Genomic DNA, 129,615 nt, shown 5'->3' with positions numbered 1-129,615 from the left:
TATTTTCTATCTTCCTTTGGTTTTAGTTGAATGGACTATGGAGAACTAGCCAAGTGCATGCAAGGCATTGGTGTGGAACATGGGTTGCTCTTAACCCACTAGCATCAATGCACAATCTACTTTTGAATATCAACAAAACTGCAGATGTTGTTAACATGAAATAAATTCTGGAAATGTATGGCTGATCAGGAAGGAGATCGGGGAGAAGGCAGGAGAATGGGTTTGGGAGGGGAAATGGGTCAGTCATGGTGAAATGACCTAATTCTGCTCCCATCTCTTATGGTCATATGGACATAACCTCTTCTCATTCCTACCATCAGAGAGGAGGTATAGGAGTTTGAAGATACATACTCAGCATTTTAGTAACAGCTTCTTCCGCACTGCCATTAGATTTCTGAATACACCATGACCTATGAACACCACCTCATTATATTTGCACTATTTATTTAACTAATATATATATTTCTTATTGTAATTCATAGTTTATTTTGTGTATTGCACTGTACTGCTGGCACAAAACAGCAAATTTTAAAGTTCAAAAAAATTCAAAGTTCAAAGTAAATGTATTATCAAAATACATACAGTATATGTCACTATATACACCCCTGAGTTCATTTTCTTGCAGGCATACTTAATAAATCCAATAACCATTATGGAATCAATGAAAGACCACACCAGTGAAGAAATGGTACAACCAGTATGCAAAAGACAACAAACTGTGCAAATACAAAAAGAAAGAAAGAATAAATAAACAAATAAGAAATAAATATCAAGAACATGAGATGAAGAGTCCATGAAAGTTAATTCATAGGTTGTGGGAACAGTACAGTGATGGGGCAAGTGAAGTTGAGTTAAATTGGTTCAAAAGTCTGATGGTTGAGGGGCAATAACTGTTACTGAACCAAGTGGTGGAGTCCTGAGGCTCCTAATCCTTCTTCCTGATGGCAGCAACGAGTAGAGACCTTGATCTGGGTGGTGGGGGTCATTAATCGGTGATAATAAACCTGATTTTGATTCTGACCACATTGTGAACACTGAATTCAGTATGCTGGATTGGAAGAAGTGGAATGCAGGGAAGACCTGGAATGACTGCTTGAGCACCTGGATGATGGGAAGGACTTAAATGACAAACATCACATTGCCTATGGTACCAATTTAAAGTACTATAAGAAGTGGCCTGGTGAGTGAGGATGGAAAATCCACCCTTGTCCAGCAGAGTGGGGAGAAGAGGATGTATAGTTGTTCTGGCAACTGCAATGAGTTCATATCCCTCCAGTGATCAGAAAATCAACCAATCAAAAATATGGGTAAACACAGTTACACCAGCCCTGCCATTTCTACAAGTACAGATTGCAATCAAATCCAGTGAAGTCACTCTATGTCCAAGGTGTGACACTCGATTGAATTTAGATCTTTGTTGTCAATGTTGAAGAATTGTTGTTAAGAGTGGATGAGCAAAGTGGGAAACTTGTCATAATGAAGGCAGGTGTTAAATTATGAATCTCTTGCATTTTGACTGTAGCGATAATATTTCCAACAGCTGAGAACTGTGTGTCCTGATATGCTGCTAGCATTCATTCCACATGCTTGGTCACCTGGTTAAATTCTGCATTGCATGCTATCACCATAACCTACATCAGTTCAATGACTACCAGTGCTGGCCAATATGATTAATCTTCATCGAAAAGTCATTCATATGAATAACACAATGGAGTTTAACATATGTACCAGCTCATTATTTATTCACTTTGAAACCTTTGAGATCATACTCCCAGACCCCTGTGTTGTAGGATAGTGCAGCAGTTTGGATAAAACAGAATAAATATATAATTCCCGATTTCAAGAGTTTTTACCTACCCGTAAAAGATACAATATTCTAATTGGGATCCAAAAAGGACATGATCACTATTGTCATTTGATAAGTGTCCCAGCTTTTAGCTTATGTATTTTGAGAGGACCGGAAGTGACGGCATTGATGAATACTTATTTTTGTGAGATATTATAAACAGCCCACTTTTTTTTTCCTTCTCTTTTGTTTGTTTTTTTTTCTTTTATATTACTTATTAGTTATAGTTATTAGATTAGATTAGTTAGTTTTGCATTATATAATTTTTTTTGTTTTTTTTCTTTCTTTTTTCTGTTTTTTTTATATTATACGTTATGAAATATTTAGATTTACTATGTCCATACATATATCTTATGGCTTATGTCTTGGTAAACTCATTTATATTGTAACTATTATGTATGTTTTTTTTTCATATGTAATGGAATGTGTATGTTGGTAATTTCTTTATCAATATATCATCTGTATTCTGTCCATATTACTAATATTAATAAAAAGATTTAGAAAGAAAAGAAAGAAAGAAAGATAAGTGAATAGCCTGTTCAAAGTTCTTAAGAATGCACTTTGAACAATCCTGGTCAGATTATGGACCATATATAACAATATGGAAGGACTACATTACTCAGAAATAATAGATCGCTTACGGTTGTTACTTCACCAGTAATTCAGAAGACAAGCAGCAACATATTCAAATGTGGAACTGGCGAATTATTAGAAAATTCATGATTTGGCTTCAGAAATACTGTACCTTAAATAATTTTATTTAATTTAGAGATACAGTATGGTAACAGGCCCTTCTGGCCCATTGAGCTCAAGCCACAATTACACCCATGTGATCAATTAACCTGCAATCCATATGTCTTTCAATTCTGTTGTGATGCAGGGCTTTGGCCTGAAACATCAACAATTCCTTGCCTCTCTTTGATACAGAAATCTTCCAGTAGATTAAGACAAGAAAACCTGCATGCTGGAAAGCCAAGCAACATACACAAAATGCTGGAGATTGTTCATTGTTGGTTGCTTCCTATTTATCCCTTTGTGTTCTCCATAGTATAGCTCTAAACTGGGAGGGCAAAAGATACATGGGTTAACATTGTCAGCAATAAACCATCCTGGATAATTATCACCCAGTGATAATTACTAATTTTGAATCTGGGAGGAAAAATGCTGGAATGAAACCGTTATTTGTTACAAATACTTCATCTGAGATCAAGAATTAAAGCAAAAAGTTTAACCAGAGGAAATGAACATTACTAGATTGAATCTGAACAAATCCAGGGGGATTCACTCCAAACAAAACCTCATGCACCGTATCTGAGATAAAGCAATCTCAATTTTCTGTGGATTGTGAAATTTAAACTCTCCCATGCATCCAATCACAATGGTCATGATATTGTTTTGAAATTGACATACCTAAGCTCTGTTAAGTATCTGAAAATCCCATGATTTAGATTAAGACTTCTATTTTCATGTTTTGATTTTATTTGAATATCTTATTGACTTATTCCTATTCACATGAAAAATAGTTATTCATTCATCCTCTGTACTTGTTATCAGGATATAGGATATTTTGTCTATGAGTTTTGGTCTTCCTTTTGCTCTTATTCTATTTAACTTCCAATTCTAAGAATGGATTACACATGAAATGGCATCGTATACATTCTTTCAAGTACAGTTTGTTCTATTGACTATTCCCAATATATATTTTTTTTCTTTTTTCAGGGATTTACTGTTTGCAATACTGGATATTTTACTTTGTTTTTGCGATACATTATCAGATTATATGACTAGATGTTCAACAAAAAAAGATATAAAAAATCTTAAACTAAATAAAAATCCCCAAATCAAGTTCAGGGATTTATCGCCCTCTAATGGAGCTAACTTTTAATATCATTCCATTCATTTCTTCCAAAATGTTGGTATACTGTATTTAGATTTTTAAGAAAAAACCAATTTGGCAGATTTTACTGAAATTTGTAATAAATTTTCTAATTGGAAAAATGAAAATAGCATTATATAAACAAAAAATAATGTCCAATCTACACTGAAAATTCTAGCAATTTTGCTGTAAATGGCAAAATAAAAGTTCAATTCTCCTTGATGAAATCTCACTTCCTATAACCCTAAATATGATCTTACATCTGGGATAACATGCCAGTATGAATAATGAACCTTAATAAGTCTAGAAGAGGCATTAGAAATAGTATAGCTTTCTGTGGTATCCTTCAATTTTCTCTGAATCAATGGCAGATACCAAAATGACAAAATAAAATTAGGAATAAAAACTAATAATCAACCTGAGATGTTGGATTATATATCTGTAACACTAACACACCAAGTCAAATCTAATCTAGATATCTTATGAATAATACAAATTCAAAAGATCCATGTGGTATCTTTATAATATAACTATTCAATAGATCTAGCAGACTTTTTAAAAAAAATCAGGGATATTAAGGCCTGAAATCAAAATTTAAAGTTCAAAGTAAATTTATTATCAAAGTACATATATGTCACCATATACAACCCTTGCAGGCATACTCAGTGAACCCAAAAACCGAGATAGAATCAAAGGAAGACCACATCCAACAGGACAGACAAACAACCAATTTGCAAAAGACTACAAGATGTGCAAACACAAAAGTAGAAAAAATAATAAATAAGCAATAAATATTGAGAACAAGAGATGAAGTGTGATGAAAGTGAGTCTTTAGGTTGTGGGGTTAATTCAGTAAAGGGGCAAGTAAAGTTGAATGAAGTTATCCTCACTGGTTCAAGAACCTGATGGTTGAGGGGTAATAATTGTTCCTGAACCTGGTAGAATGAATCCTGAGACTCCTGTACCTTCTTCTTGATGGTAGCAGTGAGAAGAGAGCATGACCTAAGTGATGGGGGTCCCTGATGATGGATGCTGCTTTCCTACTCTTTATAGATGTGCTCAATGAAGGGCAGAGCTTTACCCTATCCACTACTTTGTAATAGGATTTTCCATTCAAGGACATTGGTGTTTCTATACCAGACTGTGATGCAATCAGTCAATATACTCTCCATATAGAAGAGTATAGAAGTCTGTATCTTGAAGTATTAGATGACATGCTGAATCTTTGCAAACTTCTAAGGACATAGAGGCACTGTCATGCTTTCTTCATAATCGCACTTACGTGTTGGGCCCAGGACAAGTCCTCTGAAATGATAATACCAAGGAATTTAAAGTTACTGACCCTCACTACCTTTGATCCCCTGATGAGGACTGGTTCATGGATCTTTGGGTTCCTTCTCCTTAAGTCAATACAATGATTCAGCAAAACAGAAACGAAAAGAAACCTTAGCTTTATTTACCTCATGTTTCTTATAATTTTCAAATTGATGTGGGGCAGTGGAAAACATTTGCCTAATTGATAAAACATTGCCCTACTTCTAACAGTCTTGCAGTGATAGAAACTGAAAATGTATTGAACTTCATCAAGGAGTGCCCTTTTCAACAGGCAATGGTGTCATATTTTGCTTCTACAGAAACAAAAGATATGGTAAACAGGAAATTGTACATTTGCCTGCCACTAATATACAATTCTTTCCAGAATAAAGTGCAAATTTCATTTTGCCAACTTCAGATATAAATTATGGAAAAAAGCATGACATAGAGGTTATGGATAAATGGCTACATGGTGTTCCCAAAGTTATTTAACTAAGCTCCAAAAAAACAGAAGAAAATTCAAGGAGGGTAAGCCACCTTAAGCCTGCCCCACCATTCAACATGATCATGCCTTTAATATTTTGGCTTCAATGCCTCAAAAAAGGGAGCCAGGAATTGAAGGGTAAAATAATGTGGACGTCCTCCTGCAGAAAAGAGAATTTAGACAAGAGTTTGCAACTCTGGATCAGAGGCATCAATAGTAAAGAAACACTTTTTCAGGTAAAGAATGCAACTTCCATTTAACTCAGGAAAAGCTTAATAATATTTAATAATTTTATATATACAGTTGATCAATTTTTGCTAACTGCGTTTCTTAACAAATGTGGAGCCGAACTGGGTAAATGAAGTTTGGATGTATACCTGCTGGGATCTTCTTCAAAAGTCCTAATAGATTCAGTGACATGTAAAGATTACTTGTTTCTCTTAATATTCCTAAGAACTTATAATTAATAGACATAAGTGATTCTGCATTGATAGAAATAGACATTGGTAATAGCTTAAACTGTGTCCTCATACATTACAGCTTGTTTTTGCCATTGAAAGAGTGATGATAAGGATTCCTTACTTGCCGTTGTTGCTTGCTCAACCAGGATAAGGACACTTAATATTATCCCAAATGAGAGGATTGCCAGGGCAGTCAAGGATCTTTATGTTCTCACTAGCAACAGGTGAGGTCTCACAGGACTAGAGAGGAGTGGATGTTGTGCCTTTGTTCAAAAAAATAGAGATAATTCAAGTAAATATAAGCTAGTGAGCCACATGTCGGTGGTATGGAAACTATTGGAGAGAATACTGAGGGATGGGATTTATTCGCATCTGGAAAGGTATAGCCTTCTTAGGGACAGTCAGCATGGCTTTGTGGAAGGAAAGTAATAACTTACAAACTTGATTGAACTTTTTGCAGAGGTGACAAAGGAGCTTGATGAGGGTAAGGCAGCAGATGTTAGCTAAATGGTCTTTAGTAAGATATTTCATAAGGTTCTTCAAGATAAGTTGATTCAGATGATGCATAAGATACTGAGTGAATTGCACTTTTGTATTCAGAACTGGTATGCCCATATTGTATCTTTTGATTCTGTAGAAAGAGGGGTGGAAGGCTATTATTTTGGCTGGAGACTCATGTGCTGTGATATATATCAACGATTTGCATGAAAATATATCGAGTGGATCAGCAAGTTTGCAGATGACACCAAGTTGTGGAGAATGTTAAGGACTATTAAAGAATAACGTGTGATACTGATGAATTACAAATATGGGCAGAAAAGTGGCAGACAACATTTATTTTGGGCGAGTGTGAGGTTTTGCACTTCAGGAGATTGAATGAAAGGAAAAACTCTAGTTAGTGGTAGATGCCTTATTAGCATCGAGGTAGAGGGATCTTGGTGTCCAGGTCCATAGTCCATTGAAAGCGATTGCACAGATCGATAAAGTGGAAAAGAAGACATGTGGCATACTTGCCTTCATTAGTAAGGGTGCTGAGTATAAGAGTAAGAGCTAGATAAAACTTAAGCCAGATCGTATTTGGAGTATTCTGGATGTGGAGACTGTGCAGAAGAGGCTTACCAGAATGCTGCCTGGATTAGAGGGTATGACTATAAGGGAAGATAGGACAGACTTCAGCTGATTTCCCTAGAGCAGGGGTTCCCAAGACTTTTTATGCTATGGATGAATACCATTAAGGAAAGGGTCCATGGACCCCAGGTTGGGAACCCCTGTCCTAAAGAGTTGGAAGTTGAGAGACCTGATGAAGGGTTTTAAAATTATGAGAGGCAGTTGATAGGATAGAAATACCAAAAACCAGAGAATATCCTTTTTCAATTAGAAGGGGGAGGGTTAAAGTTGAAGTGATGGGAAAGTTTGTTACTCTGGCATCTTCTGGACGTGCTGGATTGAAGCAATTTTTCAGTTTTGCCATAATTACATCCAATGAGATCCAAAGACACAAGAGACTGCAGATGCTGCAATCTCAACATAATATGAACTGCTGGAGGAACTTAGTTGCTCAGACAGCAACTGTGAAGGCAGATGGGTGGTCCAAGTTTTAAGTCAAGACTCTGCAATCAAATGGTCTATTGTATCTTGACAAATTTGGCAGCTGATAAATATATTATCACTTGTTGAGCCAAATCTTACTCATGTTACCTTTTTTCTTTCATAGATTACTATATTTTATTTTTCAATTGTCACCTGTTGCTTTTTTTTATCTTTAAAGAATGAATCAGAATGCTCAGTGTAGGAACTAAATGTCTCTTCTTTATCATGTTACCTGAACTTTCCAACATTTTCCACTTGTACCATTTCTAGTATCTTGCCTTAAGTTCCCTTTTTGCATGTGCTCATCTTTAGCTTTGAGGAATACTTTGTTTCACCAAATGTTAAATACCCCAGCCTAGGACTTCCACACATTCTACTTTCCTTGCCAGTGTGGTGTACTGCAAATCCTTCTGGACTCAATAAATATTCCAACTTTGAACAAACAATGTTAGAAGAGGTAAAGATGTGAACTCAGCCTTATTTCTTCTTCTTTGGCTGTACCTTGGGTTTGAGGATGACTTGCTTTCACTCCAATCCTATTGATTCCAAGATTTCTGATGACTTTATCACACATGGGACAAGAATGTGCTCAGAATGGATGTATGTTAGCTCATGAGCTACTGTGCTCTTGGTCACCTTATTTAAGGTAACTGGCTATTGTGTTTGACACAGTTCAGGTAATTATTATAGGATTAATGCTTGGAGTGATTGGATTGTGTCATGAAGAGAAAATGGACAAGTTAACTTGTATCTGAGTTTATTAAACAGATAAGCAATTTGCTTGACACTTTAAAGATTTTGACAAGGTAGATATGGAGATGAAAGTAAAGGATCATACACTTAAAATAAAGATGAATGTGAGGGATAGTTTCTTGATCCTTGTTTTTTGTGAGTCCAGCAATTGCTTGGAACTTGACCTTCAAACATGAATACCATGGCTCAAATATTGAATTTGCATTTATTACGGCTCTGAAGTGGAGACAACGTACGTTAACCATTTTCCTGCAGCCCCATAGAGTAGTTCTACTGCAGCTCTAATTTGTTTCGGGTGAGGCGAAGCAATGCCAGAAGAGAGACTGAAAGGTGTTTTCAGGTTAATGACGCAGAGGTTGACCCTATGGTGGACATTTTGGGTAGTACCTCACCCTGCAAACATTGGGAGGAAGCTGTCTACCGTCTCTCTTAAGCAATCGTCGAGAAACATAATGCCCTTTACATAGTGCCATGCAGCCACCTCTTGCATCAATCCCACTTCTGGATCACTTACTACATGTTGAATTAACGACTTCTACTAATAGTTTCATTCATAATCATCAGTCCTTTTGAAGTTCCCGATCCAAACGTAGATTGTTCGTTTCTTTCCAGATTACTACCTAACCCGCTAAGTTCCTCCGGAGTGAATATTGTTTCATAATAACCAACTTCCACACCAGCCCACACGTGAACAACTCCCCAACAATAGCTTCTGCGCATGCACCATCTGGCAGTCCGGTCCGCTCTTTATTATCGTCCCCGTCGCTCTGTGCTGCGGCCATTTTACTCCGGGTTAGGATTTGGACAAGGTTTCGGGCGTTTCGATTGAAGGGTTTGCGAACCGAAACGTTCTCCGTGCTGTTCCAGTCGCGGTTCTGCCGGCAGTAGACCTGAGCGCAAATCCTGAGCTGTTTATAATTTGATGAAGCGCACTTTACTTGGCCTGATCCAACCCTTTCCGTCCCCCAATGACTGGCGGAGACGTTCAGTCAAAATACGATTTCACTTGGGATGTAAATGAGGAATTAACCGTCAGCGTGCCGGCCGATTTCGCTGCTTGTGAGGATTGATGGAACAGGCCTGACGGCAGCTGGCAGCAACGCCTGTCCTTTGGCTGCATTTATTTATCCGCAGTTTGCCGGGCTCCGAGAGGTGTTGGTGGCTATTGCTGAGGGTTGACACCCAGGTCTCATAGTAATGGGGAACCAACTGGCTGGCATCGCGCCTTCTCAGATCCTATCCGTCGATAGTTACTTCTCCGACATCCATGAGTTCGAATACGACAAAAGCCTGGGCAGCACCCGCTTCTTTAAGGTTGCTCGGGCCAAGCACCGTGAGGGACTGGTGGTTGTCAAAGTGTTCGCCGTGCAGGATCCATCACTGCCGCTCACTACCTACAAGCAGGAACTGGAGGAGTTGCAGCACAAGTTGCTCGGGGCCCCCAACTGTGTGCCTTTCCAGAGGGCTAGCTTCACTGAGAAAGCCGCCATGCTATTCCGGCAATACGTAAGGGACAACTTGTACGACCGCATCAGCACCCGACCCTTTCTCAACAACATCGAGAAGAAGTGGATCGCTTTCCAGCTCCTCAATGCAGTGGAGCAGGCACACCGGGCCGGCGTTCGCCACGGGGACATCAAGACAGAAAATGTTATGGTCACCAGCTGGAACTGGGTATTGCTCACCGACTTTGCCAGCTTCAAGCCCACCTACCTGCCCGAGGACAACCCTGCAGACTTCAATTATTTCTTTGACACCTCCCGGAGAAGGACGTGTTACATTGCCCCGGAGCGCTTTGTGGACGGGACGATGTTCAGCACCGAATTGGAAGCAGCAAGAGATTCAACTACCCCACTGGTGGATCTAACTCCCAACAATCAAAGGATGAGAGGAGAACTCAAACCGGCCATGGATGTCTTTTCTGCAGGTGCACTTACTAAGTAGTCTGTTTGTTGGGGAGTGCGAGAATCATAGAATATTTTTAAAGCTATAGCTACCCAGTTATTGCTAGAAAATACTTTACATTGTAAATCTGGACTCTAATTTTTCCAATGAAATAGGATCCTGCTCTACACTGAGACTACCTACAATCAGTATGAAACAAACACTTCTTGACCGGGCACGAAGTAGAGTTTGCAACAACAGAAACAAAATGTATGCTTTCTCTGAATTTGGGATGTAAAGCTGGGAATACTAAAAACAAATGTTTGACGGGATGCTAATTTTTTTCCCCCATAGACCCTCAATGAAGGCCGTGTTTTCCTGCTGGTTTGCATCACTTACCTCATCACTACCCTTACCATAGTCTCACTTGTCCATTCCCCTTTGTTATAAACATCTGATTAATTTCTGCAAGTCAGTTACCTTGCAGCCATAGCACATCCCAAACATTCTCTTTCAGCACCACATTCCTCTGCTAAACTTGACCATTCATTTCTTTCTCACCACTTCCCTTGCCCGCGACCACAATACTAGTTTAGTTCTTCTTTCCTGATCCCTCTTGCATTTTACACCAATGTACTTTCTAGCTACTCAGTAACTTTTTACACCTGAATGTTTATTGTATATGATAAATTAGAACACCAACATTCCCATGTCCATCAACATAGTCTGTAAAAATAGGCACCTTATTAGAGTTAAGGAAGATGTAGAGAGGATTCGAGGTTGTATAGATGAGCTAGGTGAGAGGACAAGAATATGATAGATGAAAGACAACTTGAAAAGGTGATGTCTACAAAGTGCACAAAATGAGTATTTTTTCACAAACACGAGTATTTTAAGCAGATTGGAAAATGTGGGCCTGGATGTCCATGTACATGAATCATTAAAAGTTGACCTGCTGGTTTAGGGACCAGTTTGGAGGCAAATGGTATGTTGGCTTTTATTGTGAGGGAACCTGAGTAAGGAGTAAGAGTCTTTCTGTAATTATATATAACCTGGGTGAGATTACACTGAGATAAGTGCAGTGAAGGTTTGCTACACTGGTTCCTGAGATAATAGGTTTGGCACATGTAGAGGGGTTTAGTAGACTTGGCCTGTGTTCTCTAGATTTAGAAGAATGAAAGGTGACTTCATTGAAACTTGGGTTTTACAGAATGAATGTATGTGAAAGATTCTTTTAGCTAAGGAGTCAAGAACCAGAGGTCATAGTTGCAGAATAAGGGATTAGCCATTTAGAACAGAGAAGAGCAAAGATTTCCTTATTCAGAAGTTAGTGCCTTAGTTTTTGGGTTCATTAAAACATGATGGACATGGATACGAAGGAAAATGAACATGGAAAGAGTGCAGGAAAAGTAAATATAGAGTAAATCAGCCGCAATCTCAGAGTTAGTGGTGTAAGTGTAAGGAGTGGGATAGCTGAGTACTGCTTCTTGTGCTTGCATTCTTCTTCTTAATATTTACATTTTCTCATTGTACACCATCTGCTGTCAACTTGCCCACACGTTCAAAACTGTCACGTTGCAGATTGTGTCCTCCATTCAATTCACTTTTCTACATGATTTCATAATCCTTAAAATTGAATATAATTCTATATTTTCAGATTTCATTAACATAAGTTGTGTGCATCTGCTGCTCATTACTGCTTCAATGTAACCATCAACTCTGTAAACTATTACTTATATTGTGTAAGTAATGAAAATTCATTGAGTTTCCACTATGTATTACATTTTTTTCATTGAGTGGTATAGCACAGGAGACCATTTGGCCTATTGTGTGTCAGTTCCATTCCAGTCTCTGATTCTGTCCACCTACCCTTGTACAACCAATTTTGGTACTTCCAAATTTTTATCCACTGCATATTGATCTAATTCCCTCTTGAAGGCCAGTGCCACAGTGCATCTCTGCCACAGCTCCGAACAACATACTGTACTCTAGATTCTAATCACATGCTACATATAAATATTTTTCCTCAAGTTATTTATTTTGCTTTGCTTTTTTACTGTAGCCTATATGTTTAACCCTTCTACCAAACAGAATAGCCTCCCACTGTCATTTTATGTACTTGTAACATATCTGTACATATCATTTTATGTACTTGTAACATATCTGTCCACAGGCTTCTCCAGTCTCCAGCCCCTGATCTTGCCCATCCACCTGGCCTCACCAATTAAAAAAAACTAGGCCCTGCCCTTCTAATCTACTTTGTATTGGCATAAGTTACTATTCTCAGTTCTTTTGTAGACTCTCTAATGCCTTTCCATCCTCCCTATAAAGTGGTGATTTGAACAATTGTACTGCAGTTGAGTCTGGTGCAGTATGATTTCACTGCCTTTATACTCTATTGATATGACTGAATTATATACAGCAGGCCTTTTTAACTGTTTTCTCAACCTTTCCTGAAACTTGTACACCTATACTCAAAAGTCTTTCTAATTCAACAGCTCTTTTAGTAACCTTTGTTCTGTATCAAATTGACTAAAAACTATTTGTCTATAACAAGTCCATGTTGGGTTACTCTCACTCCACTTAAAAAATACAATTATTGCTGATGGATAGTACTGGGGGGAAAATTCAAGAAGTTCATTGGCTGAAATTGATTATTTCCATTTGGCTTTAATTTGCTTAAAATATCAAAGTTAATTGTTTCAGGTGAAGGAAGCAGTGATAATGAAAGAAATGTTACAAATTTAATTGTTTTGTAGTTGGGAATTAAACTTTCAAAATTAGTGTAGAATATGTAATGTAGGAACCATATCTAATTGCTACTTTTTTTTATTATAGGATGTGTTATTGCAGAACTATTCACAGAAGGAGTACCAATGTTTGATCTATCACAATTGCTAGCTTACAGAAATGGTCATTTTTCTCATGAACAGGTGTTGAATAAGATTGAGGATATTAGCATAAGAGGTCTGGTAAGCATGCCCTGGATGTTTAATTTTGTCCACTATGATATGCTGACATAAGGACTGCATGTTCCATTACAATTAAAATGATTATTTGATATGCCATAATTTGCTGATGTGGGTCTGGTAAGAATAACCTTGGATCATCATGCAAATTCTGTAGCATAATTCGCCAATTCTATATGAAATTTGCTACTGTTTTGTACATCACTGACACAGAGAAGGAGGGCACAATTTTCTAATCATTGTACACTACAGTGGAAGAATATCAAAAAAATCAATATTATTAGAAAATACACTCTTATAAAGATAAAGAATGGGTGCATTTGCTCTCATTATAACCACTTTGTTCTGATTTTTCAGTAAGGCATCATTTAACGTAGTTTCTCTGTCAGTTGAATAGTTTGCTTTTCCACCCGTGGCATTAAGAGTAAGTCAGTGAAAAGTTCACTTCACTGATTCAACCCATTTGGATTTATACTCAGTGATAGCTTACATGGTTGGCTATGAACTTATAGATATATTGGATTAATTATTGAGATCAAAAACTATTTACCAGTGGTGTACAATAATGTTTCCATCATTATGATAATGAACACTGCTTAAAAGCTTAAATTGTGGTTCTTGTGTAATATTTTAACATTGTCCATTTATCACTTTGGCTTTGAAGGTGACTGAATATATATTGTTATATGTACTGCAATAGAACTTGTATACTGGCACAACAGACATAATTTATCAGATTGATTATGAAGAGTTTTGTTAGGGAGCCCATACTTTTCTTGTATCTTACAGAGGTATTTTCCACAGATAGTGATTAGAGATCAGAAGCCCTGGCAAATTTGGTTATTTCCCAGCAACTGTTGAGCAGAAATAAGGCCTGTACTGGAAACCTGAATTAAAAACACAAAATTCTGGAAATATTCAGCAACATCTCTGGAGAAAGAAACAGGACAAACATTAAGATTGGTCTCCTTTTTATCAGTGAGATCATTGATCAGAAGCATGAACTCACTGTCTGTGTCTCAGTCTCTCTCTGTTTAACCTGCTACATATTTTAAGTTTTCTGTTTTCTTTGTATATTTCCTTTTCAATTCCTTTAGCACAAGGGTATTATAGATGAAAATATTAAAGTGGCTGAAATACAACCCTTCAAAAAACATGAAATTAGGCTTGCATTTCAGGCCCCTATGTCTTCTTTTGAATTGGTTTAATGTTTTAAAGTTACAAAACGTAACAGTGGTGACGAGGTGTTTTAAAATGAACCGAAGAGGGCTACCTATTGAAGTGTAGCTAGACGTTCAAACTGAAAAGGGAAGTGCAGGGAGGAACAGCAAGTTTAAAAAAAAAATGCAGCCCAGCATGTGCAGAAATGGTGGAGTTTAAAAAAAAGTCAGAAAATGGAAGAATTCATGGGTTCCTAAAGAGTGAGTACCTCGTGATAATCATTTAAAAAAACAACAGAAATAGCTGGCTACATTAGAAAAACGTGTGTTCGATTACACAAAAGATAACTGGAATATGTTTAATGAGCTATCGGTAATTCAGAAATATTTTGAAGCAAATATGATAGCTAAAGAGTAACTGAGCAGTTCTGTAGAGTTCTCCAGCACATTTGCAATCTGAGTCTCAGCCTGGAAAGGGTACTGACTGTGTGGAAAACATCATGTGTGGTACCAGTACCCAGAAGGGCCAACCAAAAGTCTTGAATGACTACCGTCCATAAAGACTTGAAGACACATGAAGACACATCATGAAGACTTTAGAGAGGCTGGTCCTGGCTCACCTCTGACCCCTGGTTGGCTCAGCCCTTGACCCCTACAGCTTGCCTCCCAGGAGCACATTGGAGTCGATGATGCTTTCATCCACCTGCTGATCAGAGCCTACACCCATTTGGATAAATGGGAGCAATGTGAGGATGATGTTTTTTTGATTTCTCAAGTGCCTTCAATACCATACAGCCCCCATTGCTGGGGGAAAAGCTCCATTCAATGCAGGTTGGCACTTCCATTGTATCTTGGATAATAGACTACCTGACTGGCAGACCACAGTTTGTGCAGCTTCAGAGCTGTGTGTCAGACATGGCTGTAAGCAGCACTGGGGCCTCAAAGGGGATTGTATTTGCTTCCTTCCTGTTTACCCTGTATAACCTCGGACTTTGGATACAACACTGAGTCATGTCATTTGCAGAAATTCTCTGATGACTCAGCAATAGTTGGGTGTATAAAGGGTGGACAGGAGGATGAATACTGCGTCCTGGTGGGGGACTTTGTCAAAGGGTGCAAGCTGAATTATTTGTAACTCAACATCAGTAAGACAAAGGAGATGGTGATGGACTTTAGGAAGTCTAAGCCTGTACTGCTCCCTGTTACTATTGATGGTGAGGATGTGGATGCGGTGAGGACCTACAAGTATCTGGGAGTGAACCTAGATGACAGACTTGAGTGGAGCACCAACACAGGCTGTGTATAAGAAAGACCAGAATCACCACTACTTCCTGAGGAGACTGAGGTCCTTTGGAGTATCCAGGCCTCTCCTTCATCTGTTCTACCAGTCTGTTGTCACCAGTACAATCTTCTATGTGGTGGTGGTCTGGGGCAATGGCATCAACATGGGTGATGCCAACAGGCTCAATAAAGTGACTATAAAGGCTGGCTCTGTTATAGGAATCAATCTGGACACTGGAGACTGTGGCAGAACAAGTGACCCTATGAGAAATCCTAGCAATTCTGAACAATGTTTCTCACCCCTTGCATGCCATCGTGGCTGAACAGAGGAGCACTTTTAGTAAAAGTGTAAGACAACTGTGCTGCTCCAAAGAGTTCTGTATGAAGTCATTCTTGCCCTTGGCCATTAGGCTTTATAATCAGTCAACCTATAGTCGGGGAAGTGATGACCCCCCTCCTGTTAGATTGTACGTTGTAAATTGATTTTTTATCCTTTCTTCTCTTTTAATATTTGTATATCTATGCACTTGTAATGCTACTGTGACACTGTAATTTACTTTGGGATCCACAAAATGTCTATCTAAACAAGTACAAATTTTGCTGAGTTTATTGGGTTTAAAGGCATACAGATTGCTTTGAAGTTTAATAGCTCCAACCAAACCAGCAGAAATGAGCTTTGCTAATATTGTAAAAGTAATACTGGAACATTTAGAACAGAAGCCATTACTGATTGTAAAACAGTTTAGGTTTCACAAGTGGAACCAAAAGGAAGGGGGAGTCCATTTCAGTGTATGTAGTAGATTTGAAGAGATTGCGCATTGTCAGTTCCGCAATGAGCGTAATGATGCACTGAGAGATTGGTTAGTATGTGGAATCTTACAAGCAAGCATTCAAAAACAGCTCCTAACTGAGGCACAAATGCACTTAAAAGAGCAGTTGAAATAGTTGTATCAATGTAAACTGCAGACAGAGCACTGAGATCTAAGAGATTATGGAATCTTATAAGAGAGCTTTCAAAAAATGAAGCAGAGCTTACATTTAAAAGAGGAATTGAAATTGCTGTTTTAACGGAAACTGCAGACAGAGACACTATTGAGCTGCAGTCAGGAATGAGAGTGAGTGAACAAAATTGCAACACCTAAACAGAAACGGCTCTGGCTGAGCAAATTGTGGTACAGTTGATACACCAGATCAATTTAGGTTTAAGGATGACACTTAAAAAAATGCAACAAAGTTGGACACACAGAAAGAGCCTGTTGGGCAGACAAAAAGAGGTGGAGTGTGCAGAGAAGAGAAAAACCTAAAAGTCAAGTTGCAATTTCAAAATGAGCACTAATCTGCATGCTCCTGTTGACAAATTTGATAATGATGTGAATGACACAGGGCATGAATGATGTAGCCTTGAGATTTACAATGTAAAAATTAACAATTGACAAGCAATATGGTTTATGCTAGAAGTCAGCGGCAAATTAATTAAAGTGGAATTGTATAGTGGCTCAGCGAGTTCAGTCATTCCACAAAGTGAATTTGAACAGCATTTCAGAGATGCCAAACGGAATCATGCAGATATCCAGCTAAGAACTTATGCTAGAGAAAAGATAACTCCTGTGGGAATGACATTCGCAACAGTGGAATTGAGCTTTGATGTGGTAAAAGCAGGAGGACTAGCATTGTAAGAGCATGATTGGCTGGAACAACTACAACCTGATTGGAGATCCATCCACAATTTCCATGCAAAAGAGTCAACTGAACCCAAAGAAAGGTATTGGATGTTGCCACAATGATCTCCATGTTGTACACCACAAACTGTTCCCCAACAGAGGGCAACAGGTGTCGGAAAGCATATTGGACCAAGGAAGGACCATGCTGCTTTGAAGAATTGTGAAAGTGAAGAAAGTGGTGGTCCAACGACATCAGTTTTTGTAGACAACATATCTGAGAAAGCATCTGATCTGTTAATCGGGTAGTTACTTGTCAAATGTGGCTGTTTTAAGCAGGAAGGGAGTTCAAGGAGCTTCGGGAAAGTTGCAAGCATTCAGCTTTTGTGATTATAAAGAACCAGAATCTACTCTGTACACATTAAGGTTATTGCATAAACTTCAAGTGGGTGACAAAAAGCTGTATGCAAATATAAATGCAAAGACGAAAGCCAGGCTGGATGAATGGAAGGCCAAAAAGAAAGGAGTCAATGGACGAAAACAAAGGATTCATCAATTGATTTTGTGGATGAGGAAAGCAAGAGAAGAGAGAGATAGAAAGATTATTAAAAATACCCCAGTGAACTAATTGAACCTTCCCGGATCAAGATGCACAAATTAGAAGACGAAAAAGGAAGGAGGGGGGGGAAAGATGTCCAGAGCTGTTAGAACAGACTTCTTGCAGTCTCAGAACCTGAGACTTTAACAGGCACCAGTCTTGCCTGCCAAGCAGTGTGATTTCCTCCTGGTTTAGGAAAGATGTTATCCCACAAGATTAAGAAAGCCTCCACAGCGATTAAATCTGAATTGAACAATTGAAAAGTTAATGATGCTATGGATGTCTTTATAAAGTAGTTGTATTAAATGGTATACTGTGTATATAGTAGATATGCATTCTCTATTGAGTTGGAGTTTATAGCTATTGAGTTAGATTTGATTAACCATTCTTGTTTATTTAAAGAATTCATTATGTTGTATGTATAAATACAGTACATGAATTGCATGTGTCATCATGCTATGTGTATGCCTTGCTTAAAAAATGCAAAGTTCCATTCACACTTCAGATTCCTGTGTTTTCCTCTGAATTAGTTTAATGTTTTGAAGTTTCAAGCATTCTTAAAATATGATTTACTTTTGTTTATTGCTTTTTAAAAATTGGGATATTAATCTTTTTGTATGGCAGGTCAGTCAGATGATTCAGCGTGACCCTGAGAAGCGTCTAACAGCGGAAGAACATCTCAAACAACAGAGGGGCAGAGCTTTTCCAGAGCTGTTTTACTCTTTTCTACAACCTTATATGGCACAATTTGCAAAAGAAACTTTTCAATCTGCTGATGAACGTATCTTGGTAATAAGGAAAGACTTGGAAAATATTCTGCAAAATGTTTGTGGAGAAGACCAGTCAGAGAAAAGCGAAGGAGAAACAAAAGAGTATGGATTGGTTATTTTGGTGTCTGTCATCACTTCTTGCTTGCAAACACTCCAGTTCTGTGATTCTAAATTAGCTGCTTTGGACTTAATTCTCCAACTAGCAACCAGACTCAGTGGTGAGATCTTGCTTGACCGTATAACACCTTATCTCTTGCATTTTGCCAATGACTCTGTGCCAAGAGTGCGAGCTGAAGCAGTCCGAACATTGACAAAAGTCCTTGCCCTTGTCAAAGAGGTGCCACGTAACGATGTCAATATTTACCCTGAGTACATTTTACCAGGAATTGCGCACTTGGCTCAGGATGAAGCAACTCTTGTCAGATTAGCATATGCAGGTAAGGAATATAGACAAAAGATGTATTTCTGGTCTATGGTGGCTTCATATGGTGGACTCACTGCATGTCAATTGAAACATATCACCTCTTGTATCCTTATTGCCCATTTTTAGGATTGCAGTTGTCTCCATATCCCTGACATGACAGGGTAAATCCTACCATTAACCTTGCATTGCTCCTACCTTATGCAGAATTCTTTATGTAAGTTCAGATCACATTGTTGTTTTTGTGAACTCCTTTGGCTTGAGATCTCAAGTTCATGTAGTTCATTTCTGTTCACTGTATTCAATTTCTTTTTTTATCTGACAGTTTTATAACTTGGCCAAGGGATGAACTATCATTTATTTCAATGAAAGTTGCTTTCTGAACTTTTGTTCTACATTGTCTTTTAACAGAAAACATAGCACTTTTGGCAGAGACAGCTCTTCGGTTTTTAGAAATAGTCCAATTAAATAACTTAAATGTGGAAGGTGAGCTAAATGGCGAGGAAATAGAAGAAATACTACATCCTAATGAAAATTACGACTCTGGTAATCTCTTGCATTGCAATCTTTTGTTATTGAAATTTAATGCAGTTGTTTACATTTTCTGGCTTATTTCCCCAAAATCTTTAGTTGACTAATAAAGTGGATTCTATCTTTGTAGAATTACAAGCTCTTCATGAGATGGTACAGCAAAAAGTGGTGACGCTGTTAAGTGACCCAGAAAATATCGTGAAGCAGACCTTAATGGAGAATGGTATTACTCGACTTTGCGTGTTCTTTGGTCGACAAAAGGCTAATGATGTCCTTTTGTCACACATGATAACCTTCTTGAATGATAAAAATGATTGGCATCTTCGAGGTGCTTTCTTTGATAGTATTGTTGGTAAGTACAATATCAACTTTTGACGGTATGAACTCCTATTATAATAATTTAATTAGTTCAGCTACATTTGTAATTCTGCCCAATTATAATCTTATTGTAAAATTAGAGAATTGGGGGTAGGCAGTGTTTGTTACAATGTTCTTTTAATGTATTAATGTTAATAAAAGAGAACATCAACTTGTCATGTTAATTTTCATCAAAATGTTTTAATTGAAATAAATGTTCAGGTTGATTCTGAACTCAAAGCACAGAATTGCATTCTGAAAATCTGATATAAAGCAATAAAGATAGGTATCCATAATCAGTGAGGGTGCAGTGGGCAAAAACCCTCTCTCAGCAGACAATAACTGTAGACAGAAAAGCAGAATTAATATTTCATTTTTTTTCTGAACTGCAAAAGTGAAAAGACAAGTTGTGGATGAATGATTGAAGACCCAGATTGTGCAGATAACACAAATACTCTTTGTGTTGTTATAGAGGTTGATGAATGCTTGTTAATCTTAGCTCGTTTGTCTGTCAGAGTGTTAAATGAGGAATATAAATGAAAGCAGTTATGGAACTGTGAGATATTATTTTTTGGACAAAATTTTAAGTCATAAAATAGAAAAGAATCTATCACTGATCGCTGTGCCAAAACAAAATGACACATATCACAATTTGATCTCTTGATGTTTGGAGGAATTCAGGCTTCTGGAAAGATCATTTTAGGTTCCTCTAGTCTGCATCTACTTATTACAGGTGACCCCTTGATTGTGTATTTTTGACTTTGTAGGCAAACTCAATTTATGGATGTCTGTAAAGGCAGATTTCATTCATAATCTAGAGACTTGCCTGTATTTTATTCATTAAGATAAATGGATGATGTGAAAAATTTCATTAGTTCAGCTACATTTTTAGAGTACTAGTCCCTTCATTTATGGCAGACTTGTAACTAATACTAACTAGTATTACTTTCCCCCCTTATTCATCCTCTTTCATTGGATATGGTTCTATTTGGTTCAGTCACAGTTGTCTTTTCTCTCTTTATACCTGTTATTGCACTGATGCTTTGATTTCCTTGAGTTAGTACAAGTTTCTTAATGTCTGTAAGTTCCATTATACCTTATAGTATCAAGTTAAATGAAGAACACATCAGTTGAATGCTCCCATTGATGTGTGGGTTCTTTATCTATGTGCCTAAAAACCCTGGGGCAACCCCACAGGAAACAAGGGTTTAAATTATCAAGACAGTCAGCACCTGCTAAAAAGACCACTTTTGGAAGAACACCTTATGACTCTGTCCCTGATGAGAGCATCCTTCTTGATCTGGTTTTGCCTTGCCATCCTTAAGAACAATAAAAAATTGAAAAGCCTACATGTCAGCCAAAAAGCAAGAAGCCCTTGGGGAGAGATGGTAAATTTGTTGAAGTTCAAAAACTTGGCACAAGTTCTCAAGAAGAGAAAGAAGTGCCAGGAATCTTGGAGAAGCTATAATTTTGGCATATAGAAAGGAGATGAGCACCCAAGCCTTACCTGAGTCTTTGTGGAATTCCAGGAGCAGTCATCACTTTGGTCCTATTTGGACCACTTTCCTCATTATTTTTCTGTTACATTGATGACTGTCTTGGTGTTGCTTCCTGCACTTGTACTAAATTCTAATTTTGCAACGAGTTCTCAGAGCTATACTGCTGCCCTTTTCCCATTTTGCTCCCATTATCTACTTCTCTTTCATGTTGTGTGCTGTCAAATGATGAGACTTCACAATACCTTTAAGATGTTTTCCTTTTTAACTGTAGCTTCTTCTCAACTGCATCTTCTCTATTTCCTGCACTTTTGATCTCACTTCTTCTCCCAGTTAGAATGAGCTTAGGTAGAATACGCTTTCCTCTCCGCTTCCATCCATACTCAATTGATCATTCCATAAATTCTGTTCCATTCAATGAAATTCTACCAGCAGGTGCACTACCCCCTTCCCCTTTCTTTGAGCTTTCTAAAGGGATCACACCTACTGTGACTCCCTGACTTGCTTTCCCATCCTCACGAACTATTTTCCCTTCTCATGACACTTTTCTATTGCATTGTGGGAGATGCAACCATTTCCCTCTTTTTTTTTTTAACCACTTCCATTCCTAAAATCCAGGGAACTAAATAGTCCTTCCAGGTGAAGGAGAAATTCCCTTTCCAGTTTAGTATACTTCATTCATGATGTGATCTCTATGTCTGAGAAACAGCGTGTTTTGTAGCCTATGGACTTGTCATTGAACATAACAATGTCAAGGCAAGGGCTTACTTTTCCTCTAGCTTGTAACTTTAATTTTTAGTTTTAGTTTTATTTTGTTACTTTTTTTCTCCATTCTCACCAGTTTCTAGTATTTAAAGTAATTGTTACATAGACAATTTTTTCTTTGCATTCTGTCACATACATTTCCTTTGTATTCTCCACCCATTTGCCTTTTTGCAGCTTAAACCACACTTATTCCCTCAGATCTCCATTTCTGATTCGGAGCCCCTGATTTGAAATACTGACTTTATTTTAGTCCCTGTAGATGTTACTTTCTTTGTTGAATAGTTTCAGCATGTTTTGTTTGTGTTTTGATTTTTTTCCTGCAAATTTGTTGGGAATGTGTGTTTTTGTGTGTATCTGCATTAAGATTTGATTTGCAATGTTTTGTGTACATTTTAAAACTTGTATGCGGAATTCTGGGATTTAAATCCAACCAAGTATTTGGGGAAACAATCAAATTGATAAATTATTTATAAATTATTTCTTCTGGTAGCCAAAACTCAAAAGTTATGTTTATTTTTCATTAATGTCATAGCCTTAGCTTACTTCTTATGTACTTCTGTTTTCCACATTAGCTGTAATTTTTTTTGCCTTACATTATATTAGTTCTGTTGTCAAATAATAGTGTTATTTTTCTTTGGATTGATGCTGCAGTCTTTCAAAAATGAACAAGTGCTTTGAAACAGCTAACTGCAAATGGCCATATAAAGAACATTATTTTTAGAATGTTAAAAGAATGATAATAAATAGTTTGAGATTTGTTGATGCATTGTCATACATACAAAATAATTTTTTGTTTCAAAATCAGTAATATAAACTTGATGCACATTCATATATTAATTCTAAAATAGTTCATAAGCATTGCTAGAATTGACCACAAGATGGTACAATAAAACATGCTTTCAAAGATTTGAAAAAGGCTTCTTGCACTAAAACAAATACTAAAAAGCACTGGCAATCATAATTTTCATCTATTTATAAGAACTGCCAATTGGTTGATTGATTTCAAGGGGACATTATTTTTATTCTAGAAGATTTTAATGGAAAACATGATCTGAAGTTCAAGCTTGTATCAAGGTTTATTGTAAGGATAAAGTAAGATTGCTCCATATAAATTATGAAAATACTTGATCATTTAAAAAGAGTCATAACAAGAAATTAATTGGCTAATAATAAAATCAAGTAGGGAATTTTAGAACTTTTTTGGTGCTTGGCCAACACAAGCTATACACATTAACCCATGTTTTGAAAGGGTAATAGTTGACTTGGGTCATAGTTTTTGGCAAAATGTGCCCATAAGGTACCTTTATTTTAACGTAAAAGCATTTTGGCAGCTTATAATTCATGATCACAGTGTGCATGCATATCCCTACTGTATGTGTGCAAAATTAATGAAGCTGTGGTCATTGGACCTAATTGAACTACATTCATTTCCTACAATCCTATGCCTGTTGGCTGTATACCTGGACTGATGTAGATGCAAAAGTAGAATCTGCTGACTCTGCATTTGGGATGCACCTGAAAAGATGCTAAAATACCTTGATCCTGAGTAGACCTTGGCAAGATGCAGCTGAAGTCCTAACCCTGGGATGTGTCTATAACTTTTAACAGGAGGCTAAACAAGGATGCAGCTTTGACTTTTTTAAAACCTATCAAGAATTGATTTTAAAATCTGAACTCTTGCCTAAATAAAGTTTAATTAAAATTTTATTAAATCACCAATAAATAATTAAGTTCGAAAAATAAATTTCCTAATTTCCAGAATGGCACTCCTTATTCAAATGAAGGGGAACTGTGCTTCTCTCCCAGGTCTAGCACAGAACTAGAAAGGTGGAACCCTATTGTAAATACCTGCGAGTCTAAGTGTGGTTGGACTCTGCCATTGGACTGCATAAGTCTAGCATAAAATCTTAGTGACTGATGCCCTGGCACCTGTCTCTATGTATGCCTTGGATTAAAGTGGGCTAGTGAATAACCAGTAATAAGGAAATTACACCAGTGATATTGGTAAACTCCACTTCATTATAAATTTGGTCTTCATTAATATTTGATGCATTCTTCCAAAGATCAAAGACATTTTTAAGACCTTTTTTTAATTTTCAGGTGTGGCTGCTTATGTTGGGTGGCAGAGTTCATCAATCCTCAAACCTCTTCTTCAACAAGGACTTAGTGATGCCGAAGAGTTTGTGATCTATAAAGCCCTCAATGCGATGACTTGCATGTGTCAGCTGGGACTTCTGCAAAAGCCTCATATCTATGAGTTTGCCAATGATATTGGTAATGTTTATTTTTGTCTGAGGAATAATTTTTTTTCTTTATCCTTGTGACATGTCCACTTTCCACTCTGATACTTAAATTAGCAGTGGTTACTATCTATAATGATAATCAAATGACAAAGATTTGTATCAAGACATAATGTATCTATAGTTATGTGAGACAGCCTAGCTCAACCATTCCTGTCCTTGTCCAGGCACTTACCGATAGGAGATATTTATTTTACTATTTATTGAAAGCAAGAATGTGAGCTAATTTGTTTCTCTGCTATTCTCGTAGATCCACTATGAGCCCCATTGAAGTCCAAAAATCCATCCTGTCTGCATCATCTCTTGTGTGGGTTGTTTGACATCTTCAACCTCTTTGCGTTCCAAAGCGTGTAGATTAGTTAATTCATACTCATCTGTAACAGTCAGTTCGCATCATATTTTGAAACACCAGCCATATGTTCAACTTTGAATTTTCATTTCAGTGCTACTTATTCCTTTACGTGAACACACTTTGCATCTCCATACATGTGTTCAATCCTACTTTTAAACTATTTGCTTTTCTTTATCTTTGCCAACGTTGCTTCTATTTGTTGCATGTACTAAAAGTACCTCTCCACTATATTTGAGAAACTAGAGATCTCTAAGACTAATTTTAATTCCTGGAATTTGTGCCTTCTCCTTCATTAACCCAATATTTTTAGAACATATTTTGCAACTAATGCATATTGTGGTGATGGTTTAATGGTGGTTTCTATCAAAGTTCCCACATCTCTGTGGGCAGTTGTCATTTGTTCAGTAACTGATTTTTATTCAGCTTTGATTTATTAGTGATATGCATTTGTGTCAGAAGTTTCTAAATTCAAAATCTTATTCAATGAACTTGTGTTAGTACACTATACAACAAATACAACTGGTCTATACATATTGTATGCAATTTAGAACTTTTCCAATATTGTCTTAGCAACAAATTTTGTATCCAGATGGGCAAGTTATTGGTTTATTATTGTCACAAATATCAAGGTACAATGAAAAGCTTGTCTTACATACTGTTCATACACAGATGAGAGTGCGTTGAGGTAAGACAAGGTAAAACAATAATAATGCAGAATAATAATGTATACGTTAAAACACAAGTTCAGTATTTATTCAGTATGTTAGGCAACATCATTGGAAAGCAAAACCGAGTTTACATTTCTGGTTGGTGAATTTTTGCCAGAAATGCCTAAATCTGTTTTATTGCCCACAGATGCTCCCTGACTTATTAAACATGTTCGGTATTTTGTTACTTCAAATTTCTAGCATCTGTTAAGTACTTTGATTCTGATTTTAATTTTTCAGCAGTCTAGAAAATGTTTTCACTATTTCTGTTTGGAATGCTTCTCTAGTCTTCAACTGCCTTGCATGGTTATTTTACCTGTTGGTCAGTACTTCTTAATTTTATTTTGTGTACATGTATACTAAATTTAAGGTTGCTATTAGGTGATGGTATTATTATCTAGATTTTTCTGTCAGTGATGAGCTTTCCCAAAATATTTCTTGGGAAATGCACTAAAAACCATTTCTGTATGTGGTCCATTGCTTCCTGTATACCAGTGTGACATTGTAATGGTACTGGGTTCACTGTTCACAAAGCCCTAAATTCAAAGTAAGGTTTTAAGCTCGAGTCAATATAGGATCCTTGGTACCCTTACTGTAGGGAGGTTATACTATGTCAACCGCCTCTTCAAAGACTAACTTATTTCCCTGTTTAGTGTCTGTGGCAAAGTCTTACTAATAATATTCACTATTTGAGTAGCATGCTTCCTCTCTCTGCCAAGGAGATCCTTCCAGTTAATGAAGTATTTCAAACAGTTTATCTTATTTTAAATGATGCACGTTTAAATTTAGACAAATAGTTCGTAACACCCATTTAAAACTCACAGAAAGTATCCCAAATTTCAAAAGATTTTTAAACTGCGAAAGATTTTCAAACACAGGTACAATTCTTACGAACTAGAAGAACATACCAACGAATTGCAAATGAATGAGTCATTCATTGGAGAAACCAAAGGTTGAGGAACGAATTCCAGTTCTTCTTTCTGTCATTCTGTCTTTGTCAGTCTCCTTGTCCTTCTTAACAATCCCCAATGCTTTTTAACACTTATGCTGTTTGCTACTAGTTGATGTTTTTCAGATACCTTTGCTGTAATTCACACAGGTGGTCTAAGGTTTCTGGGGACTAAGATGCTAAGATCACCCAAAATACTGACTCTTGAGTAGACAAATATCCCAACCATTTATTGATCATTCTTGTGACCATGACTGATGTACTAAGTCTGCAAACTTCCTTGAAGTAAATAACTTTGCCAGCACTGTTTGCAAAGTTGTCCTTTTTAACTTCAGACTGATTATTGCTTACAGTTTACATAAAGAAATGAAGACTTGTTTGTGTTCATAACAAGAAGCTAAGCAAGAAATATTGGTTAGAAGTTTAACTTTTCAAAAACAACTCTGTCCCTTTGGAAAGTGTTTTTTTTTTGTTAGAATTCTGTATTTTACAAGGCAATAACTTGTCCTGATTTCTCGACATAATGACTTTTTCAGTTACTGTCATAAAGAAAATTGTTGAATTGCCAGGGTAAGATTGTGTCTTCCTGGAAGGATCATTAAAATCCTGACGGCAAGCTGCTGTAGAACATAGCTAAGTACCAAAATGCACTTAAAAATATGTAACTCTTTAAATTCACTAAATCTGTGTAAAAGTTTGTTTATTTAAAAAAAACACTTGCTTTTTTTGCATTAGCACCTTTCTTGTGTCACCCAAATCTCTGGATCCGTTATGGAGCTGTTGGATTCATAACAGTGGTAGCACAACACTTGAATATTGCCGACGTCTATTGCAAACTGATGCCATTTCTTCATCCATTCATCACCCAACCCATAATACAGGTAAATATTGCTCCTTTTTTCACATTAGCACCTTTTTTTGTGTCACTCAATTCTCTGGATCTGTTACGGAGCTGTTGGATAGAAAGATATAAAAATCAAATTTCAAACAACATATGAGAATAAAATCAAATGAAAAATAGATCTGATAAATAGAAGTTATAGTGCAGGAGATTCTACTGAAAAGCTACAGCAAAAAGAAAAGTTTTAAGCTTCGATTTAAAAGAGCTTAAAGTTGGTGCAGATTTCATATCCTTTGGAAGGTTATCCCAGATATGCGGAGCACAGTAACTAAAAGCTACTTCACCATGTTTAGTTTTGACCCTCGGGGTGATAAGCAGACCTGCCCCAGACAACACGAGAACTCAGTAAGGTTCATAATGCAGCAAGAGATCGGACATGTATTTTGGCCCTAGACCATTCAGTGTTTTATAAACCAGTAGTAATATTTTGAAGTCAATCCTCTTTTGGACAGGAAGCCAGGGTAGCAATCTGAGAACTGGAGTGATATGTTCTTCGTTCTTGGTTTTAGTGAGGACTCTAGCAGCACTATTCTGAATGAACTATCAGCTGTCTTGTAGTTGGTGGTCTTTTGGTGTAGCTAAGATTTCACTTCTGCTGTACATCTTTAACATTATTTAGCATTTTGAATTTGTTATGTATTTTAGCCAAGTAAGTTGGTTAATACAATTGTGTTCTTTGATTTCAGTGGCCCTAGGTGGTAGACTTGTAACAATATGCCAAGCAATGATGAAAGGCTTGGCCTGTGTATTGTCAATTGGCTTTGGCTGTTTTAAGTACCTCATGTTTGGCCTCTAATAAAAATTATAAATACTGGAGAATGAGTTGCTGCCCTGTTTTCCTGATTAATATAAATTAAAATGCTGATCCAGATGTGTCTGAATGTTTGTTTAATAGTTAAATATTATATTAGAACCATTTAAAATTGGTTTATTATTATCACATACCAAGGTACAGTGAAAACCTACTTGTCTTATATACCATCCGTACAAATTAATTGATTATAATAGTGCATTGAGGTGGTGCAAAGTAAAGCATTAAGAGTTATGGTACAGAGAAAGTACAGTGCAGATAAATAGGTAAGATGCAAGGTCACAATGAGGTGGGTTGCAAATTTGAAAGTCCATCTTATTATACTTGGGAATCATGCAATTGTCATATAATAGCAGGGTAGAAGCTGTTCTTGAGCCTGGTGCTGTGTGCTTTCAGGCTTTAGTATGCTGCATCTACTACCATTCACCCAGATGGAAAATGAGGTGTTGCTTCTCATTGTGCCAGTAGAGGAGGCAAGGACCATCATTTCTCTCTGTTTTTTTTCTCCCCCACCTTCTTATTCTAGATTCTTTCCCCTTCTTTTCCACTCCTGATGAAGGGCCTTGGTCCGAAAGGTCAACTGTTTATTCAGCTCAGTAGATGCTGGCTGACTTGCTGACTTCCTCCAGCATTATGTGTGTGTGTGTAGCTCAGAATCTGCAGAGTTGCTTGTGTTTATGATTTTATTTTAAAATAATTAGTGTGCAAGTACTAGCTTGGTTGTTTGTAAACTTCATTTGACTCTTTTTGGACTTGTTCTAGATTGACAAGGAAATTGTGTTGCTGAGTGTCCTCAAGGAGCCTGTCAACCGTTCGATATTTGATTATGTATTGCGATCAAAGGACATCATAAATCTCTACAAGCATTTGCACTTGCGTCAGAAGATAAGAAATGGACTAATATTGGAATGCCCAATCCCTGAAGACCCAATCATTGCTCAGCTGTTAAAGAAATTGCTTTCTCAGGTAACACTTAATCTGTGACTTCAATAATGAAAGAATCTCCTATTTTCATTGCTCACTTTTGATCAATATGAAGAAGATACGATCTGTCATTTTAAGCTTTCTTCATCCTCAACATTTTTCTTCCCATCTGTTAAAATACTTCCCATCCTTCTGCCAAGTTACTTTGACATCCTTTTGCCAAGTAACATGAGTAAACCTCTTGAAAGGATATTGGTTACCTTCCATCTGAGGTGTACCTGTATTGGTCCTACCCACTGAAAACTGATCTTAATGATAAAAGTACTTAAAGCCTTCCCTCCTGCACCAGCTCTTCTTGCATGCATTATTTCAATCTTCCTGTTTCTCCCCCCATTTGCACAAGGCCCAGGGACTCATCCAGGTCTGCTTTCTAACTCCTACTCACTCTGCAAGATCTCATCCCTCTTTCTATGTGTGTTAATAACAATTTGTACTATAACTTCCGGCTACTCTCCTTCCTCCTGCAAGTCTTGATCCTGGCATTAGCGTGACAATGTGTATGCACATGAGGTGTGGGAAAAGTCTGGATGAGCAGTGGTAGTAGAGGATTTGATGGTGAGCAAAATAGCTAAGTATTCTGTTGCCAAGTGTGAGACTTTAGAATAGTGTATTGTCCTTCACATGATGGCCAATCCCACAATAGCTGCATCTTGTTTTTAATACCTCTGTTTTATTTTTTATACCTCTCACTTGGTGATGACACTGAAAGATGCTGCTCACCCTGTCACAGACTTCTTGTTTTAAGTACTGGAGCTATGAACCCATTGCTGCTTTATTATATAAAATAAGCTTGGTGGAATATATGGCATTGAAATAGTAATTGCATTATTTTTGCTTTCTCTAATTTTGTTTGAAGCTCAACACCCAGGTATGCCTAAAAGTGATGTAATGGGGCTTATTTGTCTTGATGTAGGGCATGAGTGAAGCAGATGAAGACAAATTACTTGCCCTGAAGGATTTCATGCTAAAGTCAAACAAGGCCAAAGCCAATGTGGTGGATCAAAGCCACATGAGTGACAGTGGTCAGAGTGGAGTGATTGATTTGGCTGCATTAGGAATTCCTAGGAAACATGTTGATCTTGTGAAAACAAAACAAGAAAATGATGATAAACGAGGTAGTTGATTTATTTTCTTCTTTTCCTGCCATGATTATAATTAGCAGCAATGGGATTGTGTTTATATGAAATGCATACGATAGATAAATATGCTGCAGCTGGTAATTAAAAACAAATACAGCTAATCAGACTAGAAGTAGACTAAATTTTGCAGTACAAATAACATTTTTTTATCTTTAACTGTGTACAGAATATTCTCACTTAGTGAGCACTGAGTTGATGTATCTAAAGCTGTTTTCTTAACTGGGGTGCAATAAAGTGCCGTTAAATCAAAATATTAGCATTTCTTTGTCTGGAGCGACACATGAAGTTCAGAATTTTCATAAATTACCAGTAATGTAGTAGATTTTAGGATTAGTAGATAGTAGAATTGCTGAATTCAATGTTTTGGTATTTTATAGCAAGAAGGCATGTTAAACAAGACTCGAATTTAAATGAAGAATGGAAGAGCATGTTTGGCTCTCTTGAACCTCCAAACCAGCCTAAAGTTATTGCAGCCCCTGGAGACCAGGAAAATACCACTGGGAAAAATCTCAGATCTGAGTCTTCACCGGGGATAATGATCACTACCAACTCCACTTTGCAACAGGTTAATAGAAAATTCATTGAAAAACAGGATTTCTGGCAGAATTTTAGGAAGTTAAAGAAATTTGAGAGCAGTGTTGAATAGTCATCTTTCAATTACTCTTGGTGCCTAGTGAATATAAAAATTGAATATAAAAACTGCTCGAGTTCGTAGAGGGTGGGTTTTCAACGGGGAGTATTGGGGATTGTGCTGTGTGACTTATACAAGCTCATAGATTATATTTCAACTGCTGAGGGAATGAAAATCAAAAATATCTGCAGATGCTGGAATTTTGGATTATAAATAAAATGCTGGAAGGACTCAGTAGGTCAGGCAGCATATATGGGGAAAAGAGAAACTTAATATTTTAGATCTGGACCTTTCATCAGAATCAAAGGAGTTTTTGTTACTGCTGTTCAGGGAGGTTGCATGGATGAGTGGGAATCTGAGTATATTTTGGGAGGGAAGGGTATCGTAACTGGAAATTAAGTGCATTTGTAAGCCAAAGCTAAATGCTACTAGAAAATAGACCTTAAGTTGATTTAGCAGCACTTGATGGTATGTACTCTAATGCAGTGAACCTGATGGGAAAAGGCATCTGAACTAAATGTAGAAGTGGACATGAAACTTTATCTTATTGAAACACTATAAAGATCTCTGGATGCTTGACAGAGTAAATGACATGAGGATGATTACCTTGGTGAAGTAGTATAGAATTAGGAGGAATAGACATTGAATACTAGTTAAATCAGTAAAAATGAGATGAAAGGTTTGTTCTCTGAGATTTAAGTATTTGAAATTGTCTTTAAATAGAGTTTGATAATTAGCTTTAAAATAGAATATGATAAATCAGTACTGTGCTCCTGATGAATTGTTGATCAGTATTTAAAATTGTGATGGAAAATGTATCCCATTCCACATCAGTACTCTTTCATACAAGTTGTCCTCTTTCCCCTCCCCCTCCCCCCACTTTCGTGTTCTGCTATCTTCCCCTTTCCTGTCCTGATGAAGAGTCTTAGGCTGAAAAGTCGATGGTTTATTCTCTTCTGTAGGTGCTACCTGACCTGCTGAATTCCCCCAGCGTGGTGTGTGTGTGAATTTTAGTCACTTTGTGTTGAGGAAAATTAAAACATAGGTGATTTTGGATATTGAATAAAGCCTAGTGTAGTTATGGAAAAGAACAAATGTTAACATCAAGTAAATGATACCAGATAGAGAAAGGTTAATTTTACAAAGCTGAAATTGTACTGGATTCAATCAAATGGAAATGTATTAGTGTTGGAGATGTGGGAGGAAGTGAAGAAGGAAATAAAGTCTAGAACAAACATGGTGGAGAGGAACGTGCTGGAATCTGAAACAAAAATACTGGAAGGTCACAGTCAGTTGTGCAGCATCTGTGGAAGGAAAAATCAGTTAATATTTTAGGCCAGTGATCCTTCATCAGAACAGATTTTTTACAAAGCAAGGGAAAATATGTGAATCCTCAAGCTAAGGTCCCTGTATATAAAGTCAAAGAAGGAACTGTGTGTTAGATATCAGGAGCTCAAAGTTATAGCAAGCCGAGGATTGTATAGAATATGCAGGGATGATATTGGGGGGAAATTAGATTAGCAAAGTGTGCATCTTCATTTTGTGTGCCAAGGTTCCCAATGAGACGTTAGATTGCATAGCAGGAGAGAGCTCAAAAGAGGCAAGTGGGAGTCAGTTCTCAAGGAGATGTTGGAGTGTGCCTGATAGGCAAGGTCAAATTAAAAGATGATTTAGGTTTAAATGGAGCAACTATTGTATGAGTGGACCAGTGTTAGAGTGGTGAGTTCAGACCTTGACTCATAGAGGTGTAGGCAGGATATAGATTTTTTTTTGTTTCATTTTCTTTTTTTTTCAAATTTCACATAGAGCAGTGGGGATGCCAAACAGGATAGTGGGATGCAGCTCTTGTGGGATCTGTCCTTGAGGACTACACCTATAAGAAGTGCATTCAGTTGCAGCAGCTTTCAGAACGTATTAAGGAATTGGAGTTGGAACTGGATGAACTCCAGGTTATACGAAAGGCTGAGGGGTTGATCAGCAGGACATTTAGGGTGGTAGATACTGTCAAGGTGCATGACATAGGTAACACTATGACCACCAGGAGGGGAAAGAATATGGGTGGGATGGGCAGCTAGTGCAGAGTACTGTTGTTGCCATTCCTCTCAGCAACAGATATACCTCTTTTGATGCCTTTGGGGGTGATGAACTAGCAGATGAAAATCAAAGTGGTCAGATCTGGCACTGAGTATGGCTCTGTGGCTCAGAGGGGAAGGAGGGAGAAGGGGCAAGCTATGGTAATAGGGGATTCATTTGTTAGGTTAATAGAGAGGACAAAAAAGAGAATCCTGGGTTGTATGTTGCCTCTGGTGCCAGGTACAGGGACATCTCAGATTGAGTCCACAGCATTCTTAAGTGGGAGCTTGAGCAGCCAGAGGTCATGGTCCACATCAGTACCAATGACATGGCTGATGGGGCCAATGACCAATGCACAGTGGTGAGGTTCTGCAAATTGAGTTCAGGGAGTTGGATGTTAAAATGACAGGACCTCCAGGGTTGTGATCTCAGGATTGCTACCCATGCCATGTGTTAGTGAGGCCAGATATAGGAAGATGACAGTTTAACACATGGCTGAGGAGATGGTGCAAGAGGTGGCCTTCAGATTTTCGGATCATTGGGCTCTCTTCCAGGGTAGGTGGGACCTGTACAGAAGGGATAGTTTGCACCTGTACTGGAGGGACAGTTTGCACCTGTACTGGAGGGGGGACTACTATCTTTGCAGGAAGGTTTGCTAGTGCTGCATGTGAGGGGGCAGGGGTTCAATTAGAGTTGCAGGGGGATGGGAACTGGAATGCCAGAGCAGATAGTGGAATGGTTGTGGGGAACGATGTTGTTCAGTCTACATACAAAGTCAGGAAGTGACAGATTGTGCATGATAGGACTAATGTTCTGCGGTTGGGTATATTTTAATGTAATGAGTTTTATAGGAAAGGCAGATGAGTTGAGGGCATGGATCAGCATGTGGAGTGATGACATTGTAGGCATTAGTGAAACTAGGCAGTGCTCAGAGAAGACAAACTGGAATGTTCATCTACTGAGGCTACGTGCGTGCAACTGAGGAATAAGAAATGGATGATATTATAGACCATCAGTCCGTGGGATTTAGAAGAGCTGATCTGTAGGCAGATTGCTGACTTTTATAAGAAACATAAAGTTGAGATTATAGGTGATTTTTATTTTCCATTTTTTGACTGTGACTCCCATATTGTAAAAGAGCTGAGTGGAATTCAGTTTGTCAGATGTCTTCAGGAAAGTTTCCTTAATCAATCCACAGAAGGCTGAACTAAAGAGGTGTTTTATTAGATCTCCTATTCAGGAGTAAGTCAGAGCAGTTAACACAAGTTTGTGCAGGGGAGCACGTTACATCTAGTGATCATAATACAATTATTTTCAAGATAGTTCTGGAGAAGGGTAGGTCTGGTTCTTGGGTTGAGATTCTAAACTGGAGAAAGCCAATTTTTGATGGTATCAGAAAGGATCTGACAAATACGGATTGGGACAGGTTGTTTTCTGGCAATGGTGTGCTTAATAAATCCTAAGGCATTACAGGAAATATACTGGCATGGATAGGGGAATGGCTGACAGGCAGAAGGCAGCGAGTGGGAATAAAAGGGGCCTTTTCTGGTTGGCTGGTGGTGATTAGTGGGGTTCTTTGGGGGTCAGTATTGGGACTGCTGCTTTTCACATTGTCATTGTTTTTGCTCATGGATTTGATGGCTTTGTGGCAAAGTTTGCAGATGATACAAAGATAGGTGTAGGGGTAGGTAGTGGTGAGGAAGCAATGCGATTGCAGCAGGACTTGGACAAATTGGAAGACTGGACAAAGAAGTGGCAGATGGAATACAGTGTTAGGAAATATATGATAATACATTCTGGTAATGGGAATGATAGTGCGGACTAGTATCTAAATGGGGAGAAGGTTCAAACATCAAAGGTGCAAAGGGACTTGGGAGTCCTCATACAAGACTCCTAGAAAGTTAATTTACAGGTTGAGTCTGTGGTAAAGAAGGCAAATGCAATGTTGGCACTTCTTTCAAGCGGAATAGAATATAGAAGAAACGAGATAATGCTGAGCCTTATAAGACACTAGTCAGGCTGCACTTGGAGTTTTGTCAGCAGTTTTGGGATCCATATCTCAGAAAGGATGTATTGTCATTGGAGAGTCCAGAGGAGGTTCACGAGGCTGATTCTGGGAATGAAGTGGTTAATATATGAGAAATGTTTTGTAGCTTTGAGCCTGTACTCACCGGAATTTAGAAGAATGTGGGGATCTCATTGAAATCTACCAAGTGTTGAAAGGACTAGATAGGTTGGATGTTGTGAGGATGTTTCCTGTGGTGGGGTATTCCAGAACTAGAGGGTACAGCCTCAAAATTGAGGGGCTACCCTTTAGAACAGAGGTAAGGAGGAATTATTTTGGTCAGAGAGTAGTAAATCTATGGAATGCTCTGCCACAGACTGCAGTGGAGACCAAGTCCGTGTGTGTATTTAAGGTGGAAGTTGATCGTTTTCTGATTGGTCATGGCATCAAAGGATATGGTGAGAAGGCAGGTGTATGGGTTTGAGTGAGATCTGGGATCAGCCATGATGGAATGGCGGAGCAGACTTGATAGGATGAATGGCCTAATTCTGTATGGTTTTATGGTAAGTGGAAAACTTTCAAAAGTGTAATTTTTGAGAGTACTGAGTTTATACGTTCTGCTCAGAATAAATCGCAAGAATAACTGGTTTAGGGAACATTGGTTTTCAAGAGATATGTAGATCCTGATTAAGGAAAAGGAGGTGCATAGCAGATCTAGGCAGAATGGAGCAAATGAGCTATTCTCTTGCATGTTTTGTATTCCTCAGCTACAAGAGGGAAATCAGGAGAGCTAAAAGAAGGTATGAGGTTGTTCTAGCAGACAAGTTGAAGGGCTTCTGCAGATATATTAAAGGCAAAAGATATCAAGGGACAAAATTTGTCCTCTGGAAGATCAGAGTGGTCATGTATGCATGGAGCCAAATGAGATTGGGAAGATCTTAAATGGATTTTTTGCATGGATTTACTTGGGAAATGGACACTGAGTCTAAATAAACAAGTCAAAGTAGTAATGAGGTCATTGTCCATTTACAGATTACAACAGAAGAGGAGGTGTTTTGCTTTCTTGAGGCGAATTAAGGTGGATAAATCCCCAGTTCCTGACAAAGTGTTCCCACGGACCCTGTGGGAGGCTATTGCAGGAACTGCAGGGGCCCTGGCGGAGATGTTTAAAACTTAGTTAGCCATGGGTGAGGTACTGGAGGATTGGAGGATAGTTAATGTTGTTGTTTAAAGAAAGACTCTAAGAATAAGCCAGGAAATTGTAGGCCGATGAGCCTGACATCGTAGTGAGTAAGTTATTAGAGGGTATTCTGAGGGACCAGGTATATCAATGATCTGGATGATAATATGGTGAACTCGATCAGCAAATTTGTGGATGACACCAAGATTGAGTTGTAGTGAGCAACAAGGAAGACTATTAAAGTTTGCAGCAGAATCTGGACCAGCTAGAAAAATGGACTGGCAAAACAGCAGATAGAATTTAATGCAGGCAAGTATGAAGCGTTGAGCTTTGGGAGGACAAACCGCGATGGAACTTGCAAGGTGAGTGGTAGAGCACTGAGAAGTGCAGTTGAACAGGGAGACCTGGGAATACAGATCCATACTTCCATTCAAGTGGTGTCACAGGTAGATAGGGTCATAAAGATAGCTTTTGGCACAATGACCTTAATAAATCAAAGTCTTAAGTACACTAGTTGGGATGTGATGTTGAAGTTGTAAAAGATGTTTAGGTCTAATCTGGAATATTTTGTGCAGTTTTGGCCACCTACCTACAGGAAATATGTCAATAAGATTGAATGTGCAGAGAAAAGTAGGGAAATAAGTTAGCACTTTATTCCCTACAGAGGAATGAGGGGAGACAAAATTAAGAGGTGTGTATATATAGGCTAAATGCAAGCAGACTTTTTCAACTGAGGTTGGGTGAGACTTGAACTAGAGCCCGTAGATTGAAAGTGGAAAGTAAAATATTTAGGGGGAACACAAGGGGAATTTCACTCAGAGTGATGAGATTGTGGGACAAGCTGCCAGCGAAAGTGGTGAATAACAGTTTGATTTCAACTTCTAAGAGAAATTGTGAGAAGTAAATGGGTGGTAGGTGCATTGAGAGCTATATTTGGGTGTAGGTCAGTGGGACTAGAGAAATTACTGGTTTGACATGGACTAGTTGGGCTGCAGGGTCTGTTTCTGTGCTGTGGTGTTCTATGACTCTAAAAATAATCAAAAAACAACAGATAACTAAGGACTAGACACGAACCTAATTGTGTAATTCCATTTGAAGGTGACAGAAGGAGCTGCGGCCCCATCAAGAAAAGCAGCTGTTTCCTTGTTGGTTCCAGCAAGTGGAAATGTTCCATTGTTGCCCTCTACGTACCAGAGACGCATTACCACGTGTGTCACCGAGCTCCAACACCTGATTCAGCAGAAGCGAGAGCAATGCAATGCCGAACGAATGGCCAAACAGCTGATGGAAAATGCTGAATGGGAGAGTAAATCTCCTCCACCAGGTACACAAAGATTGGGAATTTAAAAAAAAGACAAATACAGGAAGCAGTCAGCAGGTCAGGCAGCATTTATGTAAGGCAAAACAGTTAACTTTTCTGGCTGAAGACTCTACAGTACATCAGAACTACGGAACAAAACAAATTTGTAGGGAGGTAGGAGTGAGTGGATAAGACAGGGAATACCTCAGATAGGATGATTGAGAACCCCTCGTCCATCAGGTTCTTGAACCAAAGGTGATAACTTCACTCAGCTTCACTTACCCCATCATTGAAATGTTCCACAATCTATGGACTCAATTTCGAAGACTTCTTATCTCATATTCGTGATATTTCTTGTTTATTTATTTATTACTATTATTTATCTCTTTTTGTATTTGCACAGTTTGTTGTTTTTGCACACTGGCTGAATGCCCAAATTGATACTTTCTTTCATTGATTCTATTATGGATTTATTGAGTATGCCTGCAAGAAAATGAATTTCAGGTTGCATATGGTGAATGTTTGTACTTTGAACTTTATTGTGACGAGTGAAGATCAATTTTTTGCTATTCAAATTAGCTTTTTTCATATTAAATGCATAATTTTTAAGTCAGTTATCAGAGGTTATATTAACTTCTGAATTACCAATGCGATTCATAGTGATGTGTTAGTAGGAATATAACTACCGTATGGTTGTGACTCCATGCATTTCTACATTGTTAATGAATTCCACTATCTATATAGGCTGGCATCCCAAAGGGCTTCTTGTTGCACATCTCCATGAACATAAATCAGCAGTGAACAGGATCCGGGTATCTGATGAGCATTCAATTTTTGCTACCTGCTCAAATGATGGGACGGTGAAGATTTGGGATAGTCAGAAGATGGAGGGAAAGACCACAACTACAAGGTATGGACATAATTCTTTAGAAACATAGAAAATAGGTGCAGGAGTAGGCCATTCGTCCCTTCGAACCTGCACCGCCTTTCAGTATGATCATGGCTGATCATGCAACTCAGAACCCTGTACCTGCTTTCTCTCCATACCCCCCCGATCCCTTTAGCCACAAGGGCCTTATCTAACTTCCTCTTAAATATATCCAATGAACCGGCCTCAGCTGTTTCCTGTGGCAGAGAATTCCACAGATATTAGGTCAGGTACGCAAGCTATTTTGCTTAAAAGATTGTTTTCAGGTCTGAATAGTGTACTATGTGAGAGAACTGCTGATAACACTTCCTTTTGCACTAAGCTCTAAGTCATAGAGTCCATTGTGTAAGTACTTTAAGGTCAAATGCCAAATGCATTTGTTTAGCTTTGAAGCCAAGTGTCTTAAATTATAGACTTTAATTTGTCTCTAATCTTTGATCGGCATTACTTTGAAAATAAATTGTCTTGAGTGAATGGTTGACATGTACTTTGGTGTTAAAAGACCTGAAGTTGCATAGGCCACCATTAGAGACTTGTAAGAATCTACCACCTTGTTTCTAGTGTACTTGGACACCATTCTAAGCAAGCCCTCAATCCAGTATCTTCCCCATAGGTTTTTCTCCCCATTGCAAACCCCGTTTCTGATGTGCTCCTTTCCAACCACAATCCCCCTAAAGTTAAAGGAAGCTATCCCAACAAGTTTCCTCCCTTCCTGAATTAGACCTCAACATGAATGGGTGGGGAAAAATGTAAAACTGATCAAGCCTCCCAGGAAGATAGAGTTAATGTCTTGTAATAGGTTATTGTACCTTAGATACATGCAAACATAAGTATCCTTTATTACAAAGCCAAGTCCTGATGAAGGGTCTTGCCCCAAAAAGTTGACTGTTTATTCTTTTCCATAGAGGCTGTCTGATCTGCTGAGTTCCTCCAGCATTTTGTGTCTGCTGCTATCCTTTATTACAATGTACTTTCCAATTTTAGAAGCTAATCACATACAGTTCTCAATTCTTTTGTAGATTTTAAGTACTACTTATTCTGAAAATTGTATGGAGGACTCTACTGGTAAAGGTGATCAAATCTATTTCCCTTAAAACACCCCTTTTTTGTGCAAATGTCACACCTGTGCTAATAGATTGCCTTTACACCCTGCACATGTAAGTGTGGACATACAGTTCCTTTTCAAATCTTTTTATTATTATTATCCAAAATACAAGAGCACATCGAAGTAAGTAACTCTTAAAAAATCTCAAAAGAGAGAAGAAAAACAATATTAAAAATTTTAATCCTTAATATTGTTTTTTTCTCTCTTTGTAAGTGTTACTTTGACACACAGTTCCATTTAACAGCATTATATTAATCATGTATATTTGTAAATAAATAAACTAATGAATTTTAATGAATTATCATAAAAAGGTTTTATCATTCTGTCTGATGGCCTTATGATTTAAAGAAAAGTCTTTTGTTGAGAAATTAGGAATTTAGAAATTATGAAAGGTGAACAAGTTTCACTCCTGTGATGACTTTAACTTTTCAAAATGCTTGAGGAAGGCAATCCAAACTCAGTGGTCTGTCATTAATATGTGCAAATCTAATTAACCGGTAGACCACAGGAGTTAACATAATATGGACAGATTTGAACAGTCAGGTAACAATTAGTAAGCAGTTGCTGTAGCCAGTTTCCTGATTAATGTATTCATACAATCAGTTGATCATCTTTGTATTCTTCTAGCATTCCCTTCAGCTCACCCAGAATTCCTTATGAGAAACAAAAGACTGATCAACTTTAATTTGTGAAGGTCATAATTTACAATATTGTCACATGATTCTTTAGCATTTTTTTTAAAGAAGGCACATTCCTTCTGTAGGCTTTTCTGCAAAATTCTCAATTAGTTCCCAGACCATGTCCTGATGGATTTGATTTTTCCTTTAGCCCACCTCATCCATGTGGTCTTGATCATGTCTTTCACCTAAGCTACTCATTCGTGACCTTCTGCTTCCATTTATTGGATAGATTTTGATCCTGTCTTCAAGCCACACTAATCTTCTCAAGATCTTGTGCTTTCAAATCTTGCTATATCTTGTTGGATGAGCCCCTGCTCAAAATATTTTGTAAATCAAACACACTTTGGGACATGGAAATACAGTATGTAACTTGCAGTCAGAATTTATTACAAATTCTTGTAAAATATTCTTTGCAATTTCTAAAATTTCTGGCACCACTTTGGTTAATTTAATATAAATAAAGACATCACAATGCAGATGAATCTTAAAGTAGCAATGTGTTGCAAATTACTTTCAATTTGTTATTTACATTTATAATTAAGTTTTATAATATCTGTATAATGGTTTGTATCTATATTTTGTAGTTAAATTGCAGCAAATTTGCATTTGTTATTAATATAATTACTTTCTTCTTTGCCTAGCTAATATTTTGTCAAAATGGTATATTCTGTGGCTTGCTGAGCTTTTCTTTTTTCCTGGAAGGGCAGTTTGACATTTCTGTTTAAACTCTGTAGGGATAATATCCTTGTAATTATAGAGGCATTGAAACATTAATGAACAGTTGTGCAACAAAATATTCTAAAAATAGATTTTCTACACTGTGGTCAAATGTCTTAAGTTACTGTCTTCAATATTTCTCTAATCTCAATGGGTAGGATCTTTACCAAGAACAGATACAATTTGCTGTTTTTGCCAACAATGCTAGATGCAATTTCATGTGTGATACAATACTTCAACAACATTACATTAGATTAACCTCTGAAATTCTTTACTACGGGAAGAGATTGCTGAGGCTATGTCTGTGATCTTTGTGTGCCACACAAGCCATAGGATTTGGACCAGAGGAGTGGACAATGGGAAATGTTGTTCCTTTGTTCAGGAAAGGTAATAGAGATAATCCAGAGAATTATAGACTAGTGAGTATTACATTAGTGGTGGGCAAACAATGGAGGGGATTTTCAGGGACAGGATTTACAAACATTTGGAGAAGCATAGTCTCAATAGGGATAGTTAACATGGCTTTGTGAAGGGTAGGTCATGCCTCACAAGTATAATTTTTGAAGAAGTGACAAAACAAATTGATGAAAATCATGAGGCATGTGATTCAAGGAAAATTGGCAACATGGATTCATAATTGGCTTGTCCACAGAAGGCAGCAGGAGTTAGTAGATGGAGTGTATTCTACTTAGTGGTCAGTGATGTTCTGCAAGGATCTGTTCTGGGATCCCTGTTCCTTGTGGTTTTTATAAATGACTTGGATGAGGAATTGGAATGGTGGGTTAGTAAGTTTAAAGATGACACAAAGGTTGTGGATTGTGTCGAAGATTGTTCCAAAAAGTGTGGGTGGAAAAAGCATAAGGTAATGCTGCAGCTCTAAAAACTCTGGTTAGATGTCAGTGGAGTATTGTGTTCAGTTCTGTTCACCTTACTGTAGGAAGGATATTAGAAGGGGAGGGTATTAAAGAGGGTGCAGAGGAGATTTACCAGGATGCTGCCTGGATTAGAGAATATGTCTTATTCAGGAAGGGTTGAGTGAGTGAGAGAGAGTTCTTCTCATTGAACCAAAAGGCAATAAGAGGTTACTTGATAGAGATGTACAAGGTGATAGAGGCATAGATAGTGGATGGCCAGCGTATTTTTCTTTCCCAGAGCAGCAATGGCTAATACCAGAGGATACCCTTTTAAGATGAGGTAAGTTTAGTGGAGATGTCAGAAGTAGTTTCTGTTTAACAGAGTAAACTGAGTGTCTGGAATGCACTACCGGGAGTGATGTTGGAGGCCAATACTCTAGGGACATTAAGAGATTCTTGGATAGGTATATGGATAAAATAAAAATGGAGGGTTATGGGCTCTGTAGGAGAGAAGTGGTAGATTGATCATGGACTAGGGTGAAAGGTCAACACCACATTGTAGTGTGCGGTACTCTTCTGTGTATTTGTCTGTAGCAATGGATGTACACCAGCCCTCAAACATGGCCTTCCATTCAATTAGATCATAGTTAATTTGCATTTCAGCTCTCTCTGTTTGCTACAGTTCCATAATCCTTAGTATGCTTACCTAACAATCATTCCATTGCAGAAATGAAATATTTCAGTTAACTTCATTTCAATAGTTTATTCGAGTAGTACGTTGCAAATTTTGATTGCATTTTATGTGAAGGAATGCATTCTTTGGGTGTGCAGCTGAATATGAAAATTTCCTTCAGTATTTGGGACAAAGCATGTCAGCAGACAGCAGTAGCATTCCTGTATCACTTATCTCCAATAATCAATAAATTATTTTTCTTTTTTACTGTTTTGTAGATCAATTTTGACGTATTCTCGAATAGGGGGAAAAATCAAAACTTTGGCATTCTGCCAGGGCTCCCATTATCTGGCAGCTGCTTCTGACAATGGTACTGTCCAACTCCTAGGGATTGAGGCTAGTAAGCCTCCAAAATCTCCAAAAATACATCCTCTCCAGAGCAGGTATTATATTTCATTTGAATATTAACTATTTTTATTATGTTAATTTTCTTTAGGCCTATTTTTATTATCTGAATTTTATTAGTTTTAGCACTTAAGCACTTGAGAAGATATGAAATAAATTAATCTAAAATGAATTATTTTAAATTCTTTTTGAGATGGTCTTAAATATTTTAATAAGCTGTAGCAACGAGGTCTCCAATATAATTGAGCCCACAGGCCTGTCAAAAGTAATTCTGTTTACAGTGACAGTCAGTGTGGGCTGGCTCCATCTCAGTCCATCACTTGTGCTTTATTTCAAGTAATCCAAGTAAGCCTAATGACTTTCTAAATCATAATATGAATTATCAAACTCCTTGGTCTAATAAAATTGTGCTATGTTAAATATTTCAAAATATATTTTAATGGATTCTTCTTGTTTTTATTTTTAATACTTCAGTTTCTGCTTTAAAATATATGTATTTCCCTCTGAAATGTTTAAAATATTTGTTTATAATTATGTGCTTTCCAGTTTAGAATATGTGTTAATTCCATAATGTGGTCCCCGTGCTTTTTGATGTTAAATGGCTGGAAGTTATATAGCTGATAATCTATGTCACAGAGATTGTAAGTTTATATAGGCAGCTTTCTTTGAGGTTGGCAACCAGCAATGCCACTTCAACAATGCAAAATCCTGTCTGGTTGATTTATACTTTTCCATATTTAGTGTTCTTTCAGCAATGATGAAGTGTAGTTGGAAGATAAAATTATTTCTTAATCTATTTAACTTTCTATATCTTTGTTTATAGTACAGCATCTAACCGTCCAGCATGATTTCCTTGTTTGTGCGGCTAAAATAGAATTAAATATTCAGAGGAGAAAAACAAGATTGCAACATCTTTTTATCAAGTGTCCAATTTCTCAGTTTGGCACAGTTTAATTTACGTACTTTTGCCTGGGCTACATAAATCCCTTAGCTTTGATCTTTAGAATAGTCTGTAACATTTACAGAGCTTTGGCATAAATCTTTTTCTAACAGGTCATTAAAAATAGTTGACTTCATTCTGTATTTCTTGCCATGCATTTTTCCCCAACTGCTCAATCATAAGTGATGCTTTATCTCTCCCAACTTTCCTTCAAACCATAACATTATAATGTAACCTGACTTGGAGAGTAATGTTACCTTATGTATATTCTCTAGCAGGATGGCTTCTGGCATATTCTAGAAGTTATTAATTACAGTAGCATGAAATAGGTTTTTTTTGTCATTAGTGAGGTGGGGGGGGGGCATATCATTTTACACCAAACGGTTAAATGTTTGACAAACAACACCAGGATAATCACCATTTAAAACCAACGCGTTTGCTCAGGAAACAAAGCTAACGTATTAGTGGTGCTCTTTGATCTTTCGATGATAACTTTTTATCTTTTTCTCCACAGAAAGGAAGATCATTACATCTCTAACGTGTATGCTTATTTTTATAAATCATTTCTTTGCTGAGCTTTTGTACATGTTTAGTATGGATATTTAAGTATTGATTTTAGCATTGTTGACATCTATCATTTATATTTATTCCATTGGTATATGTGCTTTTTTTTTGCTTGCAAGATATGGAAGAGCTGACTTTCCTTCTGCAATAAAATAGGGTGCAAAGATATATTACAGCATAGGCACAGCTATATTTAATGAAAAACAGATGGAATTGGACTCAGTTATACTTGAGGATGCTGCAATTAATACAAATTTTTCAAAGACTTTCAATTATGTCTATTATTAGGCTTTAACATTAGTCCTGTACATTGCCCAATATTACAATATATACAGACCTGTAATGCTTATTGAAGGGAAATTGTCAATTCTTTGCTCAGGTTGGAGGAGCAACACCCCATATTGAATGTGAGTAGCCTCCAACCTGGTTGCATAAACGTCCATTTCTTTAACTTACGGTACATTCTCCCCCCTCCCCTGCTGTTTTTTCCCATTCTCCATTTTGATTCCTCTCTCACTTCTCTTTGCAACACTTGCTGCTCACATCCCTCTGGTGCCCCTCTTCCTTCTTTCTTCCCAGGTCCACTGACCCCTTGGCAGATCATTGCGTGGCTGAGAAGCTGATGCAGGGTTTCAGGTTCTTGGATAATTGGGATCTCTTCTGGTGGAGGAATGACCTATTCAAAAGTGATGGGTAGCATCTGAACCTGAGAGGGACCAATATTCTTGAGGGAAGCTTTGTTAGAGCTGTTGGGGAGAGTTTAAACTAACTTGGCAGGGGTGGGTGGGAACCAGAGTGAAGGGACTCGGGAAAGGATGGACGGTAAAAAAGTAAATATAGCATGTAGTCAGATTGTCAGGAAGGCCAGGCAGGTGATGAAACTTAGTTGCAGCCAATAGACTGAGTATCAAATCGTTAGTAATGCAGAGTCAGAACGGACAGCAAATATGGTACTCAAGATGTTGAATCAAAATGCATGTAGTTTAAAAAATTGTTGCAATATTACAGATTGCCAGGTATGATGTTGTGGCCATGACTGAATTGCAGCTGAAGGATGATTGTAGTTGGAAGCTGAATATCCAAGGTTACACAGTATATTGGAGGGATAGGAAGGTAGGCAGAGGGGCTGGTGTGGCTCTACTGGTAAATAATGGCATCAAATCAGCAGAAAGATGTGACATAGGAATGGAAGATGTTGAATCCTTGTGGGTTTAGTTAAGAAACTACAAGGATAAAAGGACATTGACAGCTGTTATATACAGGCCTCCCCAAAAGTGGCTGGGAGGTGGACCACATGTTGCAACAGGAAATAGAAAAAGCGAGTCAAAAGGACAATGTTATGGTAGTCATGCAGGATGATTGGGAAAATCAGGTTGGTAATGGATCTCAAGAGGGTGAGTTTGTTGAATGCTTAAGAGACAGCTTTTTAGAGCAGTTTGTTGTTGAGCCTACTAGGGGATCAGCTATACTGAATTGGGTGTTATGTAATGAACTGGAGGTGATTAGGGAGCTTAAGGTAAAAGAACCCTTGGGTGGCAGTGATCACCATATGATTGTGTTCAACTTGAAATTTGATAGTTAGAAAGTAAAGCCTGATATAGCAGTATTTCAGTGGAGTAAGGGAAATTACAGTGGTATGAGAGAGAAGTTGGCCAAATTAAATTGGAAGGAGCTGCTGACAGGGATGTCAGCAGAGCAGCAATGGCATGCATTTCTGGGAAAAATGAAGAAGGTTTCCAAAAATGGGGAAATACTCAAATGGTAAAATAGTACAGCCGTGGCTGACAAGTGAAGTCAAAGCTATTGTAAAAGCAAAAGAAAGGGCATACAACAAAGCAAAAATTAGTGGGAAGATAAAGGATTGGGAAGCTTTTAAAAACCTACAAAGAACAATTAAAAACATCATTAGAAAGGAAAAGATAAAATATGAAAGCAAGCTAGCAAATAATATCTGTGGATAGTAAAAGTTTTTTATTCAAGTATGTTTAAAAAAATATAAGAGAAATGAGATTGGATATAGGACTGCTAGAAAATGAGGCAGGTGAAATAATAACGGAGCACAAGGAGATGGCTGATGAAGTAAATGAGTATTTTGTGTCAGTCTTCACTGTGGAAGACACTAGCAGTATGCCTGATGATGTAGTGTGTGAAGAAAGAGAAGTGGGTGCAACTACTGTTACAAGAGAGAAGATGCTCAAAAAGCTGGAAGACCTAAAGCGACATAAGTCACCCGGGCCAGAGGAATTGCACCCTAGGGTTCTAAAGAGGTAGCATTAGAGATTGTGGTGGCATTAGAAATGATTTTTCAAAAATCATTGGACTCTGGTATTGTGCCAGAGGACTGGAAAATTGCAAATGTTACTCAGCCCTTTAAGAAAGGAGGAAAGCAGCAGAAAGGAAATTATAGACCAGTTAGCCTGACCTCAGTAGTTGTGAAGATGTTGGAGTCAATTGTTAAGATTGAGGTAATAGAGTACTTAGAGACACAGGACAAGATAATACAAAGTCAACATGGTTTCCTTCAGGAAAAATCCTGTCTGCCAAACCTGATGGAATTCTTTGAGGAGATTACAAGTAGGATAGATTAAGGGGATGCAGTAGATGTTGTATATTTGGACTTTCAAAAGGCCTTTGACAAGGTGCCACACATGAAGCTGCTTATTAAGTTAAGAGTCCATGGTATTACAGGAAAGTTACTAACATGATTAGAGCATTGGCAGTGAGTGGGAATAAAAGGATCCTTTTCTGGTAGGCTGCCAGTGACTAGCGGTGTTCTGTAGGGGTCTGTGTTAGGACCAGTTCTTTTTATGCTGTATATAAATGATTTGGATGATTGATTTGATGGCTTTGTTGCCAAGTTTGCAGATGATGCAAAGGTGGAGGAGCAGATAGTGTTGAGGAAACTGGATGCAGAAGGACTTAAACAGATTAGGAGAATTGGCAAAAAAGTGGCAAAAGAAACACCATGTTGGAAAATGCATGGTCATGCACTTTGGTAGTAGAAATAAATGTGTGGACTATTTTCTAAATGGGGAGAAAATCCGGGAATCTGAGATGCAGAACACCCTGGAGGTTAACTTGCAAGTTCAGTCGGTGGCGAGGAAGGCAAATGCCATGGTAGCATTCATTTTACAAGGTCTAGAATACAAGAACAAGGATGTGATGCTGAGGCTTTATTAAAGCACTGGTGATGCCTCACCTTGAGTATTGAGAACAGTTTTGGGCCCCATTAGAAAATATGTGCTAGCATTAGAGAGTTTCCAGAGGAGGTTCACAAGGATGATTCCAGGAATGAAAGGGTTATCATACGAGGAATGTTTGATGGCTCTGAGTCTTTACTCATTGGAATTCAGAAGGATGAGGGGGAATCTCACTGAGATCTTTTGAATGTTGAAAGGCCCAGACAGGGTAGATGTAGAAAGGATGTTTCCCATGGTGGGAGAGTCTGGGACAAGAGGGCATATCTGCAGGATAGAGGGGTGCCCTTTCAAAACAGATGCAGAGGAATGTCTTTAGCCAAAGGGTGGTGAATTTGTGGAATTTGTTGCCACATGCAGCTGAGGAGGCCAGGTCGTTGGGTGTCTTTAAGGCAAAGATTGATAGGTTCTTGTTTGAACATAGTGTCAAAAGTTATGGGGAGAAGACCGGAAATTGGGGTTGAGGAGAAGGTAGAAAAAAAGGATTAGCCATGATTGAATCGCAGAGCAAACATGATGGGCCAGATGGCCTAATACTGCTCCTATGTCTTGTGGTCTTGAATCATATTCCTTCAGCTCTTTGCATCTTCCAACTGTCACCTCCCAGGTTCTTCCTTCATCTATCCTTGCCCACATTCCCTTCCCCCTCACCTAGTTTCTCCTGTCACCTGCCAGTGTGTACAACTTCCCCTTCCCCCAACTTATTCTGACATTCTCCCTCTATCCAGCCCTGATGAAGGGACTTGACCTGAAATATTGACTGTTTGGTCCCCTCTATAGATGCTGCCTGACTTGCTGAATCTCTGCTGCATTTTGTGTGTCTGTGTGTGTGTGTGTTGCTCAAATTTCCAGCATCTGCAGAGCCTCCAGTGTTTAATTCTTTGCTGTTTCCTATCATATGATGGTTGCAGATTAAGACCATTGTGCTTTCTGCTGTCCAACAGAACAAATGGCCTTTGTTTTTAAACAGCTTGAATATGGCGCAGTTTAATGCAAAAGCAATGTTAGCGTTTACTGATACCATCCTCCCCTAGTTATTTTCTATAACTCTGTTAACCTTACTGCAGCTAACTATGCTGGGTGATGTTCTTGTTGCTAACATGTTTTTTTTTCTTGTATTAATTCTGTAAAGTTTGCATGTAGCGTTAGTAATTATGTACATTGAATTTAATATTAAAGAAGCTTCCTTCACAATTGGAGCTGCAAGCTAGATGAGAATGTAGATCAATTTTGACATGAGAATGTATTTGGATTCTTACTTTTGTACTTGATTATTTACAAATACTAGAAATAGAACAGCAGTTTGTCATTGCCAGCATATAATCTCATATCAATTTCTTTATTTTAAATCTGCTAAATATCAATTATATTGAGACTAATATAAATCAGCCTTATTTTATAATTGTATTAATAGGAAAATCAATAGTAGACTAGTGTAATTATCAGAAATCAAGTTAAACAGTAAATTTAAAGCTGCTCTAATTGAAAATATTAAGTGATATTTCATCTGCCCGGATATAATTGTTAACTTGCATGTATAGTTTGAATTTGTGCTGACATAGTTATTGCTGTGCTAATCTTTTCCATTTATGGAATATGTGCAGTCAATAAACACATTCTAATCAGAAAAGAGATTTCTAATTTGCATCATGTCTTGTTAGGTATTAGCAGGGCATTTGTTTATATAGCATTAATGACAAGTAATTGATAAATAATGCTCATATTCAAATAAATAGATCTTTCTTTGCTTCCTCAAGAACTTTGGACCAGAAAAAGGATGGCTGTGTAGTAGACATTCATCATTTTAATGCAGGAGCCCAGTCTGTCTTAGCATATGCAACAGTAAATGGTTCATTGATTGGCTGGGACCTGAGGTCATCAACAAATGCCTGGACATTAAAGCATGATTTGAGACTTGGTCTCATCACTTCATTTGCTGTGGATATACATCAATGCTGGCTGTGTATAGGTACGTATGAGTTCCCAAGTCTATTTATCAGGTATCTATTGCCTTTGTGCACATTTATCCAGAGATTTTCATTAGACAAAATATTATCTATTAGCAAAATGTAGCTATAATGTAAAGTAGTAAATCCTTACAGCTAAAACTAAGTTTTATTCTGCAGTCAACACATCAGAGGTGTTGTTTTTGCAGTGAGTGATAGTTTCTGGGAGCTCCACGTGGCATTTGCTATATTTATATTTCAAGTTGGATTTTTTTTTGTATATAAAGGGACAAGTAATGGAACTATGGCTTGTTGGGACATGAGATTTCAGCTTCCCATTTCAAGCCATTGGCATCCCGCAAGGGCTCGCATCCGGCAACTGCTAATGCATCCCCTCTGCCAGTCATGGGTCATTGCAGGTAAATTCAATGCTTCATCCAGATTACTTCTGATTTATTGTTTGTGGCCTCAGTGCCCTTGTATTCTATTTTGCAGATTATCCTCCAAAAAATGGAGAGCCATAAATAAGTTAGAATTGTCAGAAACCTTCTCCCCAGTTGAACTGTCAAACATGAAGGCAAAATGATAAATTAATTGGTAAATTGATTTTTTTATCATCACGTGTTCCAAGGCACGGTGAAAAACATTTCTTGCATATGGTTTGCACAGGTCACACAACAGCACATTGATGTAGGCATTGATTTTTTAAAAAATGGTGAAGGTCAATGGGGACATGCCAAATTTCTTTCGTCTCACGAGCAAGTAGAGATATTGGTGAGCTTTCTTGCCCTTGATAGTTGTGTGGTTGTACCAGGACAGGTTATTGGTGATGTTCACTCGTAGGAACTTGAGGCTCTGCTGAGGGAGAAAGTTTGAAGGGGGTGTACAGAGCAAGCTTTTTTTAACGCAGAGCAGTAGGTGCCTGAAACGTACTACCAGAGGATGTGATGGAAACAGATGTGATAGCAATGTTAAAGAGGCTCCTAGACAGACACCTGGGAATTGAGCAATGTAAAACATATAAAGATGTGCAGTTTAAATTGGCATCATGGTCAGCCTGTTCCTGTGCTGTATTGCACTATGTTCTACAATGTATGTGGAATTATCATTAGGTGACCACATCAATACTGCCCTTCCTGCCCCATTTCCCAATGTTCATTTAAAAATGACACCATCTCCTTGTATGGAGCTATATTGCAACATATTTAATGCAATAGTAATATCCAAAGATTCTATAAGAATATTGTCAAGCAAAATAAAATTGGTGCCAAGCAATACTAAAGCAAATAAAAATATCTGGTGAAAGTATTATAGTACAAACCATTTCAAGATAACAAGGAGATTCCGTTTTCACAAACATTCATGTGTTGATTTTTGTCTGGAAGCTGGAAGATACACAAAAATCACTCAATTATGGTAACCATACCTTCACAGTATTGAAATGATTCGCACTAAAAGTGCACAAGACTGCTAAGAAAGAACAATTGCTCAAAGTGGAGACAGAGTGGGAGTTATTTCTGTCATTGATAGGAATGAATGAATGCATGCATGTATGTACATTGGACTTTTGAATTTATTGACATGGGAGTTCATTTATGTGTAGGGGTGTCATACGTTGTGGAAGCTTATAGTAAAAAGAAAGATCTTGACGTGGCAAGGAAGTAGAAAATTCTAGAGGTTAGACTGTTTGCAGTAAACCTATCAGTGGGGTAAGATCAAATCTGGGTATGCACAGAAGTTCAGAATGGGGAGAGCTTGGAATTTTGTGTACAGATCTGGTCATAGAAAGTGCAGAGGAGATTTACCAAGATGTTGCCTGGAATGGGGAGCTGCAGTTAGTAGGAAAGATTGTGTATGCTATATTTATTTTCGATTTTCACAAGAATGTAGAACATAGAAGTCTGGCCTTGCAGAGATTTATAAAATTGAGAGGTGTGGCTAGGATAGATAGTCTTTCTCTCAGGGCAGGGGAGACCAGAGGGCATTGAATTAAGGTTTGAAGTGTAAAGGAGATCTGAGGGGTGAGTTTGTTATATCAAGAATGGTGCTTGCTTGGATGAAGGAGCTTGTTTAAAGGCACGTACAAACAAGCTGGATGAACTCAGCCGGTCGGGTAGCATCCATTGAAAGGAGCGGTTGACGTTACAGGCCGAGACCCTTCGTCAGGAAGGGTTTGACTGTTGACTGCTCCTTTCAACGGATGCTGCCTGTCCTGCTGAGCTCATCCAGCTTGTTTGTATGTGTTGATTTGACCACAGCATCTGCAGTGTACTTTGTTGTTTAAAGGCCCTTGGGCAGCTACTTGGGAAATGGGATTAACACTGTCAACATGGATGTTGTTGCTGTTTTAGTCTAGGCAATTCTATGATCCTGAAGGTTATTAAGCTGAAGGAGATAACACAGTTTAAAAGAGGCCAAGGATCTTGAAGGGATCCCTCTAAAATCTCATTCTGCATAGTTCAAGAAGGAAATTTCCTTGTCACAGTTTTCATTGAATTTTCCAAAACGAATGTTAAGAGTTTGAATCAGTTATTAAGACATGTACAGTATCTAATGTAAGATATTACTTATTTATAGACAGTAGAATTGCAAGGAATAATCCTTTCTTCGCATCCCTTTCACATCTCTATCTCTGCCACAGTGGGTTCCCACAACATGCCAGCATGTCAACATAGGAACAAGATAGATACTAGTATACTAATAGGGTGAAAAATGGTGCAATATTTAGAGCTCATGTATTAAATACATAGCACTAACTCATCAAAAATCTATGAATCATTTAATATTCAGTGACCTATTCCTAATAGTTAACCATAGTTAAAAAAGAAGTGATTAAACTTTACCTTCAAGGTGTGTTTTTCTCTTTAATTAATTCACTATTTGCAAAATTTCAAGCAAATACTTGCAATTCCTTATAGTGGCCAACGTACATTCTGAATAATTATTTTGACATTTCCCTTCAGCTGTGCAAGGAAATAATGAAGTTTCAATGTGGGACATGGAAACAGGGGACCGACGATTCACTCTATGGGCCAGCAGTGCTCCACCTCTCTCTGAAATGCAGGTTTGAAGCTAGATCTTCAGTGCTTAGGATTCTTTGTTATTCATGTGGGGTTAGTAGCACCTTTGTTTCCAAGTCAGAAGACTGAGTTCAGAATCCGTTGTGACTATCAAATATACAGTAGGCTAATGCACTTTTGCATTACTAAGAAGATAGAGAAGACAGCATTTGTCAGGAAAGTGGTTAAGACCATTATTACACAAATAGTAATAATACAAAAAAAAATCTTCAGTATCATAAAGCAAAGATAGACATAGTTTTATGGAAGTTTATCATCCACTGAAAGCAGAGAGCACTGGGTGGATGCCTCAGAAAAAGTTAACTTAAAGGAGAACCAGCAGTATTGTATTCAGAATTTTTAAAAATACATTCCATAAGGTGTTTCAGGAGATTGTATGCAAGTGAGAGATTATTAGTTGGGAATAATATATTAGCATGGATAGGGAATTTGATAACAGTCAGAGAAGAAGCAGTATGAGCCAATCATTTTCAGTGAGTAACTAGATAGGTGGAACAAGTAGGCTTACTTTTAACCCTATTTTTTTACACACTTGAGAAAGATCTCATCTTGGGATTTTTGAACTTGGAGCATTTTGACCTCCACCACAGGATACATCATTACAATCTTATAAAGATAAATTGTCCCTTTTTGTTGGTAACCAAAGCAAGTGCAAAGTCTAATTGATTACATTTCATTTTAGCCTTCAGCACATAGTGTTCATGGAATCTACTGCAGCCCAGCAGATGGAAATCCTCTGTTACTAACAGCTGGATCAGACATGAGAATAAGGTATTGTAATTTTGTAGATTTTTAAGACCATAAGAATTAGGTCATTCAGGCCATTGAGTCTGTTCTGCCATTTGATTATGTCTGATTTTTCCGTCTCAACCCCATTCTCCTGTCTTCTTCCTGTAACCTCCAACACCCTTACAAATCAAGAATCTGTCAACCGCCACTTTAAATATACTCAATGATTTGGCCTCCACAGCTATCTGTGGCAATGAATTCCACAGATTCACCACCCTCTAGCTAAAGAAGTTCCTTCTAATCTCTGTTCTGTGCCCCCTCTGGTGTTATAGATCCCTCCTCCTCACTATAGGACACATCCTCTGCATGTCCACTCTATCTAGGCCTTTTAATATTTGATAGCTTTTGAAGAGATCTCCCCTCATTCTTTCAGACTTCAGTGACTACATGCCCAGAGACATCAAAAGATCCTCATATGTGAAGAGCATTATTTGATAATATCTGAAGCAGTATTTTTGGAATTAAATCTGATTTCCAAAATGCGTAAAATAAAGGTTATAACCAGTATTGGTCTTGTAATTTAAAACTACTATGAAGTTTTTTTTGTTTTCCTAACGGATTACTATAGAAGGAGCAAAATCTTATATTTTTATTGGTGATATCAGTTTGCTTGATATAATTTTCGGAAGATTTAGAGTGTGTGACATATTTTATGTTTTTAATGATTCCACCATTTTGGAAATGGAATAGTCTTCTAACTTTTGTCTTGGTATTTGATAAAGCTATTTTCAAGTTTATTCATAGGATTAGTTAAACGCAGGGTAAAACTCACTACTTACCAGTCTACCTATCTAGAGGAATCCCAACTATAATAGTCTGATCAACACTAGATGTAGGTTTATGCTGCTTGGAACCTGATTGAAAAAATTTGAACTATGTTGGCAGAGGTTGAAGGGGCAGGATTTCAAGGGTACTGTATATGTGTATTCCAGCTCACTGCCTTGTTTTATAAATCGTAAAGCTTTATTAATGATCTCTATTTTCCCATAGATTCCACTTCAAAGTAGCCAGCATTTCATATTTTGTAAATATTGTATGAAGAAATGTATTGTTTGTAGTCAATTTAAGGAGATTCTTCAAATCATCTTGACGATAATGAGCAATAATAGTCCTGCTGTTACTTTGATTGCATTACTGCCTCTTAACTTACACCTGCAGTCCATATTTTGCTCATCTGTCTTTAATTTTCATCTCTGTTTTCCAAATGTTCATATACAGGCAATTCGATTTAATTGGACCATTGGTTAATCAGGGTAGCCATTTATTTGATACAACTCTTAAAAAGCAAAAAAAAAATCAGAAAAATAGCCAGGATTTACTTTGTTTATTTGAGACGTTATGCTGCTTAATTTAAGCAAGAGACTTTTTGAGCAGATTTTAATTCGCATAAGTTATGCGTGCTTGTATGGCCATTAGACGCTACACCTTGCCTAGAGCAAACAATTTTCAAAGTGTCACTGACGTGTTTATTTTCAAAAAGCAGTGATCTTTGTCACTGATAGTTGGCTAGAAATAAGCAGTAAGACCATTCTGATCTGTCTTGCTCATTTCTATTTCAAGCATTCAGGCTTGGAGATGCCAGAAACAGGTCGGGAGTGAAAATGAACAATTTCACTACTTCTAGTAAGGAAAAATGCAGAATTTGAAGGTATAATCATACGTATTGCATAAAGCTGTACTTCCAGTCAATATTTTTGAATTGGGAGGAAGTTACTGCTTGTGATTCAGCTGGGATCTCAGAGAATTCGACCGTTGTAGGTAGGATTTAAGCCTACCTGGTCAATACCTGTGGAGGAGGGGGAACTGCGCAGGCGCGAGTGACGTCAGCGTCGAGCACGCACTTTAAAAGGCAGGACTTCTTTTCAGAACGGGCAGCGTCGAGCGGGCAGCGGAGTCCGTGGAAGCAGAGTCCTGGGCTTTGGCTAAGTGGGCTTCGGCGTAAGGGGACTTCGGTAAGCCTGTGTGATTGCTCGCTGAGGGGAAGAAGGTAAGGTCGCTAGGTGCTTTTCAGACTTATTCTATCAATCCAGTTCAGGTATGGGGGAGACAGTCAGAGCAGTGGTGTGCTCCGTATGCAGTATGTGGGAAGTCAGGGTCAACACAGTTGTCCCTGATGACCACACCTGCAAAAGGTGCGTCCAGCTGCAGCTCCTATCAGTCCAAGTTAGGGAGTTGGAGCAGGAGCTGGATGAACTACGGATCATTCGGGAGGCAGAGGCAGAGATAGATAGGAGGTAGTCACATCAAAAATCCAAGAAGTAGGCAGATGGGTGATGGTCCAGAGAGGCAGGGGGAGCAGGCAGAGAGAGCAGAGCACCCCTGCGGCCATTCCCATTAACAATAAGTATACCGTACTGGATACTGTTGATGGGGATGACCTACCAGGAATGAGTTGTAGTGGTCCTGCCTCTGGCACAGAGGTTGAACCCTCAACCTGAAAGGGGAGGAGGGAAGAGAAGAGAGCGATAGTTTTAGGGGATTCTATAGTCAGGGGGGCAGATAGGAGATTTTGTGGGGCATATCGGGAGTCTCGGATGGTATGTTGCCTCCCTGGTGCCAGGGTCCGGGACATCTCAGATCGGGTGCAGGCTATTCTTGAGAACGAGGGCATGAACCCAGATGTAGTGGTTCATGTAGGGACCAACGATGTAGGTAAGGTGTGTGAGGGGGTCCTGCTTAGAGAGTTCAGGGAGTTAGGAGTGAAGCTGAAAGGCAGGACCTTCAGGGTGACAATCTCGGGATTGCTACCTGTGCCACGTGCGAGTGAGGTGAAGAATAGAATGATTATGCACATTAATATGAGGCTGAGAGCATGGTGCAGGAAGGAAGGGTTCAGGTTTTTGGATAATTGGTCTTTGTTCCAGGGACGTTGGGATCTGTTTCGAAGGGACGGTCTACATCTGAACTGGAGGGGTACTAACATTCTTGCAGGAACGTTTGCCAGTGCTGCTCGGGGGGGGGGGGGGGGGGGAGGGTTAAACTAGACGTGCAGGGGGCAGGGATCCAGAATACGAGAGAAGATGATATGATAAAGGATAAGGGACAGGTGGGGAATACACGTTTCCCAAATATTAATTGTGTAAAGGAGAAAGGTGAGACAGAACATGTGTTGGAAAAGTTACATGTACAGAGGGTTGGTCAGAAGGAGCATGGGGTTAAATGTGTAGAAGGTTTGGGTGATCTTGAGAAGGTCATCAAAATTCAAGGTGCAGTTAACCCGATGGAAGTTCAAGGAGCTGGGTTAGGTACAATAGACAGTGTTTTAAGCAAAGAGAGGAGGAATGGGCTAAGAAATCTATACGTGAATGCGCGTAGTGTCAGAAATAAGACAGATGAGGTTGAAGCTCAGATGAAAATGGGGAACTACGATATTGTTGGGATAACGGAAACATGGCTGCAAGGGGATCAGGCCTGGGAATTGAGTGTACCAGGGTATACGTGCTATCGTAGAGACAGAAATATGGGAAGAGAGGGTGGGGTGGCCCTGTTGGTGAGGAATGAGATTCAGTCCTTAGCAAGGGGTGACTTAGGAACGAGAAGTAGATTCTGTGTGGATTGAGCTGAGGAACAGTAAGGATAAAAAGACCCTAATGGGTGTTGTGTACAGGCCCCCAAACAGTAGCGTGGATATTGGGTACAAGTTGATTAGGGAGTTAACATTGGCATGTGCTAAAGGTAATGCAGTCGTTATGGGAGATTTCAACATGCAGGTGAACTGGGAGAATCAGGTAGGTGCTGGACCCCAGGATAGGGAGTTTGTGGAGTGTCTAAGGGATGTATTTTTGGAACAGCTTGTGCTTGAGCCAACCAGAAACGAGGCTATTTTGGACTTGGTGATGTGTAATGAACAGGAAATTGATAAGTGATCTTGAAGTAAAGGAGCCATTAGGAAATAGTGATCATAACATGATAAGTTTTTATCTACAATTTGAGAGGGATAAGGGCAGATCAGAGGTGTCAGTGTTGCAATTAAATAAAGGAGACTACGGAGCCATGAGGGAAGAGCTGGCCAAAGTTAAATGGGCGGATGCCCTGGCAGGAAAGACAGTGGATCAGCAGTGGCAGATATTCTTGGGGATAATACAAAAGATGCAAAAGCAGTTCATTCCAATGAGAAGGAAGGATTCAAAGAGGGGGAAGGAGCCACAGTGGTTGACAAAGGAAGTCAGAGATTGTATAGCATTAAAGAAAAAGAAGTATGACAGGGCTAAGATGACTGGGAATACAGATGATTGGGAAAGTTTTAAGGAACAGCAGATCTTAACTAAAAAAGCAATACGGAGAGAAAAAATCAGGTATGAGCTCAGTCTAGCCAGGAATATAAAAGGGGATAGCAAAAGCTTTTTTAGCTATGTGAAGAGAAAGAAGATAGTTAAGAACAATGTTGGCCCCTTGAAGAATGAATTGGGAGAAATTGTTATGGGAAACAGGGAAATGGCAACAGAATTTAATGCGTACTTTAGATCTGTCTTCACCAGGGAGGACACAAGCAATCTCCCAGATGTATGGATGGGCCAGGGTCATAAGGTATCAGAGGAATTGAAACAGATTGACATTAGGAAAGAAACTGTGATGAGTAGACTGATAGGACTGAAGGCTAATAAATCCCCGGGTCCAGATGGTCTGCATCCGAGGGTTCTAAAAGAGGTGGCTCAGGAAATTGCGGATGCATTGATAATCATTTTCCAATGTTCCTTAGATTCAGGATCAGTTCCTGAAGATTGGAGAGTGGCTAATGTTATCCCACTTTTCAAGAAGGGAGGGAAGGAGAAAACGGGGAACTATCGCCCTGTTAGCCTAACGTCAGTCGTGGGGAAGATGCTTGAGTCCATTATTAAGGATGAAATAGTGGCATATCTTGATGGCAGCAATAGGATTAGGCCGAGCCAGCATGGATTTACCAAGGGCAAATCATGCTTGACTAATCTGTTGGAGTTTTTTGAGGGTGTAACAAGGATGTTAGACGAGGGTAAGCCAGTGGATATAGTGTACCTAGATTTTCAGAAGGCATTCGATAAGGTGCCACATAGGAGATTGGTGAGTAAAATCAGAGCTCATGGCATTGGGGGCAGGGTTTCAACATGGATAAAAAACTGGTTGGCAGATAGAAAGCAAAGGGTAGCAGTGAATGGGTGTTTCTCAGACTGGCTGGAGGTGACTAGTGGGGTACCACAGGGCTCTGTATTGGGACCACAGCTCTTTACGATTTATGTCAACGATTTAGATGAGGGCATTGAAAACTATATCAGCAAGTTTGCTGACGATACTAAACTGGGTGGCAGTGTGACATGCAAAGAGGACATTAGGAGAATACAGGGAGACTTGGATAGGCTGGGTGAGTGGGCAGATACTTGGCAGATGTCATTCAATGTGAATAAATGTGAAGTTATCCACTTTGGAAGCAGGAACAAGAGGGCAGAGTATTGTCCGAACGGTGTAGAGTTAGGTAAGGGAGAAATGCAAAGAGACCTAGGAGTCCTAGTTCATCAGTCAATGAAGGTGAATGAGCAAATGCATCAGGCAATGAAGAGGGCAAATGGAATGTTGGCCTTTATTACAAGGGGAATTGAGTACAAGAGCAAGGATGTCCTTTTGCATTTGCACAGGGCCCTGGTGAGACCACACCTAGAATATTGTTTACAGTTTTGGTCTCCAGGTTTAAGGAAGGACATTCTGGCAATTGAGGAAATGCAGCATAGATTCACTAGGTTGATTCCTGGGATGGCAGGGCTGTCTTACGCAGAGAGATTGGAGAGATTGGGCTGAGGAGACTGAGGACACTGGAATTGAGGAGATTGAGAGGGGATCTGATTGAAACGTTTAAAGGATTTGATAGGATTGAGGCAGGAAATATGTTCCAGATGTTGGGAGAGTCCAGTACCAGAGGGCATGGATTGAGAATAAGAGGTCAGTTATTTAAAACAGAGTTGAGGAAAAACTTCTTCTCCCAGAGAGTTGTGGAGGTGTGGAATGCACTGCCTTGGAAGATGGTGGAGGCCAATTCTCTGGATGCTTTCAAGAAGGAGCTAGATAGATATCTGATGGATAGGGGAATCAAGGGATATGGGGACAAGGCAGGGACTGGGTATTGATAGTGAATGATCAGCCATGATCTCAGAATGGCGGTGCAGACTCGAGGGGCCGAATGGTCTACTAGTGCACCTATTGTCTATTGTCTAAGATGGCGCCTGCTTACAGTGTGGCCAAGGTCAACATCATCTGGATAGACCACAGAACTATTTATTTCACTTCTTTTATGTCTGTTTTTCATTTTAAATTTGGTTTCCGAACTGTTGGAGCCTGTGATTTGCAGTTTAGAGATCATTTAAGTCATTTAGATTTAGAGATCAGGGATCAGCACTCTGCAGTCTCCAATAAGATACTGGGAGGCAGAGGCCGCAAGCATGAGCCACATGACGAGGACGTTGTGTGGGGGAGATTAAACATTCCATTGTTCACTGATTAAAGTGACGAGTGAGATTGAATTATCGAGGCAAATGGAAGGTTGAGCACCGGCTGCTTGCCTTTTGATCACTGGTAGGATCCCTCTGCTCCTGGAGAGGGAAGACTGTGTGGCCTGCCACTGTGTCTGAGGTTTTCTGCAATTTGGATATGGATATGGACTTGGACTACGGACAGTGGACTTCTATCGGTCTTACAGTTCATTTACATTCTGTGTTTTTTGGTCAATCTTTTTTTTTGAGCGGGGAAGGGGGATTTACAGGTTGATATTCCTGTTCTGTTTTTGTTTCTTGTTTTTTGTGTGGGGAGGGGGAATTTAGGCATTGATGATTGTGCTGCCATTTTCTTTCTTGGTTTTATGGCTATCTATCTGGAGAAGAACAAGGTATAAGATGGGTACTTTGGTAATGAATGAACCTTTTGAACCTTTGAATCATTGCTTAATAACATTTTAGCCATGTTGCTGATAGAGCATTTAAAATTATAGTCAGGAAATTTTCAACCATCTGCCAAACCAAACTAATTTGCACTTTGTAATATTCTGGCAAATATTTTTTGACTTTCCACTCAGTTACAGCATTTCTGCTGCTTGAAGCATTGACTTCTGTCCAAGGTATGATTCCCGTCATGTTGATGGCTGTCTAACATCAATAGCATCTCTTTGTGTAAACTTTGGGTGTGGTAAAAATTATTTTGATTTGTTTTAATTAGCAGTATAGTTGTATATACATCATTGTTTACCTTTAAAACTGAAGTGCGTGCTATTCCAGTGTCAAATCATGGGTGGTCATAGACTTTCCCAACAGAACAGCATAAATTTCCAGTCTCAAACAAGAGAAAGTCTCTGGATGCTGGAATTCTAGGCAACACAAACCCAGCAGGCCAGGCAGCATCTGTGGGAAAGAGTACAGTGGATGTTTCGAGACTGGAGGGAAAAAAGATGAGGAGTAGATTTAAAAGGTGTGGGGAGGAGAGGGAGAAACACAAGGTGATAGGTGAAACTGGGAGGGGTGAAGCAAAGTGGTGGAAAGTTGATTGGTGAAAGAGATAGAGGGCTGGAGAAGAGGGAGTCTAATAGGAGAGGACAGAAGGTTATATTGAAAGAAAAGGGGGAGGAGGAGCACCAGAGGGAGGTGATAGGCAGGCAAGGAGATAAGGTGAGAAAGGGGAAGGGGAATGGTAAAGAAGGGAGGTAGGGGGGCATTACTGGAAGTTCGAGAAATCTAGGTTCATGCCATCAGGTTGGAGGCTACTCAGACAGAATACAAGGGTGTTGTTCCTCCAACCTGAGTGTGGCCTCATCACAATAGTAGAGGAGGCCATCGATTAAGATATTGGAATGGGAAGTGGAATTAAAAAGAGTGGCCACTGGGAGATCTCATTTCTTCTGGTGGATGAGCGTAGGTGCTCAGCGAAGCGGTCTCCCTATCTACATTGCGTGTCACTGATATACAGGAGGTCACATCAGGAGCACTGGACACAGTAAATGACCCCAACAGACTCACAGGTGAAGTGTTGCCTCACCTGGAAGGACTGTTTGGGGCCCTGAATGATAGTGAGGGAGGAGATGTAGGGGCAGGTGTAGCACTTGTTATGCTTGCAAGGATAAGTGCCAGGAGGGAGATCAGCGGGGAGAATCAGATGAACGAGGGGGTCGCCTAGGGAGCAATCCCTGCAGACGGTAGAAATGGAGGGATCCTGTTTGAGATGGTGGGAGTTACGGAGAATTATGTGCTGGGAGCAGAGACTGATAGGGTGGTGGGTGAATACAAGAAGAACCATATCCCTGGTAGGGTGGCGGGAGGATGAGGTGAGAGCAAATGTGTATACAATGGAAGAGGTGTGTTTGAGGGCAGCGTTGATGGTGGAGGAAGGGAAGTACTTTTCTTTGAAAAAGGAGGACATGTTCCAGTCTAATCAGTTCACTAATAAAAACACATGCATGCTTCCAACGGAGGTTGCTGATAAGCATGATACATAGCAGATTTCTGTCTTTTGTATCTGAAATGTAATCTAGTGCTTTCTGTATTGCTCCATAAAGGCAGCTAACTCAACAAAACTACCTTAGTAGCTTCTGATTTTAAGTTTCTAGAGACTTGAGTACAATAGGGGTGCCACATTTTCAGAGGCTATCTGTCATAAGGGGTGTTAAACTGAGTCCCAGTCTAGCCCTTCAGGGATAAAGATTGCAATGGTATTATTTTGATGAAGAGTAATGTACTAGTTAACATTAAATAATCCCTCAACCAATATCAAAATATTGTTTATTATCACAGTGTTGAGTCCATTATCATGTAATTTATTACACTTCATTGGCTACAGATTACTATGAGGTGTTCTGAAGTTGCAGATGGCACTATGGAAATGCATCTTTCATTTCTTTCCATGGACTCTAGACTCAGTTTTGTTACAGTTCCACTCTAGCCACTAAAACAACTGCAATTAATGTTAATTGTTAATTTAATTGTACTTCTTTTCATGCAGGTTCTGGGATTTGGCATATCCTGAGAGATCATATATTGTTGTAGGAGGTGCAAATGATGCTCTGCATTGTCCATCTGTTTCATACTATAGAAAGATCATTGAAGGGACTGAGGTTGTACAGGTAGGCTTTGTAAACATCCGAAGATCTTTAACTTCTGTTTCACACTTCAAGTGTTTGCACACTTTCTGTTAAAGTGTGCAAAGGCAGCTTTTGTGCTGGATTTTAGGTGTTTGTGACATAAAAAGCCAACATCTAGTTAATTCTTAATCTCAATTAACTGTTTCTAAACACAACTTTAGAGCAAGCTCTGATGTGTACATTAGTCAAGATGGCTTTTTTTATATGAAGCTGCAAAATGTTGTGAGTACTTAAGATCAGGAACCCTCCAAAGAAACAAATCAATCAGCTTTTAATTTGATTTCAAGACTCCTCTTCGCCAAAACAAAGTGAATATGAAGAGCATTTTAAAACATTTGGATGAAGGAATGACAGCAGGGAAAAGATAATAACACCCTTCACAGATGTGCTGTGAACATTCCATAATATGCTTTTAAACACAAACTATGAAGTGATTATTGGAAAACTGGAAATCCTTAGATACCTCAGCTGATGTTAGCATAACACAAAAGGAGGCATAATGGGGGGGGGGGGGGGGAAGGAGGGAGGTGGAAGAACCAATAAAATATATGTTTTCTAGGATTGTGATTTTGACCACCAAGTCATTTCAAAGCAGTGCACTAGATTCTGGAAGAACTTTGTAAGTAGGTTGGCATCTGTGGAGAGACTGAACAGTTAACATCTATAGTTGAGACCCTTCATCTGATGAAAAAACAGAGATGAAATAAACCTAATTAAAATTCCATTAAAGGATTGTAACACATCTCTTGAAGAAGAAATTCCTTTCTGACAAGCTGAACAAACTTTTTGGTCGATGACAGATTTATTATTTCCAGCTTTTATTTTTATTTTCTATATTTTCCTTGGTTTAATTGGAAGTAACCAAGACTCTCTTCCATATGCCACTTCTTGAATAAATATAATAGCTAAGTTTAATGTGCTCCATCAGATGTTTGTAAAAGATCTAAATGTTAACAAGAACCAGAGGAGCTCAAATCAGTCAAATCAAAGAAGATATTGACTGCAGGACTCAGTTAATAAAAGGCAAAATGCTAGGAACTTTCAGCAGATCAGACAGCATTCCATGCTCAGGGAAAAAAGAGTTTCTGGTCATTGACCCCATGCTTTACTGTTATTTCAGATTTTGAGCATTTTTTAAATTATGTTTTTATTAACTGATAATTTGATTATCAAATATCTTTACATTAGAACAGTGATTTTCCTTTGGAACTGGAAGCCCTAACAGTCTGAAAAATTCTGTAAAAATGCAAACTCTGCACCACCATTCCCCCCCCCCCCCCCCCCCCTTTACACGGTCATATATTAAGTTTTAACTGCTAAGATTACTTGAGATTCTTGAGGCTTTTCACAGATTTTTGTGAAATTGCCTTTCCAGTGATGTATCTTTTTAAATTGATTTTAAATTTTGGATACCAGAAGATTAAAATAATAGAGAAGTTGTCTTTTAACTTGTGTACTTTGCTTAGATATAACCCTGGTTTATGACACTTTTCTATAGTCCAAAATACTAAATTTTTTAAAAAGTTAGTTAAATTGGAGTAACTATTTTTTTCTTTTTATAGAAATAACATTTCTGAATAATATTGTACTTGACCTTCAGAATTTTAGTTTCAATTAAATGAGAGCATCAATTTTTGTTTTGAAAGGAAATTCACAGCAAGCAGAAGGTTGGATCATCAGAAGATGTGCCTCGCAGAGGTCCTGAATCTCTCCCAGTTGGACACCATGATATTATCACAGACCTTGCTGCTTTCCAAACCACTCAGGGCTTTATTGTAACTGCTTCACGAGATGGGATTGTCAAAGTTTGGAAGTAAAAGTGGCAGGTGTATTGAAGAGAATTTTAAATCAACTTGTATTAATACATTTGTTTGCAATATGAAGGTTGGGAAATGATGCAGGAAATTATTGGTTCATGAAAATAAAAGCCTAATATGTATAATGTCTTATGATAAAGAGCATATTTGCATTTTCAAATAATTCAGCCTTGACAACCTAATGGCATTGGAACTCCAGGAAATGACTGCATATATTGTTTCACAATCCAGAGTATTTGACTAAGCAGTTATAAGCTTGAAATGTATTCTCTCCATTCTGCATGTGTGTAAAGAATTCAAACTCACTGTTTGAACTTTATTAATATAAAAATGTGTATAATGTTTTAAATTGAGATTTATGACAATTCCAAATAATTTCACTATTTCATTCAGGAGCACTTTAGAATTTAAAACAGAATATAACTTTAAGTAAATTATATTAATATTTTTGGGCACCTTTGGAGGGGTGAAATGGCCTTTATGGACTTCCTTACTTGCCAGCATAATTCTATGAGGGAGACCTCTTGGCAGTAGATATGCTTGAAATCATTAAACTCTTTCAATATATGCAGCATTTTCCTTTTGCTTTGAGATATTTTGATAGTTTTGAAATAAAATGTAGAAATACTGGTATACTAGCTCAAGTGGAAGAAGTACTTGAGCAGCAGTTTATTACAAGGTTGGTGACCGCAATGAAATCCAAGTTTTACAGTGTATTTACACTGAGACCCCACTATATGGACCATCAAATGGGAATACACAGAGCTCCTCTACAGAGATTTGTATTCAGTTAAACTCAAATTAATTTTCAAATAACATAAATGTTAGCACGGTGGAAACAGTAGACAGTTATCTAGAACTGGTTGTCTAAGTTGACCAGGGTGTTTTCTAAAGAAGTTGATTTAGAAATATATCTAGTTCGTCTGAAGGCAACAGCTCAAAAAACCACAGCAAAGACAAAAGTAATCTTTATCAAAAATGTGCATTTTTCTTTTGCTTTGTGACATGTTGATAGTTTTGGAAAAAAGTTAGATATACTGGCATATTAGCTCAAGTGGAAGACCATTATTGGTGAAATAAATTCCTTTAATATTTAAACTGTTCTAATAAAAAACTATAAGGAGATAAGAGTATAATATAGTAAAGTATCAGGATTTGTTGGAATCAGTTGGTTTGTTAGTATATTCCCTAATTTGGTAAAGATAGAAAAATGTTGTCAACGCTGGACATATTATTAGAATTATTTTAACCTTTTGGCTTCTGGAATTTGGATTATATACCAAGTAAAGCAGTTTTGTCAACCTCCTGGCATGAAGTATTTTTTTTTGTCAAGCAAATAAAATATACAAAAAGGTGAATAGTTTAAGTTGCTGCCAGCTGTTTTCCTACTACTTAACTGATTATGACATGAAAGTATGTGCTGCATTTATCTGGGTAATAAATGATATGAAACTGTACAATACATTGGTACCCCACTTAGTACCACCTTACAGAATGATGATCCATTATTGCACTCTTCATCTGGGGTATGAAAGTATATTAACAAAAATTTAAATATTTTTTAAAACTTAGAACTTTGCTGAATGTGCATTGCATCAATGATATTTTGACAACAACTTTTAATTAGAAGTCTTATTCAGAGAATTGCAACCTGATTGCTAATTGAGGCCATCGATATAGTCTCAAATTAGAAAATAGTAGTAGCTATCAAGGAAAGAGTGGAAGTATTGGCTGAAGAATGAGTTGTCAAGATCCTCTGAGCTGGTGTGAAGATTAAACAAATGGAAAATAGTTCACTGTTCAAAAGATCAAAATGAATAAAGGGATGAATAGAATTGAAAGAAAACCCATTTTTTGAAATTCTCAATTTAATTTGATGTACTAATAACCACTAATTTGTGCACTGATACCATAAGACAAAGGAACAGAATGAGGCTATTTGGCCTGTCAAGTCTTGTTATCCCTCTCAAACCCATTCTCCTGCCTTCTCCCCATTACCTTTGACACCTTACAAATCAAGAGCCTATTAACCTCTGCTTTAAATATACCCCCCTCCAAGAGGACTGCAACCTTGTAGAGTTTGGAGACTTGTGTGCCCCAGTGCCCTGGAAAGCTATGTTGGCTGGAAGTGGAGCTTTATGCTTTGGCTCTTGGTCGTCACCCATGCCGAACAGGTCAAAGGTAGAGGCCAGACTAAGTCTGCTGGTCTCCTCGGTTTGGGAGTTCATCTCAGGGCTAACAACACTGACTGGTAAAACAAAAATGTTACGGAAACAGCAATGAATTCCATAGATTCACGATCCTATTTCGAGGCTGTGCCCTCTGGTCCTATACTCACCCATTGTATGAAGCATCCTCTCCACATCCACTCTTATCTAGACCTTTCAATATTCGATAAGGTTCACTGAGATTTTCCCTCATTGTTCTAAACTCCAGTGAGTACAGACCCAGAGTCATTAAACTCTATATGTGAACTCTTTTATTCCTGGGATCTATATCATGAATCTTTCCAGACTGTCTCCAATGTCTTCCTTTCTTAAATAAGAGGACCAAATCTGCTCATAGTACTCCCAAGTGCCTTATAAAGCCTCAGTATTACATTTTTATTTTTATATTCTAGTCCTCCTAAATTGAACACTAATATTGCGTTTTTCTTCCTCATCACCAACTCAACCTTAAAGCTGACCTTCAAGGACTCCTGCACGAGGACTCCCAAGTACCTATGCGCATATGATTTCTGAACTTCATCCCTGATGGAAAATAGTTTATGCCTTTATTAATTTTACTGAATGCATGACCATATTCTGCCATACATTATACCTCATTTGCCTCTTCTTTGCCCGTTGTCCTAACCTAAGTCCATCCTTCTTCAACACTACCTCCCCTCTACCTATCTTTGTATTGTCCACAAAGCCATTATTTCTGTCATCCAAATTGTTAATATACTGTATAATGTGAAAAGTGATCCCAACACCACTACTCATCAGCAGCCAACCAGAAAAGGCACCCTTTATTCCCACTCTTTGCTCCTGCCAGTATCCGTGCTAGTATCTTCCCTGCAATACAGTGGGATCTTATCTTGTTCAGCTACCTTGTGTGTGGAATCTTGTCAAAGGATTTCTGAAAATCCAAGGAAATAAAATCCGCTGACTTTTTTGTCTATCCTGACTGTTATTTTCTCCAAGAATTCCCCTTAAGGCAACCACGCTGACTTTGGGTTATTTTGTCATGTGCCTCCAAGTACCCTGAAATCTCAGCATCTTCCCAACCACTGAGATCAGGCGAACTGGCCTATAATTTCCTTTAGACTCCCTCCCTTCTTTGAACAGGGGAGTTACATTTGCAATTTTTCAGTCTCCAGACCACAGTGATTTTTGAGAGATCACTACTAATACCTCCACAATCTCTTCAGCTACCTCTTTAAGAACCTTATAATGTCTCAGCATTACATCTTACTTTTATATTCTAGTTCTCTCCAAATTAACGCTAACGTTGCATTTACCTTCGGGGCATGCACTTTAACGAGAGGTTGGACAAATTTGGGTTGTTTTCACTGGAGCAGCGGAGGGTGAGGGGAGATCTGATGGAAGCTTATAATATGAGGGGTATAGATAGAGTAGACAGACTGCATCTTTTTCCAAGGGATGAACTGTTTAATACCAGAAGATATTTTAAAGGAGATGTGAGGGACATTAGGACCACATGTGTCCTTTGTTTCATGGAATCCTCATTAACCCCTTCTGTACTGGATGCAGCGATTCGGATTGATGGATTTACTACACACCGTCAGGATAGATCTATGGTCTTTCAAAAGTAGAGGTGGAGGAATATGCCTCGTGATCAACAATTCTTGGTGCACAAATATATCAATGCTGTCCTAATTCTGCTCACCAGACCTAGAATATCTTGCAGTTAAATGCCATCCATTTTACCTACCACAGGAGGTTTCCAGGATCACTTCGGTAGCGCATACATTCCACCTCAGGCCAATGTCAATCAGGCTTTAGGTAACCTGAGCAATGGGATCAACATGCACAAAATAGCACACCCTAATGCCTTCACCGTTGTTTTGGGGGATTTTGACCAGGCCAGTCTGAAAAAAATCACTAAGTAATTACTGTCAACAGATCATCTGCAATACCAGAGGAAACAACACATTAGACCATTGTTACACCACCATCAATGATGCCTACTGAACGTTTCCATGCCCTCACTTTGGGAAGTCTGATCACAGGCTGTACTTCTGCTCCCTGAGTATAGGGAGACCGTGGACTGCAGCACCAGCAGTGAGGACCAAGAAGGTTTGGACAAGGGAAGCACAAGCGTGCCTACAGGACTGCTTTGCATTGGTGGAATGGACTGTATTCAGGGATTCATCTTCAACTCCGGATGAATATGCTGCAGTTGTTACTACTTCATTAAGACCTGTGTGGATGAGTGTGTGCTTACAAAGACTTACTGTACATTCCCAAACCAAAAGCTGTGGATGAACCAAGAGGTACATCGTCTGCTGAAGGCTAGATCTGTGGCAATCAAGGCTGGTGACCCAGGTCTGCACCAGAGAGCTTCCGGAAGGATATTTCAAGGGCAAAGAGACAGTTTTGAATGAGGTTGGAGGGGACATTGGATGTACAACAACTCTGGCAGGGTTTACAAGACATTACTTCCTACAAAACGAAACCCAATAGCATGAATGTCAGCAATGCTTCACTACCAGATGAACTCAACACCTTCTATGCCTGCTTTGAAAGGGAGAATATAACTAAAGCTGCAAAGATCCCTGCTGCACCTGGTGACCATGTGATCTCTGTCTCAGAGGCCGATGTTAGGCTGTCTTTAAAGAGGGTGAACCCTTACAAGGCTGAAGGTCCTGATGGAGTACCTGGTAAGGATCTGAAAACTTGTGCCAACCAGCTGGTGGGACTATTCAAGGACATTTTCAACCTCTCACTGTTAGGGAAAAAGTTCCCACTTGCTTCAAAAAGATAACAATGCAATCTCAATGGCTCTTCACAATGCTTTAGACCACCTGGACAATACAAACACCTATGTCAGGATGCTATTCATCGGCTATTAAGGACCTCCAGCACCCAGGCATACCCTTTTCTCATTGTTATCATCAGGTAGGAGGTACAGAAGGCTGAAGGCACACACTCAGTGATTCAGGAACAGCTTCTTCCCCTCTGCCATCCGATTCCTAAATGGACATTGAACCCGTGAACACTACCTCACTTTTTAAATATATGTCTTTTCGGTTATGCACGATTTTTAATCTGTTCAATATATGTATACTGTAATTGATTTGTTTATTTTTTTCTTCTTTTTCTGTATTATGTGTTGCATTGAACTGATGCTGTTAAGTTAGCAAATTTCACAACACATGCTGCTGATGATAAACCTGATTCTGATCCTGAATCTGATTCTGATTCTGAGAGGCAAGCTTTTTACACACAGAATGGCGGGTGACTGGAATGCACTGCCCGGATATTAGGAACTTTTAAGAGATGTTTAGATAGTCACATGAATGTGAGGGAAATAGAGGGATATGGACATTTTGCAGGCATAAGAGATTAGTTTAGTTGGCCATTTGGGTTACTAATTTACAGTGTGAGCCGAAATGCTTGTTTCTGTTCTATCTATGTTTATAACCCTGGGGTGGAGTCCATCTGACCCAGATGACTTATCTACCTTCAGACCTCTTGGCTTCCCAAGCACTTCCTCCTCAGTAGTAGCAACTAACCTCAGTTCTTCCCCCTGACAATCTCGAACTTTGGCATACTGCTGGTGTCTTCCACAGTGAAGAATGACGCTATTAACCAGAACCTTCCGCTGTTTTTGTTGATTTCATTGTGGAAGAAATAATGGCAATAAATTGGGACTCATCAGCAGTTTAAGTTTATCCTATGAGTAATGCAAGTTCCATTAAGGTTATTTTCATTTTCAGAGAGCTACATTCATTTGCATCTTTATTATCGGAAATTAGTTATAATTCCAGTTTAGCGTCATGGGATTGCACTGAAAATGACCAAAGATTATTGCATTTTGGTGAATTTGGTTTGGTTTGCTTATATACCACAAATATGGCCAAGAACTTAATATTGATACCAAAAAAAATCATTAGTTTTACCTTTTATCCGATTGCCTGGACCATTTGTTTTCAAAAATAATGATGAAATGTTTATTTTAATCAATGTATAAATTGGGAGTGAGAATGCAACAATTCCCATTTCAGTAAACTACTGTATATCAGTATCAAGCACTTCAATGATATTGGCTCCAAGATGAAATATCTTGATTATATTCCAAAATTGTTGCTGAACATCTGCAAAGAGTATCTGGTATTTCATTGGTAGTAGTTTTCCTTAGCTCTGATTCCAGTCATATTTTGTCCTTTTTTGGCAAAATTAATAGCTTAATTTTGATTGTTCTGAATATGGAAATATTTTCTTCTGTAAATCAAGAACAGAGTGAAAACTGGAGTATTGCTTTGAATTTGGTTAATGCATTAACGAAGAGGAATACTTTCGCAATCTGCAAACCGTTGAGTTGATGGAAATGGATTGAAAATATCTGTTAAATACAATGATCTGTAAGATGTAATGAAGTAATTTTAGGTGCACGAATCAGAAAACATATCAGAAAAAAAATTGAATGGCGTATTGGTGTAGCTAATAGATCTGCCTGGCAGCTCAAGAAACCCAGATTCAATTTCGGATGATGCTGAAGCTGGTTGGATCCTAGGACACAATCCTGCAGGGGTAGGATAATTAACTTTCTACAACACAGCTATCTTTCTTTGTGTGAAGTATGAATCCAGCCAATAAATGTTTTACCCTTTTGTACTCATGATATCAGTTTTACCAAGGCTGATGACTATTTAGTTAATGCTGATTTGATGTCAAGGCCAGTCATTCTCCCCCCACCTCTATAGTTCAGCATTTTGGTGTGTGACAGGTCTGTTCTGACAGTAAGACAAGAGATACCCAAGGATTGTGGTGGAAAAGCGTAGTACATTGTCTACAAGATAGAATTCTGTGAATATTACTCTATTAGGTTGTTGCTTGATTAGTCTTTGCAGCAGCTCTCTCTGTATAGATATGAGCCTCTAGATGTTTGTGATGAAGTCCTTCTAAGGCCAAGAGCACTTCACTGCACCTTAATTTGGAATGTTGGTTTATGCTGGGTGGTCAGTATAACTTTATTAATTTTCTCTGTTTAAACCCAATGGTGCACTGAGTGGATTACTCAGCCACTTCAGGGGAACCTTTAAGGTTTAATCTAAGGAGGATTCTGGAGTCACATGTAGATCTGACATTAAAAATGGAACATATTTTCATTATAATCTTTCTTGGTTGACTTAATTCTGTCTGCACTTGCTCCTCCCCATTTTGTTCTACCCAGATGATCCCTAACGCAATGGATATTTTTTGCACCTATAAGAAGAGGTGACGAGTATTGAGGGTTGGAAATGCTGGGCATGGGCATCAGTTAGGGTAAGGTGCAGTAGGGAGCACACTATAACAAAGATTCACTGTATATGAAAATCATTTCACAATGCAATAAGGACTGATTTGAAAAGGAATGAGTAAATGTGGGTTGAAAAGCAAGGGAATCATCATCCATGTTCTCTGAGTGTATCCTTAGAACCAAACTGTTTTTCACTTATTTTACACCTTTTGTTGATCAAAAAGGTATTTGCCAACATACAGGTTGAAAGATGATATCAAATAGTATGGAAAATAATATAAAGGTGGACAGATGCAACAAGAGGAATTCTTGTATCAACCATGCATTGAGTGAATACTAGTTGCTCTGCAGCCTTTGTTCAGCATCTTAGTCTTGTTTAAAAGCAAGTGGATATGAATAGATCTGCTGACTTTTAAATAGAGGGTTTTTCTGTTATTTTTGTAGAATAAAGTAGAGTGGAGAACTAATCAGACTAAGGAGATTTCAAAGATTTAAAAGCTGGAAGCAATACTACAAAGTTGTACTGGTATACTTGAACATCTTGTATTATTTTGAATGTAATCACTTTATCAAATAATTTAACATTAACCAGCAAATTAACATTAAACAGAACATTGCAGGAAGCTCTGGTTCATTCCTGCAAATGAGCATTTCTCCCAACAGAAATAATGGTCCCTTTTAATCACTTGCATTCCACACATTTATGCCAAATTAGGAATTTTAATGGACTTGGAAATGGAATCTCATGTTTGATATTAAGCATGATTTTTTATGATGTATTTATCAATAAAGCATTGAATTTGAAAAAGTGATCTTAAATACAGCCCCACACAAATTGATTGAAAGTGATTTGGATGTTTCATGTGGTGCAAAATGTATAGTTATTATTTTTTAAATTGAAATTTTATGAATTGTACATCTTTCTTTTATACCTGAACTTTGGACTGAGGAAAAATATTCCTTCTGAGCTTCAGGAAATTCCAGTAATCAGCTAACTAAGATTTGCAAGCATATGGGATATTGCTCTACTTTTGCCCATACTTAGCTGATTTTATGTTCTTAGTTATCCTGTGATAAATGTCAGCATTTACCCTTTAATTCTAAGTATTGAATTATTGTGTATAACTGTTCTTTATCTGTATAGCCTAATAGATTACATTTTGCCTGCATCAGGAACACATAATATTCCCATTACTTGGCTAACTATACAACATTTCCTACTTCTTTTAGCTTCAGATGTAACATTTCAAATTATGATCTTTCTGTGAATTCAATACGTTGCTGTTTCAGTTGGATTATCTCATATTTATTGTTGGAAATTCTCTGACATTTCTGCTGTGTTTTGCTATGAAATATTCTTTACTGGATTTTCCGCCTTCTTTCTTGAACTGTTCATTATCACTGCCCTAACCAGCAGAAGTCAAGAGTTCTTCCAGCTGTCTTTTTCTGGCAAGTGGTTGTTCAGGCTTTTCAACTAGGATTTTGTGGTTCTTTGTTGTGTTTTCAGGCAACCTCATTACCCCAGTTTAGCTTGCCACCTCGATCTAATTACTATTCTGGTGATGGAAATGACTTTGTTATGAAACAAAAGGCCAAAGAATTTGCACCAGCTGATAACGGTGCACATGCTTTGGCTTCACTGTTCAAATCGACATTGGCTTGAGATTGCTCTGAGCCAAAAAATAGATTTTTTTGATGTATTTATGAAATTAAGACAATTTGGACATGCTATACTCTGTGTAATTGCCTGCAGTGTGCCTTGTAGAGTACGAAAGTATTTGTTTGAGCATTATAGATTAATTTCATACTATGCTTCAACTTCAGGAACTTCAGGAAATGTTTGTTTTAAATTCTGTTCCAGGTGGTCTGCTTTGTTTCACTGCCTTCGCTGGTGCTGACCAACTGTCTGCGGTGGTGGGAATGATTCTCTATTAGCATCCAAAGCACTAATGCAGCAGTGTTCAATATCATGAATTTGTTTTATTATTCATTTTTTTCAGTCTAATATGCTAACAAAAATGTATTTAAATTAGATGATACTTTTTCTTGTTATAGTAGTCAAGTTTTTTGTCGTGTTCAAATGCATGTTGCACAGGAGCTACAAAAAACCTGCAGCAGTAGCAACACAGGCTGAAGTGTAGCCAGGGCACCACAATTAATTTAAAATAACATTGTTTGTTTCCACAATAGTCATTTTAATAAATGGAATTAACTTCATGCACTTGACTGCTTATGAAAATGTGTTATGGTTCCTGTTGCACTTGATGATCGCACAATTCACAAATCAGGATAAGAAAGATTAGAATGGTGATTTGTCTGGACCTTTTTTTCAGGTTCATGACCATTATTATTATTATTATTATTATTATTATTCCTTTTCTTGGATGTTCATTTGGATTGAGAATGACTGGCTTTCATTTCAATTTGATGAATTTTGAGGTAGCTGATGAGCTAACATAGAACCACAAGCACTTCCACAGATGGAGCAAAAGGGTCCTGGAAGGATAGGCGGATGGGCAGTTTTTAAGGTGGTCTGCACTTCTTTTTAATTTTTATTGAACACAAACAAAAACAGAACACTAAACATATGCTAATAAAGCCAGGGAATCACACATAAGCAGCAACAAATATATAACTATTAACTTTAAATATACAAATAAATAAGAAAATCCTCTCTAAATACTGTTGAACAGAAGGAACTAGATCTAAAAAGAGTCACAAAACAGAAACATTTACAGAGATAACCCGAAACGTTGACAAATTTGCACAGTCTTTACAGCTTTCTGGTTATGGGAAGTTTTCAGAGTATTAAAGTATAGTTTGAAGTCTGACGTAAAAAATATAAATGAAGGTTTCTTATTGCTGTATTTGCATTTATGGATATAAAATTTGCTGTAAATTAACAAAAGATTTATGATAAAATAATGGTCCCTATGAGATTTGGTATTATTAGTAAACCCAAATAAGACATTTTCAAAACAAAAAGTAAAATCCACAGTAATATATTGATCTATAAATTGACTAACATCAACCCAAAATGTTTTAACATATTCACAATCCCAAAACAGATGAAATAAATCCTCTGGATATAAACCACAAAAAGAACAGTTAATTTCAATATCAGAATTAAACCTTGTTAAATAAACATTGGTTGGATAATATCTATGCATAATTTTAAATGAAATTTCTTTAGTTTTATTCCTCAATAAAAATGTATTAAATAAGCCCCAAGTACTCCTCCACCTCAGATTCCCCAAGTGACTTTTCCAGAAACTAACAGTCGTAGGAATAGAAGTAATTTCTTTTTGAAACAAACTTCAAATACCTCTATTTTTTTTTAAAAGACGGAGGGAAAAGATCTTTCCTACAGCTGTACTGGCTGGATCCAAGTTCGGTAATTCAGCTACCAAATATGATGTATTTCTAAATAACATAATTACACCAGAGGGAATTGCATCCATAACAACGACACATTCTTTTGGATTCACAGGAAATTCAGTATAACTCAATAAAGTACCACTTGAATTAAATAACTGTTTAGCTAACAAAATATTATTATCAAACCAATCTTTATAGAACAAAGATTCATTTTTATAAGTTTTGTTGTGGTTATTCTAGATAAAGTAACAATGAAGAGAAAAATTGTGTTTGTAAATCAAAGACCAAGATAAAAGCATCCGTTTATGAAACTGAGATAAACGAAGAGGAACTTTGTCTATTTTGTAATTGCATAAAAGAAAAAATTTCAATCCACCAACCTGGGAAAAGACAAAAGAAGGAATACAATTCCATATGGAAGTAGGATTACATAAAAATTGTTCTATCCAATTAATTTTGAATGTATTATTAAGACTGTCAAAATCAAGAAAATTTAGACCCCCCATCATAACTATTCATGACAGCAGATTTTTTTATATAATGAACTTTGTTTTTCCATAAGTTTTATATATAATCCTGGAAAGACCTTCTGCTTTACAAAGCAAAACCTGGCCTTTCAAAGATAAGACCCTTTGAAGCCATAGGTTAATTGTTTTTTGGTTTTGTCTATAAGAGGTTGAAAATTATCCACACACCTTAAGTATTTGTTTTTAACAATAGCTATCCACAAATATGTAACTTTGTCCTTTACCGGAATATTATTAATTATAGATTGAGTGCAACCTTTAAGAGGAAACAATTCACATTTGTGAATATTTAAACAGAGGCCTGAGGCTTTGGTAAAAACAGAAATACAGTTTAAAGCCAATGAGATTTCCGAAACATCAGTTACGAAGAGTCGTATCATCTGCAACCTGACTAATCAGAAAATTGGAATTTGCACAAGAAATGCCTTTTAGAGGACTAGACTTGATGGAATAGGTGAGCAGCAGAGCACATAAAAGGAATAAGTAAGGTGAGATAGGACAACCTTGTCTCACCCCCCATTCATATCAAACCTCGGTGAAGACCCCAACTTCTACTTTATAGAACTATTAGCGTTTGTGTACAATGCCTTAACAACCTTACAAATTAATGGACCAAATCCAATTTAGCCAAGAGCAGAGAAGATAAACTGATGCTCAATAGTATCAAAAGCTTTGTAGAAATCTAAAAACAGTATAAAACTATAATTTTTAACAAGATGAGAATAATCAATAAGATCTAAAACTAATCTGACACTATTAGAGATATGATGACCTTTCATGAAACCCGACTGTGTTTCATCAATAATAAATGATAAAACTACTTTTCTTCTGCTAGCAAAGATTAGAGCCAGAATTTTATAATCACTATTGAGAAGGCAAATAAATGCCAATTATAGATAAATAATATATCTTTTCTTGGTTTAGGAGTTAAAGTAATAAGGCCCTGTGTTAAAGAACTGGGAAGAAATTCTTTATCAATACATTCTAAAAATAATTTTAGTAAAAAGGGAGCTAGGGTGATGAAACTGGGTGGTGCCCTGTGAAGTCGCAAGTTTTTATGCTTGAGATAGTGTGTTAATCTTCATCTCAAATTTTAAATAATATGTCACAATCCCAGTCCAGTGTTGCTCAATACTTGATTGTTTACCATTTTTGAAGTTTTCTTTGGCTTTGGAAGACATATCTTGTGTTTTTTTATTGTCACATGGTGGATGATACCATATGCTCTGGAAAGATTTAATGCCTTCAAAGGAGTCTAAGAACAAAGAAAGAAAGTGAAAATTGGCTGGGAAAAAAAAAACAAGTCCAGTCCTTCCCTGAAGATATGGAGTTTGGAGTGCCTTTGGAAAAGTCTGGTGCTGCTACTTCGGAACGGGAGCACAGTTATTCCCAGCTTCAAAATCCGGAGGTCGACCCCAGCCTGGAGCCTTTGCCTGAGTCAGACCTTGACACTTCGGTGAAGCCTGTTGTTAAAAAGAAGAAAGCAAAGGTCACTTTACAAACTATAGGGCAGTTAATTAACTATAGATCCAATGATCTGGCATTGAGAATTGGCAACAATGAAAATAGCATTGATGGCGTTAAGAAGTCCCTTGACTTTATTTTTTGAAGAACTGAATATCCTGAAGTCTGATGTTGCGCAGATTAAAGGGACTTGCACGGACCACGAAAAGAGAGTTGAGACTTTGGAGTTGAGGCTGAATGAAACTGAGCGCTATCAGAGTAGGTGGAATCTGAGAATCCACGGCATTCCAGAGCAAACAGATGAAAATATTAAAAATAAAGCAACTCAAATATACCAAGCAGTAGCTCCTGAGGCCAAGGAGGAGATTCTACTACATGTGGATGCTGTACATCGTCTCGGTCAGATAAGAGGGGATAAGAAGCCTCGGGTGACCATTATTTGATTTTAAAACAGAACCACGAGGGATCTGGTATGGAAGCTATAAGACAAAGAAACAGAAGTTGGCCATTCAGCCCATCGAGTCTGCTCCACCATTCATCATGACCTGATCCAATCTCCCCTTTAGTCCCATTCCCCCGCCTTCTGACCATAACCTTTGACCACTCAGATACCTATCAATCTCTGCCTTAAATACACCCAATGACTTGGCCTCCACTGCCGCCCATGGCAACAAATTCCATAGCTTCACCATCCTCTGGCTAAAAAGTTTTTTTCGCATCTCTGTTCTGAATGGGTGCCCTGCAATCATCTAGTCATGTCCTCTCGTACTAGACTCCCCCACCATGGGAAACAACTTTGCCACATCCACTCTGTCCATGCCTTACGACATTCAAAATATTTCAAAGGCATGGACAGAGTGGATGTGGCAAAGTTGTTCTGGCAAACAAGCCAGAAAAAATGAATACTTGCTCTCACAGAGCCTGAGGATCGCCGAGGACCTGACTGCAGCTGATAAGTTGGCCTGACAGAAGCTATGCCCACTGGTGGAGGTGCTAGAAAAGATGGGAAGCTTGCTTTCTTTGCTGGGACCCGAGCTTTCATTGATGGAAAAGGGATACGAGCAGAACGGTAACATGTTGGTGTGGCAACTGGTCTATTCCCTCTACTAATATTCGAGTCTGGCCTTTGTTTATATAGGACTGGGATAGTTTTTTTAACTTTTATTATTAGAGATGAAGAATTCTTTTTGTGTATATATATAGTCTCTCATTAGACTGTCTTTTTCACTCTTTTCTCTTAATGCCAGGGGTCTCATACACACTGTTAAACGTAAGGCTTTATTCTTGTTCTTAAAGCAGCATAAACATACGGACTTCTTTTTAATCCAAGAGTCACACGCTGTGACTGAAGACATTAAACTATGGAAATCCCAGAGGGGGAACGATGTTTGGTTTTCACATGGTTCTGAACATTCTGCAGGTGTTCTTATTCTGATGTTTAACTTTAAAGGTGATGTTTTGCACTCACGCGGATACGAATGAACATTTTTTGGTTCTTATTGTTCAATATTGTGTTAAAATGTTTCTTATTGCTAATATTTATGGTTATAATATTAGAAATGATAATGATAGATTGCTTGAGATTTTGGGAAAACGTTTTGATTATTGGCTCTCTAAAGTTCCTGATGTATTTATTGTAATGGGAGGAGACTTTAATATGGTATTAGATGAAAATATTGATCAATGGCCACCAAGGCAACACTCTACTTATAATAACTTTACTAGCCTTATTCAGAAGTTTAATATAGATATTTGGAGAGAGTACTTTACTGGTTAGAAATTATACTTGGACTAATAAATCTATTACATGCATGTCTAGACTAGATTACCGGTTACTATCCGATACCTTAAGAAATAATAATGTCACTTTTAATTTTTTCCCCCACCTTTAACAGATCATAAAGCTATCCATATAGACGTTGCATTATCTTCAGCTGAATCCAATTTTAAATCTTATTGGAAATTAAATAATTCCATTTTGGGGCATGAAGTTGTCTCTTTACACATTAAAAAGCTGGCAACCTACTTTTTACATAAAGCGATGGTAGAGAATAATATCACTACAAATTGGGAACTTTTAATATTTGAATCTGCCAAATTCTTTAGGAAATACAGTAATGATTTAGTAAAGAAAAGAAAATTGGAAGAGCAATCATTGATCTCAAAGATTGCAAATTTATGTGAGCTGTTTTCAGGGAAAGATAAAGAGGAGCTGGCTTTGTTAAAGGATAAGTTAAATCATCTTTATCTTATAAAGGCAGAAGGTGCATATGTGAGATCTAGAAAACAATGGTTGGAAGAGGGTGAACAGAGTACAGCTTATTTCTTTTGTTCAGAAAAACAGCATGCCCAGTTCAATTCCATTCATCAGCTTAATATTGATGGTGTGATTACAGAGGACTCTAAAAAAATAGCAAAATATTGCTTTGCTTTTTATAGTAAGCTGTATAGCTCAAAATATTGTGAAGCATCTACACTACATTTCATGAATTATATTAATATTCTTAGGAACCTGTCCAATTATCAGAAAGACCTGTGTGATGCTCTTATTAGCTTGGGAGAGATTAAGGCTGCTATTTCAAATTTAAAAAATAATAAGTCGCCAGGAGTGGACGGTCTGACTGCAGAATTTTTTAAGGTGGTCTATTCTTTCTGCCATTAACGTAGTCTCATGATTCTTAGTGACATCACAAATGATCCACTTAAGTGGTCATGAGTCAAAGATTACCAGGAGGTAATGGAGAATCTGCATTTTTATAAAGGGACTTAGAGGACATTTTTTCAGTCTCTTCCAAATTCAATCTGGACAGCCCAGCTGTATATATATATATATCACAGGTCAACTCGAGCAGGTGACGCTTCAAAAAGTATCACAAAATAGCTTCTTGACTACACTTGTAATTTAAATTAAAATATTACAGATACTCTCTAATCAGAAGATATGACTGAAGCTGAGAACAAATACAACATGATACATGATGTCATTGGTTAATGAAGGTTGTTGCAGTTCAATAGCAGTTCAATTGACTTGAAGGTTAATGTCGGGTAGTTCATTATTAGAAATACAATAGACAATAGGTGCAGAAGTAGACCATTCGGCCCCTCGAGTCTGCACCGCCATTCTGAGATCATGGCTGATCATTCACTATCAATACCCAGTCCCTGCCTTGCCCCATATCCCTTGATTCCCCTATCCATCAGATATCTATCTAGCTCCTTCTTGAAAGCATCCAGAGAATTGGCCTCCACCATCTTCCAAGGCAGTGCATTCCACACCTCCACAACTCTCTGGGAGAAGAAGTTTTTCCTCAACTCTGTTTTAAATAACTGACCTCTTATTCTCAATCCATGCCCTTTGGTACTGGACTCTCCCAACATCTGGAACATATTTCCTGCCTCAATCCTATCAAATCCTTTAAACGTTTCAATCAGATCCCCTCTCAATCTCCTCAATTCCAGTGTCCTCAGTCTCCTCAGCCCAATCTCTCCAATCTCTCTGCGTAAGACAGCCCTGCCATCCCAGGAATCAACCTAGTGAATCTATGCTGCACTTCCTCAATTGCCAGAATGTCCTTCCTCAAATCTGGAGACCAAAACTGTACACAATATTCTAGGTGTGGTCTCACCAGGGCCCTGTACAAATGCAAAAGGACATCCTTGCTCTTGTACTCAATTCCCCTTGTAATAAAGGCCAACATTCCATTTGCCCTCTTCACTGCCTGTTGCACTTGCTCATTCACCTTCATTGACTGATGAACTAGGACTCCTAGGTCTCTTTGCATTTCTCCCTTACCTAACTCTACACCGTTCGGACAATACTCTGCCCTCTTGTTCCTGCTTCCAAAGTGGATAACTTCACATTTATTCACATTGAATGACATCTGCCAAGTATCTGCCCACTCACCCAGCCTATCCAAGTCTCCCTGTATTCTCCTAACGTCCTCTTTGCATGTCACACTGCCACCCAGTTTAGTATCGTCAGCAAACTTGCTGATATAGTTTTCAATGCCCTCATCTAAATCGTTGACATAAATTGTAAGGAGCTGTGGTCCCAATACAGAGCCCTGTGGTACCCCACTAGTCACCTCCAGCCAGTCCGAGAAACACCCATTCACTGCTACCCTTTGCTTTCTATCTGCCAACCAGTTTTCTATTCATGTTGAAACCCTGCCCCCAATGCCATGAGCTCTGATTTTACTCACCAATCTCCTATGTGGCACCTTATCGAATGCCTTCTGAAAATCTAGGTACACTACATCCACTGGCTTACCCTCGTCTAATATCCTTGTTATACCCTCAAAAAACTCCAACAGATTAGTCAAGCATGATTTGCCCTTGGTAAATCCATGCTGGCTCGGCCTAATCCTATTACTGCCATCAAGAAATGCCACTATTTCGTCCTTAATAATGGACTCAAGCATCTTCCCCATGACTGACGTTAGGCTAACAGGGCGATAGTTCTCCATTTTCTCCTTCCCTCCCTTCTTGAAAAGTGGGATAACATTAGCCACTCTCCAATCTTCAGGAACTGATCCTGAATCTAAGGAACATTGGAAAATGATTACCAATGCATCCGCAGTTTCCTGAGCCACCTCTTTTAGAACCCTCGGATGCAGACCATCTGGACCCGGGGATTTATTAGCCTTCAGTCCTATCAGTCTACTCATCACAGTTTCTTTCCTAATGTCAATCTGTTTCAATTCCTCTGATATCTCATGACCCTGGCCCATCCATACATCTGGGAGATTGCTTGTGTCCTCCCTGGTAAAGACAGATCTAAAGTACGCATTAAATTCTGTTGCCATTTCCCTGTTTCCCATAACAATTTCTCCCACTTCATTCTTCAAGGGGCCAACATTGTTCTTAACTATCTTCTTTCTCTTCACATAGCTAAAAAAGCTTTTGCTATCCCCTTTTATATTCCTGGCTAGACTGAGCTCATACCTGATTTTTTCTCTCCGTATTGCTTTTTTAGTTAAGATCTGCTGTTCCTTAAAACTTTCCCAATCATATGTATTCCCACTCATCTTAGCCCTGTCATACTTCTTTTTCTTCAATGTTATTCAATCTCTGGCTTCCTTTGTCAACCACTGTGGCCCCTTCCTCCTCTTTGAATCCTTCCTTCTCATTGGAATGAACTGCTTTTGCATCTTTTGTATTATCCCCAAGAATATCTGCCACTGCTGATCCACTGTCTTTCCTGCCAGGGCATCTGCCCATTTAACTTTGGCCAGCTCTTCCCTCATGGCTCCGTAGTCTCCTTTATTTAATTGCAACACTGACACCTCTGATCTGCCCTTATCCCTCTCAAATTGTAGATAAAAACTTATCATGTTATGATCACTACTTCCTAATGGCTCCTTTACTTCAAGATCACTTATCAATTCCTGTTCATTACACATCACCAAGTCCAAAATAGCCTCGTTCCTGGCTGGCTCAAGCACAAGCTGTTCCAAAAATACATCCCTTAGACACTCCACAAACTCCCTATCCTGGGGTCCAGCACCTACCTGATTCTCCCAGTTCACCTGCATGTTGAAATCTCCCATAATGACTGCATTACCTTTAGCACATGCCAATGTTAACTCCCTAATCAACTTGTACCCAATATCCATGCTACTGTTTGGGGGCCTGTACACAACACCCATTTGGGTCTTTTTACCCTTACTGTTCCTCAGCTCAATCCACACAGACTCTACTTCCCCTGTTCCTAAGTCACCCCTTGCTAAGGACTGAATCTCATTCCTCACCAACAGGGCCACCCCACCCCCTCTTCCCATATTTCTGTCTCTACGATAGCACGTATACCCTGGTACACTCAATTCCCAGGCCTGATCCCCTTGCAGCCATGTTTCCGTTATCCCAACAATATTGTAGTTCCCCATTTTCATCTGAGCTTCAAGCTCATCTGTCTTATTTCTGACACTACACACATTCAAGTATAGAATTCTTAGCTCATTCCTCCTCTCTTTGCTTAAAACACTGTCTATTGTACAGACACACTATATTATATACCCAACTATTAGAAACTAAATGAGGTAGAAAGACAAATGGAATCTAGGAATGCTTGTGCACATATTATTAAGAATAATAAAGGAAGTCAGCAAAACAATTAAAATACCAACAATGCCTTTGGATTTATTTCTAGAAATAAAGAATTCAAAAGACTGATGATTCTATTAATGTCACACTTAAGTGCATATATGATCTTAATCTCTGCAAAATCGGGAAAGTAATCCCAGAGAAAATGCAACAAAGTTCAGTAAGAATCATACTGGAAAAGAAATGTTACAAAATCAACAGAAACTGTACAAGTTAAAGACGTATTTCATGCGCAAGTTTAATTGTTATTCAACCATACATGAATACGCATGAATATAGCCAAACGAATCAGCGTTCCTAAACGGTACAAAACAGTACCAATGGTCATACACAGGACAAGGCACACAAAGCACACCCAAGACAGCAGTAAACATACAGTCACACAACTAAAGTACAATATAACCCCAGTCGCTGTGTCCTGGCCTGTAGACTGATGATATATGGATACTGTCAACAAGAACAAGGCCGCACGCAGCTAGTGCAACTGCAGACAAATGCAATCCGGCTCATCTTCCACTGAGCGAACACTGGAGAGAAGCTCTGATGGGAAGGGCAAGCCCCAACCCAGCATTGACTACAGCATGTCCGCCACACCTCTACTCGCTCCCACACCATCACCGGCATCTCTTGCCTAGGCGGCTGCAAAAGGAGACCGCACAGAGTGAGGGCCTAGTTTGCACTACGACCAAGGCCGTGCAGCTCCACTGCTGCCTGCCTCATTGGTGAACAGGACTTGTAGTATTCTACATGACCAAAACCCATAAAGTCCGGTGATCACGAGAAAAACATCCGAGGCAATCTCTCTCTGTTTGCAAGACTGCAAACCACTTCCTCTCTCTAACTCGGACACCTTCCTGTAACAGGTGGCAACACAGTCCACACCAAGCCCAGCTGCACCACTATCAAACAACTGGCTAGTGGAGTAGACCTGCATTACTTGATATTCTTGATACAGTGTCCTGTGATTGTAAAACAGTCGTAAAGGATCACTGGACCTGGAGTGGCTGCTGAGACCGTGTGCACAGGCACCTTACTGGAAGAAAAGGCGCCCTCTTTCACAAAGGAGGCTGATGAAAATATGCAAGATTGGAATTTTCAGAGTAAACATGCAGAGAACATTTCCATCCCTAAATATGGACACTGTAAATCCACAACAATCTTTAACTTCTTGCAAGGAATTGAGAGTTTTCTTTACGCTTAGAAAAAGCTTGGAATGTGCAATTCATTACATTGAAAAATCTTTGAGACAAATGCTTAGATAGCTTCAAGGAAATTTAGACAAGTACATTAGAGAAACAGGAAAGAATGATGAGCTGAAAAGATGAAAGCAAAAAATGCAAGTAAACAAAACAGAACAAAGCATGTGCTGTGCATTAAGAGATCAGGGCAGGAAATATAAACAAAGGGAAGAGGCTGAAGGGAAGATATGAGTAGGAAAGACAATTTGTTAAAAGGGAATGAGGAAGGGGTTGAAAGAGACAAAGAATAAGGGAGGGTAGGAAACTAGGGAAGAGAAATGGGAGAGGATGAGAACCTGGGAAAAAGAATGTATGTTTCATCTGTGTCCATGTACATATATGCATATATGTACATATGTCCATGTATGCTTAGAGTATATATTAGTAGGTCCAAACTTTCCTGTGAGGTGTTCTACAAATATTAAGTTGTAGGTCCAATACCATTCCTTAATTTCCATTTTTTTCTGTTAGATATTGAAATTATAAGTTTTCCAAGTTTAGCAACTTCCCATGTTTAAACAGAACTTGGCTTAATGCCTTTCTGTAGGACTAATAATTTTTTTCAGCTGTCTTCAATGTACATTTTATTTCCATTCCTAGCAGCTGTTTTATTTATCTCTTTGTAGCACCAATTTCCTTTTAGATGATTCCATCACAGTTCTCAGCATACTCATGAGGCCCTGTGATTAACCATCTGGATGTTGTAAAATACACTTCAACCAACTTTGCAGGAGTTAAAGATTTCCTTGTTGTTATAATGTTTTAACATATGTGTTCAAGCCTAAAGGACCATTGTTCTTGCTTTGCTGAATATCATCAGGAACCCAAATCGGAGCTGCTGGACCAGCTGCTGGAGAAGGTACAAAATTTGCTGACCTTTTTTAAGAAAAATATATAATTTGATCTCTCTTCTCAGCCACGTGAGATTCTTCATTTCTCACCTCTTCTGATGCCTTCCTGAATGGTCAGACACCACAGATCCTGTCTATTGTCAGCTGTCTAACTGTTGCCCAAGTTAATATTGTCCTCTTCATACCTCATTTATAGTCATCAAGCCAGCAAAGTATGGTCTCCAGCAAATCCTGACCCATTCACTACATAGATACTTTATGAATACAGTTGTCAATTATCAAAAGAATGCGGCCGATACACACGAAATATATTGAGACAACATGTTAGGAGCCCTTGATCTACAATGCTAGAGACCCGGCTAAATCCTCTGTGAAATTTAGAGTTATAGAAGGATGTAAACAGTTCCTTAGATTATGCCAGTCTTCAACCACCCATTTACACTGTTAACATAATGCCTCATTTTTATTCTTCCCAAATTATCAGATCTACTACAACTTTTCACACTAGGGGCAATATGCAGCAGCCAATTAACTCACAGACTGGCATATTTATTGGGATGTAGAAAGAAGTTGGACTACCTCAATGAAAAGCACTGTCACAGGGAGAACGTATAGGGTCAGGATTAAACATTGTCCTTTAGTACAACAAGGCAACATCTCTACTAACTGCATCTGTAATCTGCACATTTTCCTTGTGGCTGTGACTTGCATCCCAAAGTCGGGAATGGTAGGGTTTGTCAGTGCTTTCAGATATGGCCCAAGTGCAGAGCGAGAGGCACTGAAGCGGGTCAATAGTTTAATGTGAACAGAGTTGGAGCAAAAAGAAAACAAACAGTAGGCCAAAACAGGGCCATTAACTAAAACTCTAAAAATGCAGCTGAAAAGGACTAACTCAATATAAAACAAATACAGCCAGTCTTCAGAAACAAGAGAAAATCTGCAGATACTAGAAATCCAAGCAACACACACAAAGTGCTGGAGGAACTCAGCAGGCCAGGCAGCACCTATGGAGAAAACGTCAGCTATGCTTTTTCCCATAGATGCTGTCTGGCTTACTGAGTTCCTTGAACAGTTTGTGTGTGCCACTGATCTTCAGTCAGTATACTCGACAGTCCAATTTTTGCAGGCAAGGCTGAATGCAAGCAGGCAGCAAAACGTTGCTGTGCTTTGCTCAAATCTCGACAAGCACTACAACGGAAAGAATGGAGTTAAATACCATCACAATGAAGTAATAATTAGTGGACATGTGCATATTCACAATGCAGCTGCTGTATCTGCTGCACTGCCAAATCCGTGGTTGTGACAGGATTATTGACAACAGTAAATTGCTTCTGGTGTGTGCGTGTTATGTACCCTGTAACGGGTTAAAAAGGACCAGCGGAAATGGACACACCTGGAGTCTGATTCTTCCATTATAAACACTATTTTATTAATAACTATGTGATAAAGTAATATAAAACAAGTTATGGCAAATAGGTTAACAGAGTATATGCATATATAAGTGAGTAAATAAATTCCCCAAACTTCTCCCAGATCAGGCGATAAATGATACAGTCTTACGATGGTACAGGTATGAAGTCAGTTCAATTCTGGATATTGAATTGAGTAGATTGAAGAGAGAGAGGAATATTTTGTCTTCCCAGTGCCAATGCTGTTGAATCTTCCATGCCATCCTCCTGCTCCCGAAACTTATTAAAGTCACTGACTGTGACCACACAAAAGAGGATGCCATTTTCACGTAATACAGCTATCAACTCAGGCAAGGGTTGGACACAACAAGAGCTTTTCATCGGTCACCCCTTTTGTCCACACTGTGAGCAAAAACCCCACCTTTGTCATGGGCACACAAAGCTCAACCAGTGTCAGTGTCTTCCATGTCTCTGGTGTTTCTGATTACAAAGCCAGTTGACCTTGTATATATTCCATAATCGCTGAGTACCAGCTGTCTATCATATAGCTCCGCCTTGCCATTTCTAAGGCAACTCAAAGGATTTTTGTTGCTCTCTCTCCTCACACACACTCTTTGCTCTCTCTCTCTTTTTTTTATAAAAAAAAGACCAGTCCATATCTAATAATCCTTCAGATCTCATCACACCTCCCTCCTTTTAGGAAAACTTTTGATCAAGGAGAAAAATTTTTGTCTTAACTATCGATTATACAGATTAAAGCGATACATATGTAATTATCAGGTAACGTAGCAAAGAGTATACAAACTTGAACTTAACATCGAGCCAAGCAGTCTGCTATAATGTTGCCAGTACCTTTCAAGTGTTCTATTTCCATTTCATATTCTTGCAAGATCTGACTGCAGTTAAGTAACCTTTTATTCTTATCTTTCATTTTCCTCAGAAGCACTAATGGATTATGGTCCGTGTAAACCACAAGTGGTTTCTGCGCAGGACGTATGTAGACATCGAAATGTTGCAATGCTAAAATGAGTGATAGCAACTCTTTTTCAATAGTGGAGTAATTTTTCTGATGCACATTAAATTTCTTTGAGAAATAAGCTGCTGGATGTTCAACTTCATCATCTTCCTTTTGCAACAATACTGCCCCAGCAGCTTCATCACCGGCATCTACCGCAATTGGAAATGGTTTATTAAAATCAGGTGCTTTGAGCACAGGGTGATAACACAGGATGGTTTTCAGGTGTTCAAATGCCTCCTGGCAAAGGTCACTCCATACAAATCTTTTACTCTTCCCTTGGAGTTTCATTAGGGTGAAAATGATGACTGTAAAGTTCTTACAAAACTTACAGTAATACCTAACCATCGTAATGCTTTCTTGCCCATCGGAACGGGGACCTCAGCAATAGCCTGAACCACGGCCTGGACAGGAGCTATTTGGCCCTGGCCTACTACATAGCCAAGAATAAGTGACAGTGTCATGGCCAAATTCACTTTTAGCAAGGTTTACAGTTTCTCTACTGCTGAGATATGCTCCTGCCAGGTGTCATTCCATGTAACCAAATCATCAATATAAGCCCCGGTATTTTCTAAACCTGAATCACTGAATTCATCATCCTTTGGAATGTCTCTGGAGCATTTTTCATCCCAAAGGGTAAAACATTGTACTCATACAGTCCAGATGGTGTCACAAATGCGGATATTTCTTTAGACCTTTCTGTCAAAGGAACACCCCAGTATCCTTTTAACAGGTCAATCTTCGTAAGATATTCAGCCTTCCCCACTCTATCAATACAGTCATCCACTTTTGGGATAGGATAAGCATCTGTCTTGGTTACTGTATTAACTTTCCTGTAGTCAGTACAGAATCTCCTGCTTCCACCCAGCTTAGGGACAATAACGCAGGGCGACGGCCAGTCTGAGGTAGATGGCCTAATAATGCCGGCCGTCAGCATGTATTCAATTCCTTGTTTCACCATTTTATTTTTGTCTTGGTTCATTCTGTAAGGGTGCTGCTTAATGGGATCAACTTTATCTACATTTACGTCATGCACTGCAGCTGTGCACTGTCTTGGAATGTCAGGAAATAAATCTTTATACTTGCTAATTAAGCTTTTCAATTGTGTTTGTTGCTCAGACTTCAAATGATGGATTTTACAGTCAAGGTTTTCCAAAACAACAAAATTTTCGAGCTTTGTGACTACACTGAGTTTGTTACAATTATCTGGTATCTTGGTATCAGGCTCCACAGCTTAATTTGTTTTCATAACAGTACACACAGCTGAGGTCACCTTGTCATAATAAGGCTTGATCATGTTTACTTGCACGACTTGGGTATCTTTCCTTCAGTCATGAGTTCTAATAACATGATTCAAAGAATTAATTCTCTTAATTATCTGGTATGGTCCACTAAATCTCGCTTGAAGGGGGTCAGTAAGGAGGGGGAACAGCACCAGCATGATATCTCTGTTCTTTAGCTTTCTGGTCATACCACAGCTTCATCTTTAACTGAGAGTGCTGTAAGTTCTGCTTTGCAAGCTCGCAGGTCAAGTCAAGTCAAGTCAACTTTTATTGTCATTTCAACCATAACTGCTGGTACAGCGCATAGTAAAAATGAGACAACGTTTTTCAGGACCATGGTTTACATGACACAGTACAAAAAACTAGACTGAACTACATTTTAAAAAAAATACAGAGAAAGCTATACTAGACTACAGACCTACACTGGACTGCATAAAGTGCACAAAAACAGTGCCGGCATTACAATAAATAATAAACAGGACAGTAGGGCAAGGTGTCAGTCTGGGCTCTGGGTATTGAGGAGTCTGTTAGCTTGGGGGAAGAAACTGTTACATAGTCTGGTCGTGAGAACCCGAATGCTTCGGAGCCTTTTCACAGATGGCAGGAGGGAGAAGAGATTGTATTAGGGGTGCATGGGGTCCTACATAATGCTGTCTCATTTGTGGATGCAGCGTGTAGTGTAAATGTCCATTATGGCGGGAAGAGAGACCCTTCTCAGCTGACCTCACTATCCGCTGCAGGGTCTTGCGATCCGAGATGGTGCAATTTCCGAACCAGGCAGTGATGTGGCTGCTCAGGACGCTCTCAATACAACCCCTGTAGAATGTGATGAGGATGGGGGGTGGGAGATGGACTTCCCTCAGCCTTCGCTAAAAGTACAGACGCTGCTGGGCTTTCTTTTCTATGGAGCTGGTGTTGAGGGACCAGGTGAGATTCTCCGTCAGGTGCTCTTTACGATCTCTACCGAGGAGCCACCAATGTTCAGCGGGGAGTGGTCGCTCCGTGCCCTCCTGAAGTCAACAACCATCTCTTTTGTTTTGTTCACATTAAGAGACAGGTTGTTGGCTCTGCACCAGTCCTTTAGCCGCTGCACCTCCTCTCTGTAAGCTGACTTATCGTTCTTGCTGATGAGACCCACCCTGGTCATGTCATTGGCGAATTTGATGATATGGTTCGAGCTGTGTGATGCAGCACAGTCGTGGGTCAGCAGAGTGAACAGCAGTGGACTGAGCTCACAACCATGGGGAGCCCCCATGCTCAGTGTGATGGTCTTGGAGATGCTGCTCCCGATCCGGACTGACTGAGGTCTCCCAGTCAGGATGCAGTTGCAGAGGGAGGTGTTCAGGCCCAATAGGCTCAGCTTTCCAATCAGTTTCTGAGGATTGATTGTGTTGAATGCTGAACTAAAGCTTTGTTAAGTCTGTCTCTGAATTCCAAAACATAATTAAGCATGCTCACACACACTTCCGGCACTTCTGGATCAGACCACTGTTCTCTGAGAAGGGTCAAAGATCCTCTAGCTTTGTGACCAAAAGCAAGTTCAAATAGACTGAACCCAAAAGGTTCTTGAATGGAATCTCTAACAGCAAATAAGAGTAGGGGAACCCCCTCATCCCAGTTTTTCCCATTTTCCACACAAAATGTTTTAATCATGGTCTTATGAGTGAAGTGGGACCATTCCAAGGCTCCCTGGGACTCTGGGTGATATGCAGATGACACAATGAGTTTAGCTGCCAACTCACCAACTATCTGCCGGAATGTTCTCGAAGTAAAGTTACTACCTTGGTCAGAAAGAATTTCTTAGAGCAGACCTACCAGTGTGAAAAACTTGCTGAGTGCTTTTACCACAGTCTTGGCCTGGATGTTTCTGAGAGGCACTGCTTCAGGGAACCTAGATGCAGAACACATAATTGTTAACAAGTACTAATGACTAGCTGCAGTCTTAGGAAATGGGCCAACACAATCCACTCTGACTCTAGAAAGAGGTTCACCAAAAGCAGGAATCGGTTTAAGTGGTGCTACTTGAATAACCTGATTAGGTTTCCCCACAACCTGGCAGGTATGGAAAGTCCTGCAAAAGTTCACAACATCCTTTCTTAAATTAGGCCAGTAGAATTCCTTCATAATCTTGTTCACTGTTTTTCTCACTCCAAAATGTCCACCCAAAGGCATACTATGAGTCATGTTTAAAACCTCAGCCCTGCGAACTTTTGGGACCACAACTTGATGTTCAATGGCCCAATCCTCACTTGCATGCACAGTAGGTGGTCTCCACTTCCTCATTAACACCCCATCCTGAAGATAATATCCTATTGACTCTCTCTGAACCTCCTCTTCTGCCAGAGCTGTCTCCTTTAATGCAGCAATTTCTGAATCTCAGCTTTGCTCTGCTATAAATTCATCCCTGAACAAGGACAAACCTTTCTCATCCTCCTTACTACCCAAATCCTGTTGTAACTTGGAAGGTAGAGAAGTCTGTGACAAATCCTCATGATTTAAACCCCTGGTTTTGCTATCTTGGCCCTCAGAATCCCCCTGCCCCAAACTATCTGCATTAGCAGATCTTTAGACATGCTCCGGGTTACTGCGCATGCGGGGTAAACATCAGTAGCCATGTGTGGGTTGTCAGCCACAGGCATGCTTGTTAGCTTCACCGCTGAATAAACATCCCCACCTGCAAGGTCATTACCCAGCAAGACATCAGCATTGTCTATTGGTAACTCAGATCGTACCCTAATCTTAACAGGTCCTGATACCAGTTTGCATTTCAAAATTACCTTATGCAAAGGCACAGACTAAGTCCCCTTTCCAATTCCTTTAATAATATTGACTTCATCGGTTTTCATCTCATCACCGAAGTCCAAAACACTATCCAATATCAGTGACTGAAAAGCCCCAGTATCTCTCCAGATTTTCATTGGAACCGGGGTTGACCCCTCTTTTACAGACACAAACCCATCTGAGATAAACCACTTAAATCCCTCTTGCACTCAGTAAGACCCCTTCTTTCTCCATGGTGTCTCAGTTGACTGAACACAGCCAGTTGGGATTGTCTCTTTTTCTTTTCCTTTTTCCCTTTTCATAGCAAAACAATTCACCACCACGTGACCAGGCTTCTTACAATAGTGACAGGTAAAACTGGGGAGCTTCCGTTTTGACTGCTTTCCTTCCTCCTTACTCTTGTCACTGGTTCCCAGCTTACTCTCTGGTTTAACCTGTGAGGTATCTTTGTTTCCTCTGCTACTCCTTTGGTAGCTTTTGCTCAGGAAAAACTTTACCTTGTGGGTTAAAGCTTACTTGTCTGCTAACCTAGCAGACTCTGACAGTGTCACAGCCTCTTTTTCATTCAAGTATGTTTTTATGTTATCAGGGACACAGATTTTAAATTCTTCAATCAGCATCAACTCCATTAAGGCATTCATATCCTCATTCCCCCTTTTTGAGGTACACCACAATCAACATACACCCTTTTTTCGTGGGCAAACTCCACATAGGTTTGGTTCCAAGACTTCCTCAAATCTCTGAACTTTTGTTTATACGCCTCTGGAACCAACTCATGAACCTTAAGCAGCATGTCTTTCACTATATCATAGTTCTTTGACTGTTCAAAAGTAAGGGGAGAATACGCCTGCTGAGTCTTCTCCTTCAACACACTACATAACATGACAGCCCACTGATCCTTTGGCCATTGCTTAGTCTGGGCCACCTTTTCAAAGTGCAGGAAACACTTATCGACTTAGGCTTCATCAAATGGTGGTAATAACTTAATTTCCTGGCTGATATTAAACAGTTCCACTGGCTCCTCACCATGACCTGGCACTTGACCTCCTTGCCATATCCTCTCCCTCTTGAAGTCCGTCCATTTGTCCACCTCTCTAGCCTCATGCACTCTCTGCTTTTCTGCTTCATCAGCTTCGAGCTGTTTTAACTGCAACTCATGCTCATACTTCAGTTTTGCTGCCTGAAGCTGAACCTCAGCCCCAGTAAGTAAACAGCAAACATTTCCAACACCTCTTCTTCAAATGTTCCCTTGCTTACATAATGCTATGCTATAAAAATCTGCATCTGAGCCCTTTTCATTCTAGAAGTCACCTTAACTTTTAACTTACGATCAATTCCCAGCAGCACATCCCTCTAAGCATCACCCAATGCCTCAGGGGTTGGTTCTGTCACAAACTTATCAACCTCAAACTCCATTTCTGCTGATATTCCACTGAAGCAAAGTGGAAGGGATTTTCCACAATCAGATCAACTATTCACTAAAGCCCCCAACAATTTTTAGAATGGCCCTCACCAATTTGTTCATATCCCGGACAAGCTCCCGATTTGTTACGTACACTGTAATGGATTACAAAGGACCAGCAGAAATAGACACACCTGGAGTCTGAGTCTTCCATTATAAACACTATTTTATTAGTAACTATGTGATAAAGTAATATAAAACAAGTTAAGGCAAACAGGTTAACAGAGTATATGCATATATAAGTGAGTAAATAAATTCCCCAAACTTCTCCCAGCTCAGGTGATAAATGATACAGTCTTAAGATGGTATAGGTATGAGGTCAGTTCAATTCTGGATATTGAATTGAGTAGATTGAAGAGAGAGAGGAATATTTTGTCTTCCCAGTGCCAATGCTGTTGAATCTTCCATGCCATCCTCCTGCTCCCGAAACTTATTAAAGTCACTGACTGTGACCACACAAAAGAGGATGCCATTTTCACGTAGTACAGCTATCAACTCAGGCAAGGGTTGGACACACCAAGAGCTTTTCATCGGTCACCCCTTTTGTCCACACTGTGAGCAAAAACCCCACCTTTGTCGTGGGCACACAAAGCTCAACCAGTGTCAGTGTCTTCCATGTCTCTGGTGTGTCTGATTACAAAGCCAGTTGACCTTGTATATATTCCATAACTGCTAAACACCAGCTGTCTATCATATAGTTCCGCCTTGCTGTTTCCAAGGCAACTCACAGGATTTTTGTTGCTCTCTCTCCTCACACACGATCTCCGTGCTCTCTCTCAAAGGAACAGTCCATATTTAATAATCCTTCAGATCTCGTCACAGTGGGTGAGTGGTAAAAGTTGAGCAAGTTCATGAAATTGGGTGAGAATAAAATATGGGGTTAACATATAATTAGTGTAAATTAGTAGGGCCTTTTTCTTTGGTGAATTTCTCTGATTTTGAACCCAGATATGGAGGAGCGGCAGACTGTCACTATGCATGCTGGCAATGACTGAAACCAGGTGCGGATGGGTGGCAGGCTTGCTTCTAGAGATAGAAACAAGAGATTATACAAAAGAATACCAACAGAGCAGCGGAAGCACGACTGAGCGGTACTGTGAGACAAATCATTCTCAGCACACAAGGACTCTGCGAATTGCAGTAATTGAGCATCCAAATTAAATAATTTTACTCGTGCCTGTCACAATTAACTTAGCAAGATTAACCAGAAAGTGCAAGGGTTTAACAACTGTTGTTCAGACAACAATTAGTAAATATAGCTGCCAAAGGAACCCAGAAACCCAACACTCTGCGGCATATCGTAGAGGCCTACAGGGCTCTTGACACTGGCCTACCATGACCATCTCCTGTTAAAAGAATTCATTCCTTCCACTTCTCTGAAATGAAATGAAAGCAAATCCTCTTCAACCCTGAAGGAGTTTAAAATGAATAAAAATGAACTTATTTGTATTTAACATTAGCCTCATTTTCTTTTATGTTTTATATTTGAATATTTTATATTTGGCCTTAAAAATAATCTTTTCCTTGTAGAGCCAAGCGGTACTGCTCCAGGATCCACAATGAAGTGTTGGAGAGATCTGATGTTACATTACTCTTGGCACCACCCCAGCCGTTCCAACATATAGCATTGTTACATGGCCTAGCTCCCAATCCCATGTATTTAGCTTGTCAGTGGGTTTTTATCAGGTAGCATGAATTTATATTGTTTTTGTAGCAACTTCTCTCCAACAACATAAAACTAGTTGCCGGTATTTAAATATGGGACTTAAAGTAATCTTATCATTTGTAGTGTGTACGAATCTTAAGCTTACTTCATGTTGAATTTAGAAACAATGTGTTTTGTTTTAACTCAGATTAAGTTCATACTAAATTCTGTTTGAACAAAATTTCTTCAATTCACTATTTTGTTGACTTTCTACTAGAAGAGATTCCACTTTGTTTCGCATGTTAATATAAAGGGGAGCTTTTTATAAACATGGAGAAATGCTTTCATTACAAAATGCAACACAGACATTACACTAGATTTGTTGTGGACCTTGGACCCAAGAGCACACCTTAATAAATAAACGGGTAGGATGGGGAAGGCTGAAAGAACTAGAATTATTCCAGATTTAGCCTCTGTCCTTCTTTCATAAACATAATCTGTCAGAAGAAGTAAGAATTTATTTTCCGTATCTATTTTCCAATACTCATGTTAAAGGAGGGAATGGGACTTGTGAACTGGAACCAACTACCAGCATTCCTATTGGGTCTGTCTGTCTCTTCAACCCTACTACATTGTGTATCTGCAAAATGTAGGTGCACCTGTGTTGTCAGAGTATCACAACACATATGTCTGAGGGTGGGTCCACATGACTGGAATGAAAATAGACTGATTCACATTTCCAATGTAATTCCTGTTTTTGACAGAAGCAGTGCCAATGTCAACAGAATTACTCCAAAATGGTCAAAATCAAAGCTTTCTGCAACTGTTTTAATTTGGCATAGGATCATGAATGAAGCAGATTTGGAGCCAAATGTTCAATCTCACCATGTTTTTTTTTGGAAAAGTAGTCAAGAAATGAGTGCTTATGTTTTGAAAATTTGATTGAGTAATAACTTAAGAAGTCATCAGCCAGTCAATGTAATCTCTGGAATGTTGTATGATTCAAGCCTTTAATCCTTTATCCCAATTGCACAAATTTTCAGTCCGAAGCTATCTTAAAGTCATGGAGTTTTATAGTGCAGAAATACATCTTCATCCAAACACATCCTGTTGCAATCCTATGCTAATTTCATTTACCTGTGTTAGCTCCAGGGCTGTCTCTGTCCTGATGAAACAAGAGCTTGTCCAGGAGCTTCTTAAGGGTAGTGAGTACCAATGTCCATCACCACCCAAGATTCTTATCACTCTACACATTAAAAATTTCTCCTGAGATCCATTCTAAACCATTTGTCTCTTACCTTATACCAATGCCCTCTTGTCATAGGCACCTCTCCATTGGATAAAGATTCTTACTATCTATTCTATTTCTCTTCATCATAGAACATAGAACATAGAATAGTACAGCACATTACAGGCCCTTCGGCCTACAATGTTGTGCTGACCCTCAAACCCTGCCTCACATATAACCCCCCACCTTAAATTCCTCCATATACCTGTCTAGTAGTCTCTTAAACTTCACTAGTGTGTCCACCTCCACCACTGACTCAGGCAGTGCATTCCACGCACCAACCACTCTCTGAGTGAAAAACCTTCCTCTAATATCCCCCTTGAACTTCCCTCCCCTTACCTTAATGCCATGTCCTCTTGTACTGAGCAGTGGTGCCCTGGGGGAGAGGTGCTGGCTGTCCACTCTGTCTATTCCTCTTAATATCTTGCACACTACTATCATATCTCATTGCATCCCCCTTCTCTCCAAAGAGTAAAGCCCTAGCTCCCTTAATCTCTGATCATAATCCATATTCTGTAAACCAGGCAGCATCCTGATAAATCTCCTTTGTACCCTTTCCAATGCTTCCACACCCTTCCTATAATGAGGTGACCAGAACTGGACACAGTACTCCAAGTGTGGCCTAACTAGAGTTTTATAGAGCTGCATCATTACATTGCGTCTCTTAAACTCTATCCCTCGACTTATGGGGTATTAGCTTTCATAAGCTTTCTTAACAACTCTATCTACCTGTGAGGCAACTTTCAGGGATCTGTGGGCATGTACCCCCAGATCCCTCTGCTCCTCCACACTACCAAATATCCTGCCATTTACTTTGTACTTGGAGTTTGTCCTTCCAAAGTGTACCACCTCACACTTCTCTGGGTTGAACTCCATCTGCCACTGCTCAGCCCACTTCTGCATCCTATCAATATCTCTCTGTAATCTTTGACAATCCTCTACACTATCTACAACACCACCCACCTTTGTGTCATCTGCACACTTGCCAACCCACCCTTCTACCCCCACATCCAAGTTGTTAATAAAAATCACGAAAAGTAGAGGTCCCAGAACAGATCCTTGTGGGACACCACTAGTCACAACCCTCCAATCTGAATGTACTCCCTCCACCACAACCCTTTGCCTTCTGCAGGCAAGCCAATTCTGAATCCACCTTGCCAAACTTCCCTGGATCCCATGCCATCTGACTTTCTGAATAAGCCTACCATGTGGAACCTTGTCAAATGCCTTACTAAAATCCATGTAGATTACATCCACTGCACTACCCTCATCTATATGCCTGGTCACATCCTCAAAGAACTCTCAAAGGCTTATTAGACACAATCTGCCCTTCACAAAGCCATGCTGACTGTCCCTGATCAGACCATGATTCTCTAAATGTCCATAGATCCTATCTCTAAGAATCTTTTCCAATAGCTTTCCCACCACAGACGTAAGGCTCACTGGTCTATAATTACCTGGACTATCCCTACTACCTTTTTTGAACAAGGGGACAACATTTTCCTCCCCCCAATCCTCCTGTACCATTCCTGTGGACAACGAGGACATAAAGATCCTAGCCAGAGGCTCAACAATCTCTTCCCTCACCTCATGGAGCAGCCTGGGGAATATTCCGTCAGGCCCCGGGGACTTAGCCTTCCTAATGTATTTTAACAATTCCAACATCTCCTCTCCCTTAATATCAACAGAACATCAACCTCACTCATATTGTCCTCACCGTCATCAATTTCCCTCTCATTGGTGAATACCGAAGAGAAGTATTCATTGAGGACTTCGCTCACTTCCACAGCCTCCAGGCACATCTTCCCACTTTTATCTCTAATCGGTCCTACCTTTGCTCCTGTCATCCTTTTGTTCTTCACATAATTGAAGAATGCCTTGGGGTTTTCCTTTACCCTACTCGCCAAGGCCTTCTCATGCCCCCTTCTTGCTCTTCTCTGCCCCTTCTTAAGCTCCTTTCTTGCAACCCTATGTTCCTCAATAGACCCATCTGATCCTAGCTTCCTAAACCTCATGTATGCTGCCTTCTTCCATCTGACTAGATTTCCCACTTCACTTGTCACCCATGGTTCCTTCACTCTACCATTCTTTATCTTCCTTACCGGGAAAAATTTATCCCTAACATCCTGCAAGATATCTCTAAACATCGACTACATGTCCCTGCAAAAACATCATCCCAATTCACACCCTCAAATTCTAGCCTTATAGCCTCATAATTTGCCCTTCCCCAATTAAAAATTTTCCTGTCCTCTCTGATTCTATCCTTTTCCATGATAATGCTAAAGGTCAGGGAGTGGTGACCACTGTCCCCCAGATGCTCACCCACTGACAGATCTGTGACCTGACCCGGTTCATTACCTATATTTTTGTATATCACTTACAGGTGGCTCTTCTACTCTAGGAAAAATAACTCTAGCCTCTCTGAATCTCCTTAGGAATAAAATGCTCAAATCCAGGCAAAATCCTGGTGAATCTTTTCTACAATCACATTCGATGCAATTGCATTCTTTTGATAAAATAGTGACCAGAAATGCATACAATACTCCAAGTGTGGCCTAATTAATGTTTAGAAATTTGGAACATGACATCCCAGCTTTTATATTTTATGTCATGCCAATAAAAGCAAACCCTCTCTATCCCTACTGAACTTTCAGGAACTTCAAGGTACTTTGTTTATGAACAATCTCAAGAGCCCTACCCTTGTTTGCCTTCCCAAACAGTATCACCTTATCTACAGGATAATTTATTATCAAATTTCCCCACCATCCCCACCACCAGTGCCAACTTCACACAGCTACCATTGGACAAGAGCTACAGAAGCTGAAATACGTACACCACTAGTTTCAAGAACAGTTAGTTGTTTTCCTTGAACCATTTGTTTTATGAACCAACCTGTACAGCCCCAAGATGCTCCACAATAGCCTCATTTCATTTCCTGCCAACTCCAATTTACAATATCTTTCTCCATGCTAAATACAAATATAAAGTATTCGATTGGGACCTCATTCACAACTCTTGGCTCTACTTGCAGTATTCCCTCTTAGCCCTAAGGGATACAATTCTTTTCTTGTCTACCCTTTTGCTTCATATTTAACTTTGGTTTCTTCTTATTCTTTTCGACCCATGATATTTCACAGACCCATTTTTCTCTCTTAATTTCTTTTTAATTACCCTCCAGTTAGCTCCTTATCTTTTAAGGAAACTCTCCTGCTTCTTGCCTATTACTACATGCTATACCATAACTATAACTTAAGGTCTTATGGCCTTATCTGTCATATTCTCCTTTCTTTCATCAAACAAGAGATATCTCTTGTCATCCAAAGTTCGAATTTTGCCAGCCTTCCTATCACACTCACAGACATGTGTTGTCCCAGAACTCTCACTGTCTCCCATTAAAAAAAAAATCACACCTCTAGGGTGCTGTTTTACATGTAAACAGCTGTTACCAATCTACTTGAAATTTGTTTTCGTTTAAGAACTGGTCCCCTGGATTCAAAAACCTGCCAAAATCCCTAAAGAGGAGGGTAAAAAAGTTCAACTAGGGATTTTAATATATGTTTGTATAATATCATTCATTGGCAGTTATTGGAATTACTGTTATTCAGGATAAAGTGATTGGGAGTTTACATATGTAAGCTGATCAACAGGAACAAATGGTAGAAAATGAGATGGTTCTGCTGATCTTGCACCTCAAGCCCACTTCCATTCATTATCACTACATCCTTTAATGTTACTGATGTTCAATAATCTGTTGATCTCAATCTTGACTACTCTTATGCAGAACTCACACCTTGGAGGACATAGAACTCCAACACTTTACAAACATCCTTGTGAAGAAATTTCCCCATGGATCAGTCTTAAATAACCCAACTCTTATCTGATCCTAGTTATATATATTCCAGTCCGATGAGATAGCTTAAAGCAGCTTCCTTGCCAATCATTCTCATAGTCTTCTGTTTCATTGAGACAAACTGTCATTCTTCTAAACTCCAAAGAGTATCAATTTTTCCTTATCAATTTGTCCTCACAAGCATAACCTAAGTTCAAAGCAAGAGTATCTTTCCTTATAGAGATTCAAAAGTTTTTTTTAATTGTCACTAACCTTCTGCAGTGGGATGACTCCCAAACATGTGACCTATGACATTGTTCTATTACTTCCATGCTGGAGAGGTGGATGGGCTGTTGGGCCTGGATCTAACTCTGAGTCCTAGAGCCCTGATGGCTTTTGAACAGCTTGTGCTATCAAAAGCTGTTTCTTAATGTTTCTGATTATCAGGGGCGTTTCAAAACAATTCAAACTAATGAAGTTTTTTAGTTTAAAAGAGTTTAAGTGAGTTAACAATTTGCTACATTCCCAGTTTGAAGGAATGTGCCTAACAGCTAAATGATTGATAGACAACTTTATTTGAATTAAGCCACCACCGTTACCAAGTCCTTAAATCAATTGAGTGCCTTACTGTTTCTATCCATGTTACAATTACAAGGGTTAATGGGATTTCATTTGACAATATGTGCCAAATATCTGATTAGATTCTAGAGGTTATCACTGAAGCTCAATTGGATCAGTTACATTTATACTGTGGCAAAAGGGAAGATCACATTCTGTAACTAGTCAGTCTCTGCTGCACAACATGACATTTTAACATCCACAAAGAGCAGCTGGCATATAAGAACAGTGTCACCCTTAGAATCCTCTCTTAATCACACACTAATCTGATTTGGAAATATTGCTGTTTCTTTGTTGACATTGGGTTTAAATCAACAACCCTCCCCAACAGAGTACTTGAAGTACCTTCTCTAGAAAGCCTACCTTGATCCAAAGATGCAACTCATCAATTTCTCAGTGCCATTTTGGGATGGGCAAAAATTCGAGCCATGTCAGTGATGTTCTGATCCCCCAAGATGAATAAGAATGAAGATGAAAATGTAATAGACTAGACAGTCCGTGAAGCTACGTGGTGGAAATCACTTTCAAATGTCTGAAATGCATTAATCATCAGGCAGTACCTAGAAGCCAAGAATGACTGTTTCATTATAAAGTCCTAACCACTAACTGCTGAAATTAGCAAATGTTTTGAAGATTATAGTAATTACTTACTAATTTATAGTCAAGCCTTTCCAAAGAAATAACTCTTCATGGTTTTAAGTTAAAAGCAAACAATTCATTTTGTAAAACTCATTCTTAATTTCACATAATCATTTTTATTTCTATACTTACTTATCTAGTTGAGCAATTGCTGACTCATGCTAGGAAACTTCTAGTGCGATTTCTCTTATAAAGCTAATTTTTTTTTAGAGTTTCCAACTCTTGCTATTATAGTGCAATAAAATATGGACTGTTGATGGTCAGAGGTGGGGGTATTTCTTCGCTTCAACACAATTTTGTAAATTTTCAGCTTACTTTGATACCAAATTAATAAAATGAACTCTTTAAACAATTTTAGCTTCTCCAATGGTTTATTGCATTTATCAAATAGTTATGCAAAAAGTGGCTAATTTGTAAGCCTCTTTAAAATATTCCTGAATGTATCATAGGATAGACTATCCCCAGGACAAGAATGTACGTCAAAAGTCTGATGTACAGAAGTTTATACTTGTGAACCAAAGAACTGGTCTTTACTTCCTACTCTGCTTTTAGTAATAATTTTTTCTTATCAATCTAAGCATTTTTGTTGCCACTCATGATAATACTGTGGAAGCATGTATTGTCTGATCTTATGGACATCTGTAACAACAGAACTCATTTATTACCCAGCATTTTAGTGGATTTTCTGCAATGAAATACTTCTGTAATCACTTTTAAAGCAAATGTCACATACTTTCAGTAGCCACTTTATTAGGTACACTCGTACACCTGCTCATTCATGCAAATATCTAATCAGCCAATCACGTGGCAACAACTAAATGCATAAAACATGCAGACGTGGTCAAGAGGTTTAGATGTTGTTCAGACTAAACATTGGAATGGAGAAATGTGACCTAAGTGGCTTTGACTGTGGAATGATTATTGGTGCTAGAGGGGGTGGTTTGAGTTTCTCAGAAACTGCTAATCTCCTAGGATTTTCACACACAACAGTCTCTAGAGTTTGTAGAAAATGGTGCAAAAGAAACCATCCAGTGAGTGGTAATTCTATGGGTGAAAACACTTTGTTAATAGGAGAAGTTAGAGGAGAATGGCCAAACTATTTCAAGTTGACAGGAGGGTGACAGTAACTCAAATAACCAGCCATTGCAACTGTGGCATGCAGAAGATCATCTCTGAATGCACAACACATTGAACCTTGAAGTGGATGGGCTAAAGTAAAAGACTATGAACATACATTCTGTGACCACTTTATTAGATACAGGAGGTCTGTAATAAAATGGCCACTTATTGTATATTGTTTTTGGATTAAACTGGTGTAAGTTAGGGAAACAAAGCATGATGATCAGTTAAGTCAGAAATAATACCAGCTGTTGATCAGTGTATTAGGAAATAATGAGAGTAAGCTCCTCTCCTAGTTTTTCTGAAGATTAAAGTTTCAGCTAATAGAAATCATGGTTTCAGTGATAGTAATTACAACCTGATAGAATTCAATCTGATCTGGAATCTAAAGGATCCATTTACAGGTGCTTAATCAAAAGAAGGGCAATTTAACGAGCATGAAAGAACAAAAGGAGACTAACTTAAATTGGCATTGTTTGTTAATATCAGATTAATGACAAATGAAGTTTTTTGAAACAGGTCCCAATAAGGCAAATGTTTAGAAACACAGCTGTAACCTTGCAGAGTAGACTTACAAAGTCTAAAAATAAATCCAATCATCAGAAGATGGGGCAAACCAAAAATTCAATTACAGAGAGAGAAACAACGAATGCTTTAGGTCAAAGAAAGTCAATAGAACTGAGAATAGAATAAGGTGCATAAGTTTTAAATAAGGGAGAGAGGAGAACAAAAGTTTGATGATAGTTCTGTTGATGTTTATCCATCTGTCAGCTCTTCTCTCCTCTGACACTGCATGATCTGATGTGCATTTCCTACAATAACATCTTGCATCGCACAGCTTTCTTCTGTTCTTTTATTGCAGTCTCTCTGTCTGTCTGTCTCTCTTTGTCTCTAACTGCTCTCATTAAACCAATAATCCGATCCCTTCAATAGTTTATCACTATAGTCCAACTGGATTCACTCTATCAGAAATATTGCTTTTATCCCTCTCCATTCTCTTTGCAACTTGAAACTAAGTTGCTGCAACAGATTCCACCATTTCCTTTGTTTATTTGAACCATCTTTATGCTTCATCAGTAAACTTGCCTCTACCCAGAGGCCATAAGTATGGAAGTTTGTTGATAACTGCGCAATGTTAACTTCCATGTATAACTTCTCAACCAGTGAAATGATACACATTTGGTGGCAGTTAGCCTTGGAAAACATTCAGGCTTGTGCTAGTAGATGACAAGTACCATTCACAAGTCTTCAAAGGAAAGATGTATGGCATGAAATGATATTACAATGGGATCCTCCCCTCTGCTTGAAAATTATTCCTCATCAAATGTTGTTCCCAATTATTCATCTGGCATTTTCCTGGCATTTATGGGAAAGTCAACATCTTCAAACTTAATTTAGTATGGAAATAATTTTCATTTTTTCTCTATATTGTGGGTAGCTGAAAAATAATTCAAGATGTCTTGATAAAGAGATGAGCATATTTATTTCAAAACCAGGGTTTCCAAGAACCCATTTATAACTTGTTTTTTATGTTTCCCAGTTGTCTCACTATAGCAATGGAGAATGCCGAGAGCAGGCAGGTCAATGTGGGTGTGAGATGGGGAGTTAAAGCAACAAGCATTTCTGTCTTAAATTTGGCTTTTTTTAACTGAAGAAATGATAAGCCCATGGTATAATCCATACTTTTCATGTTTTTAATACATTAAGAAGTTAGAATTCCACTATTTCAGCTAACTCCAACACAATTCCACTGTTGGTCATATCTTCTCCACTTACCTGCTTTAAGTTTCTGCAGGGATCCCTTGTGTTGTGACTCAATTGTCCTTTCAACCCTCCTCACCCACATATCCCCATCCCATGGCATTTTACCCTGCAGCTGCAGTGGGTGTGACACCTGTCCCTTCACCTTCCTCCCTCACCAGCATCCAGAAACCTAAATAGCCCTTCTAACTGAGAAAGGGGTTTACCTGTATCTGCATTAAATTGCTCTACTGTACTATGTCCTTGCATTGGGGAAACCAAGCGTAGACTCAACAGCTGTGCTGCAGAGCACCTGAACTCTGCCCGCAGTAGCATCTCTAATTTCTGGCTGTTAACTCCCCTTCCCTTTTCCACACTGACCTGTCTGTCCGCCATTGTGATAGAGAGAGCTAATGCAATTTGGAAGAACAACATCTTATGTTCTATTTAGGTAACTTAGAAACAAATGGAATAACACTGCATTTTCCAATTTGGCATAATTGACACACTCCAGTATACTCCTTTCATATACACACACACCTGTTAATTTAGTTTCCTTATCTCTTGGCTCACTTATCTATCCCCTCTGCCCTTCCATCAGCCTATCATCTCCTCCCCATCTGGTCCCACCTATCACCTGCCAGCTTTCATCACAAACTCCACCCCTACATTCAATAAACTTCCAATTTCCCTCTCATCCCTGTAGCAGTCTTGACCTGAAATGTTGACTCACCTTTGCTTCCACAGGTGCTATTTAGTTCTTCCAGTGACTTGTTTTTTTTTTGTTTGCTTTTAAGTAAAAATTCAATCATTTCACTTTGTGTAGCTTTTTTTTACATGAATGAATCTGTTTTGTGAGAAAATGTATAAAAAATGTGTAGTGCACAGGGTAACTAGTTCCTGTAGGTAAACTGTCAGGTAAATAATCTGGTAAAATGCCAGGTATTAGAATCTACTGCTCTAGCATTTAAGAGATATTGATAGAAATCAAGCTTGATTCAGCCTCCTGCCTTGGCTCATTAATCTCTGTCTTTTCATAATCTTGCTCAGATGTGAAGATCTTGACAATTCCGATACCCTAGAGACAACAAGACATAGCAAAGGCCTGAGCAGTGAGTTAGACTTAGACTGTTTGCTGCTGAGGCCCTGGCCCTGAAACACCCTGGGAGGAAGTCTATAATACAAAAGGCTGATTTCTTGCCAATTTGCGGTTCAGGAATTCCTGTTCAGCTGTACGGGGGATCCTTGGCTTATTCAAGGGTTCAACCACAGAAAACTCTTCAGCAAGAGAATGTTCAAGAAATCTGAAGTGAACAATTTCCTCCAAACATGAGAAAATCCGCAGATGCTAGAGATCCAAAGCAGCACACACAAAATGCTGGAGGAACTCAGCAGGTCATGCAGCATCTGTGGGAAAGAGGAAACATTTGTCATTTCTGGCCGAGACCCTTCATCAGGACTGGTTTTCATCCAAAATTGTGATGAGAAATTTTTAGGCTCAGTAGCCCTTGGGGATTGATTTGCAAAGTGTAAACTGGGGGAAGTCAGTATAGGTGGTAGCAGATGTTACTAGTCAGTGAACTGTGACAAATATTTGTCTGAATGCAGCAGAAAAGGAGTGACAAAGGGAGCTGATCAGCTAATCAGCAAGGAAACTATTGGGAGTTTAATCAAATTGTGTGATATTGAGAGATCTTTCAGGACTCATAATGTTTGAACTTACCCAAAGGAGAGTTTGCAGAAGATGTTATCTGTGTTCAGTCTCTGTATTCACACACAAAATGTTAGTGGAACACAGGCAGCATCTATTGGGAGATGCACTGTTGACATTTCGGGCCGAGACCCTTCGTCAGTCCTGCAAAATTGCACACAGTATTCCAAGTGAGGCCTTCCCAGTGCCTTATAGAGCCTCAACATCACATCCCTGCTCCTATACTCTATTCCTCTTGTTACGTATTCAGGCAACAATAAATATATGAGTTAGGCAAGGGTTTATATAACAAATAACACGTTTATTAAACACTGAAAACAAACCCCCCAAAAGTAAACAAACACTAACGTAACCGGAAATCAGCTGCTGTGCGGCAGCTTAAACAGTTCTTAAAGTGATGTTGCAAAAACAGTTCTTTAAAGTAGTATTATCAAAAGTTCAAAATGCTCACAGTCCATTTAAGGGAGAGACTTTTTAAGACAATTTAAATTCTCTTTCACGTCGCTTTGCTTCAGTCCCCGAAGTCGTACTTTTCCCATGAAGAATTTACGAGATGTAACGGCTTAAAAACACTGACCTTTCCTTTATCACACTGTCCTCAATCTTTTCTGCCATCCCGCAGAGATTAACACGAGAACAGTCAACGAATTCCTTCCGAATAAAGATTAAACAAGGTCAAACCCGTTTCACCGTCGAAATCGATTCTCCTCGATCTTTAACTCCCGAACTCTGATCTTCACTCTCCACTGATTCTCAACTAGCAGTATTGTAAAGAAACTGCTGGCAATGACCTTTTAAACTTTAGGCATTAGATAAAACTTCATCTTTCAACTAAACTGCGTCATTACATTAAATCACGCAGTGGCATGAAGTCAACATGGCAAATCAGCCACGAACTGCCCCTCCTCACAGGGAGGGGTCCTCCTTTTATACTGTTATGAATGTACCACAGCTCTGAGGGGCTGAAGGGGCGGAAGCGGCTTCTCCTTCCGGAGAATCGCAAGAGCACTATTAATTCGGGTCTCGGACCCAGGGAAATGGGAGACAATGTAACGGTTTTGGCCATGGCTCTTAGAGACACCTGAGCGAAGGGCATGACCCCTTGCTACGTGACAGCTACCACAGAGATGGACACCATTGGGCAATGTGGGGATGGGGATTGCATCACCCTACTTTGATGGACATCTACAACTCTGCAAGTCAAGATAAAAGGGGAGTGCAGAAGGCGGTACCCCAGCGACGCACCAGACGGACTCCATCGCTCAACACTCCCATGATAGCTGGAAGCCAGTCAAAAGCCACGTGCGCTCCGTAACTCCTTTGCCTGGGGAGCAGGTGCCTGATGATACCGAGAAGGACTTCGAACTAATAACAGGGAAACAACGCGCCCCTGATTCAACGGAGTTGCTTCATCAAAGACCCGGGCAAGTTTTTCCGTTTCTCCTCAATCTCTCTAAAACACGTGAAACCCAGCGATTCCCCAAAAAGACTGAAGCCTGCAGACTTCTGAGTGACTTTTATATTTCCAATGGACAATATATTATCCCCTAGACAGCAGTCGAGATGATTTCTTAATGATGATTATTGCTATACCCGCGCTTTAGATTGAGTTTTGCCGATGTATATGTTCTGAATGTTTGTATTAACCTTACTTTTGTGCCCCCCTTTATGAATAAAAACATTTGAAAATAGTGCCATCAGACTCCAACTATCTTTGCTGGTGAGTTATCCAGTTACGGGATACGTAACAATACCCTGTAAAAAAAAACCTGTCACATGATCCCTACTGGCGAGAAAATGACATCACTCCAACATCACAAGACCATTACCTCAAGTCCAGTATAGCTTCAACCTCAGTCACATGACAAAGGTATCACTGTCACATCACGAGTATGTAACACTCTAGAAATGAATGCCAACATTGCATTAACCTTCTTCACCACCGACTCAACCTGGAGGTTAACCTTTAGGGTATCCTGTACAAGGGCTCCCAAGTCCCGTTGCATCTCAGAACTTTGAATTATCTCCCCATTTAATAGTCAGCCTATTTATTTCTTCTACCAATGTGCATGACCATACACTTTTCGACATTGTAATTCATTTGCCACTTCTTTGCCCATTCCCCCAATCTATCCAAGTCTCCCTGCAGACTCTCTGTTTCCTCAGCACTACCGGCCCCTCCTCCTGTCTTTGTATCATCAGCAAACTTAGCCACAAAGCCATCTATTCTATAATCCAAATCGTTGATATACAATGTAAAAAGAAACGGCCCCAACATGGACCCCTGTGGAACACCACTAGTAACCGACAGCCAACCAGAATGGGATCCCTTTATTCCCACTCTCTGTTTCCTGCCAATCAACCAATGCTCTATCCACATATAAATAAACAAGTAAATCAATTACATATATTGAATAGATTTTTTTAAAAAGTGCAAAAACAGAAATACTGCATATTAAAAAAAAGTGAGGTAATGTCCAAAGATTCAATGTCCATTTAGGAATCGTATGGCAGAAGGGAAGAAGTTGTTCCTGAATCACTGAGTGTGTGCCTTCAGGCTTCTGTATCTCCTACCTGATGGTAACAGTGAGAAAAGGGCACACCTGACTGCTGGTCATCCTTAATATTGGACACTGCCTTTCTGAGACACTGCTCCCTACAGATGTCCTGAGTACTTTGTCGGCTAGTGCCCAAGATGAAGCTGACTAGATTTACAACTATCTGCAGCTTCTTTCGGTCCTGTGCAGTAGCCCCTCCTTATCAGACAGTGATGCAGCCTGTCAGAATGCTCTCCACGGTACAACTATAGAAGTTTTTGAGCATTCCCACAACCAATAGTTTCACTTAAAGCACTCATTATCTCATTATCCCATATTCTCATTATTTATTGCTATCAATTTATATTTACATTCACACAGTTTTTTGTCTTCTGCACTCTGGTTGGTCTTTCATTATAGTTACTATCATAGTTAATTACTGTTATAGTTACTATTGTATAGATTAGCTGAATATGTCCACAGGAAAATGAATCTTAGCATTGTATGTGGTGACAGATATGTGCTCTGATATTTACTCTAAACTATTTGCTGTATACCATGTACTCCACACCACCCTTTCCCCTCTCCACCACATCTCCAAACAATGCAGTCTCTTACCATCTGGATAATGTTTCTTTTCTTGCCAGAATAGACTAATTCATACTTCGGTTGATTCTATCACTTTAAAAGCTCTTTTGAAGAGTGTAGATTTATTTACCGTGGTAAACACATTATACATAGTTAATTAGTGCCATTGCTTAACAGTTCATAATTGTGCAAGTTTTACACATGAAACCTTTTAGGATAAGATCAAAGGAAGTCTTTTTCCAACAGTAATGGAAAAATCTGTTATACATCTCCCACACAGACCCATTTAATATAATGTATATTTTGATATTGCATGAACTTCCATTCTATTAAAATTAGAGCATGAATTCAAATCTACAGAAATTATAAATTTATGCAGACTATAAATCTAACGTGGAATGATTCAGTATAACTATTAAGCTGAAAACCACAAGATTGTTTTAATCAGATCTTTGTACCAGTTCTGAAAACACAGAGTGAACTCATACAGTACTGTATATTTCACATTAGATAAAGCATGGTTGAAGCAGTTATGTGTGGCATTTGTTTTGTACGGTTTTGACAAGAAATGAAATTTTTTGAACATAGCATACAAGTGGAGTCAAAGCACTGATCCCTGCATTACCTCAACTAACCACAAATTGTTATGTTTGATTCAATCAGTGGAAAGTAGGTCCAATTAGCTGCCACATCTTTTAGGTTGCCAACTAATATACCAAAGAATACTATTAAGGAAAGAATAAAACTAAAAAAGTAAACTACAAATCAGAAATTCTAATATACAGAATATTAGCAAGAATACCTAGCAGATACTTCAAATTTGTAAAGAGAAAGAGAGGATATGAGCTCCTCATGTCTACATTTTTCTGAGGCTAAGGATGACTTCTTCATTTCCAGTTTTGTGGGTTCTGCGATGAGATAAAAGGCATAAAAGGAATTTTCAAACTCTGCCATGGTGGGGCAGAAGGTGCTTGATAATGTTATGTGACCATGGTTTCGTTTCCTGTGAGTATCACTTTAAAACGCCTGGATGAGGTGGGACTATGACATCAGTATAACAAGCTGCAAAAGACTGCCGGGACTTTTGAAGAAGAAGGATAGAGAGAGTGGAAGTTCTGGACTGCAAGCTACTGGCAGTAGTTTGCTGCAACAATAGGTAAAGTCTGATACTTCCCCATGCCCAAAGGATTGGGTTAATCAACAGCACCCAGTGCACATTGGATATTTTACTGTCACTTCATATGATCCATACGTGGATTTTGTTGGAGTAACCCATGGCAACCACTTTTTTAACCCTTACATGGTTTTGGTATGCTATATGGTAACCACTTGTTCTGGGGTATATTCTGTGACGTCATCTTGTGATATTTCTATGTGGATTTCACGATGACTTGACGGTTAAGATCTTTGGCGACTGTTCATTTTCCCAGCATGGGACCTGTGGATTTCTTTGTAATCTCCTCCTCTCTACATTTTAACGTGGATTTTCAAGTCTCTCTCCACACTTATTCCGTGGATTACTGCACCTTTTCTAGTTTGCCATCTTAAGACTTTAAGAACTGTTCCTAAGCTTGACAGTTTGGGAGCCACACACACAAAACACTGTTAACTTCTGTTTATTTCATTTAATTTTCTATATGCTTGAGTAGATACTAATAAATATAATGGTTTTAACATTAAAACCTGACTCAATTTGTGATCTATTGCTGCTGGTATGTAACATAAATTGGGGGCTCGTCTGGGATTTGAACAAAATTGGAGTTTATTGATTGATCAATTATCAATCTAATTGGTTACTTCCCTTTTAATTGACTTGTGGTGGAAACCAGCAGCTAAAGATATTGATAAATTTCTGGCATCACTAACCTTTGAGGCATTAGGGGATACTAGAAAGAATGAGTTGTTGATCATTGCTAAAGAGCTAGGTTTTATTATGGTGAAACTGGCTATGAAGGAGACAGAGATTCAGAGGAGAATAGCTGAGCATTATATATCTATGAATGTGTTTGAAGAGGGGGTGTTAGAAAGGTTTCCTGAAGTTCAACCGGGGGACTATCTGTACAGAATGGAACAATTACAGTTAGAGAAACTTAAATTAGAGGACAGAGAAAGACAAAGACAGTTTGAAGGTGTGGAAAAGGAAAGACAAAGACAGCTAGAGGCAGAGGAAAGAGGCAAACAAAGGCAGTTTGAATCTGAGGAAAAAGAAAAACAAAGGAAGTTTGAGCTAGAGAGGTTAGAGAAGCTGCAGCAAGGGAGTCCAAAGTTTGACTCTGGTGATAGGTTTGTTGCCAGTCAGGAAGTTAAATTGGTCCCTCCATTTGATGAGGTTGAGGTTTATAAATACTTTCAGCATTTTGAGAAATTGCTCAGAGCCTACAGTGGCCAAGAAATGGTTGGCTTCTCTTGCTGCAAAGTGTAATTAAAGGTAAAACTCAGCAGGCTTATTCTGCAGCTAACTATGAGACAGTAAAACAGGCTGTGCTTAAAGCCTATGAACTGGTTCCAGAAGCTTATAGGCAAAGGTACAGAAATTTGAGGAAATCTGTGATCCAGACTCATGTTGAATTTGCTTATGAGAAGTTTGTGTGTTTTGAATGGTGGTGCACATCTAAAAATGTGGATGGTGATTTTGACAAACTGAAAGAGTTGGTTTTATTTGAAGAAGTTAAAGGGGGTGTCCATAATGATATAAAGACATATTTGGTGAGAAGGATGCTGTCACTTTTCAAGAATCTGCTAAATTAGCACATGAGTTGCTCTAACCCACATGGTTAAGTTTATCCTGAGTAAGACTTTCCAAAAGGGTAGCATGGATAGTCAGGGTAAACCATAAATCAAATCTGAAACTAGTGGCAAAGGTAAGGATGAAGGGAAGCAATTAAAGGAGAAATGTTCTGGTCCTATTTGTCACTATTGCAAGAAACCTGGTCATGTTATGGCTAACTGTTTCAAGAAGAAGAAGAAGAAGAAGAAGAAGAAGAAGAAGAAGAAGAAGAAGAAGAAGAAGAAGAAGAAGAAGAAGAAGAAGAAGAAGAAGAAGAAGAAGAAGAAGAAGAAGAAGAAGAAGAAGAAGAAGAAGAAGAAGAAGAAGAAGAAGAAGGAAAAGGAGAGAGTTCCAGATGCTTGAATTCAACACCTTGAAACACCTATAAACCCCCAGGGTTCTGGACTTGCTGATGAAGCTCTGTCAGAGGCTGAGATGTCTGAACTGGTCAGGAAAGAATTCATTCCTTTTGTGTCAGAGGGGTTTGTTTCAGTGAATGAAGTGTCATCCCTGGTACCAGTGAAAATTCTTTGAGATACTGGGGCTTCTCAGTCACTTTTTTTAGACAATGTTCTACAGTTTAGTGATGAGTCTGCCACTGGGGAGGTACATCTTATTCAAGGCATTGGGGATGACATTGTTTCTGTGCCTCTGTACAAAATAAGTTTGAAGTCAGAGTTAGTTTCAGGACCTGTAAAGATAGGACTATGACCCAGTTTACTGGTGCAAGGTGTTTCTTTGTTGTTAGGGAATGACCTAGCAGGTGGCAAAGTTGTCTCTGCAGTGCAGTTGACGACTAAGCCAAACACTGATGACCCAAAGATGGATTCTGACATTTATCCTTCCTGTGCAGTAACTCGAGCTATGGCCAAGAAGCCAGCCAATAAGGATGGTTCTGTGCAGCATGGTTCTGCTACTCATGATAGTCCAAATCGGGATTCAGATTTTAATGACTTGTCAGTGACTTTCCTGCCTTCATTATTGGAATAGGATTCTTGTATTCTGACTATAAAGATTTGACCTTGTCTAGGAAGGAGTTCATAGCAGAACAGAGCAGAGACCCTGAGATTGCAGCCTTGAGAGGAAAATCTCTCCCATGTGATGAGATTGAGAAAGTGCCAGTCGGGTATTATATCAAGGATGGAGTGCTAATGAGGAAGTGGAGACCACCTGATATTCCTGCAAGTGAAGAATAGTCAATTGTTCACAAGGTTGTAGTTCCTAAAGTCTATAGGAATGAAATTTTAACCCTGGTCCATAGTATGCCCTTGTGTGGCCATCTAGGTGTGAATACAACTGTGGATAAGATTTTTAAACAATTCTTCTGGTCTGGTTTAAGGAAAGGTGTTGTGACATCTTGCCAAACTTGTCATACTTGTCACATTGTGGGTAAACCTAATCTGGTCCCCAGTGGTCCCACTGCAGCCTATTCCTGAACTTGCTGATCCCTGCTGTCCCATCACCCAAGACTAGAGCTGGCTATTAATATTTGCTAACCATCGTGTGTACAGCATCTAGATTTCCATAAGCCATACCTCTCAGGAATATAAGAGCTAAGACTGTGTCGAAGATTCTTATAAAGTTTTTCACCCTATTTGGTTTGCCTAAAGAATTTCAGTTTTGTCAAGGGAGTAATTTTATGTCAGGATTATTCGAGCAGATAGTTTACAAACTCGGAGCCAAACAAATTATGTCATCTGTGTACTATCCAGAATCCCAAGGGGCCTTAGAAAGATTTGATTCCACCCTCAAAGTCATGATTAGGACATTCTATATTGAAAATGAGTATGATTGGGATAAGGGAGTTCGCTTGCTTCTATTTGCAGCAAGGGAGGCAGTGCAGGAGGCAGTAGGCTTTAGCTCCTTTGAGCTTGTGTTTGGATAACAGGTCCGAGGACCTTTGGCATTATTAAAAGAGCAGTGGATTAACAATGGCCTGCATATTAATTTGTTGGACTATGTTTTAAAACTCAAAGACAGATTGCAAAGGGCTTGCAATTTAGCAAAAGAAAATTTAAAATCAGCCCAAGAAAGAATAAAAACTTGGTATGATGAGGAAGCCAGAATGAGGTCATTCAAGCCGGGAGATAAGGTATTGGTTCTTTTCCCTGTGCAAACAAACCCCCTGCAAGCTAAGTTTCATGGTCCTTATGAAATTGTTTCTAATGATAATAATAGGGATTATGTAGTCAAAATACCAGATAGACAAGGGCCAATGCAGCTTTGACACATAAACATGCTTAAGCTGTATCATGAGAACCAAACAGCAGCTGTGATGGTCATTGTCAATAACAATGAATCTGAACTCTCTGGGAATTTACTGGAATCTGAGGCCTACTTTAAATCAAATATTATTTCAGCCAGGTTGACAAATTTGACTATTTTTTAAAAATCTTGATGAAAAATTGGCTCATTTACAGCCACAACAGTGGCAACAGATGAAGCAGTTGATTATGAAATTTAGGGATTTGTTCCTTGATATCCCAAAAAGAACAACAGTAGCTTCACATGATGTAGATGTCGGCAATGCCAAAATTTTAAAAGAACATCCTTATTGCATGACTACTGAAAAATGTATACTTGCTGAACAAGAGAATGAGTATATGTTGGAAAATGGTATTATTAGGGAATCTACTTCAGACTGGATCTCACCTTGTGTTATGGTACCTAAGCCAGATGGTAGCATCGGGTTTTGCACTGATTACAGAAGGGTGAATGTAGTAACAAAAACTGATGCTTATCACATCCCTAGATTGGATGATTGTGTAGACAAGGTTGGAAAAGCTAAGTTTCTTACAAAGATCGATCTGTTAAAAGCGTATTGGTGCGTTCCATTTACGGTTAGAGGTAGAGCGATTTCTGCATTTGTAATGCCTTCTGGGCTGTATGAATACAATATTCTGCTGTTTGGAATGAAAAATGCTCCAGGAACATGCCAGAGAATGATTCAAGGGTTAGAACACACAAATGCCTATATTGATGATTTAGTCACAGGGAATGACACATGGAAAGCCCATATCTCTGCAGTGGAAAAGCTGTTTGATAGGCTCTCAAAGGCCAACCTTACAGTTAACTGAGCTAAGAGTGAATTTGGCCATGCCACAGTGACCTATCTTGGTCTTGTTGTAGGTCAAGGCAGTTTGGCTCCTGTTCAGGCAAAAGTTCAGGCAATTTCTGAGGTTCCCATTCCAGCTAGTAAAAAGGCTCTTAGAAGGTTCCTGGGAACGGTCGGCAAGAACTTTGCTGATGTTGCTCTCCCATTGACTAACCTCCTGAAGAAGGGTGAGAAATTTGTTTGGACAGAGCCTTGTCAGGAGGCATTTGATAAATTGAAGGCCATCTTTTGTCACCAACCTGTGCTCAGGGCAACTGACTTTGCAAAGCCATTTTCCATAGGTGTGAATGCCAGTGGTGAAGCTGCAGGAGCTGTGCTACTTCAAAGGGATGATTATGATGATGTTGACCATCCTTTCAATTTCAAAGAAATTCGATGAGCATCAAAGAAATTATTCCACCATCGAGAAAGAATTATTATCACTTATTTTGGCTTTGCAGCATTTTGATGAGTATGTTTGCACAGCGCAGAAACCTCTTGTTGTGTGTACAGATCATAATCCATTGCTGTTTTTGAGTAAGGTAAAAAACAAAAATAGATGGTTGTTGAATCGAAGTTTGATTTAGCAGGAATATGATATCATGATAACTCAGATTAAAGGCAAGGATAATATAATTGCCAATTGTCTTTCCAGATGTTAAGTTTGCAAACTACTTTTAATAGTGGAGTAGAATTTATTATATGTATACGCTTATGCAGTATGTTGTATTAGTCTGTAGTATGCTATATGGTAACTGTAAATGTATTGTTTCACGTAGTGTATTGTATTGCTCTTACAGGTCAAAATTTTCCCTTTTTGGGGGGAGATGTTACGTGACCATGGTTTTGTTTACTGTGGGTATCACTTTAAAACGTCTGGATGAGGCGGGACTATGACATCAGTATAACAAGCTGCAACAGACCACTGGGACTTTCGAAGAAGAAGGAGAGAGAGAGTGGAAATGTTCGACTGCAAGCTGCTGGCAGCAGTTTGCTGCAACAATAGGTAAAGTCTGATACTTCCCCATGCCCAAAGGATTGGGTTAATCAACAGCACCCAGTGCACATTGGATATTTTACTGTCACTTCATATGATCCATACGTGGATTTTGTTGGAGTGACCTGTGCCAACCACTTTTGTTAACCCTTACATGGTCTCGGTATGTTATATGGTAACCACTTGTGCTAGGGTATATTCTGTGAATGTCACCTTGTGGTATTTCTATGTAGATTTCGGGACAACTCAATGGATAGGATCTTCAGCGACTGTTACTTTGTTTTCCCAGCATGAGACCTGTGGATTTTTTCATAAACACCTCCTCTCAACATCTTAATATGGATTTTCAAGTCTCTCCCCTCACATATTCCGTGGATTACTGGACCTTTTCTAGTTTGCCATCTTAAGACTTTAAGAACTGTTCCTAATCTTGACAGTTTGGGAGCCACACACACATAACACTGTTAACTTCTGTTTATTTCATTAACCTTAAAACCTTACTCAATTTGTGATCTATTGTTGCTGGTACGTAGCAATGCATGTGGGTAGTTTGGGAAATAACATTCTCCTTATGCCATTCACATTGTGCTTCTATATTCTTAATGAGGTACATTTTCTGTAGCCTTTTAAATGTTCCTTTTCCATTTCAAGTAGACTTGGAGATGGGATTCCATAGGTTGGGGACAGTCCTTTTCTCAAGAAAGCACTGAGAACATCCTTGAATCGCTCTAGCTGATCACTTGAAAGATAAAAGATTAGCTTTATTTGTCACTCGTACATCAAACCATACAGTGAAATGCGTTATTTTGTGTCATTGACCAATGCAGTCTTGAGGATTGTGCTGGGAGCAGCCCGCAAGTGTTGCCATGCATCTGACACCAACATAGCAAGCCCACCACCCATTAACCCTAACTCTACACCTTTGGAATACTTGTGGAAACCGGAGCACCCAGAGGAACCTCACGCAGTCAAAGGAACTCCTTACAGACTGGAATCAGAGTGGAACTGAAATCTGATCGGTGATCGCTGGTGCTGTAAAGCAATGTGCTAACTGCCTCACTACTATGCCACCCTGTATTTGGAAGTCACTTGCTGTAACAGAGCTGCAAGTAGACTGTGCATTTTCAGAATCCAAGTGTTGTGGCTGTGAAACTGTTCCAGGTTCTGGGATCTCCTTCTTTGGGGTTGTAGGAATTGACACTGACTCTGCAAGAAGTGGTTCTGACAGCTCTGGACATCTTTTTTTCTCCTTCCTTTTTCTTCTCCTAGTTTGAGCATCTTGATCTTGGGAAAGTCCAATTAGTTAACTGGAGTCTTCTCTCATTAATCCTCCTATTGCTCTTTTTATGATCTGATCTCTTCTCTTGCTTTCCTCATCCACAACATCATCTGAGTAGTCCTCTGTTTTCATATCTCCATTAACTCCTTTCTTTTTGACCTTCTCTTCATCCAGCTGAACTTCAGTCTTTGCATCTACTTTTACAAGCAGCATTTTGTCTCTTCTACTTGAAGTTCATGCAATATCCTTAATGCTCACAGAGTAGATTCTGAATCTTTACATTCACCAAAGCCGAATGCTTGCAACTTTCCTGAAGTTCCTTGAGCTCCCTTCCATCTTAAAACCAAGACACATTTTGCAAGCAACTGCCAGATTAACATGTCAGAAGCTTTGTTAGATATTGTGGTCAAACCACTGCTTTTGTTACTTTCATGTGTTATGAATGCACCACAGCTCTGAGGGGCCGAAGGGGCGGGGGAGACCCCTCCTTTGTGAGAATCGCAAGAGCATTATTGGGTTGGCTCAGAGGACCCAGGAAATGAGAGAGACCTGACCATTGTCTCCTGGAGACCACGTTTGTGGATTGGGGACTATGCTACATGCAAGCCCTCGGGCAAAGTGGGCTGGTTGAGAGAGGAATTGCATCATCCCAACCTGATTGACATCTGAGATCTCGTGAGGAAGTATAAAAGAGGGTCTGGGGGAACAACCCCTTCAGACGCACCAGAAGAAACTCTAATGATCCCGTAGTAGCGGGAAGCCATTTGAAGGAAGCCATGTGCGTTCGGTTCCCTCGCCTGGGAGCCGGTGGCGGGTACCACAGAAATGATTTTCTTGAACTAACAACGGGAAACCAACTTTCCCAATTCAACAGATTTGCTTCATAAAAGACCCGAGCAAGTTTCTTTTCTCACAAATCTCTCTCTCTCCAACAAGTGAAAACCCAGCGGTCCCCAAAGGCCGAAGCCTGCAGGAACTGAGTGACTTTTATATTTCCATCGGACAATATATTATCCCCTAGACAAACGATCGAGCTATTTCTTATTGATGATTATTATTATACCCACGCTTTTAGATTGAGTATTGATGACATATATTATCTGAATGTTTGTATTAATCTTATTTTTGTGCCCCTTTATAAATAAAGACTTTTAAAAATAGTACCATCAGACTTCAACGGACATCTCTATCTTTGCTGGTAAGTGACTCAGTTACGGGGTATGTACCACATGATTCCTTTGAGCAGCTTGGTCATTCCTTGGTTCAATAAGCTTTCCAACCAGAGGCACGGAAGCTGACATCAATACCAGTTTTTCCTCGGTTGGGCAACAGTTCATGGTGTTCAGAATGGAGACAGCTCTGGCATCATCCAGTCCCTTTCTTAATTTACTTTCATATAGGTTTATTGCAGAGGATTTGGCATACAAATTATGAATGGATTTCAATCACAATGTAATTGTCTCAGCTAATCATGCCTCCACAATTCTGGTCCTTCTGATTTTATCACAAACAAGCTCAATCTGGCTTGCTGGTTGTTGTATTTCACAGTTATGAATGTCATTCCCACAGGAATTATCTTTACTGCAGTATAAGGATTTTTTTTCTAACTATCTGCAGGCTTCAGTTTAGCGTCTTAGAAATTGTCATTCTAACTCATTTTGTGGAGCCAGTGTCCAATTCCTTTTTAATTAATTTGCTGTTCACTTCTGGCATAAAGCATGTTGTCTTCTGTTGTTAATTTTGACACTCTAAATCTGAAAGCTATACAGTCCTGTGTCACTCTCATTATTACCAGTTAGTCCATATTGGGGAGGACACATAAGGCATAAGTAATAGGAACAGCTCCAGTTGGGCGAGTCCATTCAATGCTTGGAAAACACACTTCACACTCTTCATCAGCATACTATTCTCTCCTCTGTGCAATACAGTGCTCACCAATTACCAATGATCTCCACTATCTTGCATCAAAAACTGAGAATGGACTCAACTAAATAAACACAGTCCAACTTCATGCTGCCATTCTGAGCTGAGAGATCTCTAATGGGGCTGCTTGGACACTGTCACCACTGCCAGCCCTAGCAATGTGCATTGCAAGAAGTTCCAAAAATAATGCTTATCTTTTTTAAATCATGATCTCTCACAGAATCCCTAGCACCCTCTCATGAGACCTTAGTGTTCAGCGGAACTCTGGCTTAGGCAATCTCCTCTCTTTTGCTGAAATGGACTCCCTTTCTTTTTCATTCCGCTTATGAAACCCAAAGCATTCTGCAAACATCAATGGCTTCAGTTTTAAATTTTCCTATATCACTTTTACGATATCAGCAAAGCTCATATCCACTGGTTTTGTTGGACCAGACAAACGTCAAAGCAAACTGAATGCCTTTAAACCCAATGCACTTAGCAAAATTGGTTATTTCATTTGCTTCAAAATATTGTTGAATTTACTGAGTATATAAATTCAATTACCTGTAGTGTAATTAAATGAGACAATCTTTCAGATGTAGCCTGCCATTTCTCTTTTTTATGATAATTATCAACTGTTACTCACTCTTTATGAACCCAGGAATCCTTCCTTTCCTCTTTATGAATCCATTAATTCTTCCGTTTTCTGACATTAAAAAAAAAACTTAATTGTGTCTTTCCTTCTGAAGAACACATGTTGTGCTAGTTTCTTTTAAACTTGACCATCTCAGCATGGACTGGGATGTGTTTTTAAATTTGACTGTTCCTTGTTGTGTTTTTTTTATTTCAACTGTCTTGCTGTACTTCAACAGATTGATAGCTGTCTCAATTTCATTTTAAAGCTATTTCACTGCCAGTGTTATAGTTTGTAATTTCAAAATATTGAACTAATTCAAAGGAAGACACAGGAATTCAAAATGCGAGTCTAACTTCGAGTTTAGTTTTAAGCAAAGTTGTGTGATGGTGTATACAATTCATGCATTCATGTGTTGATACATATAACTTGTAATGAATTATTTAAATAAAGAGGAATGCTTAATCAAACGATTAATCTACAAGTTTACTGAAATATTAAATACACGGCAATGGGTGTCAAAGGTTACACGGAGAAGGCAGGGGAATTGGGTTGAGAGGGAAAATAAATCAACCATGATTGAAATGTGGACCAGTCTCAATGGGCCAACTAGCTTAATTATGGTCTTATGGACCAGGGAATTAGATGAAAGTTCTGAGAAGAAATGAATAGGTGGAGAAAAGGAAAGAGTTCATGTGAGGCAAGGAACATTTACAAGTTGGAAATTGTGGTGGAGGGGAAATTATTTGAAGTTGAGCGACAACGATGATTGAGAATGCCAAAATGACAGGAGTGGTAAGAAGGCCCTAAAAGCATCAAAGAGGCTGGGCTGGCATAAATGTGGGTGGGTGGAGAGTGAGCAATCATTTACTCTGTAGAAAATCAATGCTTTGGATTCCAAGCCCACTGTCTCTTATTGTGAAATTATTTCCAGCATTTTATTTAGGAACTGTGAATGAATGGCATTATCATGATTTTGATGCAGTTTTAAAAGTCAACATAATGAACTTTTATTGTAAGTTAGAATGCAAGATCAATTTGTGAAAGGGTATTGTGATCAGAATCAAAAGAAGATGGAAGTGCAAAAGATCTAGGATGGGTGGAAGTAGGGGAATGTAGATATTTAAAAGAGCACCAAGACTGATTCTGTGAATGAAAGGGTTCTAGTATGAAGAGCATTTGATGGCTTTCAGCATGTACTCACTGGAATTTTGAAGAATAAGGGGGGGATCTCATCAAATGTTGAAAGACCTAGATAGAGTATATGTAGAGAGGATATTTCCTATAGTGAGTGAGTCTAGGACCAGAGGGCTAAGCCTCAGAATAGAGCAATGTCCACTTAGCATGGAGATGAGGAGGAATTTTTGGAGGATGGTGAATCTATGGAATTTGTTTCCGCAGGCAGCTGTGAAGGCCAGGTGATTGTGTATAGTTAAGACAATAGTTGATAGGATCTTGATTACTCAGGGCATGAAAGGCTTCAGGGGGAAGGCAGGAGAATGGGGTTGAGAGGGAAAATGGATTAGCCATGATGCAATGGTGGAGCAGACTTGATGAGCTGAACAGCCTAAGTTTGCTCCTATATTTTATGGTCAATGGTCTTATGATGTGCAATGGTAGTTTTTAATTTCTGTGTACATGGTTATCATTCAAAAATGTATAACACTATACAAGTGTATGATAGAACTTTGGAACCACAACATCAACTGCTGTAGGCTGCCCAAGCGCTCCCCATTAATGAATAAAACCTACACTGAAAACCTGTGCATTTTTTCCTAGGTAGCTTTGCCACCATCACTATTTATGTCTTTATTTACTTACTTTGGGCTATCCATCTGAGCTGTGTAGGTAATTCCATGGTTTGAGTGGTTAGTTCTTGCTTGTATGCTACAAAAGTAATCTATGCTACTGATGTTAGCCGCAGGAGAAGGTGAGTTATATTTTCGTTCTTTTGAGATCTTGTTTGACAACCTGCAGCCTTTTGCATTTGATCTGTTGATTTGAAAGGAGAATGAAGAAAAGGTTTAAAAAATTAAAATGGATATTCAAAAACATTGTAAGTGGCAGTAAAGTGATGTTTGAAGGATTTGCAATAAAAAGTAGTTTAGTATTCCAACACTCTCACTCCAATCACTTGACATGCCCACAAATGCTAATTTATTTGAAATAGCCAAATTTTAAAAGAAACTGGATTAGAAATACAAGAAAAATAAATTGAAAGTGATAGTTACTCCACAATATGAAGTAATTTAATCAAGTGTTACTAAATGGATTTCCTCTACCAAGCATTTAGCAGAATAATGGCTGTTCATTTATCTTTTTGACATCTGGCTCTTCAACTTTCCTGGAGGTGTTTTTCTTTTCCTTTCTTTTCTTTTCTCACTTATCACCAACAAAATAAAAAGCAAAATTATCAAATTACCAGAAATCTGAAAAATGTTATGAGAAGTAAACATAGGGCATGCTGGAAACATTAAATAGCTCTTTGAACATTTCAACATTGTTTGTAAATTACAGACAGGGCAGGGTAAATCTTTTAGTCAAGCCGGAAGATATTGCAGCTGCTAAAATGTGGAGCAAAAATACAGACTGCTGGTGGGATTCAGTGGGTCAAGCAACAGCTGTGGATGCAAAGGGTTGTCTGATGTTTCAAGCCGAGTCCTTGCATCAGAAGGTTTTTAGTGTTGTCCAAAAGCCAGTGATGTGATATGTTAACCCTACGTGGAGAAATCTAACACTCTGTTTGGTGTGCTAGCACTTACAGTGTTTGCTGCATTGTTTCCAAGTGTTGCGATGCTTGTTAGCAAATCAATACCATATCATTTGAAGCACCATTCTTGTGCTAAGTGACATCAGGGCTCCAGTTCTTAAAAGTATCTGTTTGCTAAAGCAGAAGGTTGAAGTTTTTCTGGAGCATTGCTGGTGAGGTGGGCATGTATTTAATCCCTAGTTTTACACTTATTGATCCCAGTATCCTAATAGAATGGTAGGGAAGTAGATGCACACAAAGGGTGTCAGGGGGTGCCCAGAGCAGTTTTGAAGCAATGCTGGACAGATGTCCTGAAGGAAGTAAGTGTCAAGTCTGGGTGCTGGAGATGCAAACACTGGAATTCATTCAAGTGAGGAAGTCTAGTGTGGTGGTTACCTTCCACCATAATTTGATCTCTGGATCAGTTCCTACTGTGACACCTGTATTTGGGAAAATAAGTTAGGGAAACTAGGAAATTGTAGACTTCAGGTTGATCTGGACCTAACAAATGAGAACTAAGCAGGTTTTAGATTTATTTATTAATCACATGTAGATCAAAACATAATGAAATGAATGCCTCATTTATTACCAACCAACATAATCTGAAGATGTGCTGGGACAAGTGTTGTTACATATTCTGGTGCCAACATAGCATGTGCATACTATTCAGCAGAGCAACATGTAGCCAAGATACAAGAAGCAACAACAGCAAAACAAACCCCTTTTCCACCTCCACCACCCACTCACATACAGAGACTTGCCTTCAGTCCCAGGAGAGGACTCCATCCTCCAGACTGTAGCTATAGACGTGCAGACACCGGACCTCCGACTTCCAGACTCTCCAGCCTAGGGCCTTTGACCTTTGGGCTTCACCCTCCAGACGAGCTGACCTCTGGGCTTTATCCCCAGTACCCACTGATCACAGGCCTCCATACATGAAGTCATCCAATTTGTCAGAATAAGTCAAAAAGCAGAGCCACTATTTAAGAAAGGAGAGAGGGGAAAAATCAAGATGTCATTGTAAAATTGATATGAGCTAAATCACTTAGAAAATCCAGAAATATCCTTCTTTCTTTTTCCAATATTTTTATTGAATTTCATATACACAAATACAGTTCATAAGGATACTTATTATAAATCAAAATAAGATAGCACAAAATGCACTATATATAAATCATAGTGATACAATCACAGTATCCCAAGTTGATGATCTATCAAATAAAATAAATTGAATGATGAGATTCATTAGTACAATTAATTATATTATAGAAAAATCTATGCCCTCTACAAAGACAAAGTTGGTTGGAGAAAGAAAATCAAGAAAAAAAGAGAAGAGTACATTACCATATAATATTTTATAATAATATCCCAGATCTATATTATATTAACAATTCAAAGATTTTTTAAATAGTTCGGAAGGAGCCCCCTAACATTTGAAAATCTTGATTAGAATCAGAAATCGAACAATGAATCCTTTCTAGATTTAAACATGACATAACATCACATAACCAGCGACCATGTGTGGGGGTGGGCAAACTCCTTCTATTTAAGCAAGATCCCCCTCCGAGCCATAAGAGAAATAAAAGCCAATACCTGCAATTGAGAAGGCTCCGAAATTATAGTTTTTCCCTCAACAATACCAAATAAGGCAGTTAAAGGATTGGACTTAAAACTAACTTTAAAAAGTACAGAAACAGTTGGGAATACATCTTTCCAATATTTTTCAAGGCTTGAATGTGACCAAAACATATGAATTAATGAAGCCTCTCCGTTATTGCATCTGGCACAGTAAGGAGATAAATTTGCAATATCGTGAGAGCTTGTCTTTAAACATATGAGCCCTATGTACTACTTTAAATTGTAGGAGGGAATGACGAGCACATTAAGATGAAGAACTAACCATTTTGAAAATAACCCTCCAGATCTCATCAAATAATGAAGTCTGTAAGTCCTTTTCCCAATCTTTTAAAATTTTATCTAGAGGAGCCATTCTCAATCCCGATAACAGACCATAAATATAAGAAATTAAGCCATTTTCAAAAGGTTTCAAATTAACAGTTATATGTTCTTATCCAGGCTAGTAGGAAATATTTGTAATTTAGATCTTAAAAAATCTCTAATCTATAGATATCGTAAAAAATAGGTATTAGATAGGCTATATTTCACTGAGAGCTGCTCAAAAGAAGAGAGATTCCCTCCAACAGATCCTGAAATTGCTTAATGCCGAATCTATCCCATTCTCTAAAAAACAGATCAGTCATAGATGGTTTAAAAAAAATAGAAAAAATAGGACTGGAAAGAGAAAATCTCAATACACTGAAATGTGTTCTAAACTGTAGCCAGATCCTAAACTGTCAGTTAACTTATTTACAGATAAAGAAAGAGAATAGCAGAACTGGCATCCAAAAAGACCCATGTTGGACAACACTTATGATTAATATAATATAACCGGAATGTAAGATTTTGTATGTTAATTACCCAGTAATATAACCTAAAGTTCGGTAAAGCAAAACCACCATTCTTTTTGCTTTTTTGAAGGTGGGCTTTATTTAATCGAGGTTTTCTGTTCTTCCAAGTGTTAGGAAGAAACAATCAAATCTAGAGAATCAAAAAAAGATTTAGGAATAAAAACAGATACGGCTTGAAAGAGTTATATAAATTTAGGTAAAATATTCATTTTAATAAAATTAATTTCACCAATCAATGATAAAGAGAGAGGCAACCAATTAGGAAGTTTTTTTTAATCACATAATTCATTAAGGTTAAAAAATTTTCTTTTGAATAGATCTTTGTAATTCTTAGTAATTGTTATGCCCAAATGTATCAATTGTTTTCTTACAATTTTAATTCACTAGAAATGTCATTTATTTCAAAATGGTCAGTTGTCATGTCACTATTGGTTTTGCAAATTTCTTTAATTTGCCATTTAGCTGTAAAGGTCTTCAATTGATTAGCCAATAGTTTACCATTTTTTTCTCCACGTATATAAAATTGGCTTCTATCTTTTAAAAGTTGGCTTTCAATTGGGTATGTTAAAAGAAGATCATATTTAGTTTTAATTTCAATACATCTTTTGTATAGTTCAGGGTCTGGTGCCAAAGCATTTTTCTGGTCTAACTGTTTTAATTGATTAGCTAAATCAGTTCTCTCTTTATTAGCTCTTTTCTTAATATATGCAGTATAAGAGATAATTTGTCCTCTGATATATGCCTTAAAAGCATACCAAATGATAAGACTGGAGGTCTCTTTCAATGCATTTTCTTCAAAAAAAAAGGTGTAATTTGATTCTTCAGAAATTTTAGAAAGTCCTTGTCAGATAATAAAGTTGAATTAAAACACCATGATCTGTTCATATGAGTGAAGCCAGGAAGATTTAAAGATAAAAATACAGGAGAGTGGTTGGATATAGCTATTTCTTTAGTCAATGGATCGAACTAATGGAATCAAATAACTATCAATAAAAAAATAATCAAACCTAGTATAGGAATGATGGACATGGGAGAAGAATGAATACTCCCTTTCTGCCGGATGAAGAAAATGCCAGACATCAACGATATCACATTTCGTTAGAAAGGATTGAATAAATAAAGCTGATTTATTAGGCATGGCTAATTTAAAAGAAGTATGATCTAATACTGGATCTAGACAACAATTAAAATTCCTCCTATCACTAAAGAATATGAGCTCAAATCTGGCAAGAATGAAAAGAAACAATTAAAGAATCCTGGGACATCCACATTGGGGGCGTACACATTAGCAAATACAAATAATTTATTATCTAGTTTCCCTGACACTACAGTAAATCAACCATTAGGGTCAGAGACAACTTTATGCTGAATAAAAGAAATTGTATTATTTGTAAAAATAGAGACCTCACGAACCTTTACTCTGAATGAAGAATGAAATTATAAACCCCTCCACCAATTAAAAAAGGCATGCATTATCACAATTACGTACCTGCATTCCTTGTAGAAAAATAATGGGGGCCCTTAACTTTTTAATATACACAAAGATCTTACTCCATTTTATAGGATGATTTAACCTTTTCACATTCAAACTGAGTAAATTAATATTTTGCTCCATTTTAAATTGTAACTAACAGAAGAGTTAAAAGATCTGAGCATAATTTATTAGATCCAAAAGACAGACCATGAAATACGGTACTCAAGCAGAACATTTGGGTGTTAACCCAACCCAGCTTCCAGAGAAAAAGAGACCCCACCCCCCTCCCCCTCCCAAAGCCAGAAAAGCCAGCTGGAGGTCAGCCGGAAAGCTAACCCTACAAATAACCCTCCCAAGGTATCCTGCTGGCAAAACTCCAAAACTTTGAAAGTTGTTTTGTTCCTACTCAGACAAAACAAAGAAAAAACTTAGATCAAAAATCCAAAACATAAGTGGATTCGTTTTAATGATTTCAAAATAAATATATATATAAAAGCCTCACAGGAAAAAACAAATAGTAAAAAATATCAAAGAAAATATTATAAAAAGCAAGATATATAAACAGTCAAATGTAAGCTTATTAAAACCTTACACTGTCTGACATATTAAAAGGTAATTGCTCTTGTAAAAGATATAACACAATTAATCTCCTGCTTCCAGAAACTTCTGAGCATGCTCGACCGATCTCAGCCATTTCCGCTCACCATTTTTCAAAACGATTTTGAGACATGCAGGGAAATAAAGAGAGGGTTTAAACTCTTTCTTATAAAGCAATGACATGACCTCTTTGTATTTGACACGTTCAGCCATAACCTCTGGTGCATAATCTTCTACGAATCTAATGTTCTTCCCATTGAAATCAATTATTCCGACTTGACAGGTATGTCGGATTAAAAGCTCCTTGGTGTGAAATTCATGAAAGCATAAAATGACCTACCTGAGACATTCTCCTGCCTTGGGTTTTGGGAATAGTGATTGATGGGCGCGGTCCAACTTAGGCATGGACGGCAATAAATCCGGGAATAGCTGCTTCAAAAAGCTTGCAAAGAACTCCGTGGGGGGGGGGTCACCTTCAATTGATTCTTCAAGACCCAAAATACGTAAATTGTTCTTTCTGCTTCTGCTTTCTAGGTTGATAACCTTCTTTATTAATTTTTCATTAGATAATGATAATTTTTTGCAGATCTTACTCATATCATCTGTCCACTTCCAATAACGACAAAGCTTCTATATTCTCTTTAGTTCGCTTTTCATGTTCATTTAAAGTTTGTTGAATAGCATCCAACTTGACATTAAGATGTTGAAATTCCTCAGAGAGTTCTGATCTTTGCTTTTTAAAGAAATCTCCAATAGATTCCAAAGCAGTTGGCGAGTCTTCTTTTTCTTTTTCTTTTGCAGCGGTTTTTGTCTTTCTTGGAGACATATTAGAGCAATATTAAGATTTATAATAAGGTTTCAAAACTGGTAGGAATTAAAGAGATAAGTAAGGTAGGAGCAATTTTAAAAAGATGTTACCCCATTGACTGCCAGCAGGGCTCTCCCCCAGAAATGTCGACATAGTTTTACAGAAAGGAAATAATTTGACAAATTTGCAAGAGATCATTAAGGATACAGCAAACAGGATGGATAAAGGGAAACCTTTAGATCTGGTGTATTTAGATCTTTGGTTGATCTTCAATAGAATGTCCCCCAGAAGGCTACTGCACAAGATAAGAACGCAGAGGGTTGAGTGTGATACATTAGTATAGGTTGAGTTCATTTAACTAATCAAAAATAAAGAGTCGGGACACTTTTGAATTGGTAATCAGTATCTAGCTGGTGCCACAGAGATCAATGATGCATCCTCATATTCATAATCTATATTAAGAATTTAAAATGACTGTGCAACCTGTAGCCAAATATTCCAATGATGTTAACACACCTTGTAAGTTGTGAGAAGACCACAAAGAACTACAAAGGCCATATTTGGCTAAGAAGTTATCATATGAATTTTAATGTGGTGATGTAAAATTGTTCATTTTGGCAGGAAGAATCAACAGTAAATTGTTATTTAAATTGAAAAATATTGCAGCCTTAAGGAATCTGTTAGTCTACCCACATAAAACACAGGAATTTAGCATGCAGAAAATGTGAACTACTAGAATGATAAACAGAATGATGGTTGTTATTGCAAGGGCAAAAATAACTTGATGGGACACAGCAGTACTGGACTACCTCATTGAGGTTTGTTTTCCAAATTTGAGAAGGTTATACACACCATGGAGACAGTGCAGAGAAAGTTTATTGGATTCATTCCTAGGGTGAATGTGTTGATATATGAAGAAAGGTCAAACAAATGGATCCTTTATTCATTCAACTATGGAATAATAGGGATCATTCATTTTGAAAAGGAGGATGGAGATGAGGAAGAGTTTCTGCTCTCAGAGGGTGGTGAAGCTTTGGGATTTTTACTCAAGAGGGCAAGAAGCATAGTCACTGTGTATATTAAAGACAGATTGATATCTCTCTGGATACGGGAATCAACAAATATGGGATTGCGACAACAAAGTGGTGCTGAGATGAAAGGGTTAGGATTTTATTTAATGTGGAGTAAGTATCAGGTTCTGAAAAGCCCGTACCTTCCATTTCTATTTCTATTTATGTTCTCATGTTTGTAATTAGCACTTGCATAAAAAGTTCATGATTATGATTCTTTCAACCAAATGAAAAAATGTAAAGGCAGCAAGCCACTATATTTAAAATTAGGAGGTTTCATAGCAATCTTGTCAATACTACAGTTGATCAAATGCAGATGAAAACTCTAATCAACCATATTCCTTTTATCTGATGTTGATTAAAGTTTAAAAAACCCCTGCAATTTCTAGGTTCACATCTCTTGCATAGGATAATAAAGTAACAAAAGTTAAAGCCTTTATATAAACTGATTCTTTACCAAGAGGACTAAAGTGTGCATTTAAAAGTACCTGTTCAACCAATCTTGGCCATTGTGTTATTTGTGTAAAATAGGATTAACTTATTTTCATTTTACTAAATTCTTGAGTTATAAAATCACTGTGTGGTTTACGAATACATACGCATGATGAACAGCTAAATTACTTCCAATAAGTTCTGATGGTAGAGCGCAAGCCTGTGGGTAGATTTTGGATATGGAATTGTACTGGATATCAAAGTGGCACTTTGTAGGAGAGGACAGGACTTGTAGAAATGAATGAAAGATGGATCAATGCCTATTTC

At 38.6% G+C, this 129,615-nt stretch overlaps 1 protein-coding gene and 1 long non-coding RNA gene across 6 annotated transcripts; one reads left to right on the top strand and one right to left on the bottom strand.

Annotated features, from left to right (window-relative positions):
* The first annotated feature begins 9,095 nt into the window (after nt 1–9,095).
* Nucleotides 9,096–65,684, top strand: pik3r4 (phosphoinositide-3-kinase, regulatory subunit 4). Of its 4 annotated transcripts, XM_059945384.1 has the most exons (21): nt 10,139–10,251; nt 10,385–10,478; nt 13,047–13,180; nt 18,499–19,081; nt 19,477–19,611; nt 19,727–19,948; nt 24,315–24,488; nt 27,258–27,403; nt 28,997–29,200; nt 30,132–30,333; nt 30,735–30,922; nt 37,345–37,570; nt 38,291–38,456; nt 42,782–42,946; nt 44,363–44,389; nt 49,367–49,578; nt 49,843–49,974; nt 52,519–52,619; nt 53,318–53,406; nt 62,371–62,491; nt 64,156–65,684. In XM_059945384.1, the coding sequence occupies exons 3-21, from the start codon at nt 13,085–13,087 to the stop codon at nt 64,324–64,326; spliced, it is 3,360 nt and encodes a 1,119-aa protein (XP_059801367.1). In that variant the 5' UTR covers nt 10,139–10,251; nt 10,385–10,478; nt 13,047–13,084; the 3' UTR covers nt 64,327–65,684. The 4 variants fall into 4 exon arrangements, with proteins under 4 accessions (XP_059801366.1, XP_059801364.1, XP_059801365.1 ...); XM_059945383.1 differs by lacking the exons at nt 10,385–10,478; nt 64,156–65,684 and adding an exon at nt 55,291–55,376 and having other exon boundaries at nt 9,096–10,251; XM_059945381.1 differs by lacking the exon at nt 10,385–10,478 and having other exon boundaries at nt 9,097–10,251.
* Nucleotides 27,386–75,198, bottom strand: LOC132378457 (uncharacterized). 2 transcript variants are annotated; one of them, XR_009507040.1, is made up of 3 exons: nt 75,119–75,198; nt 50,877–50,940; nt 27,386–27,474 (listed from the first exon to the last, which is right to left on the bottom strand). It is a non-coding gene; the product is annotated as an uncharacterized LOC132378457 (long non-coding RNA). The 2 variants fall into 2 exon arrangements; XR_009507039.1 differs by lacking the exon at nt 27,386–27,474 and adding an exon at nt 39,926–40,232.
* Nucleotides 75,199–129,615: the final 54,417 nt, after the last annotated feature.

This window comes from Hypanus sabinus, chromosome 20 (assembly GCF_030144855.1).
Source record: "Hypanus sabinus isolate sHypSab1 chromosome 20, sHypSab1.hap1, whole genome shotgun sequence".
Lineage (NCBI taxonomy): Eukaryota > Metazoa > Chordata > Chondrichthyes > Myliobatiformes > Dasyatidae > Hypanus > Hypanus sabinus.
This window is presented reverse-complemented; position numbering and strand designations above follow the sequence as displayed.

Coding starts and splice junctions, on each gene's coding strand:
- pik3r4 (XM_059945381.1), top strand. CDS start 9,522: ATGGGGAACCAACTGGCTGGCATCGCGCCTTCTCAGATCCTATCCGTC. Junction 24,489..27,257: donor TGAGTTTGCCAATGATATTG/GTAATGTTTATT, acceptor TTTTTGCATTAG/CACCTTTCTTGTGTCACCCA. Junction 38,457..42,781: donor GGAAAGACCACAACTACAAG/GTATGGACATAA, acceptor ACTGTTTTGTAG/ATCAATTTTGACGTATTCTC.